This window comes from Dasypus novemcinctus, chromosome 6 (genome assembly GCF_030445035.2).
Source record: "Dasypus novemcinctus isolate mDasNov1 chromosome 6, mDasNov1.1.hap2, whole genome shotgun sequence".
Taxonomy (NCBI): Eukaryota; Metazoa; Chordata; class Mammalia; order Cingulata; family Dasypodidae; genus Dasypus; species Dasypus novemcinctus.
Window position 1 is genome coordinate 131,391,246 of NC_080678.1, and position 144,179 is coordinate 131,535,424.

At 46.2% G+C, this 144,179-nt stretch overlaps 2 protein-coding genes and 1 pseudogene across 2 annotated transcripts; 1 reads left to right on the top strand and 2 right to left on the bottom strand.

Moving 5' to 3' along the window:
* Positions 1-24,785: 24,785 nt before the first annotated feature.
* On the bottom strand, positions 24,786-25,553 carry LOC101428802 (E3 ubiquitin-protein ligase RNF146-like; annotated as a pseudogene).
* Positions 25,554-39,438: 13,885 nt separating this feature from the next.
* Positions 39,439-40,406, bottom strand: ZNF488 (zinc finger protein 488). The gene is made up of 2 exons (XM_058299584.1): positions 40,088-40,406; positions 39,439-40,055 (listed from the first exon to the last, which is right to left on the bottom strand). Exons 1-2 carry the CDS (start codon positions 40,404-40,406, stop codon positions 39,439-39,441), a joined length of 936 nt encoding a protein of 311 aa, XP_058155567.1.
* An 11,180-nt stretch (positions 40,407-51,586) lies between these two features.
* LOC111761848 (anthrax toxin receptor-like) lies at positions 51,587-115,396 on the top strand. Its single transcript, XM_058299585.2, has 22 exons — positions 51,587-51,659; positions 54,431-54,564; positions 54,654-54,726; positions 54,983-55,137; positions 56,891-56,986; positions 57,352-57,434; positions 89,147-89,218; positions 89,909-89,980; positions 91,150-91,231; positions 91,338-91,371; positions 100,636-100,715; positions 100,793-100,861; positions 101,173-101,253; positions 101,547-101,607; positions 102,943-103,041; positions 104,625-104,694; positions 105,582-105,660; positions 106,742-106,981; positions 109,411-109,440; positions 110,725-110,808; positions 111,337-111,417; positions 115,049-115,396. Exons 1-22 carry the CDS (start codon positions 51,587-51,589, stop codon positions 115,274-115,276), a joined length of 2,076 nt encoding a protein of 691 aa, XP_058155568.1. The 3' UTR covers positions 115,277-115,396.
* Positions 115,397-144,179: the final 28,783 nt, after the last annotated feature.

Sequence of the window (144,179 nt, forward strand, 5' to 3'; positions counted from 1 at the left end):
CTAGAAAATTTCCAAGGTAAGTGTGGAAAATGCTGCCTGGTATCTCCTTGCTATTTTTAGCAAATTGAGGGAGGGAAAACAAGTCTAAAGGAACCAGCTATTGATGATTTGGAAAGTTCTCAGCAGATCAAGACAACATATTCTGATTAGGCATGGAAACAGCTCTATTAGGGCCCTCCCCAAGATATGAGGAAGGCAGCTCCGAAGAACATGGTCCCACAGGAGGCTTTGGTTGAACTGAAATTTGCAAAGATGATGTGTATGACTCACGGATCCAACCAGCCATCTCAGAGGAAGTCAGGCTTGGAAATACGTTTATCCAGGAAGGATCTGTGGGAAATCCTTTTGTCTTGGAGCATGGGCACTCTTGAACTGCATGCAAAACTGACAAGAATTTTGAGAATTTTTTGAGTACAGGCTCTGCCAGCCTTGGCACAAAGGGTCAGAGATGGGACAAAATCAAGAAAAAATGACTGCGGGGGCAGAGCCATGGGAGCAGAAGTCTGGGCTAACTCTTCTCCTTTGCACTTCAGTCCTTGCTTCCATCCTTCCTCCTTCATATCCATTCTCTCCATGGATGCCAAAGGCTCTTTTGAAAACACAAGTCTGACCCATCACACCTCTGATGAAGGCCTCCTTTCAATGATGCCCAAATTCCCTTGAGATGAAGAGCAAACCTTATTCATGGCCCCAGGTCCTTGCCATCTGGCCTGTCCTCTCCTCTTCCTCTTCCTTTCTCCCCTTCCTTCCTTAAGCTCCAGGCCTGCCTAGACCACCTGACATCTGCTTTCTCTGGACCTCTGCACAGGCTTTGCCCTCAGTATGGAGTCCCTTCCCTAGAACTCAGAGGTGCCCTGGTCAAGGAAGTGGGCACACAGTAGGGGCTCACCCACATTTTCCAAGTCCATCCAGTGTAAACACCTGGTCCCCAAATCCTGGGTGTCCCTGAATGGGAGTGATAACCAGAGAGCCTCCACACAGCTAACAGATTTTTTTTTTAATCCCCCCCACTCCTTGCACCTTGCTTGTTGTCTGCTGTGTCCATTCACTGTGCTTTCTTCTGTGTGTCTGTATATTTATTTTTATTTATCGCCCCCTCCCTTTGTGGCTTGCTTTTTGTCTGTACTCTGTGTCCACTTGCTGCACACTCCTCTATGATTTTACTTGTCTCCCTTTTAGTTGTGTCACCTTGCTGGGTTGGCTATCCATGGCGTGCGGGTGAGCATGCCTTCACAAGCCTACCACCATATGGTAGACAGGAGCCCAACTGACTGAGCCACAGCTGCTTCCCTAAAGGATTATTTTTTCCTCCAAGACCACATCAGCAGCTCCCAGGGACCCCAGCCATTGGTTTAGGACTGGGTCCTGGAGTTGCACACTCCAGAGTTTCTATTCTGTCTCCTTGTCTTCCTTCTAGAAGTATCAACAGATCACTTTCAGTCCATGAGCCTCCTCCTCTCATTCTCTACAAAGTAAGGGGAGTGCCATTTACCCACAGTGTTGTCAGATAGTCAGGGGCGTTAACTTCCTCCTTACACTTACCCCAGTCCAGGCCACAACTCACCTTCCCCACTCAAACTGTCAAAAATTTCATGGCCTCTGCTTTCAATATGGGTTTGGAATGTGGCCAATTACCATATTCTCCACCAACCTATATCCTCCCCATCATCTTCTCCAACCCCACGTGAATGTGCACTGGTCTCAGGAAATAGGGCACATTAGTTCCCTGGGGTTAAGAAGTCCACTGTGGTCCTGATAAGACTTCTACACCCACCTCTGGCCACATGCCAGCTTGAGGACATGCAATGAGTATACAAGGGTGATTTCTTTAGCAAGCTCAGCATACACTCCGTTTTCATAATCCAGTAGTATTGTGGACTGGCAAATGTACAGACTGAGTGTAAGGAAGGGACCGTGTAGAACATCATCAATCCTAGGGTCTGATCTGGGCCATAGGCAACTTGAGTTGCTCACCCCCTCCCCTGCCCTCCAAGGATACCTAGAGGTACCTGTGCTTCCTCCCCTCTTTTAAGAAGCCAAATGAGAGCTATTAGGAGCAAAATGGTAAAATAGGAAGTATTAAAGAGTCTTCCCTCCACCTAAAGAAAAATGAGCAGGAAAAAGAGTGTAATTAACTGGGTGGTAACCCCAAAACCAGACCAGACATTCAGAACAACCATGGGAGTTCAGGATGAAAGGAAAGACTGCCAAGAATTTGGTTTTTATAATGAAGACTAGAAATCATGAGGCACTGCAGTGCTGGCAGTGGAGGTGGCACAGCTGCGGAAACATGTCATAGATTCTAGGAGTAGCTGGCTGTAGTCACTGTGGGCAGAGGAAACATCAGCCTCCAAAAGTCTGGCTGGAGGTCAAGGTCAGTTTGGGAAATCCTGAGACACCAGCACACATGCTAAGTTCAGTCTGGGCCCACTCAGCAGAAGGGGGTTCTGGTCTCAAACAGCATCTGCTGGAGGTAAAGATCCAAGCATCTTTATATTTGGTAGGTATCTGTGATGGTTAGGCTAATGTGTCAACTCAGCCAGGTAATCGTACCCAGTTGTTTGGTCAAGCAAGCACTGGGCTAACTGTAGTAAAAGGGCATTTATGGCCTTTAGTCACCACTGATTTAATGCATAGATAGCTGATTACATCTACATCAGTCAGGGAGATTTCTGTCAGCAATGAGTGACACTTTATCCAATCAGTTGAATGCCTTAAAAGGGGAAGTGATTCAGCACTCAGAGAGAATTTCCCATCTCGTCTTTGGACAGCCAACATCTCCCAGAAACTCATCAAGGACCTTCACTGGACGTTCATCAGAGCCATGCTTTGCAGCCTGCCTGTGGAACCTGAACTCGTGCAACCCCACGGTGATATAAGAGACTCATAAAATCGCATACTATTGACAGATATCTACTATTGATTTTGTTTCTCTAGAGAACCCTGACTAATACAGTTTCATTTCTCTTTTTGTGTGTATTTTCTGGTGGATGGGTCATGAAGGACCTGCAGGGACACAAGCCTTGATTTTGGCTTTCCTGGCAACAATAGCTTCCAGCTTTCCACTGGCATCTACTTAGAGAATTAAGGGGTGGCAGACATTTTTGGAAGGGGTGGGGGTATTTTTTTTCTTATTATTCTACCCCCTCACTTTTTTGTCTTTTACTTGATCTGGCAGACTGAGGAAGGCAATAGCTAGCCTGCAGAGTGACCACAATACTCAAAACTCAAAATGTCCAATTCTCAACCAAAAATTACAAAAATGCAAGGAGAGAGGAAAGCATGACTCATTTGCAGGAAAAATGAATTCAAAAGAATCTTTTAACAGAGGAAGCCCGGTCACTTGGATTACTAATCAAAGATCATAGATCAACTCTCTTAACAGGACAAATGAACTAAAGGAAGCCAGGAAAACAATACATTAATAAAATTATTATTTCAATCATGAGACAGAAATTATAAAGAGGAATCAAATAGAAATTCTTGAACTAAAATTATTCTAACATGAGGAAAATTCAGTAGCATGAACAGACTGAAACAAGAAGAAAGGATCAGCAAGCTAGAAGATAAGACCATTGAAATTATGCAAGTTGAGAAGCAGAAAGAAAAAAGAATGAAAAAGAGAGTATAAGGAAATGGGACAAAATCAAGTGTACCAATTCATATGTCATAGGAATCCCAGAGGTAGAAGAGAAAAAGGGGAAGAAAGAATGCTAAAAGAGATAATTGCCAAAAATGTCACAAATATGATGAAAGATAGAAATAAACTAATCCAAAAAGCTCAATTAACTTCATGCAAGATAAATTCAAAGAGATCTACATTAAGACACATTTTAGTGGAAATGACAAAGCCCAGAGATAAAAAGAGAATCTTGAAACAGCAGGAAAGAAGTGATACATCTTGTAAAAGGGATGCTTAGTAAGATTAACATTTGGTTGTTAATTCAAATATATGAAAGACAGAAGGCAACGGCATGAAAGATTTAAAGAGTTGAAAGAAAAAAATCACTGTCAAAGGAAAATATTATATCTATAAAAGTTCACCTCAAATATGAAGGAGAAACTGTGATATTTCCAATTAAACACAAACTGAGGAAGTTCATTACAAATAGACATGCCTTATAAAAATGTTAAAGGAACTCCTTCACATTGAAAGGAAAGAACACTAGACATCAACTCCAAGCTGTTTGAAAAATAAAGACCTGTGGTTTAGGTACATATATGGCTAAATGTAAATGTCAATATTACTGTATATGTCATTTGTAAATCCATCTTTTATTTATTATATGGCTTAAAGTTCAAATGCATAAAGCCAACCATAATGATACATTATAGAGCACACATGTAAAGAAGTAACTTTCAATAAAAGTAACATAGGGAAGGAGAGAAATAGGAAAAGGTTATGTGTAAACTATTGAAAATAAGCTATAATAGATCTATTATGTCAAATGTGATCCATATGTTAATCACAAAAATGTCCAAAGTATCTACACAAATGGAAATGAGAAGTGATTCAAAATGGGTCATGATAAAGGATCACCTTAGCAAAAAAGGTAGATAATAATGGAGCAAAGGAGGGATAAAAAATGTATGAGACATACAAAAAGCAAGTAGCAAAATGTTAGAAGTCTTGCCTTTTAAATAAATATCTTAGTGTAAATGAATTAAATACTCAAATAAAAAGGTAGAGATTGGCAGAAAGAATAAAGAAGCATGATCCTACTATATGCACTTACAAGAGACTCATTTTCATTCCAAAGACACAAATAGGTTGAAAGTGAAAAAATGAAAAAGAATGCCCCAAGCAAATTATAACCCAAAGAGAGCTAAGATGGATATCTGATATCTTTCATATCAGAAAAAATATATGGTAAGCAAACACTCTTACAAGAAACAAAGATGGTTATTATATATTGATAAAAGAGTCAACTAAAAAAGAAGATATGACAATTATAAAACATATATGCACATAACAACAGGGCCCCAAATACATGAAGAAAAAGTAGAAAGAGCTGAAAGGAGAAATAGACAGTTCTATAATAATAGTTTCAACACAACATTTTCCATAGTAGATAAAACATTGAGACAGAAAATCAGCATAGAAACAGAAAATTGAAATAGCACCATAAACTACCTAGAACTAAGAGACATATATAGGGCAATTTACCCAACGACACAGAGCACATACATCCTTCAAGTGCACACGGATCATTCCATAGGAAGACCATATGGTAGGGCATAAGACTTGTAAATTTTAAAAAATGAAAATCACACAAAGTAACTTCTTGGAGCACAATGGAATGAAGTTAGAAATCAATAACAGAAGGATCACTGGAAAAATTATAAATATGTGGAAATTAAACTACAAACTCTTCAAAACCAGTGGGTTGAAGAAGAAATCACAGAGGAAATTAAGAACAGATCTGATGCTGGGGCATTTTCAGGACTTGGAGTTGCCCTGGGTGGAACTACAGGGACAGATGCTGGACATTGTATGTCCTGCCATGGCCCACGGGGTGGACTGGGGGAGAGTATGAACTTAAACGTGGACCATTATCCATGTGGTGCAGCAGTGCTCCAAAATGTGTTCACCAAATGCAATGAATGTGCCACGATAATGAAAGAGGTTGCTGATGTGGGAGGAGTGGGGTGAGGGGGGTAAGGGATATATGGGGACCTCATATTCCTTTAATGTAACATTTTTTTTTTAAATTAAAAAGGAAGAAAAATAAAATAAAATACTTAGAAAGATTTTTTAAAGCCAACATACGAAAATTTATGGGATAGAATGAATGCAGTGCTGAAAAGGAAATTTATAGCTATGAATTCCGATATGAAAAAGAAGAGAAAAATCTCAAATCAATAACTTGACTTCACATCCTGATGAACCAGTGAGAGCAAAATAAATTCAGTGTTAGCAGAAGGAAGGAAATAATTTCTATATTAGACCAGAGATTAATGAAATGGAGAATGGAAAACCATTTGAGGCAATCAACACAAATAAACTTGGGTTTATGATAATTTGACAAAATGGACTGTATTTTAGCTACTGTGTCAAAGAAAAAATAAACAAATAACTAAAATCAAAATAAAATAGTGATGTCATTACTGACTTTATAGAAATAAAAAGAATTATAAAAGAATACTCTAAACAATTTTATACCAACAAATTAGAGGTCCAAGGTCAATTAGAAAAAGTCTTAAAAACACATCAACTACCTAAACTGACTCAAGAAGAAAGAGAAAATCTCTACAAATCTATAACAAATAAAGACACTGAATAAACAGAACCATCCACCAAAAGTCCAAGAATAGATGGTTTCAATAGTTAATTTTACCAATATTTCAAATACAAAATAACACCAATCCTTCTCTGATCCTTCCAAAGCATTCAAAAAGAAGGAACACTTTATAATTCATTCTATAAGGCCAGCATTACCTGGATACCAAAGGCTGATAAGGAAAGAAAATTACAGAGCAAGTTCCCTTGTGAATACTGATGCCAAAAACCTTAACAAAATGCTAGCAAACTGAATCCAACAGCATGTGACAAAAGATTGTACCCATGACCAAGTGGTATATACCCCAAAATTCAAGACTGGTTCAATATATGAAAATCAATCCACAAATAGAATGAAGGAAACAAAAACACATGATCATCTAAATGGATGCAGAAAATACACTTGGAAAAAAACCAGCACCCTTTCTTGATAAAAACACTTAGAATTCTAGGATTAGAAGGGAACTTTTTCTTTATGATAAAGGTCAATTAGTAGAAAATGACCTTAAATAAAAGGGTCAACTTGAACCAGCAGAATATCTCACTCTACATATAATACCAGGAGTTAAAAATGCTTTTTGACCTGAATAAAAGGAAGAAATGGAAAGGACAAATGAGTTTATATGGCTGAGTCTCCAAAAAGAGCCAGGAGGTTATCAGAGGGGTTGCCCTTATGCACACCTCAGCAGAGTCCCAGAGACAGATAAAGTAGATACAATCTCAGGTACTGGTTCTTCTGAGGGCTACAGACACCCACAGGTTGTATGGTCATGGCAGATGGAGTTCAGTGCCATGTCAGTTGACCCTACTTTGGAGTTTGTGTTTCCGTGTGATGGAGCTGGACTCAGATGTGATCTTTGTCCACAAGTCTCTCCTGTTATTTTACTGGAACTGTAGTTGGTGCTGGGGTTTAATGTATACCCAGGGGACCTGAATCTCTGGACTGACCATGTGATAGCCAGGCCCTGAGCCTCAACAGACTTGCAATTCCTACACTCTGGTTTATTGGACTTACCCCACTCAGCCAACAAGGAGGTGAAGAAGGTCAACCACCACACCAGGGAGACAAGAGTGTCTACAACTGAAAGCAGGAGCATTGCATCCAGCATTCATGTGGAATCTAAGCCCCCTCTTGATATAGATGTGGAGTGGAAACAACCATTCTGAGGTCCACAGGATGGAGGGATAGAGTATGGATTAGAGTGGAATTACTGATATTCTATTCATGAGCTGTTGTGATTAGTAATCGAAGAAAATGTGGCATTGGTGTGGAGAAAGTGGCCATGGTGGCTGCTGGGGGTAGGGAGTGGGAGAAAGAGAGGTGATGTGGGGGCATTTTTGGTACTTGGAGTTGTCCTGGGTGGTGCTGCAAGGACAGTTACAGGACATTGTTTGTCCTCCCATGGCCCACTGGGTGGACTGTGGGAGAGTGTGGGCTATGGTGTGGACCATTCACCATGAGGTGCAGTGGTGTTCAGAGATGTATTCACCAAGTGCAATGAATGTCTCATGAATATGGAGGAGGTTGTTGTTATGGGGGGAGGAGTGGAGTGAGAGGGTGGGGGGTATATGGGGCCTCATATTTCTTGAATGTAACATTAAAAAAAAATAAAGACAAAAAAGAAAAAAGAAAAACTCACATCTAACATCTTGCTCAATGATGAAAACTGAAATCTTTCTCCTTAAGATCAGAAACAAGATAATCATGCTATTCAATATTCAATATTGTACTAGAAGTTCTAGCCAGAACAATTAAGAAGGAAGAAGTAAACTGTATCCAAATTGGAATCAAGAAGTAGAACTATCTATTTTGCAAATGATGTTGTCTTTTAAATAGAAAAGCCAAGGGAATCCATAAGAAAACTACTAGAATTAACAAATTCAGCAAAGCAACTGGGTACAAGTTTAACACATTAGAAATCAATTATGTTTCTATATACTAACAATGCACAATATAAACACAAAAATTGGAAAACAATTCCAGTTATGACAGCATATAAATGAATAATATATCTAGGAATAAATTTAAGCAAGGATGTAAAAAACTTTTATAGTGAAAATTACAAAAGACTATTGAAAGATATTAAAGAAGGCATAAATGTGTGGCATGACAAAGCCCATGTCCATGGATTGAAGGAGCTAATACTGCCAAAATGTCAATTCTGCCCAATATGATCTATGGATCCAATACAACCACTGTCAAATTACAGCAGCCATTTTTGCAGAAATGGAAAAGCTGATCCTCAAATTCACATAGAACTGCAAGGAGCCTCAGATAGCAAAACAATTTTGAAAGAGGAGAATTAGGTTGAAGGGTACCGTTTTCCAATTTCAAAATACACTACAAAGTTACAGTAATCAAAACAGTGTGGAACTGGCCTAAAGATAATGCATAGTTGGACCACTGGAATAGACTTGAAAGTACAGAAATAAGCCCAAACATATATGGATAATTGATTTTGTACAAAAATGTCAGTAACACACATATGTGAAAGATTAGATTCTAACAAATGACATCATTAAAACCTGGATATCCCCTTGCAAAGGAATGAGGCTAGACTCCTACCTCATATCATGTACAAAAATTGACTCAAACTGGATGAAGGTCCTAATTATAATGGCTAAAAATGCAAAGCTCTTTGAAGAAAACAATCTTTATGATATACTATTTGGCTATGGAGTCATAGATATGATGCCAAAGTATGAACAACAAAAGAAACAATATGTAAGTTCCATTTCATGACAATTAAAACTTTAATTCATTAAGGCAGTATTAAAAAAAACTGAAAATATTTTACAAAATGGGAGAATAGTGGCAAATCATAGACTAATAAGGGTTTAATGTCTAAAATATACAGAAATTTTTACAATGCAACAACAGAATCATAAAAAACCCAAACAAAAGGCAAAAGCTTGAACATACCAAAGAAGATGCACAAATGAAAAATAAGCATATGTAAAGAGCCTCTACATCATTAGCCAGTAGGGAAATATAAATGCAAACTGGGTTTAACTGGCCTTGACCAACCCATTTAGCCCCTCCAAGCCTCAGTTGCGTCATCCTAAAACAGGGGAATTGAATACACTCCCTCAGTTGTCAGGGACTAAAGTGTCCAGTACGTTGCTTAGCATGTAGTAAGTGCTTAGTTAATGTGATTTCACACACCCCTGATGCCAGAGCTCCTCCTCCATCCCAGGCTGGGCTGTGCCCCCACTGGGCCAAACAGTGAGAGCAGTAGGATGGCTGCTCAGCAGCGGGTGGCCCTCTGGACTCACTGCCCTTTCCGAAAAGACTAAACTAGAGAGGCTGTCATCCTCTCCAGATCCAGCCATCCTCAAACCCTGATCCACTCTCCAAGGGGGCGTCAACCAGGTGAGACCTGTCCAGGATGTGTCAGAAGCCCACCCACTAGGTAGAGGAAGGGATTCTCTTCCAAGATCTGCCTCCATCACTTGACCCTGGGTCCCTCACTCACCCCTAGGGCCTCACCCCTCCCACCCAGAATTGGATGGACACCCCCCTTTGCTCCTCTCCATTCCAGGGTGGTGAAACTGTAAGCAGAATTACCATTGGTTGCACTTCCATTACTCTTCAATGAATGCACAGTTCACTGCCAACCCAACAGGAGGAGCTGAAGGTAGAAGCAAGATAATCTCTCCAAGGCTGACCCTGCACCTCCCTTTCCTTCTTTGGAAGGACAACCTCACAGGGGCCAGGAGGCACCTGAGCCACAGCCCAGGGGCCAAGGCCACAAGCAGACCCGCCAGCTGCTCCTGAAAGTGACTGTGAAGAAGGAAGCAAAGCCACCAGAAGAAGCAAAGCAAAGGATTTTCCAAGCACCAGCGACACTTAAAATACCCAAAGAAAGCCACGAACCTGCTTCTTTGGACCCTGTAGAGACAGAAGTCTTCTAGACTAAAGATCAGCCCACTTGAAGGCCACTTAAAAGGAGGGACAGAAGCTTCAGAAACATTGTGGTGGCTTATGTTCCCTTCCTTATAAAGAACTAAAAGAAAACAGAGTTTGACAGCCAAGAGATTTCAAATGGAGTCAGGAGGCCACGCGGGAGGTGACTTGTAGGCAGGTCTCAGGTGTCACAAACCGCTGGAGTCTGCAAATCCTCAGGCAAGGCTCCTCAAAACCTCAGGGACATCCCGACACCAAAAAGCAAAGCGCAATGAAAGGACTCAGCTAACTCCTAACACAAGCCCAAACATCCTCCAACCACAGTCAACTTTTGTGCTCGTCTTTTTCTTTGAAATCTCTTGCTTGGAAATGCCACAACACAACACTACTTGGGGTGCTCCCTGACTCTCTGCTCCCCAAATTGCCATTCAAGACCCCAGATGATCGTCTTGGTTGCCTTGCAGCTTAGTCTATTTCTCAGTAGAAACCTCCAAAGGAAAAGTATCTGGACACAAAAGCCTGGAACATCCTTCTGCCTCGGGAAATGTGGCGTTCCCAGAGCCACCTCTCTTGCGCCTGACCCCTGGACCTCCCGCAGCGCCCACAAGACAGGGGCTCCGCAGGCCCTGGACCCAGGCAGAACCCCCCTGTGGAGCCTGGACCTGCTCCAACGACCCTCACCACCCCCCTCACCCCCACAATGCACCAGACGCCCCCAGCAACTTACTTGTCCAGGACGAAATAGAGATCCAAGGCGGGCTGGCAGGTTCCCAAATCCCCTGAATTCTGGAGCCAAGCACCCCTCCCGCTCCGAACGTGATGGGGTCTGCCCCCCACGCTCAACACCTGCAGCAGCAGCAGCAGCAGCAGCAGCCAGAGGGGCGCTGGCCCGGGCGCCCGGGGCGCGCGGCTCCCCATCCCTCTGGTCTCTCTGGGGGCCTGGAGTCAGGCCAGCAAGTCCACCAAAGTCTCTTCCAGGCGCTACCTCTGCCTCTGCGCGTGCTCAGCGGCCGCCGGCCCGCGCCTCTAGCCTAGACCCGCACGACCTTGCCACGCACCCGCGCAGCGCGCCAAGCAAGACAGCGGCTGGCTCTGGGCACCGGCCGCAACTGCCTGCTCGCCCCCTTCCGCCGCCCCGGGGCCGGTTATTACGACGGCCATGAGGCTGACGTGCCACTTTGCGACCTGCAGCTCTGCGGGGCTGTTCACAACAGCAAGGGGGAGTCACAGGATCTGTGCGGGGTGGGAGGGGCTAAACTAGGCGCCCCTTTTCCCCAGACCCTCACAGGGGGCCTCTAGGACCCTCAAAATCGCTGCGTTTTTGCTTAATAGCTTGTTACCAGAAGGGTCTGGGTGCTGGCGGATGAGTACCCTCACCCCCCACCCGCTCTCCCCACCCTGGCCTGGGAGCAGAGCCTGGAGGCAGAGACTGGGCTCAGGCATCTCTCTGGTCCTCAGTTCCTGTCAATCCTGCGGGGGCCGCAAGTGGAACCCAGAGGGTGCTCCCAGGCCCAGGACGCCTCTCTCTCCTCACCCAGCAGGAGGCGGTCCTCCCCTGACCAGCTCCAGGGGGAAACCGAGGCCCTGCAGGAGGGGCCAGCGCCGAGGGCCTGCAGCAGGCAGTGGGGGAGGCGGGGTCAGCCACGGCTCCGAGGGTCTCCCCACTCTCCCTTGGGGCGGCCTCCGGAGGGCTGCGGGGAGGGAAAGCCGGCTCCGGGAGCGGGAGGGGCCCTGGGAGCCCCCGTCTGTCCTTAGGGGCTCTTTCTCCTGGAGAGAAAGTCCCGCTCGGGCTGGCGCAGCCCGCGCCCCAGGGTCCAGCCGCGACTCTCCTGGCTCGGAGGCGGAGCTGTGGCGACCCGCCTGCTCAGCGTCCCCGGGCCAGGGCCAGGCGCTGACAGGGCCGCTGGGGCCACGCCGCGGTCCAAGCCGGCAGGGAGGGGGGCCGGGGTCGCTCTGAGACCACTGGCCTGGAGCTGGCTCTGGGCTGGGGGTGCAGTGACAGGGCACGGGCTCTTCTTTCACATCCCCGCGCTCAGCACTGCGACCACCGCCTGCTCAGGCTGCGGGCAGCATGGAAGTGCCCTGTGCGCGGAGGAGGGGAGCCCCGCGCTCAGCCCTTATCAGACCAGGAACCGCGGGCCCCGGGACCAGCCGTGCCCACACCGTGGAGTCGGATGCCAGCGGCGCTGGGCCTCGTGGAGTCGGTGGTGGGGCCGCCCCGCGGGGCCGGCTGGTCCTTTGGGGCCTTTCTCCTCCACGCAGCTTCCTGGGGGGACACGGGGTTTGTCCAGGGCTGAAGTGTTTGCTGAGGGAGGGGCGCGAAGCCGGCGTGCAGGGGCTCGGGGTGCGAGCACGGGTTGTTGAAGGGAGGGCCTAGGATCCCAGGTGCTGGGGGGGAAGGGGCAGGCAGAGGGTGCCTGGAGCCCCTGGGAGAAGGCGTCACTCCATAATTTACATTCTATATTTAGTTCATAATAGCACAATCATGCAGTATTTGTTCTTTTGTATCTGGCTTGCTTCACTCAACATAGCGTCCTCCAGGTTCATCCATGTTGTCATGTTTCCACATTTCTTCTTATGGTTGCAAACTATTCCTTTGGGAGAATACACCGCAATTGGTTTACCCATTCATCAGTTGATGGATACCTGGGTTGTTTCCAACTTTTAACAATCGTGAATAATGATGCTATAAACGTGGGTGTGCAGAAGTCTGTTCGTTACACTGCTCTCAGTTCTTCTGGGTATATACCTAGTAATGGTACTTCCAGGTCACATGGTAAGTCTATATTCGACATCCTTAGAAACTGCCCAACTGTCCTCCACAGTGGCTGTACCATTTACATTCTAACCAACAGTGAATAAGTGTTCCTACCTCCAACATGTACAGTTTTCCAACTTTTACTAGTGGCCAGTCTAATAGGTGTGAAATAATGTCTCGTAGTTTTGATTTGCATTTCCCTAATTGCTAGTGATGTTGAACATTTTTTATGTGTTTCTTCACCATTTGTATTTCTTCTTTGGACAATTGTCTTTTGAATTCTTTTGCCCATTTTTTAATCAGGCAGTTTGACTTTTTATTGTTGAGTTGTATGATCTCTATATATCATGGATATTAAACCTTTTTCAGATATGTGATTGCCAAATATTTACTCCCATTGATTCAGCTGCCTTTTCACCCTTTTGACAAAGTCATATAAGGACAAAGTGTTTAATTTTGAGGAGGTCCCATTTATCAATTTTCTCTTTCATTGTTCGTGCTTTCGGTATAAGATTAAGAAAATATTACCTACCACAAGATCTTAAAGATGTTTCTCAACATTTTCTTCTAGGAGCTTTATAGGTGTCTCTTTTATATTTAGGTCCTTGATCCATTTTGTTTTATTTATTTTTACACTTTTTAAATTAAAGTTAATAGATTACAAAGAACATTACATTAAAAAATATTTTAAAAAACATGAGGTTCCCATATACCCCACTCCCCACCCCCCACCCCATCATTTTTGTAAATTATATATTTTTGAAGATATATACATCACACACAAAAAAGTTACATTAAAAAATATAAGAGGTTCCCGTATACCCCCCAACTCCCGCACACCACTCCTCCCACACCAATAACCTCCTCCATCATTGTGGCACCCTCATCGCACTTGGTGAACACATTTTGGAGCACTGCTGCACCACACACATAATAGTTTACCTGTAGTTCACACTCTCCCCCCATACATTCAGTAGGTTATGGCAGGATATATAAAGTCCAGCATCTGATTCTGCAATATCATTTAGGACAACTCAAAGTCTCCAATATGCCCCCACATCACATCCCTTCTTCCCTTTCCCTGCCCTCAGCAACTACTGTGGTCACATTCTCCACCTCAATGCTACAATTTCTTCTATTACTTGTCACAATAGTTTTATAGTAAAATGTCAGTAAGCCCACTCTAATCCATATTTTATTCCTCCATCCTGTGGACCCTGGGATGGTGATGTCCATTCCACCTCTAGATCAAAAGGGGGCTTAGGTTTCAGGGATGATGAATGCAGTTCCTCTGCTTGCAGTTGTTGGCACTTTTGATTCCCTGGTGTGGTGTTTACCATCTTCACCTCTCTGTTAGCTGGCCTGGGTAAGTCCAAAGAACCAAAGAGTAGGAGTCCCAACTCTACTGAGGCTCAGGGCCCAGCTGGCACATGGGCAGTCCAGAACCCTAAGTATGCACCATCCCTAGCACCAACCACAGGTTCAGTAAAAGTGACAGAAGAGGCATGTGTAGGAAGGTCACATCTGAGTCCAGCTCTATCACACTCAGGAGCACAAAGTCCAAAGTAGGGCCCTCTGACATGGCACAGAACTCCAAATCAATCTGCCATGACCATATACCCTGTGGATCTCCATAGCCTTCAGGAGAACCAGCACCTAGGGTTGCATCTACTTTGGCTCTCTCTGGGGTCCTGCTGAGGTGTGCGTAAGTGTGACCCCTCTGATGACCTCCCGACTCTTTTTTGAAGACTCTTAGCCATATAAACTCATTTGTGTTCGCCAATTCCTCCTTTTATTCAAGGCCAAAAAGTCATTTTTAACACTTGATCATACATAAAATCTGAGATATTCTGCTGGTCTGAGTTGACCCTTTTATTCAAGGTCTCTTTCTAGTTGCATCAGCAGTTAGTGATTGGTTGTAATCCCTCGGTGCCAGGGAGGCTCATCCCCAGGAGTCATGTCCCATGCTGGGGGGAAGGTAATGCATTTACATGCTGAGTTTGGCTTAGAGAGTGGCCACATTTATGCAGCATCAAGGCTTTCATGAGGTAACTCTTAGGTACCCTGCAGCTCTAAACCAGTTCATATTTCAGGCACACAGGCTCATAAGCATAGTCATCAGTATAAAGGGAACATCATTGGACCATCCTTCCTTGTTGATCTTTGCCATTGCACTTGGGGGATTGTTGCTGTTGCATTGGGGAATGTGACAGAGTTCCCTGGGTAGGAACTCAGCACTCCCTCTCTTGATGTTTGTAACTGTAACTACTATAAAAATATCCAACATGTATCAGAACATTTTTTTGTCCCCTATATACATGCCCTGGAGAACTCCCCCTCATTCATGTGCCCCCCATCAATAACATCCCACACCAGTGTTCCTCCACTGCAATAGTTGAACCTCTCTGTGGTCCAAATCTTCTTCAGCAATGAAACCTAATACATTGCCAAATTCAATTAATAGGAAATTGAAATACAGTGATGGGTTTAAAGCTTAGAAATAGAATACATAATAATTTAGAAATACTAAAGTAAAAATGAATTGGTGTATTAATAAAATGTAAAATATTATAAAACTTTGTTTCAAACATTTTGCCTTTTATCACTGTAATAGGTGTTGCTCTGTATATACAGTGGCAACGCACTTTCTTTCATTTCTTCCTCAGTGTCTATATCCTTTCTTTATTTTTCTAATTTTTAGAAAAAGTTTTAGATCACGGTAACTCACATGCACAATATAGGGAACTCCCATATACCCAACATCAAACCCTTTTCCCCTTCCCCCAGCAATGATCTTTTTACATGTTCATGTTATATTTGCTGCAGCTGATGTACAGATATTGAAATACAGCTTTCAAACATGGTTCCATTTTGGTTTACATTATGGTTTATATTCTTAGACTGTACAAATTTCTAAATTTTTAGCTTCCTTATGTTTTACATTATGGCTTACATTTTAGTTTATAGACTTTTAGACACTTTTGGTGTAAGTTAACATGTCCTATATCCATCATTGCATGATCTTGTGGAGCACTTCCATTGCCCCCCAGTTGCCCTGCTTCCATCTATTCTATACCTCTCTCCCCCTCCCCTCAGGGCCCACAGTGACAATTAATCTTCACTACTTGAGGGACCAGATTTACAGATACTGCAGCAATGCTGAGGGCTTGGCATAGTAGACTGCCCTAACTAATTGGGAGCCACCAATTCTTTCAAGAGACACAATTCCCTCTATTTGGGAACATCAGGTCTCCCCAGGATGTGGGTACACTTTTACACTCATTGTATGGGTCTCCACCCAATGATAAAACACACTATGACAAAATGAGACCCACACGTTCCCTAGAAGCTTGCCCCTGTACCAGATGCCCCCCCAAACACCTTAAATACGTAATCCTTATTATATTTTCTGAAGAGTTTTCTCAACATTGTGGCTTCAAATATTTACCTGATATTCTCCCATATTAAACTGTTCCCCCCAACCCTCCCCCCAATTCCTTGGGCCATCTGACCCATCCCCCCAACTCTAGTCTGCCTCAAGCCCACAAAGCCCCACCCAAATGTATCCCTATACCCCTATCTTATCCCTTCCCTCTATAAATACTTGCCTCCACCTTCTCATAGACTTCACCCATGAAGGCATCAGCTCACAAACTTCCCCTCCCCCACAAATTCCTTTAAGCCTACCTTCCAGTCTCTAGCTCTCTGAAACAGCTTGGTGTGCTTGTTTCATATCAGAGAGTTCATGTAGTATTTGTCCTTCAATGTCTGGCTTGCTTCACTCAACATAAGATCCTCAAGATTCATCCATGTTATCACATGTACTTGTACTGTATTCCTCCTTATGACTAATATCTCATTGTATGTATATTCCACATTTTATTTATCCATTCATCTGTTGATGGGCATTTAGGTTGATTCCAACTTTTAGCAATAGTGAATAATGCTGCTTTGAACATTGGTGTGCATATATCCTTTTGTGTCCTTATTTTCAGTTCTTCTGGGTATATGCCTACCAATGGAATTGCTGGGTCATATGGCAAATCTATAGCTAACTTTTTGAGAAACTGCCAAACTCCTCCAAAATGGCTGGATCCTTCTCCATATCCACCAGCAGTGGTTGAGTGTTCCCATTCCTCCACATTCTCTCCAGCACTTGTAGTCTTTTGTTTTTTTCATAGCTGCCTGTCTTATGGGAGTAAGATGGTATCACGTTGTAGTTTTGATTTGCATTTTCCTAATAACTAGTGATTTTGAGCATTTTTTCATGTGCTTTTTAGGCATTTGTGTTTCTTCTTTGGAGAAGCACCTGTTCAAATGGGTTGTCTTTTTATTTTCGAGATGTAGGAGTTCTTTATACATGCAGGATATAAGTCTTCTATCAACTATATGGTTACCAAATATTTTCTACCATTATGTAGGCTCTCTTTTGACTGTCTTGACAAATTTCTTTGAGGTGCAAAACGCTTCAATTTTGAGGAAGTCCCATTTATCTATTTGTTCTTTTGCTGCTCATGCTTTGGGTGTGAAGTTCATGAAGCCATTTCCTATTACAAGGTCCTGTAGATGCTTCCTAACATTGTTTTCCAAGGTATTAATAGTCTTGGCTCTTACATGTAGGTCTTTGATCCATCTTGAGTTGATTTTTGTATAAGGTGTGAGATGGTAATCCTCTTCCCTTCTTTTGCATATGGATACCCAATTCTCCAGGCACCATATGTTGAAGAGGCCATTCTCTCCCAGTTGAGTGGGCTTGGTGGCCTTGTTAATATCAGATGACTGTATATATGAGGATCTATATCAGAACTCTCAGCTCAGTTCTATTGGTCAGCATGTCTATCTTTGTGCCAATACCATGCTGTTTTCAATACTGTAGCTTTGTAGTATGTTTTGAAGTCAGGTAGTGTGATTCCTCCAATTTCATTTTCCTTTTTCAGCATGTCTTTGACTATTCAGGGTCTCTTTCCTTTCCAAATAAATTTCATAGTTAGTTTTTCTAGTTCATTAAAAAATGCTGTGTTGATTTTTATTGGGATTGCATTGAATGCATAGGTCAGTTTTGGTAGGATAGACATCTTAATAATATTTAGTTTTCCTATCCATGAACAGGGAATAGTATTCCATTTATTTAGGTCTTCTTTGATTTCCTTGAACAGTGCTATGTAGTTTTCTGAGTATAAGTCTTTAAAATCTTTAGTTAAATTTATTCCTAGGTATTTGATTTTTTAATTTACTATTGTAAATGGTATTTGTTTCCTGATTTCCTCCTCAGATTGCTCAATATCTGTGTACAGAAATGCTCCTTATTTTTGTGCATTGACCTTATACCCTGTGACTTTTCTGAAGGCATTTATAAGTTCTAGAAGCTTTGTTGTAGTCTTCTCAAGGCTTTCTATGTATAGGATCATGTCATCTGCAAATAATGAAATTTTGACTTCTTCCTTTCCAATCTGGATGCCTTTTATGTCTGGTTCTTGCCTCAGTGTTTCAGCAAGTACTTCTAACACAATGTTAAATAGAAGGGGTGATAGTGGGCATCCTTGTCTTGTTCCAATCTTAGAGGGAAAGATTTTAGGGTTTCACCATTGTAAATGATATTAGCTGTGGGTTTTTTATATATACTCATTATCATGTTCATAAAGTTTCCTTCTATTCCTATCTTTTGCAGTGTTTTTATCAAGAAAGCATGCTGTGTTTTCTCAAATGCTTTTACTGCATCTATAGATAATGATCATGTGATTTTTTTCCTTCAATCTGTTTATGTGGTGTATTACATTAATTGATTTTCTTTTGAATTATCATTGCATACCAGGAATGAAACCTGCTTTTTCATGGTATATAATTCTTTTAATGTGTTTTTGAATACGATTAGCAAGTATTTTATTGAGGATTTTTGCATCTAGATTCATTAGAGACATTGGTCTGTAATTTTCCTTTCTTGTGGTGTCTTTGTTCAGCTTCGGTATTAGGGTAATGCTGGCATCATAAAATGAGATAGGCAATGTTCCTTCTATTTCAATTTTTTGGAAGAGTTTAAGCAAGATTAGTGTTAGTCCTTTCCGGAATGTGTGGTTGAATTCACCTGTGAAACCATCTGGCCCGGAGCTCTTCTTAGTTGGGAAGTTTTTAATGACTGATTCTCTTTACTTGTGATTGGTTTGTTGAGGTCATGATTTCTTCTTTCATCATGTAGGCTGCTTATGTGTTTCTAGGAATTTGTCCATTTTCTCTAAATTGTCTGTCTTGTTGGAATATAGATTTTCAAAGTACCCTTTTATGATAGTCTTTATTTCAGTGAGGTCAGTGGTGATATCCCCTTTCTCATTTCATATTTTGTGTATTTGCATCTTCTCTCTTTTTTTCTCTGTTAGTCTAGCTAATGGTTTGTCAATTTTATTGATCTTCTCAAAGAACCAGTTCTTTGTTTTGTTTATTTTTTGAGTGCTTTCTTATTTTCTATTTCATTTAGTTCTCCTCAGATATATGTTATTTCTTTCTTCTTTATTTGTGGTTAATTTGTTGTTGTTTTTTTTTAACTAATTCCTCCAATTGTGCAGTTATTTCTTCAATTTTAGTTCTTTTTGCTGTATGAATTTATGGCTATGAATTTCCCTCCCAGTACAGCTTTTGCTGCATCCCTTAAGTTTTGATATGTTGTGCCTTGATTCATTTTGAGTTAATTTTTGTATAAGGTGTGAGATAAGGGTCCTCTTTCTTTCTTTTAGATATAGATATCCAGTTCTCCCAGCACCATTTGTTTAGACCATTCTAGCCCAGTTGGGAAAGCAGTCTTTTCAAAAATCACTTGACTGTAGATGTGTAAGGGTCTATTTCTGAGTTCTTGATTTAGTTTCTATGGTCAATCTGTCCGCATTTATGCCAGCACCATGATATTTTTACCACTGTCAGTAAGTAATCATGACAGTCAGGAAGTGAGAGTCGTCCAACTTTGTTCTTCTTTTTTTAATGCATTTTTGGTTATTCAGGGCCTCTCACCCATCCAAAAAAATTTGGCAATTGGTTTTTCCATTTCTCAAAAAAAGGCTGTTGGGATTTTTATTGGAATTACATTGTATCTGTAAATCACTTTGGGTAGAGTTGACATGTTAATGATATTTAGTCTTCTAGGCCATGAACATGAGAATGTCCTTCCATTTATTTAAGTCTTCTTTGTTTCTTTTAGCAATGGTTTGTAGTTTCCTGAATGCAAGTCCTTGATGTCCTTGAGCAGCAGTTTGATATTATTTATGAATTCCAAAACAAGACATGGATTATATTTGTAAACTGATCTGTTCCTCTGGATGTGATACCCTTCAAGTCTATTAGATTCAGTTGGGATGTCTTTGATTAAATTATGTTAAGATTAGAGCTTTGATTCAACCATGTCAGTAGTGCTTGACTCAGGGTTGAGTTCCAGCCCTCTTGGTAGGCTGTATAAACCAATGCTCCATCAAGAAGACTCACAGAACAGAGAACTTTGTCAGTTGTGATCCTTGAGCACTGGGGAGAGATGAGCTGTTTGCCTGATAGTTTATAGCTAACCTTGTGAAAAGACCAGAGCAGCTGAGAGGCCCTGAGAGATGAGTCCTATGCCAGTCAACATCTGAGATTAGAAGAAGCTGGGCCCACAGAGTGATAAGAGGAAAAGGTAAGGAGAAACTAGGTGGAGACTGCCTGCCGTCTCACTTCAACACGTGGCAACCGACTTGGGTGAGAAAATAACTCTTATGGTACCTTGAGTTGGACACTTCAGGGCCTTGTAACTGTAAGCTTTTACCCTAAGTAAATGCCTTTTATAAAAGTCAACAGATAATGGGTACTTTGCCTTAACACCTCTTTGGCTGACTAACACACCTTGGTTAAGTTTATTCTTAATATTAAATTGTTTCAGTTGCTATTATAAATGGGATTTTTTTTGATTTCCTACTCAGATTGCACATCAGTAGTGTTTAGAAATGCTACACGGGAAGCAGACTTGGCCCAGTGGATACGCCGTCCGTCTACCACATGGGAGGTCTGCGGTTCAAACTCTGGGCCTCCTTGACCCATGTGGAGCTGGCCCATGTGCAGTGCTGATGCCTCCAAGGAGTGCTGCACCATGCAGTGGTGTCCCCTGCATAGGGGAGCCCCACACACAAGGAGTGTACCCCATAAGGAGAGCCATCCAGTGTGAAAGAAATTTCAGCCTGTCCAGGAATGGGACCACACACATGGAGAGCTGACTCAGCAAGATGACATAACAAAAAGAGACACAGGTTCCTGTGCCACTGACAACAATAGAAGTGGACAAAAGAACAGGTAGCAAATGGACACAGAGAACAGACAACCAGGGCAGGAAAGGAGAGAGAAATAATAAATAAAATAAATCTTAAAAATAAAAAAGAAATGCTACTGATTTTTGTGTGTTAATCTTGCATCCTGCCACGTTGCTGAATTCGTCTATTCTAGTAGCTTTGTTGTAGATTTTTTTTCAGGAGATTCTAGATATAGGATCATATCATCAGTGAATAGTGCAGGTTTCATATCTTCCTTTCCTATTTGGGTGCCTTTCTTTTTCATTATCTAGCCTAATTGGTCTAGATAGAACTTCTAGCACAATATTGAATAACAATGGTGACACTAGGCATCCTTGTCTTGTTCCTGATATCAGTGGAAAAGTTTTCAGTCTTTCACCACTGAGTACAATGCTAACTGTAGGTTTTTTGTAAATGCATTTTACCCTATTGAAAAAGTTTCCTTCTATTCCTATCTTTTGAAGTATTTTTATGAAGAAAAGGTGCTGTATTTTGTCAAATGCTTTTTTTGCATCAATCGAGATCATGTGATTTTTCTTCTTCAATTTATCAAAGTGGTTTATTGTACTATTTGATTTTCTTGTGTTGAACCACCCTTGCATACCTGATGTAATACCCACTTGACCACAGTGTATAATTCTTTTAATGTGTTTTTTATTAGGTTTGCAATACTTGGTTGAGGATTTTTGTAACCATATTCATTAAAGATATTGGTCTATAATTTTCTTGTTTTGTAGAATTTTTACCTGGTTTTGGTACTAGGATGATGTTGGCTTCATAGAATGAGTTTGGTAGTGTTCTCTTCTGTTCAATTTTTTTGAAGATCTTGAGCAAGATTGATATTATATCATCTTTGAATGATTGCTAGAATTCACCTGTGAATTCTGGGCTTTTCATCTTTGGGAAGTTTTTGATTTCTGTTTCAATCTCTTCATTTGTGATTAGTTTGTTGAGGTCTTCTATTTCTTCTAGGGTCAATGTAGATGGTTCATGTGTTTCCAGGAATTTGTCCATCTCATCTACATTTTCTAGGTTTTTTTGCATACAGCTGTTCATAGTATTCTCCCATGATCTCAGTTATTTCTGCAGGGTCAGTAGTAATGCTCCCATCTCATTTATTTATTTGTGCCTTCTCTCTTTTATTCTTTGTCAGTCTAGCTAAGTGTTTGTTGATTTTGTCGATCTTCTTAAAGAACCAATGTTTGGTTTGATTGATTCTCTCTATTGTTTTTTCGTCCTCAATTACATTTATTTCTGCTCTGATCTTTACTATTTCTTTCCTTTGGCTTAGTTTGAGATTAGGTCACTGTTCTTTTTCTAGTTCCTTCTTTGACTCACTGATTATTTAAGAGTTGTTGTTTATATATTTATGTTTATATATTTATTGGTTTCCAGCTTCATTCTTTTATCATCAGAAAAAGTGTTTTGTATAATTTTGATGTTTTTAAATTTATTGTCTTGTATTATGACCCAAGATATGGTGTATCTTGGAGAAAGATCCATTAGCACTTGAATGAGTGTGTATTCTGCTGTTTGGGGGTACAATGCTCTATGGCTGTCTATTCTGTTTTGTTCCTTTATCATATTATTAACTTCTCTGTTTCTTTATTTATCCTCTGTCCAGATGTTCTATCCAGTACTGAGAGTGGTGTATTAAATCTCCAACTATGATGGTAGAAACATCTATTTCTCCTTTCAGTTTTGCCAATGTGTGCCTCATGTATCTTGGGGTACTCAGGTTAGGTGCATAAATATTTACTACAGTTATTTCTTCTTGGTGAACTGTTCCTTTTATCAATATATAATGACCTTCTTATTCCTTCTAACAGTTTTGCCTTTAAAATCTATTTTGTCCAATATCAGTGTCATGACTCCAGCTCCCTTTTGGTTGCTATTTGCATGGAATATCTTTTTCCAGCCTTCCATTTTAACCTGATTGTGTCCTTACATCTGAGGTGAGTCTCTTGTAGACAATAAATAGATGGCTTATATATTTTTTTGTGCATTCTGTCAGTCTGTCTTGTGACTAGGGAGTTCAAGCCATTAACATTCAATGTTATTACCATAAAGACATTACTTATTTCATCCATTTTTCCTTTGATTTTCTATTGTCATAGCTTACTATTGTCTGTCTTTTGATCCTTTAATTTACCCTTCCTGATCATCTTCATTTCTATACTCTTTTCCAAGTCTCTCACCCTTGTTTTTTTCCTTTCAGGCTGCAGCTCTGCCTTTAGTATTTCTTGTAATTCTCATCTTTTGGTAACATATCCCATCAGTTTTTGTTTGTCTGTGAAGACTTTGAACTAACCCTCATTTTTGAAGGTCAGTTTTGCCAGATACAGAATTCTTGGCTGGTAGTTTTTTTCTTTTAGTACATTAGGTACATCATACCTCTTTCTTCTCACATCCATGGTTTCTGATGAGAGGTTAGCAATTAATCTTATCGTGTTTCCCTTGTATGTGATGCTTAGGTTTTCTCTTGCTGCTTTCAGAAACCTCTATGTCTGATATTTGTCCTTCTGAATAGTAGGCATCTCAGGATAAGTCTATTAGGATTTGCTTTGTCTGAGGTGCACTGTCCTTCTTGGACATTGATGTCTTTCATAAGGGTTGAGAAGTTTTGGTGATTATTTCCTCAAATACTCTTTCTGCCCCTTTTCCATTCTCTTCTTCTTCTGGGATGCAGATATTGCATATGTTTGTATGTTTCCCATTGTCATTCAATACCATGAGATCCTGTTCTATTTTTTCCATTCTCTTTCTATTCCCCTGTCTTTTCCAGTTCAGATGTTCTGTCCTTGAAATCACTAATCCTTTCTTCAAGCAAGTAAAATCCACTCTTATGTGCCTCTAATGTATTTTTTAATAAACTGTGGAATTTATTAAATTATAATTTCATAATCAAAAGAATAATGCAGATTGATAGAAACCTCAGAACTACAAGGACTAGACAGCAAAGTCTATGAGAATGCCATGAAGTGTATTGCTGACAAAATCCCAAAGCATAAGATATTAGCAGTTTACTTTACATTTACATTTCAGTAACTTTTCTATAAAATGGTTGTTAGTCATCTATTTTAAAATCCCAAATTCACATCTATTCTCACATTAAATTCATCTTCCTGCTCATACTCTTACCAAATATCTCAAAGATACCAAATTTTATTAATGATTTTATGTCAATCCAAGTAAAAAAATAACACACAATGCAAGAGTCAGATGAGGTCTGTTAATGCACAGATAATAACACACACTGGTCAAAAGAACTGAAGAAAAAATATTTTATTCTTATAAAATAAGCAGACCTCAAGAAAACTTGGTTATTACCAAACAGCTCTCAACTGTTTAACACCCAAATTCCTTACACTAAATAAATTTTTCAACAGAGACATGTTAGACATTTTACTTATAGGTCTATCTTGTCCATACCCCTTCCCACCTGCACTCCCAAAATATACTATTAGGTTGCGTATAATGTTACTTGGGCAGAAATTTGCAGATAACCATTTCAGCTTTGAGCATGGGGCTGAAAGCTATTTTTATTTAAACTTCAGTTACTGTGCACTGTCCATCAGGCCTTCTAGATCTGACTCTGACGCTCACTGTTGCACCCCCTGCTACTGAGCAATCAACTCCTGAATGATCTGATTGACCAATTTCTATCTGATTTATATTCAAAACCAAAAGTTTCTGTTGGTTCAAGGGGTGCTATGCATCAAGTGCAGATGCATGCTCACTCTCACTAATGGCATCTGATTCGGTTTCTTCAGTAGCGATGTTTGGAGCTGGTCCCCTGCTTGAAGATGTTGATTCTTGATCTGCTTCTCCTTCTCCCCTATGACTCCTTTCAGCTATGCTGTCTCCTCTCAGTTGCAAATGAGCAAAAGAGTTGTCCAGAGAAGTGCTTGCATCAGAGGATGGGGCTGCAGGGTTTGTTAACTGACCATCTACTGAAGTTAGGAGCAGTAGCTGGTCAGTTAAGGAACCCTGCAGCACTACCTTTTGATGCAAACACTTCTCTGGACAACTGAGGCTGAACTGAAGCTCCCCTCTGTGCTAATATATTGTCCTTTCTATGAGCAGAGCTCTATCTTGCTAAGTTTGCAGTGTGAAAGTCACAGTCCAGCCGAAGTCCAGCTACACCCTTTGGCATCTATGATATCCTATTTAATCTTCCTGCTAAGCCCATGTTCATTTCTCCTACACTGAAACAAATTTTCAAGATCAACAACAGAGAAACCCAGAAATCAGCATTTCAGTGTTCTTTTTATCTTTGGAGAAAGCATGCGTCCCCTTCATAATACCACGCATTTTCACCATTTCCTCTTCTTGTAACAACAAGGTTGGTTTGTAAAGGAAATCCTCAGAAATTTTTTTTCAGCTCTATTCACACACAGAAAACATGTTTGCAAGGCAGACTGACTGGGTGAACACGTTTGCAGACAAAGGGCACATTCAGGGACAGCTAGAGAAAGTGCAGTATTTGAACAGGACTCGGCATTCCTGTTCATTGGAAGCATGTTTACTGAGTGGCCAATTTCACCACAACCAGCCATCATTTCTATTACAGATCCCACAGATTCCTGCCACAAAAATACAACATCTTCTTCCCCAGCAGTCAGTTTACAGTACTTTCCCTTCCAGTGCTTGTTGATTCTTTCTCTCTCCCACCATGGCCGCAGCCACTTTGCAGTTTTTTCTCTTCAGCCTTGGAACCCACGGCTGCCAGAGACATGTGCAATCATCATGTGACCGACCGTTGGACCACGGGTGCTAATGCTCATGGGTGCAGAGGCTCAGCCTAACACACTTTTATTTCATCCATCGTGTCTTTCATTCCTGTAAGGTCTGTTACTTTCCTTTGCAGGCTTTCAAATTGTTCTTTGTCCTCTCCCAGGGTCTTTTTAATACCATTTATCTCTTTAGTCATATTTTCTCTCAATTCTTTGAACTGATTTAGGAGAGTTTATGATTTTTGCTGATTATCTTAAACCCTGTATGTCTTCAGGATACTTGGTATGTTCCTTTGGCTGGGCCATCTCTTCCTGTTTCATAGTATGCCTTGTAATTCTTCTCTGATGTCTAGGCTTCTGAATATGTTGGTGAATTTGCGCTGATGACCAATTTCTCCCTATTGCCTATTGGTTTTTTTCCCAAAGCTCTTCTTTGATACTTCATTCAAATTATTCTAAGTCTTTAAAATTGCCCAGCTTAAGTTATCAAAGTAGGGCCATGGACTCACTAATGGGGCACAGACTTTCTCTCAGGGCATAGAGAGAAACAAAAGTAGTTTTTGTCCATACAATTTCCAGACCGGCCAGCAGATGGCACTTGTTGGTGTTTGTCTTGGCTTTCCTGTGTTTTGGTCTGGCCACAGCTGAGATTCAACATGGGCTTTACTGGCTAAATTCCTGAAGAAAAGCCCCCTGGTTCCCCTTCCCTTTTCGCTTGAAACAGCTGACAGGGAGTAAGATGTCTGTTCCCTCTCAGTCACTGCAGTGAGCCAGGGTTTTGCCCCAGCTTAATATACTGGAGTGGGGGAAGGAAGCCCTTCCCAGCTGCTGCGGGGGTTTGGTAACTCATGTTTGCTGTTTCAGCTTCTTCATCTCTTTGTCCCTCACCCTGTTAGGAGTTGCACAGCACTGTCCTGGTCTGCTGATCTCCAAAGCAGGTCCCCCAGAGAGCTGGTGGCCCTTTCCCCATTGATTTTGTGAGAAACTTGAGCCCTGCCTTCCTAGTCCAATGCCATCTTTGCACAATCCTCTCAAAGCATTGGGGGTTTTTCCCTCCTGAGTGGTATTTAAAATAATGGAATGTTTTAAATAAATGGTATTTGCCAATTGTTGAAATCTGACATATTTCCCTGTGAGGGGTCTCTTGGTTCATATCCAATGTCATTCTTAATATCATACTTCAATAGTTTGGCCTACATATTGGATGTCTCATTCATTGGGTCCTAACCAGCATTTCCCTAATTTCTGGTGGGAGAGGTCATCTGTTCACATGATTTGAGGCCTTTGTGTTTCCTTCTCTGTGACATGCCAGTTCATATCTGTGTCCATTCTTTGATTTGGGTGTTTCTTCTATATAATGATTCCTTAGAATTAGCATTTATTATGGATACAGGTCCTTTAGCTATCATTGCAACTACCTTCCATTTTGTGGCTTGTTTTTTCTCTTTATTTGTTGTGACTTTTAATAAGCAGAAATTCTTTATTTTAACACACCTGAATATGACCATTTTTATAAACGTTAAGATTTCAGCTGTTTTGTAGTGTATCTTGTTTAAGAAATTCTCCCCTATTAAAGGTGACAAGGACAATCTCCTACCTTTTAAAGGTTTTGAAGACTTGCCTCTCTCACTGAAGCCTTAGATTCACGTGGGGTGACTTTATAAGTGTGAGCTGTGCTCTGATCTGTTCCACCTTTTCCCATGGAGGTAGTGAGTGGCAGCCCCCGTGGTGGAGCTTCCTCCTGTCCTCAGTGAGCTGCCACTGCCTCAGGAGTTTCCAGCTCCAAGCTCCTGGCTCCAGTCCATGTTCCGGGTCCACTGGTTTAGGTTGACAGGCTCAGCCCCAGGAGGTCTGTTATCCGTGTGGAAAGTGGTCGGGGGTCTTGCTGCCCCCCTGCCCCTCCCCTCTTAGGGGAGATTTGAGCCATGTCCCCCTGGAGTCCATGACTCCCTTCAACCGGTGACACACTCTTAAGTACCAGGCACTGTAACATGTGGCCAGGAGCTTTCAGGGCCAGCAATGGACCAGTGGCCCCCACCGCCTGGTGCCTGAGCAAGGCTGAGGCCAAGAGCCCCCAGGGACCCGGGATGGGTACATGGGGTGAGTCGGGAGGAGCATGTGTACTTTGAAGCTGATTGGCTTTGGGATGGCTCATTACCAGATGATGTAACGCAGCCAATTCTGACACATCACGGACTTCTGTAGCCAGCCCTGATATTTCTGTGATTTCATACATTTTCGGAATCAGCTTCTCAAGGCTCCCCACCCTCCAGGCCTCTCAATGGTGGATTATAATGGCATTAATTGTAGAAGTTCATCTGCGGGGAAGGGGGTCCTTGCAGAACAATCCTTCTCTGCGGGCACCTGGTGTGTCTCCACATCCTTAGGTCTTCATCGGTGCCTTTCACAGCTTCTTCCCCAAATACCCTATATTTTTGCTGCTTTTGTTATGGTAGTATTAAATGATGTTTGCCTACTCTTTATTGCTGTTGTGACATAATTTGTTTTATTTATTGTATCTGGCCACCTTGCATACTCATAATTCTAAAAATTAACTGCTGAATCTCGGGTTTCTATGTAAGTTGAAAGGAAAGATTAACAACCGTGCTCTCCGTCCTCAGTGAATTTTTTAATAGAAGCTGTGATAGTGGCAGGCTTGATTTTAGGTGGCGCTCTTCTCACATGTTACTGTCAACAACTATGAAGAAGGCTATTGGCAGAAATCCTTTCCCAGGGTAAGGGGGTTCCCAGACCTTCTACATTTGCTACAAATGATGAATGAGTGTCAAATTTTATCTAAACTATTTTATTCACATTTTGTGACCATATTTTTTCTCCAGTAGTCTATTAATATGGTTAATTATATTAATCCATTTTTGAATGTAAACCTAATTTAAATTTTTTGGAAATAAACCCACCTTGATTGTGATGATAATTTTTTTAATTCTGAAGGACTGAGCTTTACTAATAGTTTAGAATTTTTATGATCTAGGATCATGCATGAGGGACGCTGGCCTGTAATCCCCTATTTTTGTGCCATCCTTAACTGACCTTGATATTATGGTAGCCTCATTCAGTGCACCCGGGAATGTAATTTCTCCTTGGAAAGATTTTGTATGGGATCAATGTAATGTGTTTCTTGAATATTTGGTATACCATCTGAGCCTAGTGTTTTCTCTGTGAGAGTACTATAAACTACGGATACAGTTTATTTAGTAGCTCCAGCCTTATTTAGTATTTCCATTTGTTTTAAAGTCAACTCAGTTTATATACTTTGGAATTTATTCATTTACTCACATTTGATCATTTATTGATATAAAGTGGTTCAGAATGTTTGACTTTTTAAAATATTTCTGCTCTATTTATAGTTAAACCTTATTAATTACTATTACTGCTTAAATTTGCCTTCTCTTAATGTATGTTTTCTCAACAAGGATAATATCAACCAAAGGTGGTGTATTAGTCAGCCAAAGCGGTGCTGATGCAAAATACCAGAAATTGGTTGGTTTTTATAAAGGGTGTTTATTTGGGGTAGGAGCTTACAGATACCAGGCCATAAGCATAAGTTACTTCCCTCTCCAAAGTCTATTTTCATGTATTGGAGCAAGATGACTGCCATCGTCTGCAAGGGTTCAGGCTTCCTGGGTTCGTCTCTTCCAGGGTCTTGCTTCTGTTTCCTCTGTGAGCTTACTTCCCAGGGCTCCAGCTTAAGGCTTCAGCATCAAACTACAACATCAAAAACCATCGACTCTGTCCACACCAAGGGGTGTGAACTCAACACCCTAATGACTTGGTCCAATCAAAGCCCTAATCATAACTTAATCGTGCCCAAGTACAGACCAGATTACAAACATAAATCAATCTATTTTTGGAATTCATACCATATCAAACTGCTACAGGTGGCAAACATTGGTTTTTGCAGGGAGAGGAATCTTATTCTTTCTATGGATAAAGCACAGATGCACAAAAAGCACATAAGAGATAAAGAGCATATATGTGCTATTTAAACACCATGGGAGTACTTACAGAAAAAAAATGGAAAAATGGTTCTTATGAGGGCACTATAATGAAAATAGAAAGGTTAATAAACTCGGTTTGCTTTATCTTGAATTTCACCAGAATATTTCCTGTGTTAGGTTACTTTTCAAATAAATTTTGGCTCTTTTGTTAAACTCTATTGTGTTTTTGTATTTATTTATTTGTTCCCTCTTTAATATCACCCCCTTTACTCTTTTGAATTCTTTGTTACATAATTATTTACATGTGTGATTTAAAATTTTCTATTCAGTGTATTTTCTCCAAGGAATTCTTTTAGGCATTGATTTCCAAACTAATTGCTCTGCCTTTGAAGAACATGATTTGTATGGTAGTGTTTCTTTGATTTTTACTGATACTTGTTTGATTACATGACTGGAGGGAAGATAATTTATAAGCCCGTTAAATCAAGTTTATTGTATTGTCCAAATCTCAATTTTTACTTATATTTTAGTTACTTGACCAGATTTATGTTGAAATTTCTCACTGTAATAGTGGGTTTGTCAATTTCCCCTTAAAGTTCTATCATTTTTGCTTTATTTTATGGATTTTTCTAGGTGCATGTGAGTTTAGAAATTTTGTAACTTACTGACCAATGAGACTCTATTAGATACATATTCTCCTGAAATCTAATCATGTGTGTGTGTGTGCGCATGCGCTGAAGTATTTGTGCAGTTGCAGCCTCCACCACCACTGCGCACCGCCTCCCAAGCCTTTTGTCATGTTGAGGAAGTTCCCTTCTATTCCTATTTTTCTCAGTTTTTTTGTTTGTTTCTTTCCTTGTTTTATCATGAAAGGGTATTGGATTTTGTCAAATGCCTTTTTTTTTTCTTTTTTAGTTACCAGGGGTGGGGGATTGAACCTGGGACCTCACATGTGGGAAGCCAGCACTCAACTACTGAGCCACATCAGCTTCCCTGAGCTGGTTTATCATCTGTTTTGCTTGTTGTTCTCTTTTGTTTTTTTTTCAGGAGGCACCAGGAACCGAACCCCGGACCTCCCAGGTGGAAGGCTGGAGCTTAACCTGTTGAGCCACACCCACTCCCCTCAAAATACCTTTTCTACATCAATTGAGATGATCAAGTGATTTTTTCACCTTCATTCTATTTGTGTTGTGTATCCATCGATTGATTTCCATATGTTGAACCACACTTGCTTTCCTGAAGTAAATCCTGCTTGGTCATGGCATACCCTTTTAATATACTGTTGGATTTGATTGGCTAGTATTTTTTTGAGGATTACTATGTATATATTCAGAAGGAAATTAGTCTAATTTTTTTCCTTGTGATATCTATCTGGCTTTTATATCAGAGTTATGCTGGCTTTATGGAGTGAAATAGGAAAAGTTCCCTACACTTTAATTTTTCAGGTATGTTGAGATATTCTATTTCTTTTTCAGTTAGTTAAGTTGTAAATTTCTAGAAATATATCCATTTCCTCTAGGTTATCTGATTTATTGACATACAATTGCTCAAAGTATTCTCTTATAATCTTCTTAATTCCTGCAAGATTATTATAATGTCCTCTCTTTCATTTCTGAATTTGGTGATTTGCTGCATCATCTCTCTTTTCATTCTCTGTGACAGCAACTAAAGTTTTGTCATTTTTTTATCTTTTCAAAGAAGCAACTTTTTGTGTCATTGATTTTCTTGATTGTGTTTCTATTTTCTCTCTCTGCTCTGAGAGTTATATTTCCTGCCTTCTGTTAACTTTACATTTACCTTACTCTTTTTCCAGTTCCTCATAATGTGTAGTTTATGGATGATCTCTTTTTTCTTACCTATAGGCATTTATAACTATAAACTACTTTCTAAGCATTTGAGAAGACTGTGTATTCTGCTGATGTTGGATCATGTTTTATATGTGTCTAGGTCTAATTGGCTTATGGTATTATTCAAATCCTCTGTTTCCTTACTGATCTTCAGTCTAGATATTCTACTCACTTATGAAAGTGGTATATTGAAGTCTCCAACTGTTATTGTAGTACTATCTCTCCCTTCAGTTTCATCAATGTTTACTTTAAATATTGGGGCTCTGTTATTAAGAGCACATATGTTTATATTTGTTATATCTTCTTGTTGGATTGATCTTCTAATTAATATATAGTGTCCTTTTTTGTCTCTTGTAACAGATTTTAGCTTAGAGCCCATCTTACTTTCCTGGCTGCTATGGCAAATGCCATACAGTGGGTAGGCATAAACAGGAATTTATTGGCCCATAGGTTCAGAGGCTAGGAGGCTGCTTCCTCCTGGGTTTGGTATTGTTCTGCCTGGTTGGTAAACCTTAGGTTCCTTGGCTTTCCCATCACATGGTGATTTTCTCTCCTTTCTCTTCTGGGTTCTACTGACCCAACTTCCAGCTCCTCCATGTGGCTTTTTCTTTTTAATAGGCCTCCAATAATAGGATTAAGACTGGTTCTGATTCAGTTGAACCTTACTTTAACTAAAAATAACATCTTCAAATGGTACATTTTACAGTGTTCTCCCACATGAATGAGATTAAGATTAAGAACATGCTTTTTTTCTGGGGTACATAATTCAACCTTTCACAAAACTTATTTTCTGATGTTAGTATAGCCACCCTGACTCTCTTTTGGTTACTATGTGCATGGAATTTTTTTTCACCCTTTTACTTTCAATCTATTTTTGTCTTTGAATTTAAGGTGAGTCTCTTATAAACAACATATAGTCCTATCTTGCTCTTTTATCCATTCTGCTAATCTCAGGTTTTTTAAGTGGATTAATCCACTTATATTCAAAGTAATGACTGATAATACAGGATATACTACAGCCATTTTTTCTTGTACATCTTATACCTTTTTTGTCCCTCATTTCCTCCATTGCTTCTTCTTTTGTGTATAGTTGATCTTTTACAATGAAACTATTCGATCCCCTTCTCATTTCCTTTACTATATATTTTTATTTTCTTTGTGGTTACTATGAGTTTTATAATTAACATCCTATGTCTGTAACAATGTAGCTTCAATTCATATTGACTTAACTTCAATACCACATGCAATCTCTGCTCCTACACACCTCTGTTCCTCCTCTTTATTTACTTCTGTTCACAAATTCTCTTTATATTTTGTGTTTCCAATAATGTAGAAATAGGACTATTTTTATGCATTTGTAGTTTAGGTTATGTAAGAAATAAAAGATTAGAGTTACATAGCAAACCTGTAGTAATACTGCCATTTATAATTACCTATATTGTTACCATTACTGAAAAGCTTCATTTCTACATAAGGCTTCGAACACTGTCTAGTGTCCTTTTTTTTCAACCCAAAGAACTCCCTTTAGGAGGGGAGGCTTTGTGGTGTTGAAATTCCTCAGCTTTTGCTCATCTGGGAATGTCTTAAAACATTCCTCATTTTTAAAGGATGGTTTTGTTGGATACACATTTAGGGGCTGTGTTGCTTTTTTTCTTTCAGCACTGTAAATCCTGCTTGCTCATTTCCTTAGTTTCTCATGAAATATAGGCACTTAATCTTATTGAGGATCCATCCCCTTTTATGTGATTAGTCACATCTGCCTTGCTACATTTTTTGGATTTTCTCTTTATTTTTGCCCTTAAACAGTTCGGTTATAATGGGTCTCAGTGTGGATCTTTTTGAGTTTACCCTATTTGAAGTTTGTTGGGCTTCTTGGATGTCTATATTCATGTCTTTCATCAAGTTTGAGATGCTTTTGGTCATTATTTCTTCAAATGTTTCTTCTTCCTCTTTCCTTTTCTCTTCTAATGGGATTCCTATAACAAATATGTTGGTACAATTCATGTTTTCCTTATATCCCTTCAGCTCTACTCACTTTAAAAATTCTTTCTTTCTCCACTTCAGACTGAATAATTTCACCTAGCTACCTTCCAGATCACTGAATCTTCCTTCTTCCTGTTTAAATCTGCTTTTGAACCCATCTAGTATATTTTATATTTCTGTTATTGTGCTTTTCAACTCTAGAATTTCTGTTTGATTCCTTTGAAAATTTTCCAATTGCTCCTTTTGGTCAAACATCACCTTCCAAATTTCCTTTAGTTCTATGTCCATGATTTGCTTTAGCTCATTGAACTTATTTATGAGAGGCAACTTAATATCTCTGATTACTCATCCCAATGTCTATGCTTTGTCTTTTGTTTTACCTTGTACCTCTCAATGGACCATCTCTTCTTGTTTCTTTGTATGCTTTGTGATCTTTTGTCAAAGTCTGGGCTATTTATTACTTTGGCTTTTTAACTCTGGAAGTTGTATTCTCTCTCTTCCACCAGATTTTAGATTATATTGGCTGTGCATTGAGGTTCTTCTTCTATAGCCAGTACAGTTTATACTGAATCTATAGGTCAGCTTGAGGTGAAAAGTTAGGTTGTTCTCAGGTTTTCTGAGTAGGTCTCTTGCCCTAGCATGTGTAGGAACTTTCAAGAAGTCTTCAATATGTGTTACTGTTTTCTCTCTACAAAAGGAGTTTCTCTTCTCAAATTCTCCTCTTGACACCTTGGGCTGTTTTTTTTGTCTCAATTACAGTCTTTCACCCCAGGCACTACAGTCAACTAAGCTCTGCTCCATTGCCCTACTCCTCCTTTCTGCACTGTTTCTACATCCCAGGCAAATTCCTTGTTAGGAAAAACAAACACATGCTTTAAGTCAGTCTTCCAAGAAGCAGATTGGAGCTGATGTACAAAAACATTTAGTGTGTGTGTTTGGGTGAGTGAATCACCAGGCATCATGGACCAGCACTTCAAGTTGTGCAGGCTGCCAAACCATCAAGCCACAGACTCTGAGCCAAGCCAACTGCTGGGGAGGGGCTCACAAGTAAATGTGTTCTGCAGCTTTCCAACCAATTTTAGGTTTTACTTTTCCTGATTTGTTGTTTACTAAAAAGTTATTTATTGTTGACCAATTTCCAGAGGTCTGGAAAGTTGATTCTGACAGTCTACCAGATTTCCACTATTTCTAAGGGGGGACCATTTACTGGTAAGGTCTTATTCCACCATTTTGCTGATGTCACCACCTTAAGCTTTGGGTTCTTTAAATAATTTAAACTTTTTTTTCATTTATTAAGAACTTTAATCTTTCTACTTATTTGACTCCAAAGTTGAAATGTGAAAGGATTTGGCAGTTGATAAATCACACAGAAATGAACAAAAATATATTATAGAGAAGAGTTGTAGTCTGTTTACTGAAGGAATTTTTTCAGTCTATCTATATCAAAGAACCTCAGACCAATTCATAATTAGATACATTGAACTTTGGTTTGCAAGACTATTCTGTATTGATGATTTAAATTGTTTTTAAATCATTAACTATTGACCTCAACACCTCAATTTATCATAATTCTGGATGGGGGGGGCGTTGTGAAACAGATGCTTTTCAAATGATTTAGAATCATGTCAGATTTGCCTAGTAGAATCCTTTTTCAGAAATCCCAGAGGTGGCAACTTTTCTTAAACCGTGTAATCAGAAAAAAATTTTAATACAAGCTTAATTCTTGCAATGCTTTTAAACGCATTCTCCTTCACTAAGTAGGCTGTGTCTCTGTTTAGAAGGTCATTCTCCTTTCTAGTAGATGAGGCCATTGTTGGCATGTGGGAGGGTCTAGCTGAGTAGACTGATGTATGAGCTATGAACTTCCCCTTGCCAGTGTGCATAATTAAGGAACCTGTGCTCCCACCAGCAAGAGGGGACTGGTAGGACACATGGGGTATGCCTGTGACCGGAAGAGCACACATGCTGTCTATTTGCCTGTTCTTCATGGTTCCACAAGCATTTAGAGGTCAATTCCAGGAGTTACGTTCAATAATACTGCAAAATACAGATCAGGACCCAGTGAGTTTATTTTTATTTTTTTATATACCAGGGCCGGGGATTAACCCTAGGATCTTGTATGTGGGAAGCTGGCACTGAACCACTGACCTACACTGGCTCCCCCAAGCTGGTTTTTCATTTGTTTGTTTTTATTTTTAGGAGGTACCAGGGATCAAACCTGGGATGTCCCTGGGAAGTAGGTGCTCAACCACTTGAGTTACAACTGCTTCCCCTGAATTTTGTTTCAAAGAGACATCAAAAACCAGGAGTTACAAATAGACTCAGAGGTGCAGCTCACGGGGCCCTGGACCTGAGCTGTCCGGTATGGGAGCCACAAGCCACCCAGACGATATAGAGATCAGGACCCAGGGCAGGGAACTGACTCCTGACGCTAGAGGCCTTGCGTATCTAGGCGAACGCTATGGCGCTGGGAAGCACATGGTCATTGTGACCAACAGCCCGATGGCTGGCACCACGGAGGAGTTTCCTGAAATCACAAAGAGGCTGGGCCAGGCACAGACCTTCAGGGAGGTGACCAGCGGGGGCTGCCAGCCACCACAGAACTGCCACGTGGGCATGATGCACCTGTACATCACCATCCCCGTGGCCACTGCCGCAGGTGGCAGCCCCTGGAGGGGTGGGCGTGGCACACCACATGGTGGTCCCTGCAAATGTGGCCCCCACCAGAGCCAAGGAGGCCCTGCAGCGCACCCTCCAGGGACAAGGCAGAGCTCAGGCCTGCAGAACCATGGGGTGGGGTTCCCTGGCAGAGGCCCAGGATGGCAGGACCTCTGGGCTGCCCACGAAGGGCCTCCTGCTCCAGGCCCTTCCCTAAGGCCCTCGGGCGTCAGCACAGGGCTGGCTCGGGCTTCTGTGGGGAGGATGGAGAGCAGGAAGAGGCAAACAGTCCCCCGTATCTCTTTTCTGGGTGGCTGACCCGGAGGCCCCGAGCCAACTGGGAGCCCGTCTGCTCCCGGATCTGGGCCCTTAAACCCACCGTGCCCCAGAGTGAGCTCCTCCCCTCTGCCCTCCCCACCTTTGCCCTCACTTGCCCCTCCCTCTGCAGGGGACCCCACCTTACCCACAGCCACTCTGACCCCAAAACCACAGCCAGAGAAGGTAACATCCACACTGCCTCCTGTCCCCGCCCTGCCCTGTGTCCACACGACCCCCAAGGACCAGGTGTGAGGGAGCTCCCAGCACTCTGCCCTGGGCCTGGGCCACTCTGCCTCCCCTCTGCCTTGTCCTGGGGTCTCAGCTCTGTGCCCAAATCCCCATCAGCCTCCTACCCCCTCTCCACCCTGCCTACTGCGCAGCCTCTCCTCTCTCCACATCATCAGCCCCACCTTCTCCCGGTCCTCAGGGGTGGACACTGCCCCTGGCGTGTCCCCTTCACCCCTCACCCCTGCCCGGGACACAGGACAGGGGACGGCTCAGCTCAGACAGCCCGAGGGAAGGCAGGGCCCAGTTCCCAGGAAGGGCGAGGCTGAGGGGGGTTTGCCTAGCCCCCCCGGGGCCTGTGGGGAGTGAGGCTAAGCTGGGACTGTGGGAGCCTGAGGCCTCCCTGTCCAGGTGGGCAGGGACAGGGGGCCCAGGAGGCCCAGCTGGGTCGTGGGTGGGAGCATGGATGATGAAGGGACTGGAAAGGCCCCGAGTGTTTGGGTCCCACCCTGGCAGGGCCTCGGTTAGCTGTCTGGGCAGGGCCCTTGGGGGTCCATCCTGGGACCGCAGGAAGGAGAAGGGGTCTGGGGCATGAGACCCGGGGTCTCCCCAGAGGCTGTCCCCAGGGAAGTGGGTAAGGTGGGGTCCCCTGCAGAGAGAGGGAGCCCCAGTGGGGCTGCAGAGAGAACCCAGGGACAGGTGGAACAGAGGAGAGCTGGGCCCTGCACCGGGGCACTGTGGGCAGGGGCAGGGTGACCGGTCAGCGACGATCACCCGGGACCCAGGCAGGCAGGGCTGGGCTGGGTGCAGAGCCACGTCCAGGGAGTCTCCTTGGGAACAGGGCACACCTTTGTTGGACAGCGTGAGGACAGAAGGACAGAGCACCTCACCTTCAGGGCCTGAGGGCTCGGCCCGGCCCCTAGGCAGGGGGCCTGGAGAGCTGGGGAGCGCAGCACCCAGAAAGGCCATGAGGCCCCCGGGACCTGCCCACCCCTCCCCGGGCACGCTGCCCTGCTCCCCTCCTGCTGGGCGCACCCCTGTGGCTGCCTCCCGAGGGCCCAGGCCCAGGGCGGCTGGGTCAGCTGTGGTGAGGTCCCCACTGCCCATGTGGCCTCACACCCGAGAGGAGTGGCCGAGGGGGAGGAGCGTGGGCCCAGCACGCTCCTGGGGAAACCTGCCCCACCTGCACGCCCCCCCGCCTGGGCTGCCCTGGTGGGAGCCCCTGGCCACGGCCCTGAAGGCAGCGCCTCCTCCTCCTCCAGGCAGCCGGGGCAGCAGGGCGAGGCCCGCAGCGTCCCGCCTGGTGGACACGCAGGGAGCAGAAGGTGGGCGTCGCCTGGTCCCTGCTCCTCCCGCCCACCCTGCCCCTGTCGGGGCATTTCCAGTACTCTCTGCTCAGAGCTGCACCAGCTCAAAGGATCAGAGAAGGAGGTTTTCAATGAAAGGGTTCCTCTAGGGATTTCGCATTTTGCTGCATGGTCTTTAGGCCCCCCAGCCTGCATCCTAAAAACTGAACCAAAATTACACAAATCACCCATCACCTCCCCTCCTGGAGAAGCAGCCTGCAGGCAGCCTGTCGCCCCCGGGGGCGCCGCCATTTCCAAGGCCAGGGAGGTCCCCGGAGCCCTAGGAAGGGTCTTGCTGATCCCTCACCCCTAAGCCGGGTCTCCTGTGCCCCGGGGAGCAGGGTGCTCTGCGTGAGCTCAGAAGCCTCAGGCGCAGCCGGGCCTGCTGAAGGCTGGGGCAGAACAGAGCCAGGGTCCACGCCCCCCCATCCCCAGCAGTCCACAGCTGCCTCCCCCTAAAGGCCTCATTTCCGGCCTCCCCCAGCCTGCCATCTGCCGGTGCGCCCCGTCTCCCAGGACATGGCTCAGGGACCAAGGGCCCACCCCCAAGCAGGGGACTCCTCGCACCTTCACCAACCTGCCGGATAGTCGCCTGGGTGTCAGAACCCCAGGCGGAAGGTTCTGGAATTGGCAGGTAGCTGAAATCTGGAATCCTGGCCTCGTGCTGTTTTATTTCTCTCCCACATAAGATGGAAAGATGTAACTAACAGCATCCCCAAAACACAGGTGTTATCACCTCCACTGCACAGGTTAGAAGCCTGGGACTCTGAAGGTTACCCAGGCACAGCTGGTCTGGGAAAGAGTCAAGACTCAGGTGCAAGTTTGCCTGCTTCCGGATTCCATGCTGCGTGTCCATCTCACTGCCAAACGGGGTGACAAGAATGCTGATAGGAGCAGGCCCCCGTCTTGAAGATGCTAGAAGCACCTTTGGAGCCTATCGGTCCCAACACCCTGCATTAGCCCAGTGCACCCTTTAATCCCACAAGTTACTTCCCTCAACACCCAGCGGGCGGGCTTAGCTGGCTTTTCCACATTGTGCGCTGCTCGTGAAGGAGTCCTAACGAGTGCATTTCTGCCCACAGCAAACCCAAGGCCCCTGCTGCCCCCAAGGCTGACCCTTGGCCTCCCTAGCTGTGGGACATCAGGTGTCGGGAGAGGTGGTGGCGCTCCCGGAAGTGCTCGCGGCACACGGGGCACGCGATGGTCTCTTTCCTCCCCTCCGCACGTGGCTCCAGCCCCACAGGCTCCTTCTTGTGGCAGGACCGCATGTGGGAGACCAGGTCAGTCGTCCGGCGAAAGCAGAGGTTGCACACTGCACACCAGTTTTGGGGGTACAAGCCCGGGGAGGTGAGGGTGGGCGGCAGCAGGGTCAGCGAGGAAGCGGGGACAGGTGACGCGGGCGTGGGTGTCTCGGCAGCAGCGTGCTCGAGCCACAATGTAGAGTCCCCCCAAAAAGCGCTGGAGAGGGGAGCATTTCGTGGCCACATCTGCATGTGCCAGAAGCCGCCCACCCAGTGCTCAGAGTTTGAAAGCCGACTCCAGCAGGGGATGCCTCCAGCTTTGGTGAGTGACAGGTGCCCCAGGGAGTGTCTGGGTTCGCTGGCTGGGAAGACAGCTGGCCCCCGTGTCTCTGCTGGACACTTGGCGGGGTTGTTGAAGGCACTTCTAGGGCCACTTCGGGCACTGCTGGGCCACCCGGAGAAGACCACGATGCCGGCCGGGTCCCGGGGGGGGCCTGGGTCAGCTGCCGGGGGCCAGGCTGGACAGCAGGGTCACCATGCTCATGCTCCAGGCTCTCAAGGCCCCCCAGCCTCTCCTTAAGCCTCTGCACCTCCGTGAAGGCGCTCTGCCTCTGCCCCCAGCACGCTCTGTGGGGCAGCGCCTTGGCCAGTCTGAGCTTGCCCAGGGCTGCCGAAGGTGCCGGCTCAACCCGGGCCACTGCGTCCCAGCCGCCACTGCCCGCCGCAGTCTCGGAGTCCGGGCAGTTGGTTTTCTCCAGCAGCACCGGCTTGCAGCCCCAGCCTGGCTCAGGCCAAGTGAGCTGCCCGCTGTCCCCAGCCGCTGGGCTTGGAGTAGCCCCCTGCTCAGCAGACATCTCCGTTAGCAGGTCCTGGGCCCGCTGAGCCGGGGGACACCCCAACAGGGGGGCCACTCTGCAGGGCTCTGGGGTCTCCGAGGGCCTGGACCAGGCTGCAGCCGTGAGATCAGGAGAGCGCCCTGTGATGGCAGGGCCTGGCCACACTTGGACGGCAGGGCCCTGCAGAGAGAGGAAGCAACAGGGAGAGAGGAAGACATTCAGAGGCACCCTGGCCGCACCACACACCCTGCAGCTACATTTACCAGGCTACCTTTACCAGGAGCATGGACTGTGGGGACTGGTCTCGTTTGGGCCAGGCTCTACCAATCACTGGCCGTGGGTTGTTAGCGCACTTGACCCTCCAAGCCTTCGTGGGTTGTCTGTAAAGTGGGAACAATGAACGACCTTGACCAGCCCTCGTCCTCACAGGAGAGGGGATCAGAGGTGTGGCTGACCTGGGGTAGGGAGGGAGGACTGGAGAGATAACAACACAGAGAGAAATGCCTGGATCTCTGGGGCATAAGTGGCAGCTCATGGTTGATGGGGCAAGGCTGTGTGCCAGGCTGAGAGCCGCCGCAGCTCTGCTTGCCAAAAGAGACCCCCATGTTGGGGCCCACCTGTTTTACCTCTGCTCCTCTGCCAAGTGTTTGTTGACTGCCTACTTGAGCCAACTGGCTGGGCAGCACCAGTGGGGATGGACTCCAGACTCAACCTGTGCCCCTGAGGTGTCACAGTCAGGAGAGGAAGATGTTTGCTGACCACAGCGGGGACAGTGCAGGGTCAGAGGTCAGTGCCAGAGGAGGGGAGACACAGGGGTGCTGTCACCCCTGCTGGCGGGCTTCCATCCTCACCCTGCCCTAAAAGGGTCACTCCATGTTACGTTCTTCAAACTAGTAAAAGCACCTACAGGTTCCCCAGCGGCTGGCGAGTGGTTCCGTCCCACTCCACTGAACACTCGCCATGTCTTCACCACCGGAAAAACCACCAGGGGGCAGAATCACTGCACTCTCCACAGCTTGTTAGGTGTGAACGTCCCTGGGCTCCAGCCAGCACCTCCCACTCACGCTGTCCCTGTCTAGAGAAGGAGCACACGGGTCCACGCTCTTTCTATGGAGAACATGCAAGTGTCATGCCCTTTCATTTTCATCACATGTGGGGGGTTTTCATTGTCTTTCCCTAGATGGGGGGCCCTGGGGCTCTGAAACCTGAGCACCATGCTCAGTGACAGCAGGAAGTATGGGGTACAGCTTGGATGTCAGCCCGTCGTGACCCCAAAGCCTTTCTGGTGGCTCCCTCCACATCTCCACCCCAGGGCCCGGTCCGGTGGGCTCCAAGACAACAGTGACATGCAACGCCAGAGGAGAAGACATGATGGCATTCGGTCTCCTCTTCCTAATTTGTCTCCAACTTTTCCATGTGCTTTCATCCCATCAAAGAGTTGGACTCTGAGCAATCTCTGCGGGACCTTCCCAACAGGTCCCCCCAAAACATCTCAACCTTTGAGCCATGCCTGGGCAACCCTTGGCGGTCAGGCTGAGAGGACATCCAAACTGCATGCTGCCCGGGACACCGGAGGTACTCCTTCCCAAAGCAGTGGCTACACAGGGACAGCTGGTAACAGACTGGTAGTATCAGCTCATGTCTCCTCCAGAGGTGGGGGTGGCCTGCTCAGTTCACCGAGTGACCCCGAACCTTGCTTCAATGTCCCATCTGCATACTGTGGGCTAAGTTATCCATCTATCTTCCAGATCACCAGGGTGTCATATCGTGCTAACTGGTGTGAAGCCAGTTCACCCATTTCTCAAAGAATAACTCATCTCAGAAGCCCCATCCCTGAGCTTCTGCAAGCTTGCTTGCTCTCCCCCGTTCTCTTTCTCTGACTGTCCTCCAAATGACAGCTCCAAACCATATAATGCCTGTCCTCAGGCTGGGCAGGAGCCTGCCCCTGCTGCCCTTCTGGGTGCCACCCCCTCTGTAGATGGCCCCCCAGGCTCCCTTCCCAGGGTCTCAGGAGCCCTTTGCCAACTGCTGCTGGGTGGTAGAACTGTTCACAGGCACCTGGGGCCAGAGAAGAGACCACCTTCTTCTCAGACAGAAAATCTTCCAAGAGGAGAGAATAGTTGCTAACAGGATGCTTCATGATATAAAAATAGAAGTCACTGTTACCGAAACACTCTTACATGCCAGCCACTTAGCATACTTCATTTAATTTTCACAACCACAACACGGAAGTCAGGGAAAGACCCAAGTGTTGATCTCCAACCTGCCAAATACCATCTTGCTAACTTGAGCCCAGCTGTCCAGCCTCCGAAACCAGTAGAGTTCTGGAGTCCACCAACTGCTGAGTTAGATATCCCGTCCAGCCACACAACATCCCATAACCTAAGTAACACTCCATTAGTGCAGTCAACCAAAACTTAATAATGGGCTTAATAATGTTGCCTGTCCAGACTTCCAGAGGCAAAGGGCAGCTGGCTGCCCCCTCCTCTTCTTGCTGCACAGATGCCAGCTGCCCTGGAATAAGGAGTCCATGAATTCCTTGTTCTTCTGACTCCAAGTGCAATGCCAAAGACCCCTTTGTTGTCCTCACACTCCTCCCTGGGCTCAGTTCACTCTGAGCTCTCGCCCCCTGGCACGATTTGCTGGTCTTTCGTGCTCCTCTCTGCATGTGCCCAGATAACACATCTTGTCATCGCTGGTTCTTTTCAGTCCGAGCTCAGCTACACAGGCCTCTTTCAGTGCCACTCAGGCTCTCTCTGCTGGAGGAAACCTGCTTCAATCCCAAGACTTTTCATTTTCAACCCCTTGGATCATGAAGCCGGGGTCTTGGAAACTGCGGATGAGCTCCACCAGTCTGCAGGGTGCCTGAGCCCACCCAGACACTTTCCCCTAAGGCTCCCATCCCCCTCCTGTGACCAGCACAGCCAAGTCTGCCTCTGAGAGGCCCCCAGCGCCCACCTCCCCGCTGGGCAGGCAGCCCGCGTTTCCTGGTTTATCCCCACCGCCTGGGCACTGGCTGCAGAAGGCTCATTGTTTCTTCATGGGGACCACTGCCCACATTCTCTCGTATCCCCCTTTGTCCATGCCATAATCCAGGCCACCCAGGGAGCCATCATGCTTTCATTCCTCATAGTGATTGAGTGCTAAGGGTACAGGCTCCTGGGTCCGAAGGTCTGGGTTTAAATGCTGATCTGCTCTGTCTGGCTGGGCACAGGATGTGCATCTCCTCTGGGCCTGCACTTTTTCACTGCTAAGAAAGCATCCCCGAGGGCCCACACCGTGGGATACTATTGTAAAGATTAAATGAGTGGCTGTATCAAAAGTGCTCATCAGCCTGGCTCAGTAAATGCTGGGTAGCATCAATCTTATTCTTACACTTCCTGCAAAGGGTTAGCCACCCACATGCCACCTTCTTTCTCCTAAGGGCCAGCCAGAAGTTGGCACTGATAGCACTTGATGAAAGACCAAATGGCCTGGGCATCTTTCTCCTTCCCCCTCCATTCATAAAGGAACAAAACAAAACAAAAGAGAACTCTCGGCAAAGAATGAGATGAGCTCATATTCCCCAGAGATCTGAAGATACTCTCTATGCCCAGTCACCTGCCAGCCCCAGGTGTTCTAAGACAGCTCAGAAACAACTCTTCCTTGTTGACACCGTCTACCTGGCTGGCTGATCCCTTCCTGTCTCTACCTTCCTCTTCAGGGAAAACAAATAAGAGTAGAAAATGCCTCCTGGCCTCCTGCTGCTTTGGTGTCCCTGGATGTCAACCCTTTTTGGAAGATTGCAGAGGATGATCATCAGTTGAACTCAAAGGCCTATGGGTGGCTTTTGGTAGGAAGGGGATGAATACACATGGTTCTAGGCATCCTCCTAGCCCCAGCACACTGAGAAAATGACAACCTGGAGAGCCGGCCAGGCTTCTGTGGGGGCCAGCTGGGTGCCCGGGGCAGGGGGCGAGGATGGCTTCCTGCCCAGCCACCACGGGCTCCTCAGCCAGCTCTGCCTGCCCCCCTGCCATAGGGGATGCTTTGCTGGGTTCATGCCAAACCAAGGGCAGGCTTCAGGACACAGTCAGGCCCCAGGCTTGCAGGGACGGTGACCTGAGTCCCAACACAAGTCAGCCACCTGCACCCAAATGCTCACAAACTATCTTCTAGGGGGACATGCAATCCCATCGCCCACTCAGGTGCTGAGAATCTGCAGGGGCAGGGCCAATGAAAGCAGAGGAGCAGGACTGGTGCTTCCAAAAGGCCCTGCAGGGGCATTTAGACAGCCAGCCATGGCTGAGGATGGCCAGGACCCTAGAACTGGGAGTGTCCCACCACTCTCCGTCAGTCACCCGGGGCTGCTACCTGGCGCCACAGTGCAGACACATCACAGGCCCAGGCTGCAGCCGCACGGGCAGTCCACAGTGGGGCTGCGTTAGCCTCAGCACCCAGGGCTCCAGGGATGGCTTGGCTGGAGGCTCAGCCCCACCACTCACTCCCTCACTAGCTGTGTGGTCCTGGGCAAGACCCTCGGGGCCTCCGTTTCCTCATAAGTAAAAGGGGGGTGGTTATCTTCACTTCAGGGCTTACTGGTAGGATTACACACGTGTGCATGGCAGGCAGCGAGAGTCCAAGAACAGCCTGGCCTTATGACTAACAAACTAGAGTATAGCAGCTCCCCAGCCAGGGGTCTCAGTTCCGGGGTGAGGGGTGGGGGGCTTTCAGAGGGAAATCCATGGTTCAAACATCAGGCTGCTCAGCCAGACCCTCCCACTTGCCAACTGTGTCTTCCTCTACTAGAAAGGAGGGCTCTGTGCTCTAAAGAGAGACACAGCCACAGCCAGGGAAGGTAAGCCTAAGAGCATTGCAACTCAAGAATTAGGTGTGTATCTGAAAATTGGTCTGATCACCTGTTTGTTAAGAGAAGTGGCCACCTCTGGGCTTCTGGAGAAGGATTCTGCTGAGCACAGCAGACATGGTGGTTCTGCATCCTTTGAAAAGCATCCCTTTTGCCTTCCCCCCCCCGAATAATGATAAATTCGAGGTCAATGGTTAATAACTGAAAAGGCACTAACTCTTCAAGAGCAAATAGGGTCCCCCATATGAAAGCTTCACACATGTACCTATGAATTTGTCTAATCATCTTTGATCTAAAGTGAAAAAAATCTTTCCTCCTCCATCATATTTATTTTGTTCACTTCCTCTGTGTGATTTATCTACTGCCAAATTCCTCTTCCAAATCAACTGAAGAATCAAATAGCTGAATTATCATTAAAGATTACAGTAACCTAAAGTAGGTTAAAATGTTTATATGAAGCCAAAGCTTCAAGCTTTAGCTGCTACTTAATATCCTTAAAACAAAGTTTTCTTTTTATAACTTAGCATATCTATCTATATATTACCTGTGTGTGTATCTATATGTTTGAATATATAGATTTATATGTCATAGAAATATCATTAAATAAGGAAATCACATCTCTCTGAGAGGATTAAATTTTTAACATCAGTAAAACTTTGCCTTGATATATACTAGATCTACTTTATTCCTCAAAAATGAATCTGACTTCCTTTCCTAGATTTCTTTACTTAGTGTGCCTAAGACATTCTTTGATAGTAAGATGAAATATTTTCACCCTGACCCTCCATAATGTAAACAAAAACAGTAATTTCCAAAGCCACAATTATTACTATAAAATGCCCAGTGTCACATTCATCAGTAATTCTGTGTCTTGATTTCTGTCCAACAACAGCATTGGTGAGTAGAGATATTAGAAGTGAACAGTTCATTTATTTCAACTCTCACCCAGATGTTTCCACTGTGAAGCCCCAGCCTCTCTATCGTCTCCCCAGAACCTGTCTCTGAACCTCTCCTCTCCCTCCACCCCTCCCTGCCCCAGCCAGGCCCTGCACCTCCACAAAGCAGGGCATGGGCACCCAGTGCCCCCTGAGTGCCCCTGCAAGGCTGAGCTTCCTTCCAGGTATGCTGTCTGTACGATTATGAAGGCAAGATGTCAGGAACAGGTTTCAATCAACGGCTTGTCTCTAAAACCAAGTATTTTCTTTCAGCTTACCCTGAAAATTCAGATTCATAATTTGATCGTTTCTGTTTTTTGCTTCAGGAAAGGCACTGAACAGTTTACCCATGCAGATCTTTGAATACAAAATCTTGGAGAGTCTGGGACTGACGCATGCTTTTAACCTAGTGCCCAGCCCAAGTCCTGGCTGAGCATGATGGGGGCGATATGGGATGGATGGGGGTGGAGGATGGTGGGGGACGGACAACTGGATCATGGATGGATGATGGATGGATGGATGGGCAACAAAGACTGGAGTCCTGTGCGTGAAAAAGGAGAGGGGGAGAGAGTGTAGAGGAAGAGGAGGGGAGAGAGGAGATGGAGAAGGCAGGGGAAAAGAACAAGACAGACAAGAAAAAGTGAGGGGGACGAGAGGAGAAGGAGGCAGGCGGAGCTGGGAAGACGGGAGTGCGCCCAGGGCCGGGCAGAGTGGGCACCCGGGCCCCCGCGCCCCTCGTTCGGGGCGGCAGGAGGGCGCACCTCAGCTCTCCAGGCGAGCCCGCGCGCCCGGGGCCTTGATTCCGCCCCTCCCGCTGCGGGGGAGCCCCGGACGGCCCGGTCCCGCCTTCCTGGGCTGCTCCGCCTCCGGGGCGGGGTCTCCGGGTGCCCCAGACCCAGGGTCCCCACTCCCGGATGGGCGGAGGCGGCTCGGGGGGCGGGTGGTGCGGTGGCCGCCCCGCTTTCCTTTAGGGAGGCGGCGAGGGGCGCAGCGCGGGCCCCACTTCCCAGGCACGGACGCCAGAGAAGCCCACCGGGGCTCGCCGACCCCGGCCACGTCCGGGGACGACGGCGGGGCGGTGAGACCTGGAGCGCGTCCTGGTGCCGCCAGCGCCACCCAGGCGGTGACTCCAGCCGGGAGAGCGCAAGGGTCCTGTCTGGAGGAGCTCGGGACCCCCAGCCCCCTGTCCACGTAGCGGCCGGGCTAGGCGGGTCCTCGGCCCAGCCCCGCCCGGGCGCCCCCCCCCCCCCCCCCCCGGGGAGCTGTCCCTCCGCCTCTCTCCAGACCCCGCAGAATTGGCGGCGCTGCGCCCAGGGACCCCGGGAGTATAAGGGGCTCCAGAGACCTTAACTGCCTGCGGAGGGTGCGAGCCGCGCGGGGCGGAAGCGGGCGGCTGAGGGAAGGGCTCCTGGGCACTCCTGGGCGCTGACGGGTGTGCCAAGGCTTGAGCGGCCGAGTGGGGGCTAAAGGGAGGTGGGAGCAGAATCCAGCAGTGGTTTACAAAATCATTACAACAAAGTTGGCTTTATTTCTAAATCTTACAATGGATTATAGAGTTGAAAATGCACTAATGCAATGGGCCTTATCGTACACACTAGAGGGAAAAATAAGATGAAAAAAATGTTCAGATGAAATTCGACACATTCATGATTTGTAGCAAACCAGACAGCTCCTTAATGTGATAAAGAATTACCACCAAAAGCCTTCGGGTACCAGCTTTCTTCAGGGTGCTGTGTTAGAAGCATTCTCTTTAAAGCCGAGCCTACAGCGCTTCATGAGGATTGGGGGAAGAGGGCAATGGACTAAGGGGCAGAGCCGAATGCCCTCACAAAAACGGAGAAGGAGGCAGAAGCGCTGTGAGAGAGCTGCTGTGGGGTCAGCAGCCCAGGACAGTGCCACACCACTCCCAGGAAGGGGAGGGACAGAGAGGAGGGTGCAGGAAGGACAAACTTTGATTTACCAAACCCTGTGGCAGCCAAGCAGGGCTCCCCTCCTTCACCCCCCAGATATTAAGCTGGCGTAAAACACGTCGCTCACTGCAGAGACTGAGAGGGGAACAGACATCGCCCTTCCTGTCAGCTGTTTCGAGGGAAAAGGGAGGGGAGGTGGGGTGCTTTTCTTCTGCGAATTGGGCCAGCAGAGCCAGTTTTGAATCTCAGATCTGGAGATTCCACACGGGAACACCAGAAAGTGGAGACTGAAGCACCTCTGTGGAAACTGCATGAACAAAAACTGTTGAACAAAAACTGTATCCAGGGAAGTGGACTTGGCCCAGTGGTTAGGGCATCCGTCTACTACATGGGAGGTCCACAGTTCAAACCCCTGGCCTCCTTGACCCGTGTGGTGCTGGCCCATGTGCAGTGCTGATGTGCGCAAGTAGTGCCCAGCCACGCAGGGGTGTCCCCCGCATAGTTGAGCCCCACACACAAGGACTGCGCCCCGTAAGGAGAGCCGCCCAGTGCAAAAGAAAGTGCAGCCTGCCCAGGAATGGCACTGCACACACGGAGAGCTGACACAACAAGATGATGCAACAAAAAGAAACACAGATTCCCGGTGCCGCTGATAAGGAGAGAAGCAGTCACAGAAGAACACACAGTGAATGGACACAGATAGCAGACAACGGGGGTGGGGAGGGGAGAGAAATGACAACAATAAAAAATAAAAAAATAAAGCAATTATGTTACAGGATTAAAAAAAAAACTGTATCCAACTCCCTGGGAGAAAATCTGCACCCCACTAATGATGTCCCTGGCCCAATTTTGAAAACTTAAGCTGGGCAAGTTTAAAGATTGAGAATAAGTTGAACCAAATATCAAATAAAAGCTGTGAAAAAAATAGGCAAAAGAGAGAAATTGGCCTTCAGAGTAAATTCACCAACATATTCAAATGCCTAGACATCAGCAAAAAATTACAAGCTGTACTAAGAAAGGAAGAGATGGCCCAGCCAAAAGAACAAACCAAATATCCTGAAGAGATACAGGATTTAAGGCAACTCATAATCAGTGATAATCACTAACTCTCCTAAATCACTTCAAAGAACTTATACAAAATATTACTGAAGTAGTAATGGATATTAAGAGGACACTGGGAGAGCATAAAGAACAAGTTGAAAGCCTGCAAAGAAAAGTAACAGACCTTCTGAGACTGAAAGACACAATAGATGAGATTGAAAATACATTAGAGGCACATAGGAGCAGATTTGAATTGCCTGAAGACAGAATTAGTGACTTTGAAGGCCAAACATCTGAACTAGAAAAGACAAGAGAACAGAAGGAGAAGAGAATGGAAAAAATTGAATAGAGTCTCAAGGAAGTGAATGACAACGTGAAGCACACAAACATTAGCATTATTGGTGTCCCAGAAGAAGAAAAAGGAAAAGGGACAGAAAGAATATTTGAGGAAATAATCACTGAAATCTTCCCAACCCTTATGAAGGACATAAATATCAATACCCAAAAAGAAAAACTCACCCCAAACAGAATAAATCCAAATAGAGTTACCCCGAGACACCTACTACTCAGAATGACAAATATCAGATACAAAGGGAAGATTCTGAAAGCAGCAAGAGAAAAGCAAAGCATCACATCCAAGGAAAACCCGATAAAATTAAGTACTGACCTCTCATCAGAAACTATGGAGGAGAGAAGAAAGTAGTATGATGTATTTAAGGTACTGAAAGACAAAAACTGCCAGCCAAGTAATCTGTGTCTGGCAAAGCTGTGCTTCAAAAATCAGGGTGAGTTCAAAGTATTCACAGACAAACAAACACAGATAGAATATGTAACCAAAAGACCAGCTTTGCAAGACACTAAAGGGGGTGCTACAGTCAAAGGAAAAACAAGGGTGAGAGATTTGGAGAAGAGTTTAGAAATGAAGATTATTAGGAAGGGTAAACTAAAGGATAAAAAGACAATATAATGGTATGACAGTGGAGAGCTGAAGGACAAAATGGATGAAGTAATGCCTTCCCAGTAATAACACTGAATGTTAATGGATTGAATGCCCCAATCAAAAGAGAAAGATTGAAAAAATGGATAAAAAAAATATAAGCTGTCTATATGTTGTCTACAAGAGATCAACCTCACATGTAATGATATAACTATGTTAAAGTGAAACGTTGGAAAAAGGTATTCCATGCAAATAGTGACCAAAAAAAAAAGAGCTGGAGTAGACCAGATAAATGTAAAATAACAATGTTAAAGTATATGAACAATAATTACTCAAGGCAACTAACAAATTGTTTCTGGGATCAGTATTCTGTAAGTTTCTTCATACAAAATAAAGACTTGCTTTTTTTGTTGTTAATGAAAATAAGCTTTATTACATCAAGTAATCAGTACATACAAAGATGAAAACAGTTCGTCATTTTTTTTCCAGGCATTTTGATCAACTTACAGGAAACATAAAACTGAAATCTATACATAGTCTCAGTATGAAAATTTTCAGGGGTCCTTCTTAGGTATGATTGATTGCTCTTCTGTATTTATACTTTGTGCACTTTTTATTTGACTTCAAAGCACTAACAGTCATGCAAATGCTTAAGCAAAAAAGTTATATTAAACAGAAGCTACACTGTATGCCAAACAAGGAGGGGACATTAAGTAAAGTGTACTGTTAGTATTTGCTAAAAACAGAATCCTTCAACCTGTATGAGCTTATGAAAAGAACAATTTACATAACAATTGTATTCAAAAAGAGAGAATTAAAGTGAGACACTGGTATCTTGAAAGCAAACTACAGTTTGATGTAAGATAGGTAACCTTTCCATGTATTATTTTTTAATCAATGCTTGGAGAAAAAAGAAAAAAAAAAAAACACCACAGGGACTTCCTAACTACTTAAAAGACAAATCCTAATCAACTGCAAATCTTTTCTCAATTGTAAAGTCTGTAGGTTCAGAGCCTAATGAACCATGAGAGGGAATGGGGAGAAATAAAAACCAACTTAACATTTTGAACACAAGAGTTTCCTCTGAATAGGAAGATGAACTGTAATTTCTAGTCTCGTAAAAGCTGGAAAGCTTCAAGGCTAAGAAGGCGGCTAGGCTCCGGCATTCCTGTTTCGGCAGCCGCTCGGGAACCAGTCCCCTGGCATGAAGGATGCCTGGTTTTAATCTCTCCATGGCACTCGCTCCCTGCATCGACGGTCTGATCTTTTTTCCCAACTGTTCCATGATGGCCAGCAGCTCAGCAGATTTGCTTTGGGGCACCTGGCTGGTCCCAGCTCCCTTGATTCCATTAAGTGTGGAAAACTGAGATTTGGGGCCCATCCTTCTTTTCGCTGGCCCAAGACAGACATCGTGATGGAGATGCATGGGCGCCTTCTCCTCCATCCAACAGGCCTCACTTCCGTGGGTGTAGCCAAGGGATGGCTGCCCTTAGTCACTCAGCAGCTGGCGCGACTGAGCGGATGTCACCATGCTGGTGCCAGGAGAGTGGACACTTGCAGCCGCGCTGCGGGAGGCGGCGGGGACGTGCGCGTTCAAGTGGGGTGTGTAAAATCCGCGTGGGCGGCAGGGCCCCCGCGTCCCTGCGCCGGTCCGCGCGCCCGCCTGGCTCCCGCGCACTTTCCCCGGTTGACCGCCACCCGCCGGTCTCGGGCGGGCAGGGCAGGGACTTTTCGCGGAGCCTTGGGCCGGCTGGGCAGGGAGGGGGCGCCCCGGCGTCAGTTTCAGCCCCGTGTGCGCCCCGCGCCTCCTGGGGGGGCTGCAATTTGGCAAAGTTTGGGGGGCGGGGTACTGGGCGCCGGGGGTTGGAGGGGCCCTGGCGCTGCGCGGCTGCCAACGCTTGCTTTTAATTGGGGAAGACTGGAGAAGAGAAAATTTGTTTTGGATACTTGATTTTTCTTGAACCCTTTCTTATGCATACACATAAATTAAAATAATCCATCCGGATCAATAAAGATTAAACATGACTACTGTTGAAAAAGACTGAGTTTTCTTGCCTCATAAAATTATGAGATAGCATACTGATATCTGCTTTAGTTCATTCCAATAAGATATGAAGAATTCCCAAATAGGAATTTGATTATCCAGAAAGAACTACGGCCTAAATGGAAATTAAATAACTAAACCAATAATTTAGTTCATTCTTAGAGATTATTATGTCCTAAAGTTAGAGCTCTGATATAAAAATTAGAATTAGGTTATAATTAATTTCTATCATATTAAAATTATTATTTACATTTATAAATGTTTGTTTCCATACTATCTATTTCTTATAACAGATTATTAAATCTAACCTGGCCTTCTACTCACCTTTAAAATTTGTAATTTGTAATTTCTTTCAAACTATTTTTCTATTTATTTTACAATTTGGGAAAGATGCTGTGAAAGCCACTGATGAAGACCTAAGGACGACGAAATGTGCCAGGTGCCCGCAGAGAAGGATCTGCTCTGCAAGGACCCCGTTCCCCCAGATGAACCTCTGTAATTAATGCCATTATAATCTATCATTGAGAGGCCTGGAGGTGGGGAGCCTTGAAAAACTGATTCCAAAAATGTATGAAATCACAGAAACATCAGGGCTGGCTATAGAAGTGGGTGACGTGTCAGAATTGGCTGGGTTACGTCGTCTGGTAATGAGCCATCCCAAAGCTGATCAGCTTCAAAGCACACATGCTCCTCCCCGCTCACCCCACGTACCCTTCCCAGGTCCCCAGGGGCTCTCGGCCTCAGCCTCCCTCAGGCACCAGGTGGTGGGGCCACCGGTCCATCGCTGGCCCTGAAAGCTCCTGGCCACACGTTACAGCACCTGGTACGTAGGAGTGTGTCACTGGTCAAAGGGAGTCACGGACTCCAGGGGGACATGGCAGGGGGGCAGCAAGACCCCCGACCACTTTCCACACGGATAACAGACCTCCTGGGGCTGAGCCTGTCAACCTAAACCAGGGCCTGGAGCCGGGAGCTCAGAGCTGGAAACTCCTGAGGCGGTGGCAGCTCACTGAGGACAGGAGGAAGCTCCACCATGGGGGCTGCCACTCGCTACCTCCATGGGAAAAGGTGGAACAGATGAGAGCACAGCTCACACTTATAAAGTCACCCCACGTGAATCTAAGGCTTCAGTGTGAGAGGCAAGTCTTCAAATCCTTTAAAAGGTAGGAGACTGTCCTTGTCACCTTTAATAGGGGAGAATTTCTTAAACAAGATACACTACGAGACAGCTGAAATTTTAAAGTTTATAAAAATGGTCATATTCAGGTGTGTTAAAATAAAGAATTTCTGCTTATTAAAAGTGGCAACAAATAAAATGGGAAAAAAAACAAGCTGCAAACTGGAAGAAGGAACTTACAACAATAGTGGAAGGATTAGTATCCATAATACATAAAGAACACTAAAGAATCAATGTGATGAAGATAAACACCTAAATCAAACACTGGACACAGATATGAACAGGCATTTCACAGAGGAGGGAACACGAATGGCCCCAAATCATGTGAATAGACAACCTCTCCCTCCAGAAATAGGGAAATGCTAAGTTGAGATCCAATGAATAAGATGTCCGCTTAATAAGCCAAAATATTAAAATATGACCATTCTAATGATATGAAGGATTAATATATGACAATTCTAGTAATAGGAAAGAGACACCTCATAGGGAAATATGTTAGAGTTCACCAATTCTAAAATGCTGTTTATCTAAGATATACCTTTATTTTAATTATCACTCCAAAGAAGGAGAAAAACATGACAATGGAGTGATTTTTTAAATCATTTACTGTTCTATTACACATATTGAATATGTATCTTTTAGAATTAAAAAAGGGCTTTTAGAAAATAATGTATCACTCTTGCACATACCAAAACTACTTTGGTTAAGGTATTTCTACATATTTTCACATGCACAGCCTGACATTTTTTAAGTTCTTGCAATGCAGAGTTGTCTGTGCCCCATGTTGCGCAGTGGGCTCTCCAGGCCACTGAAAGCACTGGGGAGGCAGGAGCTTTAAAACCTGGTGAAAGTGCCTGGGCATCCTCCATGGAGAGGCGGGTCCTGTGTCCCCCCGGCTGACCCCAGCAGGCTCCTGACTTGGGCCAGCAGAGTCCAGGGAAGTGACACATCTGACGGGCGAGGTGACGCCACAAAGGCCAAACCCTTTCTGCTTTGTTCCCTGGAGGCAGAGCTCCTGGAGGCCTGAGCACCTCGTAGGCGTCCAGTCCCCCGAAACCTCGGGGCTGGGGGGAGCCAGGTCAGCTGGCAGGCCCCGGGCGGGGTGTCCCTCACAGTCCCAGCTGAGCCCACATCCCGGCCTTCCCCACCCAGGTCCCAGCCCTGGAGGGGAGAAGCCCCCAGATGAGCAGTCTCTGCCACTCGGGTGCTGGCGGCTGCTGGGGTCTTGGCATCTGAGCCCCGGCGTGTGGAGCTGGGAGCAGCTGTCCCGCGTGAGCCTAGAACCTGTGAGCATGACCCAAGGGCTGCAGCTGCGTGTCCTGAAGGCTGGGCGTCTGTCCCTCAGCCCTGACCCCGGAGCACCCTCATTCCACAGGCCTGGGGCCTCCTGCACAGCCCCCTCCTCAGCCCAGACCCTGCCACCACGGGCGGCTTCAAGGCCAACCCGAGTGACCTTGAGCACTCTGACCTCCCAGGCCACAGGCCTCCTCATGCCCCGTGAAGTCCCCGTCCCCCACTCCAGGGTCCTGGCTCCTGGTGACACTCTGCACTTTGTGGACCCTGGAACCTCTGGCTCCCTAAATCAACATCCTACTCTGATCGACCTCGGCTCCGGGGGCTTATTTTTAACCAACCCCCCTCCAGCGTGACGCCTTCTCCCAGGGGCTCCAGGCACCCTCTGCCTGCCCCTTCTCCCCCCCCCAGCAGCTGGGATCCTAGGCCCTCCCTTCAACACGTGCTCGCACCCTGAGCCCCTGCATGCCGGCTTCGCGCTCCCTCCCTCAGCAAACACTTCAGCCCTGGACGAACCCCACGTCCCCCCAGGAAGCTGCGTGGAGGAGAAAGGCCCCAAAGGACCAGTGGCCCCGCGGGGCGGCCCCACCACCGCCTCCACAAGGCCCAGCGCCACTGGCATCTGACTCCACGGTGTAGGGACGGCTGGTCCCAGGGCCCGAGGCTCCTGGTCTGATAAGGGCTGTGCACAGGGCTCCCCTCTTCCACGCACAGGGCACTTCCCCGCCCCCGCAGCCAGAGGAGGCGGTGGTCGCAGTGCTAAGCCCGTGCCCCCGTCACTGCACCCCCAGCCCAGAGCCAGCTCCAGGCGCCAGTGGACTCAGAAGGACCCTGGGCGCAGGGATTCAGACACTGCACTAACCACCTGGAAATTTTTAATTTCCTCTTGAACTTGTGTTTTGTGGTGACATCTGATGGACAAGGAGCATAAGTTGGGGCTTGGAGGCTTGGCTCTCAGGCTGGTTCCCAATTCCGCCAGACAGGGTCTGCCATCCCCAGGTCCCCAGCCCCATCCGGTCTCCCACTCATTTCTCCCACACAGTGACAGCTGCCACCATCCATCCCCAAGTGGACTGGGCATGGGGCAGGGTGACATGCTGTACTGGGCATGGGGGGTGCAGCCCCAGACCTGGCTGGCAGACCACTCTGTGTCTGCCGAGCAAGTCGGTGGGGGAGCCTCTCTCACCCCGATTCTGATGCTGAGCATATCCTGGCCACCGTGTGGGAGGGGTGGGCAGCCGCGGGCAAAGGAGAGCCTGGCTGACTTCCCTGCACCTTCCGCCAGGGCACGGCACGACAGAGGGTGGAGGCAGAAGGGAAACTCAGGAGCTGGTGGGCTGCACAGGGGGTACAGTCTCAGGGCAGCAGGGCCTCTAAGGAGCCCACTCCCCCAGGGAGTATCCCCAAGCCTGAGGGAACACACATTAAGTAACAACAAAAAAAAAAACCCAAAAACACCACACCTTGACAGGACACTCCCTTCTGCACAGGGCCCAGGAGCTAGGCTGTCAGCTCTGCCCTGGCACCAACCACAGGGCCTCGTAAGTGTCCACCGAATAAAAGAAGGACCACAGTGTCCTTTCCAACACACAGTGCAGAACCGGCCCTGCCTGCAGATGGCCTCTGGGGACACTGAGCCATACTCCAGGGGCTGCATGCTGCGCCCAGGGATGGCTGGGGATGGCCTGGGGATTAAGGCAGGGGCAAGCTGCTCCCACTCCCTCGCTGCCACGCAGACCCAAGTGGGCTCTGCTATGCCCACTGCTCGGTCCAAAGCCAGTCCCCACGCTGCACCCCCACCCATGCCTTGTGCTGAAGGCCTGAAGGTGCCTCCTGAGGGGTCTTTGGGCAGCACTCTGTGAGGCTGTGTGCTACCCAGGCCTCTCCTGTCCACTCCCAGAAGCGCCCTTCCCAGCTCTGACCCTCAGACCTCAGCACCAGGCTCTGGCTGAGCAGGACCCCCCCGCCCCTGGAAAAGCAGGCCTGGGGCTTCTTGCCTGGAAACCTTTGTCTACATCAGTCCTGGCCCTGAAATGCCTAGTTAAGTGACCTTGGCATTGTCCTTAACCTCTCTGAGCCTCAGTTTCCTCCCCTTTGAAATGGGAGTTAGAATACCTTCATATACCTGATGATTAGAAATCATATGTCCAGTCTGTGGGGGTCTCCACCTGTCACCGGGGATGGCACCTGCCACCTGGAAATGTCAAGAGCTGGGTGATTCTAAAGAGGGAAGGACTGGGTAGCCTGGGAGTCTTCTCTCCATTTAATACCCCCACCTCCAATGCCATCTTTTCCTAAGTTCTTAGGGCTTCCCTACAGGATTCCATTCAGGGGTCCCACAGGGGCCATGGAGCTCTGAAGAGGTGCCCTCCCTGGTGGGACCACCGAGAGGAAGATGGTGGTCGGGTCAGGCAGGTGAGAGGCCAGGGGCAGCACTTGGGGGCCCCGGATGGGGCGGCACCAGGCCTGTGTGCCGCGACCCGCTGCACTCGCTTCCCTTTCTCTGGCTAAAGATGTGTTGGTGGGATCTGCCTCCAACAGGGCCCGAACTTCCTGGAGCCAGTGACAATAAGAACAACGTCCCCAGAGCTGAGTGTGTGACTCAGTGCCTTAGAAAATCTGGGCTCCAAAGTTCAGGCCCTGCTCCCAGTTTAGATTCTTCCTCCACTGCCGACCGGAGGCATGTGCCGTGGCTTTAATGAGAGAGATTGGGGGGCGGGGGTAACAACTCAGGCAGCAAAACAGTCCTGGCCTCTTCAACCCACCTTCCAATATCTCAGGGACACCCTGGAGATGCCAGAGGCAACCGGGACCACGGAAAAGACAGGGGCCACCTGGAAAATGAAATGGCCACATCATCCGGGTAAGTAAAGCCTGGGCTATGTGACCCCAGAGGCAGGGAGGCCCCAAGGGGACTGGGGAGCACCACAGCCAAGCCCGAGCTTCCTCTGGCCCCTCAAGGCCCTTGCCCTCCTGGACAAGGGATGAGCCCACCCCCCGCCGCCCGGCTGCCACAGGGGCTCCTCCCGTCCCCTCTGGCACAGGGCCCATCAGTGGTCGGCGTCCCGGGGCTGCCCCGCACCACACGCAAAGCCCACCTGCAGCCCTTCTGCTCTCCCCCATGCCTTCCCGTGAGAGCGCCCATGGCTTGCTCGCATCGCCACAGCTTCTCTGTCCTCTCACCCAACACCCGCCATGTTGCATCACCCCGAGGACGGGGTCTGGCTCGCACCCCTTTCCTCCAGTCTGCTTCTCCCGGTATCCGGTCCCTGGGATGCGGCGCATAGTAGGAGCTCCTAAAGGGCTAAGTGGCAGGTGAGGCCAATGGCAGCTGGGCCTCCGGGACCCTGTGTCTTGCGGGTTTCTCATGAAGCAGGGGCCAGCTGGGGGCTGCACGAGGTGGGGAGGGGTCCGCAGAGGCTGTCACCGTGGTCACACACGCCCCCGCCCCCCAGGCCTATGGGAGTGGGAGGGCGCTCTTCTGGAATCATCCGGCTCTTGGCCTGGGGCCCGCAGTTCGCAGGGTGCAGGCTGAGGCGCTGTGGGCATTTCAGGGTGGGTGCAGGGCAGCGTCAAGGGCGACCTTCTCGGGCCTGGGGAAGGAAAGGCGACCGGGCAGGGTGGGGTGGGGATCGTGGGAGGCTGCTGAGGACCCTCCTACCTGCTGGCTCTGGGCTGCTGCTGGGCACCCCCCAGCGCTGTCCAGGGACACCTTGGAAGGGAGCTGAGCGGTGGTGGGGTTGGGTCTCCACCGTTCCTGGGGCTCGGTCTGCACCAGCCCCAGCAGAGCTTTCTCTCCAGGAGAAATGGCCCTTGTGCCCTGGGAAAGAGCCCCTCGGGACAGACAGGGGCTCCCAGGACCCCTCCCACTCCCCCAGATGCAGGCCCACAGCAGAGCTGGCAGACCCTCGGAGCCCGTGGCTGGCTCCGGCCTGCCCCCACTGCCTGCTGCAGGCCCTCGGCGCTGGCCCCTCCTGCAGGGCCTCGGTTTCCCTCTGGAGCTGGTCAGGGGAGGACCGCCTCCCACTGGGTGAGGAGAGGGAGGCGTCCTCAGCCTGCGAGCACCCTCTGGGTTTCACTTGCAGCCCCCCCCCCCGCAGGACTGAGAATAACTGCTGACCACAGAGATGCCTGAGCCCAGCCTCTGCCTCCAGGCTCTGCTCCCAGGCCGGGGTGGGGAGAGCGGGTGGGGGTGGGGGGGCATGGCGAGGGAGTGCCAGGTACTCATCCACAAACACCCAGAACCTAGTAACACGCAATCAATAAAAAATGCAGCGATTTTGAGGGTCCTAGTGGCCCTCTGTGAGGGTCTGGGGGAAAAGAGGGCCTGTTTAGCCCCCTCCTACCCCGCAAAGATTCTGTGACTCCCCCTTGCTGTTGTGAACTGGCCCGCAGAGCAGCAGGTCACAAAGTGGCCATGTCAACCTCATGGTCATAATAACTGGGCCCCAGGGCGTGGGAAGGGGGTGAGCAGGCAGGTGCGGCCGGTGCCCAGAGCCAGCCGCTGCCCCTCTTGGTGCGCTGCGCAGGTGCGTGGTGAGGACGTGTGGGCCTAGGCCAAAGGCACAGGCCGGGGCCGTTCTGCAAGGGCGGAGGTGGAGGTGGCGCCTGGCGGCGGCCCTGGTGCCTCCGGGGAGCCCAGGGAGATGGGGAGCCGCGCGCCCCGGGTGTCCGCGCCCACCCTCTTCTGGCTGCTGCTGCTGCTCCTGCCGCCGCAGCTGCTGAGCTCGGGACACAGACCCCGCCGCGTTCGGGGCGGGAGGAGTGCTTTGCCCGAAACTGGAGAGCAAAAGGAAAGCTGCAATTCTGAGTTCGACCTCTACTTCATCCTGGACATGTAAGTGGGCGGCGCCGGGAGCAGGGGCCCCGGGAGCCGGGGGCGGGCGGTGGGCGGAGCAGGACCCCGCTCTGCAGGAGGTGCCCCGCGGCCCTTCTCTCGCCTGGCTCCGGGGGGCGCTGCGTGCCGTGCTTCCATCAGGCACGACCAGAGAAGGCTCTGGGAACTCCTCGGTTCTGGAGGCAGAAGCATGCTCCAGGCTTTTGTGTCCAAACACTTTTCCTTTTCAGGGGAACAAAGCCACCGTCGTGTTTCTGGAAGGCGTCTGTCCCTCCATCAGGTGGACTGGTCCTTGTCCTACTTTGCCTTAAGCAGGCAGCAAGGGCAGGTGATGGCTAGAGCTCCCTCCTCACTCACCAGTTGGCAGAAGCTCCCTGTGGAGGCTGTTTTGTTTTGGGCTTTACAGGTCCCAAAGAAGCTGCTCCGTGGCTTCTTGGGGCATTTTAAGTGTCACTAGTGCTCGGAAAGTCTTCTGCTTTGCTTCTTCTGGTGGCTTTGCTTCCTTCTTCAGTCACTTTCAGGAGCAGCTGGCGGGTCTGCTTGTGGCCTTGGCCCCTGGGCTGTGGCTCACGTGCCTCCTGGCCCCTGTGGAGTTGTCCCTGACTGCACTGTTGGACAAAGAAGGAAAGGGAGGTGCAGGGTCAGCCTTGGAGAGATTGCCTTGCTTCTACCTTCAGTTCCTCCTGTTGGGTTGACAGTGAACATTGCATTCATTGACGAGTAACAGAAGTGCAAGCAATGGTAATTCTGCAGGAGCACTTACAGTTTCACCACCCTGGAATGGAGAGGAGCAAATGGGGGTGTCCATCCAAGTCTGGGTGGGAGGGGTGAGGCCCCAGGGGTGAGTGAGGGACCCAGGGTCAAGTGATGGAGGCAGATCTTGGAAGAGAATCCCTTCCTCTGCCCAGTGGGGGGACTTCTGACACACCTTGGACAGGTCTCGCCTAGTTGATGGCCCCTTGGAGAGTGGATCAGGGTTGGAGGACAGCTGGGTCTGGAGGGGATGACAGCCTCTCTAGTTTAGTCTTTCTGGAAAGGGCAGTGAGTCCAGAGGGCCCCCACTGCTGGGCAGCCATCCTACTGCTCTCCCAGGCTCTGCTGTTTGGCCCAGTGGGGGCACAGCCCAGCCAGGGTTGGAGGAGGAGCTTGGCACCGGTGGGGTGTGAAATCACATTAACTGAGCACTTACTACATGCTAAGCAATGTACTGGACACTAGTCCCTGACAACTGAGGGAGTGCATTCAATTCCCCTCTTTTAGGATGACACAACTGAGGCTTGGAGGGGCTAAGTGGGTTGGTCGAGGCCAGCTAAACCTAGTTTGCAATAATTCATCAGAAAGTGGAGGATCTTCTCCTATCCTGTCTCCCAAGAAGATGGGGGACTAGAAAGGGGTAAGAATGGATGGCTAAGTGAGATTGTCCCCACTGCCCTCTCCACACATGACTACTGTGTTCTTTTGGGTTTTTTTTTTTTTTTAATTCTTATTCATTCTACATCCACTGAACAACCCCCACCCCTTCCCATCCCCTGGTAGCCTCCAATCTGCTTTCTGTCTCTATGAATTTGCTATTTGAGGTATCTCATGTCAGTGTCATCATATACACTTGTTCTTAAGTTCCCTGCTTCTGCCACTCAGTCTAATATGAGTTTTCAAGGTTCATCCATGTTGCAGCAGGTCTCAGAGTGTCATTCTTATTTATGGCTGAAGAATGTTCCATTGTATGTATGTACCATTTTGTTTATAAATTCATATGTTGATGGACGCTTGAGTTGTTTCCACCTTTTAGCTATTGTGCTGCTGTGAGCAGGTATATAGGGGTCTGGAGGAGGCCCTGTTTTCATTTTTTTAAAAATTAAATACCGAGGTGTGGAATTGATAGACTGCATGGTCCTTCTATATTTAAGTTGTTGGGGAACCACCACACTGCTTTCCACAGTGGCTATACCCTTTTAATTTCCATCAACAGTGTACTAGAGCCTAATTCCTCCATAGCCTCTCCAACACTTATTTTCCTTAGTAAAAAAATAGCCATCCTTGTTAGTATGAAGTTTTTCTTCTGGTTTTAATTTATATTTCCTGCATTGCTTATAATTTTCTTTCCTTGTGATGTTTTTATCAGACTTTGCTATCAGGGTCATGCTGTCTTCATAGAATGAATTAGGAAGTTTCCCCTCCTCTTGAATTTTTTGGAAGAGTTATAGAAGAATTGATATTAATTCTTCAAATATTTGGCAGAATTCACCAGTAATGCCATCTGCTGGTGGACTTTTCCTTGGAGGAAATTTTTTGATTATTGACTCAGTGTCTGTATTTGTCATAGATTTGTTGAGGTTTTTATTTCTTCTTGGGTCATTTGTGAGTTTGCAGGAATTTTTCCAAATCTAAATTATATTATTTGTTGGTGTACAATTGTTCATAGCATTCCCTTATAATCCTTTTTATTTCTGTAAGTTCAGTAGTGATAAGACCATTTTTGTTATTTGTTCCTTTTCTCTTTTTTTATTTGTTAGCCTAGTTCACCAACTTTTAATTTTGTTGATTCCCTCAGATGTTTTTCTTTTCTCTCCAATCAAATCTTAATTATTGCTTTTCTTCTGCTAACTTCAGAGTTAATTCGCTATCTTTGTAGTTCTTAAAGATGTGGAGTCAATTGGTTGATGTGCGATCTTTTTCTTTTTTATATAAGGCATCATAGCTATAGATTTTCCTCTGAGGATTACCTTCATTGTATCACTTAAGTTTTGGCATGTTGGGTTTTTGTTTTCAATCATTCTGAGAATTTATAAGAGAGAGTCTATGTTAGGACACAAGAAAGCCTCAATACATTTCAAAAGATTGAAATCAGACTAATACTAGGTAAATTCTCTCTGAACAATGCAATGAAGCTAGCTCGAAATCAATTAACAGAAGGAAAATCGAACAATTTACAAAATATGTGAAAAAAGCAATGTTGAGCATCCAATAGTTTAAAGATGATTCAGAAGTTAAATTAAAAAACTCTCAATATGAATGAAAACCCAATATGCCAAAACTTACGTGATACAATGAAGGCAATCCTAAGAGGAAAATTTGTAGCTATGAGTGCCCATGTGCACTTGAGAAAGATGTGTGTTTTGCTGTTGTTGAGTGAAGTGTTCTATATATGCTTGTTAGATCTAGGTGGTTTATGGAGTTGAGTCCTCTATTTCCATGGTGATATTCTGCCTCAATCTTCTACTCAGTACTGTAAGTGGTTATTGAAATTTCCTACTATTATTCTAGAGGTATCTCTCTCTCCCCTTAATTCTGTCAATGTTTGCTTCATGTATTTGGGGGCCCTGTTAGGAGCATATATGTTTATAATTGTTACATCTTCTTATCGAATTGATGCTTTTATCAATAAATAATGTCCTTATTTCTCTCTTATAAAAAGTTTTTTGAGTTAATGTCTATTTTGTCTTATTTTAGTATAGCTACCTTGGCTCTCTCTGGTTATAATTTGTAATTTGTAGGTTATTTTTTCCCCCTTCTTTTCACTTTCAACCTATATGGTTCTTTAGATCTAAAACGTGTCTCTTGGTGCGCGCGCCCCCACGCGCCAAGCGACTCGTACATCCACCTGCCTCCCCACAGGGCTCCGAGGAGGGGCGTCTTTCGCGCCCGCTGCACCGCGCAGGCGCGCCCCGCCGCGCGCGTCCCGTCTCCTGGCGACCGCCTCTCTCCACTTTTTCCTTGTCCGCTGTGCCTTAACAGAGCGCGCATGCGCACGGCAGTCCCTCGTCGCGCCTTCCCTCGGCTCTGAAACGCCTGCAGCGGGGTGCGCCCCTGTCCTCCGCGGTCGCGCGCGGTTCTGGACCCGCCGTTAGTCAGGCGGTTCCTCCCCGGCGCTGCTCGTTGGCGCTCGGAGTTTGGCGCGCTCTCCTGCGTTTGGGGGGAGCCCCCCAGGTCTCTGGGGCAGAGCCAGCCTGTCCCGATGAAATAGACACTAGTGTTTTATAGCAGTTCTCAGATGGTCTTGATAGGGTATAGGCCTAGGCATTTCAAAAGAAAGCTCACACTTTGAAGAGACACAATTCCTAGCATTGCCAGCAACCAAGTTGACGAAACGTTTCTCCTACCTACCAAAGTACCTGAAAGCCACCTTGACGTTTGTTCACCTGTCCCAATGGGATTTTCTCTTAGTAAATCTGCCCTCAGGTATCTGCTATGCGGATCGATTAGAAAGTGGACGATCACTTAATGCGAGGAACTGAGGAAAGCAGGTTGAAACCAGTGACTCGGTTATTTCAAAACACCAAGAAGATAAGATTAGAAGACACAAACCAAGAAGACTTTACGAGGAGTAAAGAGACTGGCATGGGATCTTTTCCAGCAAAAGCTTGGGGTTCAGTGACATATGTTAAAGAAAGTGATGGAATAGAAATGACATGTGGAATGAACTTATCTGTACACATTACAAAGAAGCCAAAATTGCTTTTGATTAAGAGAGGCTATTGAATGAAAACTCAACCTCATTAGGAAAACTTAATCAAATGATGGAAAACTACTGCTTACATTTCACTATGTATGAATCAATTAAGCTTTTTTTTTTGAGGCTGCATATTCAAAAGACAGTTGCTTTAGGGAGAACGAGCCTTCCAAAATTCAAAACATATTTCTCTGTTATATTCTATCCTTCTAAAAACCGGAGTTTACTAACAGTATTTAAATGGCACCAAAACATACAATGTACTTATAATGCATTTCTTTAACAACTGATAGAAAAAACAGTTCCTAGACAGTTTGATAGCAGTATTTCACACTATTTCTGGGGTACCAGTTTTATATATTTCCAGTTTGGGAGTTTGCACTAGGGCACTCTAACTGCATTTTTGCATTTTTGTTCTGCAAAAGATCAGTGCTGATAAATTTGTAAATGACTGGTAAATTACGTTATCTTCATAAGCATCTTGTATTTTAAATCTTCCTTTAAAAATGTTTTTTCCCCACATTAAATCCATTTGAGTTAGAAAATAATTGTTCCCAGGTATAATAGTTTATCCTTCAGTTGCTATCATTTTATAACACCAATAATTGCTATCCTTATTAAAATATCTAGTAGTGTGAAATAGCAGTATTATCTCCAGCAATGTTAGATGAAATTAAAACTATTTTGGACAAAATAAAAAATAAAAAATAAATAAAATGTGTCTCTTGTAAACAGCATACACTTGGATCTTGCTTCTAGATTCATTTTGCAAATCTGCCTATCTATTGGAGTATTTAATACATTAACACAAGGTAATAACTGAAAAGACAAGACTTACTTTGGACATTTTGCTCCTTGCTTTTTGCATATCATATACCTTTTATATCCTGCCTTTCCTCCATTATTTCCATCCTTTTCATTTTTAAGTTCTATTGCAATGAGCCATTTGGAATGACCTCTCATAAACCTTTCTGTAGCTATTTTTTGTATTTTTGCCTTTGGTTGCCATGGGGATTGTATCTGATATCCTAAGTTTATTACAGTTTAGTTTGTATTGATATCAACTTAACTTCAATAGCTAGATATACTCTGTTCCTATATACTCCACTTCCCTCTTTCCATTTGATGTTATTTTGTGAGAATTATGTTTTTAAACAGTATCCTCAATGTATAATGTATTATCCTAAATATTTGTGGTTGTTTTATGCACTTGGGTTTAAGCTATATGAAAAATAAAAGACATTATTTCAAATGAAAAAAGTGGAAAATAATATTAGCGTTTACATTAACTCACGTAGGTATCTATAATGGAGGCCTTTATTTCTTTTTATAGCTTGCAATTAATGTCTTATATTCCCTCCCCTCAATATGTAAGACTCATTTTAACATTTATTAAAAGGCAGGTCTATTGGTAATGGACTCCCTCAGATGTGATTTATCTGAGATATCTTCATTTCTCCCTGATTTTTGAAAGACTGTTTTTCTATTTATCATATTCTTGGTTGACAATATTTTTCTGTTAGCACTTTGAATATGTCATCCCACTAACTACTGGTTTCCATGGTTTCTAAGAAGAAGCCACAACTTAATCTCACTAAGGATCCCTTGTGCATGCTCTATCACTTCTTTCTTGCTATTTTTTAATTATCTTTTTTTAAAAGATACATAGATCACACAAAATATTACATTAAAAAGTATAAGAGGTTCCCATATACCCCAATCCCCCACCCCCATCCCCACTCCTCCCACATCAACAACCTCTTTCATCAGTGTGGCACATTCATTGCATTTGATGGATACATTTTGGAACACTGCTACACATAATGGATTATAGTTTACATTGTAGTTTACTGTCTCTCCCAGTCCATTCAGTGGGTTATGGCAGGATATATCATTTCCTACATCTGTCTGTGCAATATCATTCAGGGCAACTCGAAGTCCTGAAAATGCCCCTGTATTGCACCTCTTCTTCCATCTCCCTGCCCTCAGCAACTCCCGTGGCCACTGTCTCCACATCAATGATACAGTTTCTTCCATTGCTAGAGTCACAATAATTCTATAGTAGAATACCAGTAAGTACACTCTAATCCATATTTTATTCCTCCATCCTGAGGACCCTGGGATGGCAATGTCCACTCCACCTCTCAATCAAGAGGGGGCTTAGGTAGTACATGGCTGATGGATGGGATTCTCCTGCTTGCAGTTGTATACTCTCTCGGTTCTCTGGTGTGGTGGTTGACCATACTCACCTCCCTGTTAGCTGACCTGGTTAGTCCAATGAACCAGAAAGTAGGTTTTGCCACTCTGCTGAGGCTCAGGGCCCAGCTGGCACATAAACAATCCAGAGATTCAAGTCTCCTGAGCATACACCAACCCCAGGGCCAACCACAAGTTCAGTAAAAGTGACGGAAGAGGCATGTGTAGAGAGGTCACATCTGAGTCCAACTCCATCACACTCTGGAGCACAAATTCCAAAGTACGGCCCACTGGCAAGGCACTGGACTCCAGAGCCATCTGTCACAATCGTAGGATCTGGGTGTCTCTGTAGCCCTCAGGAGCACCACTACTTGGGATTGTATCTACTTTGGCTGTCACTGAGATCCTGCTGAGATGTTCATAAAAACAACCCCTCTAAAGTCCTCCTGACTCATTTTGAAGTCTCTTAGCCATATAAACACAATCTGAGGGAGTGCTGAGTTCCCATTCCAGGGAACTGTCCCACTCCCCAATGGAGAAGCAGCAATCTCTTGCTCTTTTTAATATACTCTTTTTGTCTTTGGGCTTTGATGATTTCACTCTAATGTGTCTTGGTGTATATCTCTTCGAGTTTTTCCTGTTTGGAGATCATTGAGCTTCTTAGACTTGTATATTCGTATCTCTCATCAGATATGGGGAGCTGTCAGTCATTTCTCTAATCTTTTCCCCCATTCTCACACTCTTCTCTCTCTGGGACTCCAATGATGAGTCTATTTTCTCCATTGACGGTGTCCCACAGGTTGCTCAGGCTCTTTTCATTTTTTCTTTCATCTTTATACTCTTCAGACAGGATAATTTCAGTTGTCTTATCTTCAAGTTTACTGATCCTTTCTTCTGCATGCATCAATTGGCTGTTGAAGCACTGTCTTGAATTGTTCAATTGAATTATTGTACTTTTATGCTTCAGAATTTCTATTTGGTGCCTCTTTAGAGTTACTATCTCATTATTGAAATGATCACTTTGTTCATATATTGTTTCCCTGAAATCCTTTCATTCTTTCTTGATGATTTCCTTTACTTCATTGATCTGTTTAACTGAGTTATATATAATCTTTGATTAGTATTTCCAGTAACTGGACTTCCTCTGTTATATTTTTTGTTGAATTCTCTTTTCCTGTGACTGGGTCATACTTTCCTGTCTCCTTATTTTTTAATTTTTCTTGATAACTGGACATTCTGAGTATTATATTGTGGTCATTCTAGAAACCTAGTTCTTCCACTCCTCAGTCTGCCAGACCAAGAAAAAGAAAAGAAAAGGAGGGGAAAAAAGGAATGGAAAGAGAGAGAAAGAAAAAGAAAAAGAAAAAAAACTACAAAGAAACAAAACAACCCTGTGATGGTTAGGCTAATGTGTCAAGTCAGCTACGTAATGGTGCCCAGTTGTTTGGTCAAGCAAGCACTGGGCTAATTGTAATACAAAGACATTTCATGGACCTTGATCATCAGTAGTTCATTGCATAGATAGATGATTACTACTACAATCAATAAAGGAGATTGAGGTCAGCAATGAGTGATGTCTTATCCAATCAGTTGAAGGCCTTAAAAGGGAAGCGATTTCAGCATTCAGAGAGAGCATTCCCAGCTCTACTTTGGACAGCCACCATCTCCTGGGAACTCACAAGGAGCTTCATTGGAGTCCCTGGTTTGCAGCCTGCCCTGCAGAATTTGGGCTTTTGAATCCCCATGGTCATGTGAGAGAATTTTATAAAATTTCATACACTATTTACAGATATCTCCTGTCCATTCTATTGCCCTAGAGAACACTGACTAATACAGCTTGGTGCCAGGAGTGGTTCTTGAGGAACAGAATCTTAAAAATGGGATTTCTAAAGTAGTTCTGGGAGTTTTGCAATTGGCTCTCTACTCTGATTGGATTCAAGGACAATAATGACTCCCTTTCCAATAATCAAGAGGCCACTGACAGTCCATGGCAAGAGTTGGCAATAGAGATATACAAAATATCACCACTGGATTCAGCTATTTCCATGCTTAGAAGAGGCAAGGATCTGGATGAGAGTGTTTTCAACACCTTAACAGAGTTTTGTGGAGTCAAAAGGTACAATGATGTTGGTTGGTCATTCCTAAATACTCTGTATACAGTTACAAAAAAAAAAAAAAAAGGAATGATTAAAGCTTCAAATTTGCAACATGATTTGAAAGTTTCTATGCATGCTCTGAAAGAAAACCTTATTTCATGCAGCCACAGACTTGAGATCTCTGAAAACCAGACCCAGAGTCTCATCGTACAAGTGCTGAGTTACAATGGAAACTAAAAGCTCAACCTCGCAGGGTGTCTGAGGGCAATGATTGGAAAAGAGTGGAATACTGAGGATTGAGTTGGAGACATATGGGTTGATAATTATGGTAACAGTGGGGACACTGAAACCCTAAATTCTGCTGAGACTTTGCCAGATATATCTGTAATGGTCTGCCCTGTGAAGACCACTAAGTGTCAAGCTTGTATTAGACAGCCTCTAGCCTGTCCCAGGAAGTCCAGACCTCTTCCCAGCCCTGAGGCAAACCAGCCAAATTCCAGCCTGCACTACCCAACCTCCACCCTGCCCTGAAGAGTCTGCCATCCAACCCCTGCCTGAAGAAATTAATCCTGTATCACCAGACAAAAATGAAAATGAATGTCCTGAAGTCAACAGCTTGCAAGACATTTCTAATCCTTCTTCTTATCCCCCCCACCACACCTCTTCTCTTCGAGACCTATTAAAAGACTAAAATCAAAACAAGTCTCCAAAGGCAAAAGTACAAAGTGTGACCCATGAGGAAGTACGCTATACTCTAAAAGAACTACCTGAGTTTTCCAATTCATATAGACAGAAATCAGGGGAATATGTGTGGGAATGGATATTAAGGATATGGGATAATGGCAGAATGAATATAAAGTTGGATCAGGGGAAACGGACTTTGGCCCAGTGGTTAGGGCGTCCGTCTACCATATGGGAGGTCCGCGGTTCAAACCCTGGGCCTCCTTGACCCGTGTGGAGCTGGCCATGCGCAGCGCTGATGCGTGCAAGGAGTGCCGTGCCACGCAAGGGTGTCCCCCACGTGGGGGAGCCCCAGCGCAAGGAGTGCGCCCATGAGGAAAGCCGCCCAGCGTGAAAAGAAAGAGCAGCCTGCCCAGGAATGGTGCCGCCCACACTTCCCGTGCCGCTGACGACAACAGAAGCAGACAAAGAAACAAGACGCAGCAAATAGACACCAAGAACAGACAACCAGGGGAGGGGGGGGAAATTAAATAAATAAATAAATCTTTAAAAAAATAAAAATAAAGTTGGATCAGGCTGAATATATTGATATGGGTCCACTAAGCAGAAATTCTGGATTCAATACTGTAGCTTGAGGGGTTCGGAGGGGATCCAACAGTTTATTTGGGTGGTTGGATGAAACATGGACCAAAAGATGGCCTAGGATGTCTAAGGTCAAGATGTCTGATTTACCCTGGTATACTGTAGAAGAGAGAATTCAGAGGCTTCGAGAGATTGGAATGCTAGAATGGATTACCATTTAAGACCTGTCCACCCAGGAAAGTCCAGGACACACCTTTAACCAGGACTGTGAGGAATAAATTTGTAAGAATAATTCATCTTCCCTGAAGAACTCTGTGGCTGCTTTTCTCTTTAACCCAGATATTACTGTGGGAATTGCTGTCATGGAACTAGCATCCTTCGACATTATGGGGATGATTGGATCTCTGCCTGGTGAAAGCCAAGAATCAGCAGTTAATCACCAAAGGCAAGATGGGTGTGGCTACCACAATGAAAGGCAGACTCAAAGCAGCAATCAAAAGAGTCTGAGTCACATAGAGCTGTGGTGTTGGCTAATAGAACATGAAGTATACCTAGAAGTGAAACACACGGGCAGTCTACAAAATTCCTACTTGATCTGTATAAGCAGAAGAGTTCTAGGCCGAGTGAACAAAACCTTAACTTGAACTGCAGATGCAGAGAATCATGGCCCCTAAATCAATTCCCAGACTTTACAGACACAGAGCCCTTGAATGAGGAAAAGCCCAGGTGCCCTTGGGGAAGGTACACTGGATCTCTGACTTGTGGAGTAAGGGCTATTATGATAGAAAAGGCCAAGTGGAATCCACTAGAACTGTCCCTACCTAGCAAAACAGTAAATAAAAAAGCAACACCAGATTCCTGGAGGGATTATAGAGATCAGTGCCACCAGCAAGTATTTGAAGGATTCAGGGGTGGTGATTTCCACCACCTCACCATTCAACACTCCTATTTGGCCTGTGCAGAAAACAGATGGATCTTGGAGGATAACAGTAGATTACCATAAACTTAACCAGGTGGTGCCTCCAATTGCAGCCACTGTCCCAGATATGATATCATTGCTTGCGCAAATCAACACATCACCTGGAATCTGATATGCAGCTATTGATCTGGCAAATGCTTTTTTCTCAATTGTCATTAGTAAGGACCACCAGAAACAGTCTCCTTGCAGCTGTCAAGGTCACTAATATACCTTCACTGTCCTGCCCCAGGGGTATATCAACTCTCTAGCTCTATGTCATAATATTGTACGTGCAGACCTTGATCATGTCTTTCTCCCACAAGACATCACACTGGTCTATTATAGTAATGATATCATGTTGATTGGATCTACTGAGCAGGAAGTAGCAATGAGTCTAGACTTATTGGTAAAGCACTAGCATGACAGAGGATAGGAGATAAATCCAACAAAAATACAGGGCCCTCCATCTTGGTGAAATTTCAGTGGTGTGGGGCTTGTCAAGATATCCCTTCTAAAGTGAAGGATAAGCTGCTGCATCTTGCCCCTCCTATGATCGAAAAAGAGGCACAATGCTTATTTGATCACTTTTGGATTTTGGAGACAACACATTCCTCTCACCCATTTACCAAGTGGCCAGAAAGGCTGCTAGTTCTGAGTAGGAACCAGAATAAGAGGAGCCTCTGCGACAGGTCCAGGCTGCTGTGCAAGCTGCACTGCCACTTGGGCCATAAGATCCAGCACATCCAATGGTGCTAGAAGTGACAGTGGCAAATATACATGCTGTCTGGAGCCTTTGGCAGGCCCCTATAAGAGAATCACCATGCATCCACTTAGGATTTTGGAGCAAAGCCCTACCATCCTTTACAGATAACTACTTTCCTTTTCAGAAACAACTTTTGGCCTGCTACTGGACTTTAGTAGAGGCTGAATGCTGAATCATAGGCCACCAAGTTTCCATGAGACCTGATTTGCCTATCATGAGCTGGATATTGTCTGACCCATCAAACCATAAAGTTAGACATACACAACAGCACTCCATCATAAAGTGGAAGTAGTATATACAAGATAGGGCTCTAGCAGGTCCTGAAGACACAAGTAAGTTATATGAGGAAGTGGCCCAAATGCCCACAATCACTCTTTCCATGTTACCTTCTCTTTCTCAGCCCACAACAATGGATTCTTGGGGAGTTCCTTACAATCAGCTGACTGAGGAAGAGAAAACTCAGGCCTGGTTTACAGATGATTCTGCACAATAGGCAGGTGCCACCCAAAAAGCTGCAGTACTGCAGCCCCTTTCTTTCTTTTTTTTTTTTTAAAGATTTATTTATTTATTTAATTTCCCCCCCTCCCCTGGTTGTCTGTTCTTGGTGTCTATTTGCTGCGTCTTGTTTCTTTGTCCGCTTCTGTTGTCGTCAGCGGCACGGGAAGTGTGGGCGGTGCCATTCCTGGGCAGGCTGCTCTTTCTTTTCATGCTGGGCGGCTCTCCTCACGGGCACACTCCTTGTGCGTGGGGCTCCCCCATGCGGGGGACACCCTTGCGTGGCACGGCACTCCTTGCGCGCATCAGCGCTGCGCATGGCCAGCTCCACACGGGTCAAGGAGGCCCAGGGTTTGAACCGCGGACCTCCCATATGGTAGACGGACGCCCTAACCACTGGGCCAAAGTCCGTTTCCCTGCAGCCCCTTTCTGAGATGTCCCTGAAGGACCACGGTGAGGGTAAATCTTCCCAGTGGGCAGAACTTGGAGCAGTGCACCTGGTTGTTCATTTTGCTTGGAAGAAGAAATGACTGAAGGTGACTTTATACACTGATTCGTGGACTGTTGCCAATGGTTTGGTTGGTTGGTCAGAAATTTGAAAGGAATATGATTGGAAAATTGGTGACAAAGAGGTCTGGAGAAGAGGTTTGTGGATTGACATTTCTGAATAGGCAAAACAAACAAACAAACAAACAAACAAAAACAAACAAACATGAAAATATTTGTGTCCCATATGAATGCTTACCAGAGGGTGTCTTCAGCAAAGGAAGATTTTAATAATCAAGTGGTTAAAATTACCTGATCTGTGCCTCGCACTCAGCCTCTTTCCCCAGCCACTTTTGTCATTGCCCAATGGACTCATGAACAAGGTGGCCATGGTGGTAGGGATGGAGGTTATGTATGGGCTCAACTACATGGACTTCCTCTCACCAAGGCTGACTTGGCTACAGCCACTGCCGAGTGCTCAGTCTGCCAGCAGCAGAGACCCACACTCAGCCCCTGATATGGCACTATTCCCTGAGGAGATAGGCCTGCTACCTGGTGGCAAGTTGATTATATTGGAGCCCTTCCATCATGGAAGGAGCAGTGATTTGTTCTAACTGGAATAGATACATACTCCAGATATGGCTTTGCTTTCCCTGAACATAATGCTTCTTCCCATACTACCATCCATGGATTTACTGAATGTCTTATCCACTGTCATGGCATCCCATATAGCATTGCTTCTGATCAAGGAACCCACTTCACAGCAAATGATGTGGGGGGAATGGACACGTGCTCATGGAATTCACTGGTCTTACCATGGTCCCCATGATCCTGCAGCAGCTGAATTGATAGAACAGTGGAATGACCTTTTTTTTTTTATTGACTTTGTAATAATATTACATTAAAAAAATATATATATGTGAGGTCCCATTCAACCCCACCCCCCCACCCCCCCTCTCCCCCCCCAACAACACTCGTTCCCATCATCATGACACATCCATTGGATTTGGTAAGTACATCTTTGGGCACCTCTGCACCTCATAGACAATGGTCCACATCATGGCCCATACTCTCCTCCATTCCATCCAGTGGGCCCTGTGAGGATTTACAATGTCCGGTGATTACCTCTGAGGCACCATCCAGGGCAGCTCCATGTCCCAAAGACGCCTCCACCTCTCATCTCTTCCTGCCTTTCCCCATACCCATCGTCCACCATGTCCACTTTTCCCAATCCAATGCCACCTCTTCTATGTGGACATTGGATTGGTTGTGTCCATTGCACCTCTATGTCAAGAGGAGGCTCAGATTCCACATGGATGCTGGATGCAATCCTCCCATTTTCAGTTGTAATCACTCTAGTCTCCATGGTGTGGTGATTGTCCTTCTTCAACTCCATCTTAGCTGAGTGTGGTAAGTCCAATAAATCAGATTGTAGGTGCTGGAGTCTGTTGAGGCTCAGGACCTGGCTATCACATTGTCAGTCCAGAGATTCAAATCCCCTAAATATATCTTAAACCCCAACATTAACTGCACCTCCAGCACATTAGCATGAAAGTCTTATGAAGGGAGATCCCATCTGAGTCCAGATTCATCACACATAAACACCATTTCCAAAGAGGGGCCATCTGCCCTGGTAGTTAACCCCATCGGCCATGACCATAACTCCCATGGGTCTCTTTAGCCTTCAAAGGAACCAATATCTGGGGGTTGTATCTGCTTTATCTGTCTCTCTGACTCTGCTCAGTTGTGCATGAGGGCAATCCTTCTGCCAGCCTCCAGACTCTTTTTTAGAAACTTGTAGTCATATAAACTCATTTCTCCTTTCCATTTCCCCCTTACTTTAGGTCAAACAGCATTTTAAAGTCATGTTATTTTATGTAGACATGGATATTCTGCTGATCCACATTGAACCTTCCGTATAAGGTCCTTTTCCAGTTGCATCATCAGTTGGTAGTTGATAGTGGTCCCTCGTTGCCAGGGAGGCTCATCCCCGGGAGTCATGTCCCATGCTGGAGGGAAGGCATTGCATTTACATGCTGAGTTTGGCTTCGAGACTGGCCACATTTGAGTAACATGAAGGCTGACAGGAGGAAATTCCCAGGCACAATGTTGCTCTAGGCCTTGTTCTTATTTTAGGTTTATCAGCTCACAAGCATAGTCATTAGCATCAGGGGCTCACTGTTGAACCCTCACTCCCTCCCGGTCCCCGCCGCTGTACCTGGGAGACTGTCGCTGCTCCCCTAGGGACCATGACAGAGCACCACTGGCCAGGAACCCAGTACCCCCCGTGCTGTGGTTTTTAATTGTTGCCACTATGAGTATATCCAATCATTACCATGCACCCTGGACATATGTTCTGTACAGCTCCCTGTCAGCCATATATCACCTGTCATTGGTATCCCATACCAGTATCCCTCCATTGCCATTGTTGAAACACTCTGTGATCCAGAACTCCCCGAAATTTGAAGCCCAATATAATGTCATGGTCCCTTACTAGGGAATGGCATATAGCGATGGGTTTAAAGGATAGATAAAGAACTTGGATAAAGTTAGATAAAGAACTTAGATAAAGAATGTTGATTTGAAAAAATTCCACATCCTATCCTTTTTTTTCCCCCCCTAATTATTCAGCATTTCTTCACAGGAGTCCTAGACCACAGCAATGCATATATATAATATACAGCACTCCCACACATCCACCAGAAAACCTTTTCCCTTCCACAGTGATACTCTTACACCCTATTCATATCATATTTACTTAAGGTGATGTACAGAGTCTGAGATATTAGCTTTCTAACAAGGTAACATGTGTGCTTACATTATGGTGCATACTTTAGGATACACAGTTCTTTACATTTTTAGTTATCCTATGTTTTACATTATGGTTTACATTATCAGTCTGTCATCTCCTATATGTTATGGTGTAATATTACATGTTTTATATCCATCCTTGTGTACTCTCAAGAAACTCCTCTCTTGCCCCCCATTTACTTTGGTTCCACACATTTAACGTCCATTTTCCCTTCCACCTTGGTGCCCACAGTGACAGCCAACCTCCGTTTCCTGAGGAGCCACTTCCAGATATAGATGGAATAGTGTTCAGGGCCTAACTTGCTCAACTGCCCCAATGCCCTGGGAGCCACCCTTTCTCTCGAGGGATACAGTTCCCTCTATTTGATGTCATTAGTCCTCCCCAGGATGTGGGTCCACCCCCACTCTCACTACTTGGGTTTCTACCCCATGGTGTCACCCACTCTGGCAGAATGAGCATTTAGACATTCCCCAGGAGCCCGTCCTGCATCAGACCCTCCCCTCCGAGCATTCTAAACAGGTAACCCTCTTTATTATATTTTGATATGATTTTCTCGGCATTTTACTCTCCACCACCTCCTGACCCTCTCCTGTGTTCGTATGCTACCCCTCCCTCCCCCTACTTTTGGGCAACGTTACCCATCCGTCCCTCCCCAGCCACCCTCAAACCCGTAAAGCCCCAACCAAAGGCAACCCCTTGCCCCCCTTTTATCTCTTCTTTGTGTTCATACTTACCACCATCTCGTCTTAAATTCCACCCCTGCAGACATCGGCTCATATCCTTCCTCCACCCTCCGATTTCCTATAAGCCTATCGTTCAGTCTCTTGCTATCTAGGGCAGCTTGTTTATTTCATATCATTGAGGTCATGTAGTATTTGTCCTTCAATGTCTGGGTTGCTTCACTCAACATAAGGTTCTCAAGATTCATCCATGTTATCACATGTGTTTGTAGTGTGTTTGTTCTTACAGCTGAGTAGTATTCCATTGTGTGTATATACCACATTTTATTGATCCACTCATCTGTTGATGGGCATTTGGGTTGATTCCAACTTTTGGCAATAGTGAACAATGCTGCTATGAACATTGGTGTACATATATCAGTTTGTGTCCTTGTTTTCAGTTCTGCTGGGTATATACCCAGCAGTGGTATTGCTGGGTCATATGGCAAATCTATGGCTAGTTTTTTGAGAAACCGCCATACTGTCCTCCAGAATGGTTGGATCCTTCTGCAGTCCCACCAGCAGTGGATGAGTGTTCCCCTTCCTTCACATCCTCTCCAGCACTTGTATTCTTCTGTTTTTTTCATAGCTGCCAATCTTATGGGTGTAAGATGGTATCTCATTGTAGTTTTGATTTGCATTTCCCTGATAGCTAGAGATTTGGAACATTTTTTCATGTGCTTTCTTGCCATTTGTATTTCTTCTTCGGAGAAGTGTCTGTTTAAGTCTTTTTCCCATTTTTTAAATGGGTTGTTTATCTTTTTATTTTCAAGATATAGGAGTTCTTTATATATGCAAGTTATAAGTTTCTTATCAGATATATGATTGCCAAATATTTTCTCCCACTGTGTGGGCTCCCTTTTTACTTTCTTGACAAACTCCTTTGAGGTGCAGAAGGCTTTAATTTTGAGGAAGTCCCATTTATCTATTAGTTCTTTTGCTGCTCGTGCTTTTGGTGAGATATTCATAAATCCATTTCCTATTACAAGGTCCTGTAGATGTTTCCCTACACTGCTTTCTAAGGTTTTTATGGTCTTGGCTCTTATATTTAGGTCTTTGATCCATCTTGAGTTGATCTTTGTATAAGGTGTGAGATGGTAATCCTCTTTCATTCTTCTACATATGGCTATCCAGTTCTCCAGACACCATTTGTTGAATAGGCCACTCTCTCCCAATTGAGAGGGTTTGGTGGCTTTATCGAATATTATGTGGCTGTATATGTGAGGTTCTATATCAGAGCTTTCAATTCGATTCCATTGGTCTATGTGTCTCTCCTTATGCCAATACCATGCTGTTTTCACCACCGTAGCTTTATAGTATGTTTTGAAGTCAGGTAGTGTGATTCCTCCAATTTCGTTTTTCTTTTTCAGTATGTCTTTGGCTATTCGGGGTCTCTTTCCTTTCCAAATAAATTTCATAGTTAGTTTTTCTAGTTCCTTAAAGAAGGCTGTGTTGATTTTTATTGGGATTGCATTGAATGTGTAGATCAGTTTTGGTAGGATAGACATCTTAATAATGTTCAGTCTTCCTATCCATGAACAAGGAATAGTCTTCCATTTATTTAGGTCTTCTTTGATTTCCTTGAACAATCTTGTATAGTTCTCATTGTATAAGTTCTTTACCTCTTTAGTTAAATTTATTCCTAAGTATTTGATTTTTTATTTACTATTGTGAATGGTATTTGTTTCTTGATTTCCTCCTGATCTTGCTCATTATTGGTGTACAGAAATGCTACTGATTTTTGCGCATTGATCTTATACCCTGCGACTTTACTAAACTCATTTATGAGTTCTAGAATCTTCGTTGTAGATCTCTCAGGGTTTTCTATGTATAGGATCATGTCATCTGCAAATAATGAAATTTTGACTTCTTCCTTTCCAATTTGAATGCCTTTTATTTCTGGTTCTTGCCTCAGTGTTCGTGCAAGTACTTCTAAGACAATGTTAAATAGGAGCGGAGACAGTGGGCATCCTTGTCTTGTTCCTGAGTTTAGAGGGAAGGAGTCTAGGATTTCTCCATTGTAAACAATATTGGCTTTAGGTTTTTCATATATACTCTTTATCATGTTCAAAAAATTCCCTTGTATTCCAATCTTTTGGAGTGTTTTTATCAAGAAAGGGTGCTGTATTTTGTCAAATGCTTTTTCTGCATCAATAGATATAATCATGTGATTTTTTTCCTTCAATCTGTTTATATGGTGTATTACGTTGATTGATTTTCTTATGTTGAACCATCCTTGCATACCTGGGATGAATCCCACTTGGTCGTGGTGTATAATACGTTTAATGTGTTGTTGAATACGATTAGCAAGTATTTTGTTAAGTATTTTTGCGTCTAGGTTCATTAGAGAAATTGGTCTGTAATTTTCCTTTCTTGTGATGTCTTTGTTTGGCTTTGGTACTAGGGTAATGTTGGCATCATAGAAGGAGTTGGGTAATGTTCTTTCTGTTTCGATGTTTTGGAATAGTTTCAGCAGGATTGGTGTCAGTTCTTTCTGGAATGTTTTGTAGAATTCACCTGTGAAGCCATCTGGCCCTGGGCTCTTCTTAGTTGGGAGATTTTTGATAACTGATTCTATCTCTCTGCTTGTGATTGGTTTGTTAAGATCATCAATTTCTTCTTCCGTCAATATGGGCTGCTTATGTGTTTCTAGGAATTTGTCCATTTCCTCTAGATTGTTATTTTTGTTGGAATATAGTTTTTCAAAATATCCTCTTATGATAGTCTTTATTTCTGTGGGGTCAGTGGTGATATCGCCTTTCTCATTTCTTATTTTGTGTATTTGCATCTTCTCTCTTTTTTTCTTTGTTAGTGTTGCTAAAGGTTTGTCAATTTTGTTAATCTTCTCAAAAAACCAGCTCTTGGTCTTGTTTATCTGTTCAAGTGCTTTCTTATTTTCTATTTCATTTAGTTCTGCTCTTATCTTTGTTATTTTCTTCCTTCTTCTTCCTGTTGGGTTACTTTGTTGTTGTTTTTCTAATTCCTCCAAATGTGCAGTTAGTTCTTCAATTTTTGCTCTTTCTTCTTTTTTGATATATGAATTTATGGCTATAAACTTCCTTCTCAGTATTGCTTTTGCTGCATCCCATAAATTTTGGTATGTTGTGTTATCATTATCATTTGTTTCAAGGTAGTCATTGATTTCTTTTGAGATTTCCTCTTTGACCCACTGTTTTTCTAAGAGTGTGCTGTTTAATTTCCAAATCGTGGTGTGAAATCTGGGCCTCTGTCCCTTGCAAATCTCCAGCTTGACTCCACTGTGGTCAGAGATAATGTTTTGTATGATTTCAATCTTTCTGAATTCGTTCAGCCTTTCTTTGTGGCCTAGCATATGATCTATCTTGGAGAATGATCCATGTGCGCTTGAGAAAAATGTATATCCTGCTGTGTTTGGGTGTAGCGATCTATATATGTCTATTAGATCGAGCTCCTCTAATATACTATTCAGATGTTTTGTTTCTTTGGTGATTCTCTTTTGAGATGTTCTGTCCAGAGTTGATAGTGGTGTATTAAAATCCCCCACTATAATTGTAGATGCATCTATTCTTTCACTTAGTTTTTCCAGTGTTTGCCTGACGTATTTAGAGGCACCCTTGTTAGGGGCATAGATATTTATGATTGTTCGATCTTCTTGACAGATTTTCCCTTTCACTAAAATATAGTATCCTTCTTTGTCTCTCACAATTGTTTCACATTTAAAGTCTATTTTGTCTGATATTAATGTAGCTACTCCTGCCTTTTTTTGGTTATTGTTAGCTTGTATGATTGTTTTCCAGCCATTCACTTTCAATCTCCATGCGTCTCTGGGTCTAAGATGTGTCTCTTGTAGACAGCATATGGATGGGTCATATTTCCTTATCCAATGTCCCAGTCTGAATCTTTTGATAGGTGAGTTTAATCCATTGACATTCAGTGTTATTACTATCAAGGAATTATTTGTGTTAGCCATATTTTGATTGGATTTGTGTTTGTCATATTTTGTTTGTTTATTTTTTTTGTCTTTTTTGTTGTTGTTGTTGGTCTTATACTCTCCTCCAACTTTGCCTTTCATGTTTTTTCCTTTCTTCCTGCAGAACTCCCTTTAGAATTTCTTGAAGGGGAGGTTTCTTGTTGGTATACTCTTTCAGTTTCTGTTTGTCTGTGAATATTTTGAACTCTCCATCATGTTTGAATGCTAGTTTAGCTGGATAGAGTATTCTTGGTTGGAAGTTTTTTTCCTTTAGTACCTTGACTATATCATACCAATGTCTTCTTGCCTCCATGGTTTCAGAAGAGAAATCAGCACTTAATCTAATTGAGCTTCCCTTGTATGTGATGGTTTTCTTTTCTCTTGCTGCTTTTAGGATTTTCTCTTTGTCTTGAGCCTTGGATAATTTGATAAGTATATGTCTTGGGGTGGGCCTGTTGGGGTTTATGACTTGTGGAGTGCGCTGTGCTTCTTGGATATGTACCTCTGTCTCTTTCAGTAGATTTGGGAAGTTTTCAGCCATTATTTCCTGCAACACTCCTTCTGACCCCTTTCCCTTCTCTTCACCTTCTGGAATGCCTATAATACGTATGTTTGAGCATTTTGCATTGTCATTCAGGTCCCTAAATCCTAATTGGATTTTTTCTATCTTCTTATTGACCCCTTCTACTATCTGTTTGATTTCTGATGTACTGTCTTCCACATCACTAATTCTCTGCTCTGTCTCTTCTAGTCTGCTGATATTTGCTGCAAGTGTATTTTTGATTTCTTGAACTGTGGTGTTCATTCCCATCATATCTGTTATGTTTTTGCGTATGTCTGCAATTTCCCCTCCAAGTGATGTCTTCATGTTGTTAACCTCTTTCATTACTGCATCAAATTTGTCGGTGATAAATGTTCTGAGTTCTTTCATTGCTTGTGCCAAGTTTTGCTCCCCTTCGTGATTATTGGTTTGTTGATTGGATTCAGTCATGTTTTCCTGATTATTGGTTTGGTTTGTAGATTTTTGTTGCTTTCTGGTCATCTCTTTATTTTGATGAATTTAATCAGTTCCTTAGCTTCTTTGTCTGCTTTTGGAGGTTAATTAGTTGTTATTTTTGCATAGGTGTTATATCTTCTCTTTGTCACTTTTTTCTTCTTATTCTAGTTACTTGTTGTTGGTTAAGTTCACTTTAGAGGAAAGTATTAGTGTTGGGGAAAGGCAATTGTGTAAGCAAGGGAAAAGTGTAAAGTAGTATTGGTAATGTATGTTAACAAAGCAAGAATATGAGATCTGGGAGGATGGAGGTTAGATTCATGTAGATTGTATAGAGTTATAGCTGTAGGTAGAGTACCTTTTATGAAGTAGATGACTGAATATGGGCGGAATATGGTATGAACTACAAAGCTATTGTTTTCATGAGAGAGGGAAAAAGAAAAGAAAGGTAATAGTTTCAAGAGTGGATAACAGACAGAAAACAGAACAAAGGCATTAGAAATTAAGAGTTAGACACTTTGTGGATCAAAGAACGGGAGGTGGGGGGTGGAATATAGGAGAGACAGTAGATGATAGTGGATATCAAGATGCAGGGGAAGGGGGATAGTGTAGGTAGCCTAAATCAGTTCACACAGAAATGAGGCAGTGGAGGATGTTAAAACCCAGCAAATGTGAGGTGTTCCCTGTAGCACCTATTGTGTACCTGAATTAAAATAAAATAAGTGGAAAATGAGGGACAAGAGGGAAAGAGAAAACCGAGAAAGAAAAAAAACCTAATTATAATAAAGAAAAAAAGAAAGACAAGAAGAAAGGAAGAAAGAAAAAGAGGATAGGCAAACGGTGGGGAACAGATAGGGGGAAGAGAGATACAGGTATACACGTGTCACAATTGCAACACTATCTAAAACAACAACCAAAAAAACCCCTAAATAACTGTATAAAAAAAAAGGACTTTGGGGGACACGCTAGGAGAAAAGACTAGGGGATAATGCAATATTAGCAATCAGGGCGTCAAAAAGAGTAAAAAATAAGATAAAGTGAAAATAAAAACAAAACAATATGAACCAATAAAGATAAAACGCAAACATTAAGGTCCAGGGCACTCATGGACCCCAGGTAGACCCCAGGGCATGATGGATTCAGGGGTGGAAAGTCTGAGACACTGAAGACTCAAGAGGTGTGAGTCTGGGGTGTGGACCGCCAGAGTCCAGGGGACCCAGACCTGGCAACCTCAAATCTGGTCCACAGAAAGCTTAGGAGCCCCGCAGTGCAACACAGCCTTCAGGGATCCCCGTAGCTGGGTGCCAGCCCCGTGGGGGAAGCCAGATCCGCGAATTCTATATTGAATGTCTGATCCCTGAAATTCACCTACTCCTCAGGGTTTCAGTCTTTGGACAGCTCCCTCCCTGTGCTCCCACGCAACGGCCACTTGAGGGCGCCTCTACACCACGGCCAGTTCAATGACCCAGATCCCAAGCCCCACCGGGTGGGGTGGGCTTCAGCTGGAAACTCCGAAAACAGACTCTAAGATCTGAAATCCCAAACTTCGCAAAATATTCCCCAATCAGCTTCCAGATGTGTCCCCCTCCCTCACTGCACCCTACAACAGTCTCCCAATTGTGTCCCCTTATTGCCCAAAATCCAATTCCGTTGCAGATCGGCAGCCAGACCTGTGGGGATGGGGCTCCTGGCGGAAGCGCAACCCCCCCTGTCCGGCAACCAAAACGTCCCCCGCTTCACAACAAAGCACCGTCTGTCTCCCCAAATCGATCTGCAAAGGAGTCTTGTCCCAACAATCCCTCACCAGCCAGCCCAGTATCCGCGAATTCCTCAGCACCGCAAAGCCTCCAGAAAAAGGAAAAAAAAAACAAAAACCCTGGCCGCCGCGGCTCCGGAGCTGCAGGAGCGCCCGCTACCGCGTCTCCGCCCACCCCCGGAGGGAACTTCCCACGCCCAGCTGGGACCTCCGTTTATATATTATAGACGTATCCTCTCTGTTACCTTCCCACCGAATTGACGTCCAGACACCTTCCAACCAGCCAAAATCCTCGAAACAGCGTGGTCCCAAAGAGCCTTCAACGCTGCCCAGCCGCCCCCTGCAGAGACACTACCAGGCAAGCTCACGCAGCCACCATCTTGCCTCTTCTTTCTCTGGAATGACCTTTTGAAGACTCAATCACAGCATCAACTAGGTGGCAATACCTTGCAGGGCTGGGGCAATGTTCTCCAGGAGGCTGTTTATTCTCTGATCACTTTATGGTGCTGTTTCTCCCACAGCCAGGATTCATAGGTCCAGGAATCAAGTGGTGACAGTGGGAGTGGCACTGCCCACTATTAATCCTAGTGATGCACTAGGAAAATTTTTGCTTCCTGTCCCTGCAACCTTAATCTTTGCTGGTCTACAGGTCTTAGTTCCAAAAGGAGGAGCAGTTCCACCAGGGAACACAACAATGTTTCCACTTAACTGGAAGTTGAGACTGCCACCTAGCCACTTTGGGCTCCTCTGAATCAACAGGCAAAGACGGGAATTACTGTACTGGCTGGGTTGGTTGATCCTGACTATCAGGGGAAAACAGGACTGCACCTAAATAATGGAGGCAAGGAAGACTGCCTGGAAGGGCCTTTAGCGGGTCTCTTAGTACTACCACACACTGTGATTAAAGTCAATGGAAAACTGCAACAACACAATCCAAGCAGGGCTAAAATAGTTCAGAACCTTTAGGAATAAAAGTTTGGGTGATCCCATCAGGAAAAGAACCACAGCCAGTTGAAGTGCTTGCTGAGGGTGAAGGGAACATGGAATGGGTAGTGGAAGAAGGTAGTGAGAAATATGAACTTCAACCATGTGGCCAATTACAGAAATGAGGACTATAATGGTCATGAATCTTTCTTCCTTGTTTTGTTATGAATATGATTGCATATGTACATAAAATGAATATGTAAAAGGTTCTCTTTCCTGACCTTTTCCCTCATCATATGGCAGAAGTTATATTAGTTTCTTGTTATAATATTTAAGGATGTCAAGTTTAAGAGTGAATATTACCCAAGGACTTGCACCTTATTCTGGAGGGAATTAGTATGTTTCTGGTTGTACACAGGGCAATTGAATATTGTTGGTGGAACTATATATGTCTGTCATTGTTTTTATTTAGAGACTTAAGTATGATTTAAGGTAATGTGTTTGGCTGCCAGGTTAACAAGTGGTGGACTGTGATGGTTAGGCTAATGTGTCAACTCAGCCAGGTAATGATGCCCAGTTGTTTGGTCAAGCAAGCACTGGGCTAATTGTAGTACAATGACATTTCATGGACTCTAATTATCAATAATGTGATTGCATAGATGGCTGATTACATCTACAATCAATAAAGGAGATTGCTGTCAGCCATGAGTAACAATCTTCCCCAGACAGTGGAAGGTCTTAAAAGGGGAAATGATTTAAGTATTCAGAGAGAGAATTCCCAGCTCTACTTTGGACAGCCACCATCTCCTGCGAACTCATCAAGGAGTTTCATTGGAGCCCCTGGTTTGTAACCTGCCCTGCAGAATTTGGACTTCTGCATTCTCACAGTTGCATGGGAGAATTTTATAAAATCTGTTTCTATTTACATGTCTCTCCTGTCAGTTCTGTTTTCCTACAGACCACTGACTAATACAAGCCCCCCTCCTAATTAATCTACTCCTTCTCCAAGTCTCTCAGTAGATACCAGTAGGTAACTGGAACCTGCTGTTGCATGAGCTGAAACTAAAGCTAATCTGCTTGTTATTCAGGAATCCACAAGACAAAGAAACAAAAAAGAGAAAGGAACCAACATAAAATAAAGGGGCCCTGTCTCTGTTCATCTCAGTAGATGCTGTTGGAAGACCAGAATCATTACCAGAGAGAGTGCTGAAAATGAGGCTAGCAGGTCCCTTGGAGATACACCAGACCAAGAAACAGAGAGAGAGAGAAAATGAGAGAGAGGAGAGAGGAGAGAGGAGAGAGAGAGAAGTAACCAACCAAAAGAAAAGGAAGGAGAAAAAAGGTGCACTGGCTCTTTATGACCTGGTAGATGCTGGTGAGAGGTTAGAGGCTGGTTCTTTTAAGGTGACAAAAACCAAAGCTGGCATATGTGCTGGTCTCTCAAGGATCCCTAGATCAACCTCAAGCACAAACCCGAGCTGTGGAGGATAAGGTTTCCTCTGCCCACTATGGCCACAGCCAGCTGCTCCTGGAATCCTGGCTTTGTTTTTATAGCCACCACCATTTCTGCTCGCAGTGTGTCAGCTGAGGAATGGAGGCTGGTCACTGGTTGGAACTTGCATTTATAAAAGCTGAACTCAGAGTAGGCTTTCCCTTTATCTTTAACAGCTGTGGTTATTCTAAGTGGCCAATCTGGTTCCAGGGTTACCATCTAGTTAATTCTATTCTCTTTTTCAAGCTTACTCATTTTACTGGTGGAGAGAAATCAGTAAACTATTCTACTTTTTTGCCCCAATGACTCATCCTTGACTTCTTAAGGGGGAGAGGCAGCATAAGATTCTCTAGCTACCCTTGGAAGGCAGAGGAAGAGGAGAAGCAACTCAAGTCCCTTGTGTCCCAAGATCAGGCCTCAGGATTGAGGCTGCTCTACAGGCCCCCCCCCTCATTGTTAGTCCTCTTATTTGCCATTCCAGCTGACCAGGACAGACTGCTACTGAATTCTGCAAATGGAGGGCATGCTGAGGTTGGCCAAGAACAGCCCTTGCATAGGGATATCACAAGCCCCAAGCTTGTTTGTAGCCAAAGAGGGTCAGAGGAGGCTTATGCAGACCACGGTAGACTCCTTAGCCCATGGGCCCTGTGCTCATCCCAGTGGACATGAAAGATGGGATGCCAACTGGATGAAGAAGTGCTTGGAGGGCAATGGCATCCTCCATTTTGTGGCTGCCTGGATGAACATGTGGCCAGGGGTGCTATCCACTACTCCAGGAAAGAGGGATTATGACCACTTAGAAGGCAGCGCCAGTACTGGAGATAGAGAGACCTGGCTGACTGGCCCCATGGCATTCAGCAAGTTGCTTCATCTCTTTGCATCACAGAGTCCCCATCAGTAAATACCTGCCTTGCCAGATTGTGCCAATGATGAAGGTGGTTTGTAGGTAGTTTACCTAGCATGGTGACTGATGCAATATTGGAGGGTGAATATGGAGCAAACTGCCAGGGAGGCGGAGACACAGACTTTGGGAAATGGGAGGGTGCCCTGAACCAGCCATGTGGCAGTCCTCCTCCCACATGCCACCAGGAGGCAGGGTGTGGGGTTTAGAGTGCCCCTGCTGGAAATTGGACCTGGACCCAGGTCAGGCACATCCAAAGTGCTCTGGGACCTTTTGCCCATGGATTACACAAGTCAGTTCATTTGTTAATTCCCTGACTCACAAATTATTGCTGAACATCTCTTTCAATATAATTCAGTATAACATCTCATCAGTCAACAACTGATTTAGGTAGCAAGGAGAAGGCAGTGTCAAAACCAGAAAAAGTCCCTGTCCTCATCGAGCTTTAATTTTATTGGGAGAAAATAGAAATATATATATACTAAATACATGAGAAAAATAAACAGTGTACTAGAGGAGGATATGAGGGGAAAACCAGGAAGACATGGGGGGGGGGCGGGAAATGCATTCTCAACCAAGAGCTGAGGTGTTCCTCAAGTGTCTAGTGATCTTTGTCTATCCATTGACATCTAAGAGTGTGGCATTAAAATATGATTGTGGTTCTGTGTGCCAGAAGCCCTTCATAATTTTTGTATTCCATGCTGGATTTTCTCACGACTTTGGGTTTCCTGTGATACATTCTATGGGCAATGAGTACTTGCTTCCTTCACTGTTCTAGAGTCTAGACACTCCTTCCAAATCATCTCAGACTGGAAACTAGACAAGGTGTGGTGAGTTGAAGACTATTGCTTCTCATATACTTTTTGTAATTATTCTTCTTTAGGAGGTACTTTTCACACAGGGCAAAAAGGGAAGAGGAATAAAGAGAAGGAAAGTGAACAGTGTTAACATTAGCTAGGAAAAGGAATGGTCTTACACATTGTACTAGGGGTTGCCAAGGGTAAAATCTATATTGTGGGTGGGTTTTCAGAAACTAGTGCTTTGCTATTTCTCAGTACTGGGGTAAGATCCAGAGTGTTTGTGCCTCCTGCAATGGGCAGGACAGGTGCTTTGTGACTGGAGATGGGTTCTTATCCATGCTAGCACCAGGAAGTATAGCAAATGAACTGACCTGCCTGAGCCACACCTTTCTCATCTGCAAAATGAGAGTATTGCTTGGATCCTGGGGTTGGTTTGGAATTGGAAATCGTGCATGTAAAGTGCCTGGGACATAAGCACCCCATTAGTGACAGTCCTGATAGAATTAGAATAATATGTCCTTAGTTTCCTCATTGACTGCTGGCAGTTTTAGATACAGCCTAGAGGAGGCAGTAAAGAGGGTGGGGAGGAGACAGTTGCTCTTGGGTGTATGGCAACGCATATGAACAGGACACTGAGAATTGTTTTAGTTTCCTCATTGCCAAATCAAATACCATACAATGGTTGGCTTAAACAATGAATATTTATTGGCTAATGATTTTGGGGCTGAGAGAAGTCCAAGTCAAGATGATGCTTTCTTCCCAAAGACTGGTGTTTTGGGACTGGCTGCTTATATCTTAGATCCTGAGCTCCTCTGTCATGATGCAATGCACATGGCAGCCTCTCCTGTCTCCTGCTTCTCTTCTAGGCTCTGTTGACTTCCACCTTCCAGCTGCTCCCTTTGTGGCTTTTTCTCTGTGCCCTTACCTATAAAGTCTTCAGTAATAGGATTAGGACCCATCCTGGACCACATCCTATCTGAAGCCACCTCATCAAAAGGCACTGTTTGCAAGGGTTCAAACCCAGAGGAACAGATTTAGTTTAAGGAGATTTCAATCTCTGGACTGGCCATGTGCCAGCTAGGCCCTGAGCCTCAGCAGAGTTGCAGCTCCTACCCTCTGGTTTGTTGGACTTGCACAGGTCAGCTAACAGGGAGGGGAAGATGGTCAACCACCACACCAGGGAACTGAGAGTGCCTACAACTCCAAGCAGGAGAATCACATCCATCAACCCTGTGGGATCTATGCCCCCCTTGATATAGAGGTGGAGTGAACATCACCATCCCAGGGCCCACAGGATGGGGGAATAAAATATGGATTAGAGTGAACTTACTGGTATTCTACTATAGAATTACTGTGACTAGTAATAGAAGAAACTGTAGCATTGATCTGAAGAAAGTGGCCATGGTATTTACTGAGGGCAGGGAGAGGGAAGAGGAGATGAGATGTGGGGGTGTTTTTGGGACTTGGAGTTGTCCTAAATGATATCTCAGGGACAGATGCTGGACATTATATATACTGCCATAACCCACGGAATATTTTTATGGAACACATAGCTCCAAACCACGGAAGGGTGCACGAGTTCGTGGGTACGGTGTTTGCTGGAGGAGAGAGGAAGGGCCTCCAGATGGTTGGGCCCTCTGATGCGTGGCTTAGGAGAGACCTGAGCAGTCACAGATCCAGAGAGAGAGCCCAGAAGGGAACAGGGAGCCTGGGACCACCCCATCTCCATGGCACTATGCAGGTCGACAGATCTGTGGGCTTGCAAAGACCTTGAACCCTGGATAGATACACAGATGTGAGCAGCTTCCTACCTGGCCAGAAACTTCCTTCAACCTTCTCACTCTCCTTCCAGGCAGTGAATATAACCTGGAGAAGCTTCTCCATTTGCTCAGTGGGAGAAAGAGTCTGAAAGTGTGGGCAGGAGTGGCCTGTGGCTTTCCCTGCTGGGCAGCACCTGATGAGGCAGCAAGGCAGTTGTCTGGGTCTCCTCCTGCTCACACCCTGGCATTGACAGCTGGAGAACTTCCATGCCAGGAGTGCCTGCACTATGCAGGTGGCTAAGAAAGAAGGGAGAGAAGAAGGTCCAATCTGCCCGCCTCCCTTCTGCAACAAGGGTTCCAGAGTGAATGTCTTCTGTAAGGGGGAGGTCGGGGAGAGTCTGAAACCCAAGAATGCGAGTGTCCAGGGCAGCACGTCCGCATCAGCCGTGCCGTGACCTGCTGAGCTGGGCTGTGTCCTCCAAGGGACTTTGGATGGGACTGATGCAAAAAAGCCCCCTCCCCCCCTCAACGAGAGAGGAGCAGACACTGGGAATGGCCATTGCCAAGGAGGGGTGGACCCAGGAGAGGAGGACCTTCAGAATCCACTGGGGCTTTGCCAGCCAATCCATCACCCCCATTCTGGGCCCTCTCGGCCCCACCTAGGGTCCACCCCTCCTTTGGCCTGGGACTGACTTGGGGAAGGCCCAGGTCCAAGAAGCTCTGGTGACCTGGACAAATGGACCAGGGGTCACCCCCCTGCCCTGCTCACCAGATGTGCCTTGGTGCCTGAGGGCCGCTGCTCTATAAGGCTGTGCCAGGGAGGGAAGAGATTGTTAGAGAAGCTGCTGGAATTGGGGGACACATAGACACTCTGCTTGCCCAACCAGTGCACCTCGTCCCCTGACCTTGCCTTTTTGTTTTCAGGTCAGGCAGTGTGAACAACAACTGGCTGGACATTTACTACTGGGTGGAAGATTTAGTGAAAAAGTTCCAGAAGTACGGCTTCTCCGAGCTGTGGGCCCCTTGGGCTGTGGGAGCTCGGCCCCGGCCAGGCAGAGCACACATCCCTTGGAGCCTCCAGGGGCCTGCACATCCCTCGGGTGGGAGCCGCAAGCCCAGGGCTCTGAACCAGAGCAGAGGACAGATGGACAGATGCAGATGCCAGTGGATGTCCCCTGTGGTGGCCGAGGGGTGGTGCCAAGGGGGGGAGCTCAGTAAAGTCCATCCACGGCCAGGACAGGGAGGTGGTGACCAGCTCCCCAGAGGGGCTAATTGGTGGAGGAGGGAGGAGGGGAGATGGGGGAGGGGAAGGAGGGACAGAGCTGCAAGAATATCACAGTAGAAGGGAGACGCCTTAGGGACGTGAGTGCAGGTCTTGATGTCACTTTCAAGTGTGTGCAGGTGTGTGCAGGTGTGTGCAGGTGTGCACAGGTGTGTGCAGTTGTGCACATGCATCTTCTGGGGTGTTGGGCACTAGGGGTGGGCAGAATGCCATCCTGGCACCTGCTCTTGCGTGAAGCCTCCAAGTCCTTCACTGAATGAAGCTGTGGGCACTGCCTGGTGGGGAGTGGGCCCAGACGTGAGACGCAGTGGGGAGGGGGCGGCTGGCTGGGGGCCTGGCCTGGCTGCCTGGGTGTGCAGCTTCCAGCTGTGAGCCACCTCTCACAAGTGGGCACTTCCTCGCAGCCCAAAGCTGAGGATATCCTTCATCTTGTACTCCGATCACGGCACTACCCTCTTGCCGCTCACAGCAGACAGGTAAGTGGCACCTTGCCTTCTCCAGGCAGAGGCAGGAAGAGTGGGGCTGGCGGAGCACCTGGTGGGCTGCAGGGCTCAGGGCCCTTGGGGATGCCAGTGCCTGGAGCCCCAGCTGGGCTGAGTGGGGAGCCAAAAGACTGGGGGTCATGTGGGCCTGGGGGTGGCGTGCAGAGATCCGTGCTGGGAGGCTGGCACTGCCTCTCTGGGGAGAGGGGTTGTGTGTGTATAACAGGAATGGGGGGCTGGGGAGTGCAGGAGATGTGAGCGTACAGGGGGGACACGTCCAGGGAGCCCCGAGTCCTCAAGCAGCAGCCCTGGGGGCGCGTGGCCTGCAGCAGAGCTGGGGCAGCCTGGACTGATGCTCCCACAGGACTGAGGAGGGGTGGGGCAGAGGGATGGGGTGGGGCCTGAAGGGTCCCTGGGCCTGGGAGCAGAGGGAGCCTGACCCCCTTGGGGGGTGTGGGGAACGTGTGGCCACGGGCGGCAGGTGCAGGGTCCTGGAGGATCTGCTGTGGGGACAGAGGCCAGAGCACAGGGGCTGAGCGGCCCCCGCTAGGCTGTCAGGACAGTGAGATGGGGAGGGGGAGGGGGAAGAGGCACCTGCAGGAGGAGGGGCTTGCCCAGAGAGGCGGAGCCTGCACACCAGCCTCCAGGGGTCCCAGCCCCACCTCCTAGACTGGGTGGGCCTGTGAGGCCGCCCCCACTGCCCCCCCTGCCCACGCTCCTTGCAGCTTTCGGCCTCTCTCCCCTAGCAGCCCAGGAACCCCCTCTGGCCTGTTGGCTACTTCCTCTAGCGCCTACACAAGCAGCTCGTGGGGCTGAGCCCCCCAGGGGGTTGCGGAATGGGAGGGGGAGGGCGGCCGAGAAGCAGGACGAGCTTTCCCAAACTAAACCTCCCATGGGCCGCCTGCCGGGGTCCCACAGGAGTTCGTGAAAACACCAGTCCCTCATGAGGCTGACTTGCAGCTGCACGTGCAGGGACGGTCAAAGGCAAGACCCCCTGGGACTGGGGGCCGTGGGCCAGGGACAAGCTCCGAGCAAGCCAGGCTGAGCCCATGGGGACAGTGGGGCCCTGTCTGCGTGAGATGCACCGTGTCCTTGCACGTCCACGCAGAGCGACTGTGGGAGGCCACGCCCACCTCCACTGCCTTTTCTGTGTTTTGTTTCAGGAAAAAAATCCAGGAAGGTCTTAAGGAACTTAAAGCTGTAGTACCTGTAGGAGCTACGTACATGGATAAAGGATTTGAAATGGTACAGACTGCTAGAGCTCAGAGAAGTTTTCCAGATTGATTAAGTTTTCGGACTATTCCTTGGATCATCTAATGCCTCTCTCCCAATGTTCCTTCATTTATTGCAGGCAAATAACCAAATTGCAAAAGCCACTGCTGGAGGTAAGCCCCCTCCTGCCCTCCGTGGTTTCAGGGGTCAAGGGGAAGGCCAGGCTTGGGCATCAGCGCATTCCGGGTCCCGATCCCTCCCCCACGTTCTAGCTCTGAGCTGGAGGAAGTTCCTCACAGTCTCCAAGTTACAGATTCCTCCTCTGGACAAGGAGGCTAAGATAATACCCATCTCGCCTTTATGAGAACTAAGGTGCCTGCCTGCACCTTTGGTCTTGAGAGGCTGCAGGTGCGTCCAGGTGAGGCCACTTCTCTCTCTGACCTGCAGTTGGGAAAAGAAAAGGAAGCAGCCAATGTTCCCGCACAGACGTAGGGTTTGGTTTACAGAACGTCTTCTCGATTGCCGCCCTTTGCTGCCCACTGCGGCCTCTGAGCTGCACTGTGGCTTTCGGCTCTTCTTCCTTCCACCCTGTGCCTCCCTCCCTGATGGTGCTGGGTGCTGTCCTCAGACCAGGACTGACGTCCTTCCAGGTGTTACCGGATTTTATTTAGGTTCTTTGACTATGCTGCAGAAACAAATTTCAAGAACATGTCAGGGGAGTTAGGCTAGTACTTTATTCAGGTAGGGAGGAACAAGAAGTGGGAGAAAAATAACAGATTAGGGGTTCCAGGTAGAGAGGAAGGGGCTGAAAAGTGATAAAGAGAGCTAATTTACAAGCTACACTTCCCCATTATAGATTATAAATGCCCAGGTTTACTTGCGTGGCCACATGGCAGAGGAAAAATGGTGAGATCAGTGCCCAGAGGGCAGGAACGGGTCCAGGGGCAAGAGGAGAGTAGAGAGTGAGAACGTGCGTTCAGGCCCCACGCCTGGCTTTTTGAACTATTAATTATTCTGCCCCTTTGCTAATGGCAGGGGAGGGGTCCCAGCTATTTGCTCTTTTGACTGATTACCTCGCCCATCAATTCCCCCGTGAGCACCCAATGACAAAGTCCTTGGGGAATATCCAGGGCTTCTCCTGGCTTCCAGAAGAAGTCTTTGTTCTGAAAGGCAGAATCTTGGGGAGTGTCCTCCAGCAGCCGTCTTGGGGGTTACTGATGTCCACGTGGGCTTCTTGCCAGGTTCCAGACCCATCTATTGATTCCCTATCCTACGAGCCTGCTTCATTCCCCCCTCAGTGAGTTTACACTGTCAATCTTAAAGGGGTGCTGAAGGGAGATGATCATTTTTCTGTAGCTACATTCTACTGGTTAGGGGCAGTATGCCCTACCTGACAAGTGTAAAACTCCCTTGCTCTTCTATCTCAGTTGGAGGAAGATGGATCTGGCATCCTGTATGAAGCTGGATGAAATCCTCATATGGCTAACAAGATGTTGATTCTGGAAGAAATAAACTTAATTAGAATTTTTAGAATATATGGTCCTACTGAGAGAACACTGGACCACAGAAGTAGAAAAGGCCAGGTGTCTGTAAAGGCTGCGTTTCTCTGACAGTGGTGGGTTTTATTTTGCAGCTTTTGAATACTGTTTAGGACTGTTTTAGAGTAATTTACATAGAGACAACATTCTTCCTTAAGGAAAGGACATACTCTTCCCGTGCTGTAGTTAGCATGTCAAGTGCCCTGCGATTTTGCATCACCACAGCAGCAAGAGTCTGCTTGCTGTTTTGGAGCTTCTAAGGCACAGCTGGTTTCATTTATGATGTTAGGTAGCTCTAGGGAGTAGCTAAAACAGATAATGGGATTTGGTATAGATTGCCAATCCCAGTTTTCAATGGAGGTGGTTATGCCTAAAGTAGCCAAGAGGGAGATGAGAAGAGACATTGCCTTTTTCAAATGAAAACAGACAAGGGTTTTCTTAAGGTGATGGGTTAGAGACCCAGATGATACTTAGCTTTGTCTCTTGAAGAGGTATTTTAGGCCATCCAATGGCTGGCACTCGTATGACCCGTCAGGTGCTTCTGGTGAGTCAGTACGTCTTTGGACAGCTGGCTTCACTCGGGATAAGTGTACCCAGCTGGCAATGCCTTTAATTTTAACAGTGGTGGGAGTGATTAAAACCACAAGCTAAGGTCCTCTCCAGTTAGGCTTTAATTGAGAGTGAGGCCTGTTTTCTTGCCAGATTTTGATCAGAACCTGGTCTCCAGGTTTACTTTGGGTAAAGATAATTCATGGGTAGGAAGAATTTTGTTTCCAAGCTCCTGGATGACTTGATTTTTCCCTAGGTTGATAAAATAGTTTGTGAGCTCTTGAATTTCTGGATCTAGTACCAGGTCCTGGGTAAGGAAAGGCTGTCCATAGACCATCTCAGAGGGGCTCAGCTGAAGTGGGTCTTTGGGAGCTAAACATAGCCTTAGTAAGGCCATGGGCAGACTGGTGACCCAAGGGGATGCCGTTTCCTGGCAGAGTTTAGCTAGAATCTGTTTTAAGGTGCAGTTAACTCTCTCTGCCTTCCCTGAGTATTGGGGCCTCCAGGAACCACGGAGATGATATTTAATTCTGAGGGCAGCTGATAGGCTTTGGGTTAGTTTACTAGTAAAGCCCATTATCACTTTGGAGGGACTTAGGAAGTCCAAACCTGGAACTATTTCCTTATGAGAGCTTTAGGCACCTCATTTGCTGTTTCTCTTCTAGTGGGAAAAGCTTCCACCCACCCAGTAAAAATATCTACCACTACTAAGAGGTACTTAAGCCCTGCAAGATGGCATGTGGGAGAAGTCTATCTGCCAGTCCTCTCCAGGGTATGATCCCTGCACCTGGACAGGGAGGTTTAAGGGGGGAGGATGGTGAAGCCTCCCATTGTCTGAGTTATTAACTGCACACAGGGAGCAACTCCCGGTAACTTCTTTGACTGTCTTCACCAGGCCCTGTCCTTCGAAAACCTGTTTGGCTAAGCTGGTTAGGGCTTCCCTCCCCAGATGAGTGGCTTGGTGAAGTCCATGAAGGACTTTCCACTGCACTGCTCCTGGCAGGTAGACTTGAGTATCCTTACCAAGCCACCCATCAGCCTCCAGGGTGAAGCCCAGGCTAGCTGCCCTGGACAGTGCATTACTGTTATTTCTTGAGGTAACACTATGGCTTCCAATAAGTCTAGGATTTCTTGCCTGTGCTTAATAGGTGATCCACTGTTAGTAAGCAGCTTCGTTCTCACCATACAGTAGAGTGAACACAAAAGACAACGAAAGCATACTTAGAGTCTGTAAATATTAGCCTGTTTCCCAGCTACTAGCTTTAAACTTTGGGTAAGGGCAATCAACTCTACTTTCTGGGCTAAAGTTCCAGGGGGGAGAGATTTGGCTTCTATGGTTTCAAATTGAGAAACCGCGGCATAGCCTGCCCTTTTAATTCCTTCTTTGATAAAACTGCTTCCATCTGTGAACCATTCAATGTCTGAGTTCACAAGAGGCGCATCTTTTAAATCTGGCCTGCTTGCGTAGTTTTGGTTAAGAGTTTCAAGGCAGGAGTGGAGAAGGGGCCCCTCAGGATCTGACTTTGGCCGTCTACTGGTAGTAGGGTGGCTGGGTTGAGAGTCTGATCTGTTCTTATCTGCACCTTAGGGGTCTCTAGTAATCGAGCCTGGTATTTAATTAACCAATTACCTGTGAGCCACTTGTGGCTCCGGGTCTCAAACATGTCCTTCACCTGGTGTGGGGTGAAGACTGTGAGAGGTTGTCCCTAAGTTAGTTTGGTGGCTTTCTCAATTAAAAGGGCTGTTGCCCCCATTGCTCTTAGACAAGGTGGCCATCCCTGTGCTGTACTGTCCAGCAGTTTGGAGAAATAAACTACTGGTGGAGAAATTTCACCCAGTTTCTGGACTTAACACTCCTAGACCCATCCCCTTCTCAGTTATGTATAGAAAGAAAGGCTTCCTTAGGTTAGGAATTCTAGGGCTGGAGGGCCTTAGGCTCTTTTTAGGACATGGAAGGCAGCTTCCTGGCTTGTTCCCCACTCTCAGGGTTGGTTATCAGCCTCTGTAATAGCACTGTGAGTGGCTGGGCTATCTCCCCAAACTTAGGTGTCCCCAGGCTACAGTAGCCAGCCGTTCTAGGAAAGTCCTCAGCTGCTTCTTTGCTTGAGGTGGGGGAGTACTAGTGATGGCTTGAACTCTTTCTGGGGAGAGAGACCTTTCCCCTGGGGCAAGGAGGAATCTAAATAGGAGACTTTCTGCTGAGAGATGTGTGCCTTGGATGCTGACCTCCTATAGCCTCTATCAGCTAGGAAATGGAGGACTGAAAAGGTGGTGACATCAGAAACTTCCTTCATTGGACTGCAAAGCAATAGGTCATCCACGTATTGTAAAAGGACACTGCTGCCAGTGGAGATCAGCTAGGTCCTGAGCTAAGCATTCTCAAAAATATGGGGGCTGTCTTGGAACCCTTGAGGCAACACAGGCCATGTAAGCTGGCCTAGGGGCCTAGAGTTGGACTCCTGCCATTCAAAGGCAGAAAGGAATTGGGAGTCCAGGGGGAGAGGAATGCAGAAAAAGGCATCTTTCAAGTCTAGATAAACCAAGACTAGTCTTGTCTATCTTGGTTTAAATAGCACTGTACAGCGGCTGGGCTACTGTACACCAGTCGCAGTTTCCGGGACCTGATTTAGTAGAGTGTAATGGTTGGGTACAACTGGATGAATGGGTATTACAAAGCTATTGACTGTTCGGCTTTTTCACAGGAAGAATCGGCATGTTGCTGGGAGATTGGCAGGGAATTACTAGGCCATTCTCCAAGAACAATTTAACCGTGGGCTGTAGGCCTTTAACAGCCTCCTCCTTGAGGGGGTACTGCTTTCTATGAGGGTATGGCTGGTTAGTATCATAAGAAATGGAAACTAGGGGAACTGGAAGAACCCTTCTGGGTATCCCAGTTTCCCAGACAATAGAATTTACTCTTGATTGCCTGGGGAATAACTGCTGATGAGACACCTGATTTTGATGAGGGAACCCTGGCTAAACACAGTTCCACATTCTTCCTTTGAGCCCTGGGCTGTAGGCACCTTAGAGGTTCTATTGATCCCTCCTAGTTGAATGCAGGGTCCCAGGGTACAAAGCAAATCCTGCCCCGGTAAGGGGTTGGGACATTTAGGGACAATTAAAAATTGATGGCTTATGATTAGGTTTCCTATGTGGCAGAGAAGAGGCTCAGTGAAAGATCTCATTTTAGTTTTACTGTCAACACCCGCTACCGCATAGGTTCTGGGGGAGGGAGGTTTGGAGTGACAGGTCAGAACTGAATAGGTGGCTCCTGTATCAAGTTAAAAAATTAATTTCTTTTCCTGCCATGTCGAAGGTCACCTGGGGCTCCTCTAGTTCGACGTTCCATGGAGTCATCCAAGGAGCTGCTCTTTGCCCTGGGCCCCCTCAGTCCTCCATGTGGGAAGGGGGGCTGGTGCCACTAGGCCCCGGGCTGGGCGCCACCTCCCCTTCAGGATTCGGTGCTCTCCTGAGCCCAATGCCTGTTTTCCCAGACTGGGGCAGGGACTGGGGGCTCCTTACGTAGTTCAGGGCAGCTTTTCTTCCAGTGTCTTCCACAGTTGAAGCAGGATCTCGACAGTCTGGAGCCTGAGCTGGGGTGACCCTGGGATGGTCGGCTGCTCTTTATGGCAACTGCAAGTAGCTGAGCCTCCTGCCTGTCCCTCTTTGCCCTCAATTCCTCAAAAGTCTGGTCACAGTTGTCAAAGATGGAAAACGCTACTTTTAAAAGAGAATTCATTTAGGTCCCAGGACCTAGAGCTAGCTTTTGGAGTTTCCTTTTCATATCTGGAGTTGCCTAGCCGATAAAATAGGTTTCCAATACAACCTGTCCCTCCAGTGAGTCTGGATTAACTTGGGTATACTTTCTCCTAGCTTCTAGTAGTCTCCCTTGAATCAGGGCAGAATTTTCCTTTTCCATCTGGGTTATTTCCTGCAGCTTATTATAATTAACAGACTTAACAATGTACTTTTTCATTCCCTCTAGTAGGCATGCTATTGCATGGTCTCTTTCTTATGTCTGCTTGCCCTCTTTGGTAGTTCCAGGTAGGATCAGCCTCTGGAACTGCCACAACCCCTATAGCTTATTGCTGGGGCTGCTGGGCAGCCTTCCCATCGGCATGCCCCTGGGCTGCTTCCCAAATTCAGCAGTTTTTTGCAGGGATGCAGCACAAGACTAGGATGACATGTGTGTCTCCTCACGCCAGCTCAAAATTTAGGGTTAACTTCTGGAATTCCTTGGTAAACTTATCTGGGTCTTCTGAAAATCACCCCAACTGTTCCTTACACTGAGTTAACTCTGTCATAGAGAAGGGAGTATGGACTCTAATTGTTCCTGCTTCCCTTATTGTGTAGAGGCCGTTTTTGCATCCCCTATTAAGGTGGAAAGATGCTCCACTTCTAGTGACTCCCACTGGGGTAGCTATAGGCACATGAGGCATGGAAGCAGGGGCTGGAGGGGGAAACTGAGGAGGGGATCATCTAAGATAATCACCTCCTTTTCAGGGAGTGGTTTCACTTTCTGAGCATAACATAACTTACAAGATCCACTTAACCTTGTGTCCTGATATAGAGCCATAAAAAGCTGAACATATGAAACCTCTGACTGCTTTCTTTCCTTCTCACACAGGAGGTCTGTCTGCAAAATATGGTCATAATATAGGGCACCATTTACAGGCCAATTCTGGCCACCTTCCAGGCTATACTGTGGCCACACAGTGTAGCAAAAGAAGATCAGTTTTTCCTTCCACCCTTCAGTTGGTAGGGTTGCCCAGTTCTCGAGAATACCCCCCATTGGGGAGTCTGCTGGTATGCTAGCAGCTGCACCCATTATTCTAGGAAGAATGAAGAAGCACCTTTTAGTCGACGGTTCCTGCATCCCAGAGTCCTAGTCTGACTAAAATGTTCACCACTCCACATAATTTGGAGCTGAAGCTCTGTCTCAGTGTCTCGAGAATTTCAATTTTCAGAGCCTGCCTGGCCTACAAGCATCCTTGTGGGCGACCTAGGTCCTGGGTGATATTTTATTCCAGATATCAAATCAATGCACCCAAGCCGAGTTGGTGGGAGACTGAACAGCAGCCCCAAATCAAAGCACCTGAGATATCTGTCTCAGGGGATATTTGACTGCTCTCTGAATGGATGGGCCCAAGGAATGGGGGCCCTTCAGTTTCCTGCTCTGGTTCTCAGCACCCCGACTTTCCAGGGCCCAAGACCCACTGCACTCGACATGCCCACGCCTTCAAAAGTCTTGGGGGACATGCAGAGTTACTTCCCACCACCCGGGGAATCAGGAGCTCTGATGCCGGACATTCCCGGGGCCACCTGGACTTGGAAGACAGATCAAATAGATCAGATGCCCTCTAAGCCCAAGAGAGCTTCCTCCTCCTCTCCTTTCAGAAGCTCAAGGCTGTCCTAGTTCTATGACTTTACTGTCTGATAGTTTCCCAGTTAAACCAGCCATCAAAAGGCCATTACGTGATTGATGATCAATTGCTCTAGCTAACAGGCTTTGGGGCCCTGGGGCAATAGCTTCCTGGCTAGACAAAGGCACTTTCCATTTTTACTGTTTTTAAAACATTCCAAAGCATTCTAACACAAACCCGTAAAGAGAAATTCATTAGCAAGAAGTAGAAAGGTAAAACACCGGTAAAGGTTAGATCAGGGGCATCCTGGCCTGTGGTCCCCAGGGAAGGGAACAGCATCCGTCTTGGCTCAGCCCATCTTGGCTCAGCCCACTGCCTTTCCACTTCATGCCCCAGGTAACTGGGTGTGGCCAGATAGGAATGCCCTTGACAAAGTTGTGGATGCACTGGGAGGGGCAAGCCCCCTGCTCCGCCACTGCCATGCACCTCCTAGGGGACAGGGCAGGAGAAGGCAAAGGCAGGCAGGCCTGAGGACAAAGACTCTGGCTGCTAAAAGGGCTTGAAAAAGAAGTTTCACAGGGCCCAGTGCTCTGCTGGGAACCTCCATCTTGGCAGGGCCATGATTTAAGCCACTGCCCTATGACGCAGCCATCCTGGCTGGGGTCAGGTGGCACAAGCCTGGGTGCACGGCAGTGACAGAGCCCCAGTCTCTTCCCTCCAGGGATTACATCCAGTGGGGGCTCGTAGGCAAACCTGTTTAAAATGGGGAGCCCAAGGAAAGCATTAAGCAGGCTGTAGGCCATAGCTTCACTCACCAATAAACTCTAGGACCGGCCCTGCCAAATATGTTAATGGATTTTATCTAGGTTCTTCAACTAGGCTGCAGAAATAAATTTCAAGAGCATGTCGGGTGAGTTAGGCCAGTAATTTATTCAGGTAGGGAGGGAAGAGAAATAGGAGAAAATAACAGATTAGGGGGCCCAGGTACAGAGGAAGGGGCTGAAAAGTGATAACGAGAGCTAATTTACAAGCTACACTTCCCCATTATAGATTATAAATGCCCAGGTTTACTTGTGTGGCCACGTGGCAGAGGACAAACGGTGAGAGCGGTGCACAGAGGGCAGGAACAGGTCCAGAGGCAACAGAGTGGAGAGAGCAAGCACCTCAGGCCCCCCACCTGGCTTTTTGAACTATTAATTATTCTGCCCCTTTGCTAATGGCAGGGGAGGGGTCCCAGCTGTTTGCTCTTTTGATTGATTACCCCACCCATTATTTCCCCAAGAGGGCCCAAAGACAAAGTCCTTGGGGAATATCCGGGGCTTCTCCTGGCTTCCAGAAGAAGTCTTTGTTCTGAAAGGCAGTATCCTGGGGAGGGTCCTCCAGCAGCCATCTTGGGGGCTATTGATGTGGACTCTGCCAGGTTCCAGATATTCCTTATCTTACTAGCCTGCTTCACAGGCTTCATAAGTGGGATGCACTGGGGTTTGCAGAGCCCTTAGCTGGGCACATGGTCCCCCGTCAAGGGCCTTGGCCAGGGGCCCTGGTGCCCAGGACACTGGCAGGAACCCCCAGGCCTGATGGTTCATGGTCCCCTTGCCCCAAACCTGCAGCCCACCCTTTATGGTAGGTCAGCCTACAGCTCTCTTTGCTGTTCTGGAGTCTTCCACCTCTCAGGTGTATGAACTGGGTTTCCCTTCCTAGCACAGGTGGTACCATCAGGTGGGGGACGGTGGGGCAGCCAGGTGCCTGGGGAACCAGGTGGGTGCTGGGCTCAGGCCCTTCTCCCTCTGGAGTCTGCTGCAAAGCATGCAGAGTAGGGTGGCTGACACATGTGCCTCCCGGTGAGCTGCCCACACCTTGCCTGCGAGGACTTGGTGTGGGGCCCTGGGCTGTGTCCCGCATGGGCAGCCCTGAGGTTCTGCCACCTGCAGCCCCCGGTGCACCCCAGGTGCCATTCCCATCTGGCCCCTCTTTGCTTGTCCCTCAGGTAAGAAGGTTTCCAGCATGATCATAGCCTTCACTGATGGGACGCTAGAGCCAGTCGTGTTTTCAAACACTAAGTCTGAAGTGAGTTCAAGCCACAGTCATGTGCATTTTGCTCCACATCTTTGGGTGAATTGTACTTAACACCTTCTCTCTCTCAGGCTCGAAAGGCTCGGCATATGGGGGCGACTATTTATGCTGTGGGTGTAAAGGACTTTTTGCAATCGCAGGTAATCAGAACTGGAACGCAGGGGCTGCTCTTGAGCCTGGGTGGGGGAAGGTGTCAGAGGCTGCTTTCCCAGGCTAGTCCAGGGATGGTTTCCTAACCCCCTCCAATTACTCGGGGCCACCCCTGCCCACTGCAGAGGATGGGAACGGTGGGCTTGGGCACACCCCAGCTGAGGGTGGACGGGCCCATCCCCCCCATGAGTTCTGCAGACGAAAGGATCTAGTCCAAGGGTAATGGGCAGTCTGCTGCCTGTGGACCTCACCACCCCCTCAGTCCCCTGGCTGTGGGTCCCTGTCACTCTCCTCCTCATAGCTGGAAGGGTTTGCAGACACCAAGGAGCATGCGTTTGGGGTGCTCGGAGGTTTCAAGGCTCTGCAGAGCATCACTGACAAGGTGAGTGGGAGCTGGACACGAGGAGGGGTGGGTGTGAGCGGCTGTGGGAGCTGGACACGAGGAGGGGTGGGCGTGAGCGGCTGTGGGAGCTGGACACGAGGAGGGGTGGGCGTGAGCGGCTGTGGGAGCTGGACACGAGGAGGGGTGGGTGTGAGCGGCTGTGGGAGGTGGATACGAGGAGGGGTGGGCGTGAGCGGCTGTGGGAGCTGGACACGAGGAAAGGTGGGCGTGAGTGGCTGCGCTAGAGGAGGGGCCACTCTCAGCCTGCCCCTCCGCCCTGCTCTGTGTTCTAGCTGGGGGAGAAGAGCTGTATTGAGCTCAAGTCTCTGGATCCTGTTGTTGCCTGCGTGGGAGGTAAGAGCTGAGGAGTCACCGCTGTGGTCACAGGTGTGTGTGTGGAAATGCCTGTGTGTGGGTGAAAGGACATGTGTGCCCGTGGTGTGCACACGTGAGTGCTTGTGTGCATTTCTGCATGTTTCTGTGTGCCTGCGTGTACAATAATGTGGTGATGTGGGCATATGTGTTCTGTGGATTGTGTGCATGTTCACATGTGTCTGCTTGTATTTTTGTATTTAGTGTACGTGTGAGTGTGTGTGTATGGGCATGCATGTGTGTGCATGCAAGTGTGAGTGTATGCACCAGGGTGAATGTGTGCATACTTGTGTGCCCGTGCATGTGTGTATTTTTGAGAATGTGCATGTGAGAGTGGATGTTTGTGGATGTGTGTGCATGGCATGTGGTCTTGTATGCATGTGGTTATGTGCATGTGTGTGTCTACGTGTGGACATTTATGTGTTTATGCTTTCTATGTGTTTGTATGTTTGAATTTGTATGCATGCATTGTGTGTGTGGTGTGTGAGTGTGTTTGAAGTGTGCAGGAAGGTTCACTTCCCTGGAGCCCCTCAAGCTCGGGGCTGGAATTAGTGGGCCTGGGTCAGGAGGCAGTGCCGTGCGGAGGAATGGGTTTCAGGCAGACAGACCTGCGTGGAACAGCGACGGCCTGGGGACCCCCTGCCCTCCCTATGGCTGCTGTAATGTTTGCCAGGGGCGAGGCCCCAGACGGCCCCTCTGTGTCAGCCCTTCTGACATGCATGCTGAGACCAGCATGGGCTGGGGGTGGTCCCTGGTGGCCAGGGAGAGGCAGGGGCTGGTGTAGCTGACTCAGGGCTCTGCACCCAGAGGTAGGATGGGGCTGCCCCTGTCACGAGGGCTTCTCGGGAGCAGGGTCCCGGGGGCTTCCCTGCCACCCTGGGTACCAAGAGGACAGGGTGAAGGAGCAGCCCCTGTGTGTACAGAAGTCCCACGGCTCCAGGCCTGGGGGCCCCGCTCAGGCAGTCTGGGTGCCTCGGGCCTGCCTGGGCCGAGCTCTGCTCTCACCTGTACCTGAGGGGTGACTCTGCCCACTGCCAGCACCCCATGGGTTTAGGGAGTCCCGTGGGATTTCGGGGTCAGAAGCCCCTGACTTGCCACTGGGGTTGGTTGATGGTGGAAGGAGCCTGAGGACACAGGGCAGCCCAAGCCCCTCCCAGTGGAAGATGCACCTGCACGGGGTGGTTCCCATAGTGCCAGCTGCCTTCCCTGAGCAGCCTTGGATGTCTGTTTTGGGGAAAGCCCACCTTGAGTGGTAAGATTAGAAGGAACTCAGCCCTGCACTCTTCCTCACAAGCCTATGTCATGTTGTCCTTGCAGGAGAATACCGAGTGGTGGTTCGGGGAAGTGGCCTTCAGAACACAAGGGACAAAAGCTCAGTTATTTGCAGATTTAAGTTTGCTGACAACAGCATTTGGGGTAAATATCCGCCTCGGTTCATTGGAGTGAAAGGACCCCACACAACACTGTGTCGCCTCTCAGCCAACCTTTCCCAGCCCTCGCCGACTGTGCACTGGGGTTAGAGGCAGCGAGGGCAAGCAGGGGGCGGGTCAGGTTGGTGGGGGGCCGGGGGCCTGGCCCCCTCCCACCCTGACTGGAAACGCCCCGGGCACCTGGAGCAGGGCTGAGTTCCGCCTCGCAGGGCGCCCTTCCCAGGGCCAAGGACGGAGGCCGCAGGCGGCTCTGAGGGCATGGGCAGCCAGCCTGGGCCCTGCACCCTGCCTGGTCCACTGATCCCTGCAGGGAAGGTGGCTCATCCTGAGCTGAGATGAGGAGCCCTGGCCAGGCCTGGGTTCCAGAGTCCGAGGCCCAGGCCCCAGGGCCTTGGCTCCTGAGCCTGTTTTCTTTCCTGTAACACGAGCGTGCTGGTCACAAGATCTCGTAAGGAGAGTGGGAGGTGCCCTTGAGGGCATAATAATTGTGTGAAAATGTAAGAAGCAGCCTATTACTTGGTGGCACTGAGGTGCCAGGCACGTGGCCGTGGGTGAGCGGCCTGAGGAAGCAGAGGGCCCAGCAGGCAGCCCCCTCGGACACAAATCCCGGACATCGCTCAATTCATCTGCAAAAATTCTAATTTCTCTAAAAAAGAACTTGTTCCTGTAAAAGTTAGGGCAGGCCACACGTCCTAAGTAGATGTCCCTTCACCTCTAATTTCCGTGCCTTCCCAGTTTTTTGTTGTCACAGCACTTTGCACTCTCTGACATTTATTTCATTTGTAATTTCACTTTGTTGGATCATCTGTTTCTCTACCCAGGCCCTAGAATGTCCCTCCCTTGACAGCTCTCTGCCCGCCTTGTTTCTGTTAAATACCGTCTTAGTTTGCTACAGGGCTGCTGATGCAAAGTACCAGAAATGGGTTGGCTTTTGAAATGGGAAATTTAGTGGGATAAAGCTTCCAGTTCTGAGGCCATGAAACATCTACATCAAGGCACATTCTGAGACGCTTTCTCCCCAAAGTCAGCCGCTGGTGAGACCACCCTGCCATGTGGCAAAGATGGCGGCCATCCCTGCTGAGGTCCCCGCCCTCCCTTCTGGGCTCACCATCTCCTCAGCCTCGAGCTGCTCGGTGGGCCCAGCCCCCTGGGGGCTTCGCTGCCAGCGGCCCTCGAGTCCTCTCTCACGTGGCCGCATCAAAATGGCAGAACTCCCTTTTCCTGTGTGTCTCTGTTTGTGTCTCTGTTTATATAAGACCCAGAAAGAGGGCGGAGGCCCAACCTGAGTCAGGCCTCACTCACGTGATGCACTTGAAAGGGTCTCACACCCACAGGAATGGATTATTTCAAGGCATAATATTTTAAGGGGTTTCACCAAACGAAAACTCACAAATACCACAGCTGCCCAGCATCTTGGGCAAGGCCAGGGATCCCCAAGTGTCTCTAAGGAAATGAAGGCTGAGAGAGAGGCCCATTGTCAACGTGAGTTCAGCTTGCTGAGGGCCGCAGGAGGTGGTGGCTGGATGAGCTGGCTAGTGCACTCACCTGCTCATGGGATTTGCCTTTTAGATGAAACAGCAATCACTGTGGAAGAGAAATTCATAACTTGCCCAGGAGTAGAACTGGAGGAACCTGGAGAGTAAGTGCCCGGTCTGGGGACCATCGTGGCAGGAGACCAGATGGGCAGTGGTTTAGGGGTCCTGGGTGAGGACACCCTCAGCCGGGGCACCCGGGGAGCCCTCTGTACCTACCCTGATGGGTGGTCCTGGGGGTGGGCAGGGATCCACATGGCCCGGCTCCGCTGAGGATGGCAGGAGGTGGAGGGTGCCTGCCTCAGTTTCCCCATGCTGTGACAGCTCCCAAGCCATGGGTTGTCTTGACAAGAGGGGTTTCTTGGCTGCCAGTGTTGGGGCTGGAAGCTGGCTCCCTCCAGGGTGGGCAGCACTCTGGTGCTGGCAGCTGGCAATCCTGGGGTCCCGTGTCTCCCCCACCACACGGCCACGTGCTCTCCTCTCTCTGCCGGGTTCCCAAGGACTTCCAATGTCTTCTCCTCCAAGTGGCTTTCCCTTGAAAGCCCCCAGTCACAGCACTAAGGGCAGTCTCATTCCCCTGACCGCAGCGTAAAGATGTCCTCAGAAGTTCCACTGACGCTGGGTTACACCCCAGGACTGGGTGCAGGTCATGAACATGGTTTTTTCTGGGGCACACGCTTCGGCCCATCTGGTTCCAAAGGGCTCCTGCCACTCGCCGGAGCTGAGCCCACGTGCCCTGCCCACACGGAGGAGCCCAGGGAGCCCCCACGTGGCCGCGGCTCACGTGGCACGTGTCCGCATGGTGGGCAGATGATGCCGGGCTCCTGGGGCTGGCCGTGTCCCTCGGGGCCTCCAAGCCAGGCCGACCTCGTGCTCTGGGGAAGGAGAGCTTGCCCACCACCCCATTGCCTTGCTGGCAAAGTCACTGCACCCAGGAGAGCTGGGGGCCATGGGGAGACCTGCTTGTCACCGGCCCACCCCCTCTGTGCTTTAGGAAGGTCTTCGTTGAAATCAGCCTCAACAAAGGGAATAACTTCTTTGCCAACAACCTTAGCTTCACCAGTGTCCTGTGCGTGAGTACTGGGAGGGGGCGCCCCCGTCATGGGGCCTGTCAGCCCAGCCCTGATGCGGACACACTGGGGGGCAGCTGGCAGCCAGGGTGAGTGGGTGGGGCAGGGGTCCACCAGGACCAGAGTCCAGGCCTGCGGCACCTCTGGCCATGTGGGCCCCAGGGCCCACCCCTCCTGGTCAGGGTCCAGGCAATGGAGTGGGGGACCCTCTGCTGAGGCCCCTCCCAGCAGGGGAGCTGTGGGGGCCTGGCCCCCTCCCAGGCCTTGTGGCACCGCCCGCTGCCATTGCATCCTCGGCTGCCCCTCTGCCCGCTGCCCCTGAGCCCTACAGGAAGCTCGTCCCCTGTTGTGGACGGGACAGCTTGGCGGGACGGAGGGGTGGATGGGGGTCGGCCCTCGGGAGGCTCGTGGGCCTGAAGGAGCCCCCGCCAGGGCAGCCACCCACAGCTCCAGGCAGGTGGACGTCCCGTCCCCGGGCAGCAGGCCTCGGGCAGTGGAGAGCGAGAGGCTGGGGCAGAGGGCCCGGGGATGGCGCTGGCCGCAGGCGTGTGTCAGGGAGCAGCCCCGAGGACACGGCCAGCTGCTGACAATGCTCACGCCTCCCCTTGCCCGACGCCCTCAGACCCCGGCCCAGTGTGGGCTTTCTGGGAAGTCTCCCTGCACCTCCCAGGCGCCCGCCAGGCAGGATGGGCCCTTCCCTCCACCAGGGTGTGGAGAGCTGGGAGAGGTTCAGGAGATGGGGGGCCTGGCCTCTGGGCGGCTGGCCCCCGGCCATCTGGGTGCGGTGTCCTCTGTGTCCCCACAGCCCCATCCTTGTCAGCCGAGGCCTCCTCTTGGGGTTGGGTCCTTCAGCCTGGAAGCTTCCGGGCTATCTTGGCAGGCCTCGGAGGCAGGGGCTCGGGGCACGGTCGCAGGCAGTGACCACGGTCCTGGTCCCTGCCAGGGCCCTCCAGGGATTTGGCCCTGGACTCCTGACCCCCCTGGGGTCCCTCGAGATGGGGGCCTGAGGGGAAAGGGCAGTGGACACGAGGGTCCAGGGGCAGGAGCCGGGAGGGGGCCATGCAAGGCTGTGGTCCTTCCACAGGGAGAGCACCCTACCACCCCCGTTCGCAACACTCCACGCCAGGCCCAAACTAAACCACACCCCAAAAAGACCACCACCACCACCACCACGACCACGACGACGACCACGGAGACGACCACGGAGACGACCACCAGCATCCCCGCCAAGCCCCGAAAATTCCCCCTGCTGCCCGTGGTGGTCGGCGTGTTGTCGCTGACAGGCCCACTGCTGCTGTGCTGCCTCTGCTACATCTGCTGGCCCGTGAGCACCCGCCCCCTTGGCCCACCCGTCGGCACCCTCCTGGGGGCATGTCCCAGCAGCTCCCAAGACTGACCATGGCTCAGGCTCCACCCCCCCAGAGCCTAGCGGCGCCCTGGCCTCCTGCCCCGCCTGCCACGGGGTGCTCACAGGGAGGCTGCACATGCTGGGCCAGGCTGCTCTGGTGCCCACAGCCCTTCTTGAGGTGACCAGAGGCCAGCGTGCAGCAGGGCAGCAGGAGGACAGAGAGGGGTGCTCCTGGGTCAGGAAGGAGGGAACTTCAAGGGGCTGGATGACCGTCCTGAGTGCTGCAGGGAGGAGGAGGAGAAAGTGGGGGTGGCATGGGGGGCAGAGAAGGAGCAGGCGGGTCCCTGCCCAGGGAGCGCTTGAGGGAAAGCCAGTGGGGACCATCCCGCAAAGGGCTCTCGGCTTGGGGTGGCCTCAGCCTGCCTGGCCTGCCCCAGCCCTCCAGGGAGGGGTGGTGTCCCTGTGACAAAGGAGGAAACTGAGGCTCAGAGGCAGCTGTGCTGGCCACAGCCCTGCAGGCATCAGTCTGTGCCCCGCGGCTCCGAGCAGGGTCCCCACCTCTCCCAGGGGCTGAGGCTGAGCCCAAACTGCACCTTCCAGCACAGGTTATGTCTTTTTTTTAAATATTTATTTTTAAAGAAGCTTTATATTACATAAATGCTACATAAAAAATATATACATAAGGGATTCCCATCAACCTCACCGTCTCCCCCTCCCACACTTACCCACATCAATAACAACCTTCCTTAGTGTGGCACATTTGCTAAAATTGATGAACACATATTGAGGCATTGCTACTAACCATGGACTCTAGTTTACATTACAGTTGACACTCTGGCCTGCACAGTTTCATAGGTTATGGCAAAATCCATAATGCCCTGTACCCACCATTGCCCTGTCCTGGAGGACAACTCCAATGTCCTGAAATTCCCCTCATGTGACACCTCTTCTTCCCTCCCCCCTCCCCCAGAACCTCTGGTGGCCACTGCCTTTATATCAATGATAGAAGTTCTTCCATTGCTAGAATAATGTCTATAATAGAATAGTAATAAGTCTACTTTAGTCCAGTGTTCATTCCGCAGTCTTGAGGATTTGACGATGGTGATGCAGTTTCTGATTGAGCGGGGCCCTGTTTCCCAGGCAGTAGGTGGATGTAACTCTCTTGCTTGCAGTTGCAGACACTCTCTGTTCCTTGGGATGGACGTTGTCCATCATCATCTCCTTGTTAGTTGTGCTGGATGAGTCCAATGAGCTGGAGAGTAGGTGCTGCAACTCTGCTGAGATTCAGGACCCAACTGGCACATGGATGGACCAAAGATTTTAAGTCTCTGGAACATACATTTAATAAGTAGAGTGCTAATGATATTTCAAATAAAAGGGGCAGAAGAGCCTTGTTTAGGGAAACTATACAAGAGTCTAAGTCTGTTACACTGAGGAGCATAGATTCCAGAGTAAGGCCAGCTGATAGGGTGCCTAACTCCTGAGCTGCTCTGTGCTGCTTTTGGTGTTTGGGTGTCTCTAGCTCTTAGGAGCCCTGCTGTTTGAGGCATTGTTTACCATGGCAGTCAATGGGATCCTGCTGAGCCTGCTGAGATGCGCAGAGTGTAACCTCTGGAATGACCTTCTGATTCACTTTGAAATCTCTTAGCCATAAAAACTCATTTGTATTGAATATTTCCCCCTTTTCGTCGAGGTCTTTTTCTGCATGCATTGTTGGTTGTTGGTTGGTGTTGGTAATAACCCCTTGGTGCCAGGGGGGCTCATCCACAGGCATCATGTCCCATGCTGGGAAAAGGATAGTGTGTTTATATGCTGAGTTTGGCTTTCAGAGAGGCCACATTTCAGCAACAAGGAGGTATTCAGGAGGTAACTCTTAGGCAATGTATAACACAAGGCTAAGTTTCAAATTCACAAGGAAAGGTCTGTAAGTACGGTCATCAATATCGAGGGCCTGGCATCATGGTCTCTCCTCCTTCACTAGGCACTGCCCTTGTACTTGGGAGATTCTTGCCATGCTGTTAGAGAATGCAGCAGCACTCCCCAGGATGGGAATTCAATATTCTTTGGTTATTGTGTGGGTCTTCAACCATCCAGACAGTGAACGCTTGAACATATTCATATGCCTTCGAGGCATGCCCCAGGTGGACCTCTTCCCACATTTCTGTAACCTAAAGCTTCTTTGAAAATAAAGTGGAAAAAATAAGACCCTGGGGGAATATACAGGAGAAATTATTACTGTACATATAAGACAACAGACCTTACAGTGATGAAAGACACAATGTCTAAAAAATTTTTATACTATTTTTATTTTTAAAGTTTTTTTTTGTATGTTACTTGTTATTTTAAATGCTAGTATTTTCTTTTTCTTATTAATCTTATTTGGCTATGTCTTTTTAACATTCTAGTGTAAAAAGAAGCCGCCGGACCCATGTAGGGTAAGTCCTAAGTGCGTCCTGACTTCCTGTGTGCTCATCTGCCATGCACCGAGCCTCCTGCAGCCCATGGAGGGGTCTACTCCCACCCCAGGAGCTCCACCGCCTGTGCCAAGAGCCTGCAGAGCAGGAGGAGGGAGATGCAGGGGTAGGGGGATGGGGACTGCTAGGGAAGCCAGGAATCCCCCTTCCCGGGCTCACCAAAGGGGCAGTGTGGGCAGCCTGTGGGGGGTCTGCCATGGACCCTCCTGAGACAAGTGGGACACTTGGCCCCTGCTGGCTGGCAGGATGGCACTTACCCAGGACTCAGGGAAGCTTCTGGAAAAGGAGCCTCATGTTGCAAGGACCCAGCTCTGGGATCTGCCGTGCCCTTGTCTTAATCATGGTCTCCTGGTGGGCAGAGGGGCCTGGCCAGGTCAGCCCTTGGGGCCTGCAGGGCTTAGGGTGGGTGAGGGAGCTTATCTGGCACAGAGCTGTGAGGGACGCCCACCCGGGGGAGCCCAGGGCTGGGTTCAGGGCAGCAGCTGTGGGACCAGGTGGGCCTGGGGCAGTTGCGCTTTCAAAGCTGGAGCCCGGTGGCTGAAGGGTGTCCCATGCCCATGCGTTGACCCCTGGCTGGCCCAGCATGTGGTGTCTTCATTTGCCAGGGCTGCTCTGACAAATGCCATGCACCGGGTGGCTTGAACCCGGAGGTCACTGTCTCTGGTCTGGAGGCCAGAAGTCCAGCTTTCTCCCGGGTCCGCAGGTTTCTGGTGCCAGTCACTGTGGCCCTCGGGGTCCTTGGCTGGCCTTGTTCCTCGGCCACATGGTGCTGTCCTTGGTCCCCTCTGTCCTCTGCCTTCAGGCTCCTCCTGAGTCATGTTTCCTCCTTCATGAGGCTCCTGGAGTGGACAGAACTCCCGCTTCTCTGTGGCCACCCGTCCAGTAGTGATGTCCTGGGCACGTCCTGTTACAGATGGCGCCCCCCACAGAGCACAGCTGCAGGCATGAACCCCTCTCTTCTGGGGCCCTCGGTCCAGGCCCCACACGGGGCACAGCCTCAAGGAGGCTCTGCCAATGAGGGCGTCAGAGGAGTGAGGGGACAGGGGAGCTTTGCAGCACTTTGGGGACGAGCCAGATGCCGTCTTGTTTGCCCCAGAGGATGCTCCCTGGGAGTGCGGGTGCTGCTGATGGAATCCGGGGTCCCTCACTTGATTGTTCCTTATTCACCCCACAAACAGTGGCTGAGTGGCAGCACTAGCCCCCCTGGTTGTGCTGCCCTGGAGCAGACGCTTTCTCTTCCTACAGACACTGTGCTGCAGCCCGCCGCGGCCCATGGTGATGTCCGCCCGCTGTGACTGCCTGGGCACTGGGCGTCTGAGCCAAATGGAGGTGAGGAGGGCCCCCATCATGCTGAGCTTGAGGTGCAGAGGTCCAACCAGAAGTCTCCACTTGTGGGGTGGCGAGGGTCCTGGGCGTCTGGCTTTCTCCCTAGGTGCCAGGGGCCAGGGTGGGCACAAAGCAGAGGGCCCCATGCCCCCAGGGGCTGCAAGGCTGCCCCCCTGCCACTCCCCTCCCTCTACCTTGGGAGTGCAGGCCTCCCTGCCCCTCCTTGGGCTGCTGCCCAGTGCCCTGTGCCCCCATAATGCTCCCCTCAGGGACCTTTCCTGGCTCCTGGTGTAGCTCCTCCAGCCTGTGAACTTGTCCCCTAAATGAACCACTGACACCCCCACACCAAAAGAGTGTCTTGTTCCAGATTCTGACGCTGTGACCACAGTGACCACCACCCCAGCAGGCACGCAGGCTGCCAGGCTCCTGCTCCCAAGCTCTGCGTGTTCTTGGGGTTCAGCTGGGGTGCCTGACCCTCTCTGGCAGTGTCACCCCACCATGCCATGTCCTCATGCCATGTCCCCTTTGCAGGGCAAACTGGACTTCCTGTGTGCTCTTGCTAGGGAGAACTGCAGCTCTGTGCAACTGATGCGGCCCTCGTTGGGGAGCATGGTGAGCAGGCAGGGGTGCTGCCCCCATGGCGGGTGGTCACCCACAGTGCTTTTCCCTTGTGACAGTTGCCCACAGATGGAGTCCCCAGCCCTGGGAAGTGGTGGTCAGGAGCACGTAGGCCCCAGGGGACTGAACGTGGCCACCAACATGCTCTTTGCCTTGTGGTCTCTAGTTCTATTTTTTCTTTAATTAAAGCCATTCTCAGGATGTGTGGTGACATCTCATTCTGGTTTGGATTTGCACTTCCCTAATGGCTGGTGATGTTGACATCTTTTCAAGTGCTTATTTGCCAACTGTGTGTCTTCTTTGGAGAAATGTCCATTCAAGTTATTTGCCCATTTTTCAGTTGGGTGGTTTAACTTTTTGTTGATAAGTTGTAGGATTCATTTATTTATTCTTGATATCAAACCCTTACCAGATACATGGTTTCCAAATGTTTTCTCCAGTTATGTAGATGGTCTTTTCACTTTCTTGATAATACCCTTTGATGAACAAATGTTTATAATTTTGATGAAATCCAATTTAACTGTTTTTTCTTTTGTTGCTCATGGTGGTGGTATAATGTCTAAGAATCCATTGTTTAACTTATTGTCTATCCTACAGTATGAGCCATATGCACTTGAGAAGAATGTGTATTATGCTGTTGTTGGATGAAGTATTTGTATATACATCAGGTTTGGTTGGTTTATAGTATTGTTTAAGTCTTTCTTTCCTTATTGATCTTCGGTCTAGAAGTTCTATTCATTATGGAAAGTGGTGCATTGACGTCTCCTACTATTAATGTAGAACTATCTACTTTTCTATTCAATCTCTCAATATTTACTTCATATATTCTGCAGTGCTGCTATTAGGTGCATATATGCATTCTCAATAAATTGACCCTTTTGTCAATATGTAGTGTACTTCTTTGTCCCTTATAATAGTTTTTTTACTTTGTCTGTTTTATTAGGTATTAGCATCTTAGTATAATATACGTGTATTAATATTGTATATAAGTATACCCATACTGGATCCCTTTTGATAATCCTACTTGTGTCTGAATTTAAGGAGAGTCTCTTCTTAACAACATAAAATTGGACCATGCTATTTTATCCATTCTGCCAATCTCTGCCTTTTGACTGGAGAGTTTAACCCATTCACATTTAAAGTGACTACTGGTAACACAGGCCCTTCTGCCAGTTTATTTGGATTTTGCAATTCTTATTCCTTTTTTGTTCCTCAATTCTCCCATCATTGCCTTCTTTTGTATTATTTTTTCCTTTCATAGTGAACCACTTTGAACACTTTCTCATTTTTTTCTGCATGCCTTCTTCTGATATACATTGTGGTTACCATGGAGTACGCATTTTAATACCTTAACAAATGTGTACCATAGGGTATGCATTTAGCCTCTTAACAAAAGTGGTTACCATGGGGTACAAATTTAACATCTTCAATCTTTAACAATCTTGTTTGATTTATTACCAGCTTAATTTCAACAACATTTACAAACTATGTTCCATAGCCTTCTGCTCCCCATTCTTTATGTGTTCCTGTCACAAATTAAATCTTTATACATTTTAAAGGTTGGGTGTCCCAACCCATGGGTGTATCATTACTTTTATGAATTTGCATTTTAGATCCCATAAGAAGTGAAAACCGAGTTACAAATTGAAAGTACTGGTGTTTATAATTAACCATGCTGTTACCTTTATCAGAGATCCTTATTCTTTTATGCAGCTTTGTTCTACCATCTACTGACCTTTTGCTTTTAATCTGAAGAACTCCCTTTAGCATTGCTTATAGTCCAAGTTTAATGATGATGACCTCCCTATGCTTATGCCTTTATTTATCTTGGAATTTCTTAATCTCTCCCTCATTTTTGAAATGCAGTTACTCAAGATAAAAGTTCTTGGTTGGCACTTATTTTCTGTCAGCATATTCAATATGTCATCTGTATTAGTCAGCCAAAGGGGTGCTGATGCAAAATACCAGAAATTGGTTGGTTTTTTAAAGAGTATTTATTTGGGGTAGGGGCTTACAGATACCAGGCCATAAAGCATAAGTTACTTCCCTCACCAAAGTCTATTTGGAGCAAGATGGCTGCCAACGTCTGTGAGGGTTTAGGCTTTCTGGGTTTCTACGTTCCTGGGGCTTGCTTTTCTCTGCATTCAAGGTTCCTTTCTTCCTGGGACTGACTTCTCTTTCCTCTGTGAGCTTACTTCCTGGGACTCCAGCTTAAGCCTTCAGCATCAAACTCCAGCATCAAAACTCCAAAATCAGAAGACCTCCAACTCTGTCCTTTGCAATGCCTTTTATCTGTGAGTCCCCACCCACCAAGGGTGGGGGCTCAACGCCCTACTGGCACAAGAAGATTAACTAATTACTTAATTAAGTAAGCCTCTGAATCCAATATAATCTAATATGCCCAGAGGAAAAGATAAGTTTACAAATATAATCCAATTTCTTTTTGGAATTTGTCAATAATATCAAACTGCTACACCATCCCCCTGCCTTCTTGCCTCAGTGGTTTCTGATGAGAAATTGGAACTTCTTCTTATTGAAGCTCCCTTGAAGATGATGTGTTGTTGTCTCCTGTAATTTTCAGGATTCTCTGTTTGTCTTTGGCATTAGGTAGTTTGATTATAATGTGGTGGTTGCGGATCTCTTTGAGTTTATCTTATTCATAGTTCATTATAATTCTTGGATATGTATATTCATTTCTTTACTGAAATTTGGGTAGTTTGCATGCTTTATTTCTTCAAATAGTCTTTTAGTCTCTTTCACTCTGTCTTCTTCTAGGAATCCTATAATGCATATTTTGGTAAACTTGATGTCCCACAAGTCTCCTGGTCTCTCTGTTTGCTTTTCTTCATTCTTTTTCCTTTCTGCCCCTCAGCCTAAATAATTTCAATCATCTTCTCTTCAGGTTCACAGATATTTTCTTCTTCCAGCTCCAATCTGCTATTGAACCCATACAAGGAATTTTAAATTCCATTATTGTGGTCTTTCATTGCACTATTTCTGTTGGGTTCCCTTTTATAATTTCTCTTTATTGAAATTCTCATTTTTTTCACATATAATTTTCCTGATGTCCTTTAGTTCCTTATATATGTTTTCCATTCTCTCCTTGAGCATATTCAAGATCATTTTCTAAAAGTCTTTTTATGTTCAAAGTCTGGTTTTATTTGTTGATGGTTTCTGATGTTTTATCTTGTTCCTATGACTGGGCCATCAATTCCTGCCTCTTTATATGCCTTGCAGTCTTTACTTGCACACTGGATGTTTTAATAGTTTAAGGTGTTACCTCTGGAATTTAGTCCCCAGGCATTCTGGGGCCCTGGAAGGAAGTCAGGCCTCACCCTCACTCCCAAGGCGCCCAGTCCATGGAGGAGCAGCAGCCAAGGTCAGAGGCCAGAGCACCTAAGACTCCCTGCGGAGGGCAGGGGAGCCTCTATAGAGGGGGTGACAGCCAAACCCTCCAAGTGGGAGTAGAGGCTGGATGCCAGCACTCCAGGGAGAGAAAAAGCATATAGGACCCTACAGGTCCAGGTGGGGCCTGAGCCCAGCCCACGGGGCCAAGGAAACTGCAGCCTCTGGACCCAAATCAAATGACTTCTCCATGACCTCCTGTCTCTTCTCTGCCCTACAGGGGAGGTGCTGCGCCTTCACCCCAATGAGGGCCTGGAGGGTGCCGGTGATCTCTGACCCAAGACTGCGCCTTTCTCCCAACTGTGAGAGTGTCCCCTTCCCCGTGTGCCCGGGGTGCTGCCATTCCCCCGGTGCATATTCCCAGTCCTCCCGGATGCTGCCGCTGGTCTCGCCCTGCTCCCGGGCACAGGCCGCCTGCCCTCCACGAGCCCTGCCTGCAAAGCCCTAAGGCGAAAGCACCAAAGGGCCAGGATTGTTGACTTGCTGAGGTGGACACATGTTTTGGTTTTACAGTCAAAAAGATGTTGGCATTTGTTGCTGATGATTAAAAGAGTTTATTACATGGTGAGTTTCTGTCCTCTCTGAGATGCATGTACGCTCCACCTGCTAGAATAATGCATCCCGGGACCCCGTGGGGATGGACATGGATTGTGCCTCTCACAGCACCTCGTCTTCATCCATCTGCCAAATTCCACTCCATGAAAAAGCCCAAAGACCCTTTTTCATGTGAATCCCGTCCTAACTTCATGCAAAGAGAAGCCTTTGAATTTCTCCTCTCCTTTCTCCATGTCCCTGGTCTCCCACTTTGGAGTCCCACATTCTGAACGTGTCATAGAAGGTGGTGAGGAGCCCCCAGGGTCACTAGCTGGAAGCACGACTTCTCCGTCCAGGTGCCCTGGACTGTGCCCAAGCCCAGAAGGATTCCACTGAACCGTGTCCTCTCCACTAGAGAAGAAAAACAACTCCCCATCTGGTTCCATCTGCCCCTGCTGGAGAATCCACGCCCAAGAAGGATGAGTTTTAGTGAGCAGCGTCCTCCCACCAGGCGCAGCCCACTGTCTCTCTGTGTCTGTGAAATCATCAGGCCCACGGGCCCCCGGAACCTGGCGTGGGGTCCCTGGGCCCCTCAGGAGGGTCTGCAAGGGCAGCTGTGACTGAGGGCGCCCAGGCATCCTCTATTACATTATTTTTTCATTTAAAAAATTTATTGAAATATATCATTCATACATGAACATACATAAATAATAAGTATATAGTAAAAGTTGTACACTTACAACACATCATACTGGGCTCCCATACGTCACCCCAGCACTAATACCTTGCATTGTTGTGAAACATAGCAAACTATAACAGAGCATCATCAAAGAATTACTCCTAACTACAGTCCATATCTTACATTTGGTGTATTTTTCCCCAACCCACCTTATTATGTTTTTTATTCATAAACCTTACAATTTATCTAAAGTGTAAAATCCATTGGTATAATCAATAATTGGGTATTCATCATTTCTATCAACTTTAGAGCATTTTCATTATTTAAAAAAAAAGCAAACCACTGTCATACCTATATATTAGCAATTCTGATTACAAATTCTCTTATGTGCTCTCACCATTTCTACTCATTTCCAAACATTTCCAAACTACTTTTTACTGATTCTGCTCAGATTAAACCCAGCTTTCCATTCCCTAACTACACTCTCTTCTCTGGTGACATATTCTAGTTAGCCATTCTTCATTTATTTATTTTTTTAAAGATTCATTTATTTATTTATTTGTCTCCCCTTCCCCCCCACCCTGGTTGTCTGTTCTCTGTGTCTATTTGCTGCATTTTCTTTGTCCGCTTCTGTTGTAAGCAGCACAGGAATCTGTTTCTTTTTGTTGCTTCATCTTGCTGTGTCAGCTCTCTGTGTTTGTGGCACCATTCCTGGGCAGGCTGCCCTTTCTTTCACCCTGGGCGGCTCTCCTTATGGGGTGCACTCCTTGTGCGTGGGGCTCCCCTACGTGGGGGACACCCCTGCGTGGAACTGCACTCCTTGCATGCATCAGCACTGTGCATGGGCCAGCTCCACATGGGTCAAGGAGGCCCGGGGTTTGAACCGCAGACCTCCCATGTGGTAGACGGATGCCCAAACCACTGGGCCAAGTCTACTTCCCAGCCAGTCTTTATTGATCTTACTAGTTAGGAAACTAAACTCTCCACCTCAGTCCTGTCTTCTTGAAACTTTCAATTGAGTAAGGCAAGAACAGGTTTTGGTGTTTAATCAATACTGATTGAAAGAAATAACCATAATTTCTCCCATGTTTAAAAAAATTTTTTTTCTGGAGGGGCCCGTTTCTGCGTATGCAGGTTGTGTGTGCAGGCTTACCCTGGGACAAATAACCATTGACCTTCAAAGCCTTCCTGCCTGGCGTTGCTGCTTCTTGAGGGAGCCCCCTCTCCCCCTCCCTGCCCCTCGCCCTCCTGTGCAGCCGAGTCCCCCATCTGTCCAGCCAGCTCCCAGGATGGGCTTGGGGAGAGCATTTCCCACTCGCCTCCCAGGCTGTCTGTGTCCCAAGCTGGTGGTAAGAAGGTTGTTCCTGTGACAAAATGCCGCATAAGGCAAGGCCGAGCAATGGGCCAACTCAGAGCCAGGAGCAAGGGAGAGGGGCTTAAAGCCCTGGGGAGGGGCTCGGCAGTCAGTTTAGGCCCCATTTGGAGACTCGATCCCAGATCAACTGTACAAGCGGCTTCCCCACACCGCGCTTCCTGGCTTTCTCTGCAGGATGTGAAGCCTGACTCAGTCAACTCTTCTCTCTGTTTTCTTTTTATTTGTTTCACAAAGACTAAGAGCTCCTGGTTCTGTAAATAAGAGAATGCTAACGAGGAGGAACAGGACATTGCACTGCTGGCTGTTGGAGACACTCATTCCGAGGACCTGGCTAGCACGTCCTCCACCCCAGGGGCAGGAGGGGCCACAGGGTCCTGACGTCATATGGGTAGGAGGGAGCTACACCCCTGAGTGTGGTGACCTGCTGGCTGGAGGTCCCAGCAGGCCACATGCCAGGTGATCCAGGCAGCCCTGACCACTGCAGGGGAGGGGGTGTCAGGACCCTCTGGACTTTGACACCAGCCTGGGGAGGGGGAGCCCCCATGGTGAGAGGGGGGCTTCAGGAGCTCAGAAGGCTGCAATCTTTTTTTTCTTCAAAATTAATATAGTTTTTTATTATTATTTTTAAATGTTACATTAAAAAATGTAAGAGTTTCCCATATTCTCCCCCACCCCACTCCTCCCACATCAACAACCTCTTTAATCATCGTGGCACAATCATCGCACTTGGTGAATACATTTTGGAGCACTGCTGCCCCGCATGGGTAATGGTTTACGTTGTAGTCACACTCTCCCCCACCCATTCAGCGGGTTACGGCAGGATATATAATGTCTGGCATCCACCCCTGCAATGTTGTTCAGGACAACTCCAAGTCCCGAAAATGGCCCGCATCACTATTGCCTAACATGGAAGCTTCCAGGGACCCACGAAACCTGCACAACTCTCCACAGGCCACTTCCAAATGCCCCCAGCCTACGGAGGCCCCTCAGTGCTTCTGTCCAAGGGGCGTTTCCATGGAAACATCAAAGCGGAGCTGCCAAGAGCACAGGCCTGACCCGACCCAGGCTGTGCAGAGGCAGGGACCCCAGAGCAGAGGACAGGGCTGAGGGGGTGGGGACTGGGTTTGAGCTGAGGGGGTGGGGCCTGGGGTTGAACTCTGGGGCGGGGCCTGGGGGTCGCGCGCCGCTGGGGGCGGAGCCGCGGGGGGAGCTGCGGCCGGCATCCAGGCCCAGGGCTCCAGAAGCTGGAAAGCCTTGGGAACCAGCAGCGTTTCCTCCTGCAGGCTCCTGCCCTCTGGGTGCTGCCCGCACCCCCCACAGCCCCTGCACGGAGGACAGAGGGGCTCCCAGGCAGCTGCCCGGAGCCCCTACTCGTCAGGGTCCCTCCTGGTGACCCACTGGTCACGTGGCTCCAACAGAGCTGCTGTCAGGGCCCAGACAGGGGGAGGGGCAGTTAGGAGAGGGCCCCGGGGCTGTCAGCGCCCCCAGAGTTGTCTCCACATGTTGGGGAGCCTCTGTCTCTGTCCTCATGGGAGGCCTTGGCATCAGGAAACCGAGAAGGGACGAGGCTGGAGAGGTTGGGGTGCAGGGCCCTGCCCCGGGTGGGCTGGGCCGGAGGCTGTCTCAGATGCGGCTGAGCCAGGGGTGCAGGGCCTTCCTGCCTCAGCACCAGGCGCCCAGGCGGGGCTGGGGGTCGGGAGGCCCGTGTGAGGTGCAGACGGCTCCCAAATGGCGCTCATAGCTTACATTCATCTCCTTGCCCAATGGCATGCCCAGGCTTCGGGGAGGATGGCTGAGGGGGCTGTGAGCAAGCGGGGAGGGTTCTGGGCGGGAGAAGCGCCTGAGAAAGGCCCTCTTGTGTGGGAAATGCCTTCAGAACCTTCTGGATGTGGAGACTTTTGGACCCCAGAAACAAGGAGAGAGGAGCCTGTCCCTCACCGGGTGAGCCCCGGTGACAGGGGAGTCAGGGGAGCAGACCGAGGGCTTCCCAGAGGCCCACCGGGAAGGGAAGGCGACAGGCGCGGGGAGGCTGGCGGCGTGCGCCCCTTCTTACAGAGCCAGCGGGGGGGCCGAAGGGGCCTTGACGGGGCGCCTCCCACTGGATCCTCACAGCAGTCTTGGGCGTGCAGGGACAATTCTGAAGTCGCTGTGTGCAGGTGTGATTTCCAAATTGGGTGTTATCGAGGTCTTCTCGTAGGGTTTATGCGCCCTCTTAATTCTGTGTGCGTCTTTGCCAGGCTCTGTTGCAGGTTCTGTGTGGAAACTGGGTTCATTTTATACACATTTTATGTGTGTGGTTGAATGCGTGCCACCAAGTCCGTGTATCCCCGTGCCCTGTTTCCGCACGGGTCGCTCTGCTGGGATCTAGAGGCCCTGGGGTCCATCCCCGAGGTGCCTAAAGGATGCACAGCCTGCAGGCCGAGGTCTTGCCCCGCCCTCGTGTGGTCCCCGCGAGTTCCTGTTCCCTGGCCTGGACAGGGCTGGCATCAGCCTTCCTCTCCCGCTTCTCGCAGGGGACTCGGTGCCTGAGCATGGGCTCTGCGGGCGTGGAAAGGAGCCAGCCCTGCACCAAAGCCTCGGCTTAATGATTGGAGGGACGTGACCCAGCCAGTCCTGGGAGCATCAAACCAGGATGGGCGAGGTCACTCACCCACTACAAGGCTGGGCTCTGAGCCGTGGTCCCTGGGCTAATGCCCTTCTCGGGCAGACGAGAGCCAGGCAGGGCCAGGGGGAGGTTTGAGTCCCAGCTCCCTGTGGGAGGAGCAGTCATAACAGCCCTGGCCTTGGGCAGGAGCCCTGTGTGGTCAGGAAGGCCATGCTCTCCAAGAGGGGACAGAGAACAGAGCAGGGATCCCTGAGCTGAGAACTTGCCGCATCACAGTCTTGGGGGCACATTAGGGAGCTGGCGGTTCCAGCAGGGCCTGGCAGGAGCCTCTCCAGGGCTGGGCTCCTCCCATCCTTCCACGTGGGGGAGAACACATATTCCAGCCAATATTTTAAGTGACACGTGGGAGGGATTGCTAATACTACATTATAAGGTACCTTAACTACCTGTGAGGACATAGTGTTATTTGAAGGTGGATTTGAAAATTCCTATTTCAAGCTTTAAAGAAACTAGTAAAATAATTTTAAAAGAAATATATTTCTTATGCTAGGAGAGGAGAGAAAATGGAATCATAAAATGCTTACTCAAAACCACAGAAGGCATAAAAAGAAAGAAAAAGATGTTAATAGAGAAAAGCGGTGGGGGAGGAGGTACGGTATATGGGAATCTATATTTTTAATGTAGTCTAAAGCTTCTTTAAAAAGAAATGAAAAAAATAGGAAAAAGAAAGAACAAGGACAACAGATAGAAAATAGTTACAAAATGATATATATTAATCCAAGCATGTCAATTGCTTTAAATGTGAATGGTGTAAATACAGCAATTTAAAAACAGACTATCAGCGTGGATTAAAAAAATAAAAAGATGACCCAACTCTTTGTTGTCTGAAGAAACCCATTTTAAATATAAAGACAAACATGAATTAAAAGTAAAAAGGATGGCAAAAGATGCACCACACAAACACTAATCAAATAGAAAGCTTTAATAATTCTGTTAACTTCAGACAAAGCAGATTTCACAGTAAGGAAAATATCAGGGATAAAGAGTGGCATTACATAATGAAAAAGTGGGCAGATTTTTCAAGACACAACAATCCTGAATGTATTTGTGCCTAACAATAAAGCAACAAATACGTGAAGCAAAAAGGGTAGAACTGCAAGGAGAAAAGACAAATCTCTCTGGAGACTTCAGTGCCCCTGTATCAGTTACAAACAGTTCCAGTAGGCAGAAAATCCAGAAGAATACATTTGACATGAACAGCAACAATCAACTAGATTTAGTTGACACTGATGGAATTCTTCCTCCAAAAACAACAGGATACACATTCTTCTCAAGCATCCAGTGAACACTCACAAAGATAGCCCAAACCCTGATCCATAAAACACATGAACAAATTTAAAAGAATAGAAGTAAGACAAAGTATGCTCTCAGATCACAATGTAATTAAAGTAAAAATCAGTAACAGAAAGACCACTAAAAAATCCCAAAATATTTGAGGATTAAACAACACATTTCTAAAAAACCCATGTGTCAAAGAAGACATCTCAAAGGAAACATAAAATTTGTCTCAAATATCAGGGCTACCTGCCAGATAGTGAAGCTGTTTTCTCCTTTGCCTTGCTATCACTTTGATGGGTAATTTATACAATCTTGGCAGAATCAGGAAATGTATTCGATTATATATAATGTTTCCACTTAGGCCAAATGCATTCCTGATAGTCCTTTAATTAGATACCTCCCAGCAATTGGATACTTATATATGGTGGTAAATTACAGAAGCTTTACCTAGACCTTTGGGATCATAGGTTTTCTCTTAGAAATATCGAATACCTGTCTCCCTTCACTTAATTTTTTTTAAAGCCTATAGGCTAAAGGTTTAGATGCCCCACTAGTCCAGAAAATATATCCGTTTGGTTTGAAAAAGCAATAATTTTTTTTCTCCAAACAGTACATTAAGAATATGAAGGCCAACATGAATTTTTAAAATAAGGAAATCTGATTTAATTATTTTAGTTTATATACTTTTATTGAAACATATCTCTTAAATTTACAAATTTGAATATTGTTAAGGATAAATTATATTTGCACATATTGCATAATAGGAACATACAGAAAGTTTCAATACTAACTTAAGTTTGTTTCTTTTTCTGTAGATACCTAGAAATGTGTCACCTTAAGTCTAATTCATGGCTTCGGAAAAGAGCATTTTGCCTTTGCTTGTCTTTCATTATGAGCCAATCTCCTATAATAGATTGATCACCATTGGCAGTACTGATCACTAGAATTTTAACTGGATGGCAAAGTTTAAGTAACTCTTGCTTAATTGTATTTCTTCTAAGACTCGCTTAAATATCAAATCAAATTTACTTAACTTATGATTGAAGCAGTTCTATCAATTTCAGACATAACACTTTCTGGCATGTTTGAAACAAAGTACTCCCCAAAATATACCACTCTATGAATATCAGAAAATAGGGCACTCTCAAATACCAGGCACATTAAATTCTGAGTCTACTTAAGATTGGTTTATATTGAGAGGAAAAAAATGTGTCTGCTTTCAGGAGGAAAAATGGCTTCATTCAAACAAATTATCCAAAATTTCCTCCTGATGATGGTGCAGCTATCAAAATAAACATCATCACACTTGGCACATGTGCAATAGAATGAAGTTAGAGATGCCAATCAAGGTCTTAGTTTTCCTTCTCTGCAAAAAAACATGATGAAATGCATTTATGTTTCTAAGCTGCCAACTTTCAAATCACTGGTATCTTTTTATACCAAACATATATATTCAACTCCCACCCCAGTGCAGAGAATACCATAAACATTTTATGTATAATATATCAGTAATAGGTCACTTATTTAAAAATAGAAAATATTAACAGAAATCCATCACCATCTCATATTTCCTGTCCTTCCAAAGCAAAATAAATATTTCACAAAGCAATGAGTGTTTCATGCAATGCACATATACATTGTACTTGGGAAACTATGTATATGCTAGTGTTCCAATATATTTGTTTATAGATGTGCATTATTGCCATTTGCATGTGAATAATGGTCAACCATTTTCTATTTGAGTCCCTTTGCTTGAAGGGCAGCATTCATCTCTGTTTAAATTATATGCACTTTGTAAGATATTGGAAAGCTAAGCTGTAAGACAAAACTCTCACTGTTGGTTTTCCTTCCTGGAAAATGGGGCATAAAGTCTTGTTTCAGTGAGTTATACTACTGAAAATAGAATACATCCCTCTGAGCCTCTCCCATGACCAATCAAGAATGAGTCAAATCTGAAACATGAATCTAGAAGAATAATGCAAACGCCCAGCTTCAATTTACAAATTGAAATGTACAAAGCCCAATCGTCAGCAGATCAAAGGTAATAGAGACATTCTGACAGTAAATTGTGTGGCTGTGCCTGAATCCTGTGACCCACGAGGTAAGACAGTTTGTGAGCAAAGTGGCGAGGTGCAGGAACACAAATCACACTCTGTAGGAGGAAGAAAAGTAAGAGGAAGTTTCTTTTTTTAAAAATTTAATTTACATCTATTTTCTCTAGATTTACATTTTCACATTTGTCACATCACAGATTAAAACATAGGCATGCAAGTTTGACCCATTCATTTTACAGATCTGGAGGAAAACCGGGATCAGAAGATCCTTACTGGCAAGTTATAATACATGTGGCACAGCTTGTAAGTCAAATGCTCACTGTGTCTGGGGTCAAGCAAACAGTGTCATAGATGACATTATAATGTGTGGGAGTAACAGTCCCATGTTTCACAGGCTGACTCACAATGAAGAAACCATACCTGGAATTATACAACATATGAGAATCAGCTCATTGTAGAAGAAAAGCACGTAGTGAGTGGAGGCTCTGAAAACATTTAGTCTGTTACTCAACAGAAACGCATTCCCCAAGCAGAAAGTGTTTCCTTAAATGACAGTCTGTTGAACAGGTAAACAATGACACAACTCCATAAAGGATATTTAAACCATTGGGATGGTACTGTCAGGTGCTTTAGACTAATAAGGTATACACAGATGTCTAGACAGAAAAATAAAATTAGCACATTTGCTATTACCTACATATTATCTCTCAACAACATACATTTCAAAAATTTATATTTATATTGTGTGTGTGTATATATATATGTTGTATGTTGTATATGTCAAAAGAACTTTTATTTACTCTAGTTTAAAGATTTACCCATATTGTTGGATAGATCTTATTATCCAGAATTACATAATAAAGTGTTCCTAGTCCATTCCATTGCCTGTTGAGTAATTCCCCATCATATACAGGCTTCAACATTCATTATCCATTCTCTTGTTGATAATTTCCTCCTAATTTTTTTTCCAGATTAAAGACATGAGGAAGATTTTAATGGGTGCTTTCTTGGGCACAAAACGCAAGTCTTTCTCTAAAGTATATAGCCAGATAGGAGCTTAGGTTGTGCACCTACAAATTCAGAATTGCTCTCTTTCTGGTGAACTGTTAGTTTCACTTATTTCTTTATATCAATATATCCAAGGCCAGAATTTTGGGTTAATATTCTGGTGTATTTTTCCATCCCTTTTTTCCCCCAATTTTATCATACTTTTAAGATTTATTAGGAGTGTTTCTTCTAAAGAACAACTAACTTACTGATTTTTCTCCAACCTGTGTTCTGATTTAAGAGGCAAGGTTAATCTGTTTAAATTATCGGGTTTATTTTATGTGGACCCTATTATTTTGTTCTTTAAATTTATGTTTTATCTGTGTTTTGCTTAATCCTTTCCTGTCTTTTACTAGATTGATCAATATTTCTGCCTTTCTTTCATTTTCATTTATCCCTCCCCCCACTCTATTGAGATGGAAGTCAAGTTTTATTTCACTTCATGGTTTCCCATATATTTTAATTTACATAGTCAACAAGTCTGAAGTGAATCATTTAAACTTAAATTTAACCATTCTACCTAGCAACTGAGGATCTCTGGATTCTTTAGCCCTGATCCCTATTTTCCCATGCAAATGGTGTTTATGTCCAATATTTTATATCTACCTAGTTCTTACATACTCCCCAAATTTGACATTTATAAGGTCAGTGTTTTAAACTCCCAAATATTTTTGATAGCATTGCTTCTTGAATCTCATTCCTTCTTTATTTGTTCACTTTCCTTTCCCCTAAATATATACTTTATGGTTGCTATATTTCAGGGAGGGTCTGATGGACATATACAATATGTGTAACTATCTAAATCTTGTTTTATTTCACTCTCACCTTTGAATGATAGTTTAACTGGGTACCAAACTTTAGGGTGAGAGTTACTTGTTAGCATATTGAGGATATTATTTCAATGTCTTCTGCTTTCTATGGCTGAATGGAATTTTTATTGTTTATCAATAATATATTTTCCTCTTCTGATTTTAAAATCTCCTCTCTCGGATATTTTGATGTTTCACTATGTGTCTAGGTATGGATTTATTTTAATTGTTCTTGCTTAGGTTCTATTATTCCTGAATCTAAGGAGTCAGGTTTTCAGCAATTCTCTCTTTAATATTGACCCCCTTCCTGCTAGCTCCACCTTTTTGAACTTCTACTCAACCTATAGCAAATCTGCTCACTTAGTTTTACATTTCGATAATGTGTATTCATACCTTCCATCTCTCCATGACTCTGCACTGAGTTCTGTGAATTTCTTTGAATGGATTTTGCAGTTAATTATTTCTGTTCTTTTGTGTCTAATCTGCCCTTTAACCCTTCTATCTAATTTTCTCACTTCTACCATCTTTATCATTGCTAGATATTCAATTACAAAGTTATCTTTCTATTCAACATTTATCAGTTCTCTTATGTTCTGTTCCATTATACATATATAATCATTTAAAAATTCATTTATATAAACTATTTTTTTTCATGTTTAGTTCTTTTTATTAGGGTAAGTGTGTTTTCTCTCTTGTAACTTGTTTCACTTGCAAACGTATATAAACTATTTCTAACACTTTACCTGAAACTTGTGTGTTTAGCCCTATATTGTATTGCCTGCAGCTTCCCTCTAAGAGTTGTTTCCTCAAAAAAAAGACAAAGCAATTTATGAATATCATTTTCAATTATTTCATGATGTCCATATTATCCAGTCCTGATTTTTAAAAATTAAACTCTGTATTTTGTTGCCAAATAACTGTGAATATTACTTTGGTATTGAATCATCCCGGTTCAGAGGAGATAGGTATTACATGCAGAAAATTTGCACATAAGAGAAAGTGGGCTTTGGTTTAGTTTAGATATTGTCCCCTAGAAATGCAAGAAAACATTTAAAAAGAATAAACCTCCTTAGTGTGTTAATTAAATACTTTGATTTTTAGGTTATATTTACTAAGACTTGACTTTGATGATTGAGGAGTGTCAATACAAAACACAATTTACTCTCTCCTATAATCGTAACATACAATTTAGGGCCCCACTAGAAAACAATGTTTTTGGGTCACAGACTCCTATGAAAGTGAGTTTAAGAAACCTATCTGGCCAGACCACCAAGCACAATTCCTATGTCCAAATAAAGACCCACAGTGTAAAAGTAATAATATAAGCTCAAATTGGTGTAAAGAACAAAAATACTTTTTAAGGAGAAGTTATTTGAATTAAGTGACTTTGCTAAACTGAAGTAAGTTAAGAAAATTATACAATCAGATCTTTAAAAAATGAAAATAAAACTACAAAAGGGCTTATCATTCCCTCTGGGCAATCATGCCTGGAAGTGGAATTTGAATTCTTCTTTGAGACTCAATAAAAAATCTGATGTTGATACATTTCTTCATCACAATTACAGTTAGTTTGGTACTTTAAAAAATTATGATAAGTGCTACTGTGTCTACTCAGTCTTATCTTGAAAGCATTCAATATGTGAAAGATCATATACATATCTCCTAAAAGAGTTTGCAGGGAGTGGGTGTAGCTCATAGGTGAGAGCCTGCTTCCCACGTAGAAGGTCCTCCATTCAATCCCCAGTACCTCCTAAAGACAATAATCATATGGGGACAGCAGCACTCTAGGTACCCAATATCACTGTTTTAGGTTCATGTGTCTATTTCAAGATGTAAATAAAGAGGTATTTACTCAGAGCCAGCCACCCACTCCCCAGGGGAAAGGTCCTTTCCTCCAGCCTTAGGAGCTATTCCTGCTATTCAGGCAGGACTGCAGGGCCAAAAGACACACAGATGGGGCTAGAGAAGCCAGCTGGGAGGGCTCCCCCTCCTGGTAACTGCAAAACTCTGGGTGAAGGGGAGAGGAGTGCAAGCCACTGGCCAGGCTAACATCATGGATCTTGTGGAAATCTGAGGCCACCAAGCCTTCCTACTTCAGGGCTGGAATGGAGATTGAAAATGGCAAAATTTTTACCCTGGAAGGAAAGAAATATCTGCTCCTCCAATATTCCAATTCTGCCTTTTTTCCCTCTGACTCTGGTGTGGGACCCAAAGTCAAAGCAGTAGGGTCTCCTCTCCTCCCCTTGCCTGAAGCCCACCATTGGTGTCAAGTTCCTGGTCCTCATAGTTAACACTTGGAATTCCTTTGGAAATATATATATATTTTGGTTTTTAGTTTTGCTTTGGAAATGTTAAAGACTCAAGTGCAGATCTCACATACACACATGCACACATACACATAAAGGTGGCCCTTTGCAATGTAGATACTTACTCAAAGGACTTAGCAACTAGTTTTAAGGAGGTCGAGCTGCGGTATTTCATAATCTAGCAATGCTTGAAGCTGCCCATCTCCCACCCTATCCCATTACATGATAATAACAGATGGCAGGGCTCTTAGCCCAGGCCTTCATGGCAGCTGAAAAGAAACCAGACCCCTGTGTTAATAGACAGTAACCACTGGTAGTTTCAACAAATTTGAGGCTCATTGTTGACACTACAGCACTTAGGGTCTTTCACAGCCTAAACCTTCAGTCTAGTCCAGGACTTCTCACCACAGGACTGTCAACATTTGGGGGCCAGATAATTCTTTGCTGCAGGAGGTTGCGCTATGCATTGTAGGGTTAGCAGCGTCCCTGACCTCTGCGCACTAGAGGCCAGTCACCAGGCACACCCCCACCCCAAACTGTGAACCATGACATTTGGAAAGTCTCTAGACAAGGACCAGTGTCCTCTGGGGATGGGGGTCGGGAAGGCAGAAGTTGCCCCAGTTGAAAACTATTAGTGTTGACCACACAAGCAGGTCTTCAGCCCATCCACGAGTTTTTGCCCTGATTTTTGGAAAACACATCGAGGGTACCATGTGCGCTGAGATTATAAGTGATTGGTTTGGAAAACAAGAGCTTTGGAATCTTACTTCCCTTCTGAATGAATCTATAACATCAACATCACAATCGGAATTGAGGATCTTATTAAAGATCAATTCTATAACCCCCTACAGAGCTCGCCAAAGTCTTGGTCCCCTATGACATCAAACATTTTTACAAAACATTGATGTGTGCAAAAGGATAAGGGGGCATTTAACAGCAATACTACAGATTACACCACTGTCACTATGCATGGCTGTGCAGTTTCCCCTATGGGAGAATGCAACAACAACAACAAACAAAGAGCCAGAACTCCTGGGGGCCTCCTCCTGGAGATGGAGTTCTCACACTCTGGTTCATCTACAACCATCTGCTTTGAGAAAGCAGCTCTCTTGGGAATGGTGACAGCTATTGTAACAGCCTCACAATATGTCAAGAAAAAGTCTACACTTCCCTCAAGTTTCAACTGTCTTGTTGTGTTTTAGTTTACTTCAGTGCATCTTGACCACTTGTGTGCATTTGTCTGCCTGCCTCTCCACCAGAATTTAAGCTCCATAGGAAAGGGCAGGCTTTTTTGGTCTACAGATTAACGACTGCAATCTGAGTATTTAGAAAATGGTACTCAACAATATCTGTTGAATGAATGAAAGCTTAATTTGTCCTTATCACTGCAATATCATTCTCTAATTCCCCCTCAGAAAAACATAGCAAAAGAAGGTTTTCATTTTGACAGAGAATATGGTGGCTGGTCAAGTTAATCATCTGTCAAAATAAAAACGGTTCTTCTTGGGGAGCAGATGTCACTCAAGTGGTTAAGCACCTGCCTCCCATGTAAAAGGTCTTGGGTTTGATCCCCAGGACTTTGTAAGGAAAAAATTTAAAAATAAAAAGGTTGCTCCTTAAAGAATACTCTTGGCAGTTATGCTTCACTGACCACAAACATTATGATGAAACAAATGGTGATTTACGACAGTCATGTATCATGTAATGCAGAAGGAATTATGTACTGAAGTGTGCACAAATTCATTTCAGGGAGCAGTGTGATTTGTACCCAAGAGCAGAAAAGAAAAGGGCCCCTGGAGAAAAGGAGAGGTCTGGTAGCTAGAAGCAGCCTTCCTCTTCTGGGTAGTTTATGCACAAATAGATGAGAAGCCCCAGATCCTCCTTCCTGGCTGCCTCTGCATCCCACTTGGGTTTCCATGTTTGTCTTCCTTCTTGTACTGATGATCCACCTAGAGAGGCAGGCTGCATTCCAACAATGGTTCCCCAAATGCCCTACTCCAAATCCAGATCCTATGTATATGCCGAGTTACCACCCCTGTGATGATATATGCTATGGGGCAGAGTTCCCCTTAAAATAATGTTTTCCAAGGAGGAATAATATAATTACAGGAGACCCTCTAAAGCAGAGTGTTACTTCTGGCTGGTGGCAGAAAAGACAGAGGGATTCAAATCAGAAGGAAAACTCAGTGTGCCCAGGTTGGTTGGAGATGGAGGGGACACTTAAGAAATGTGGACATGCTCTAGAAGCTTATATGACCTGACAGCCAAACCCCAACAGGACCTCAGTCCCACAACAACCACAAGGGATGGATTCTGCCACATCCATGTGAGCTTGGAAGAGGACCCCAGGCTTCCAGGTGATGATGCAGCTCAGCTAACACACTTGGACTTTAAACTTGTGAGGCCTGCGCCCATACCGTGCCAGGTTTCTGACCCACAGAACTGTCCAGTCACAAACAGATGTTACCTGGAGCTGCTAACTTTGTGATGATTGGCTACGTAGCAATATAAAACTTTTTGAAGCCTTCCACTATATTTTGGAAATATACAGAAGGGCAAAGAACAACTTTTCTTTCCAGCTCCTGGCCTCTTGAGAAGCTGGCAACTTCTTGTTTGGCTCACCTCTCCAGTTTCACCCAAAGACCGCTCTCATTCTCTAGGCTTAACACCAACTAAACAACATCTGCAAAAGCTTACTCACTGTGTTAAATCTTCATTCAAGCTTGACACAACCCTGCAATTGACTTCTGTCAATTTTCAATATCATGGAAACAATCGATACCAATAAACATTGCTTGCTTTAGCTTAAATTTTAAAATAAAGGTAGACTTAGTTATAACAGAATCCAAGCAAACTTTAACCACTGAATTAAAAAAGAGTTCTTTAGGCTCTTATTAAATCCCACTAAACACAAACAAATAAGGAGAAGCCAATGAGGGAAGTGGATGTGGCTCACGTGATTGGGCTCCTGTCTACCACATGGGAGGTTTGGGGTTTGATTCCTGGGGCTTCCTGGTGAAGCCAAGCTGGTTCACATGGAGTGCTGGCCTGTGCAGGAGTGCAGGTGCAACAAGATGATGCAACAAAAAGACACAGAGGAGAGACAATGAGAGACGTGGCAGACCAGGGAGCTAAGGTGGCGCAAGAGAGTGATCACCTCTCTCCCACTCTGGAATGTCCCAGGATGGGTTCCCTGTGTCACCTAAAGAGAAGACAAACAGACACAGAAGAACACACCACAAATGGACAGAGAGAGCAGACAGCAGGGTGGGGGGGATAAATAAATCTTTTTTAAAAAAAGAGTAGGCAACGAAATCCAACATACACCTGTGTCCACCTTCCAGAGCTCTCCTCCCATCTTGATAGCAATGCTCATTGGCATCTGTGATCTCTCTGTGGTCCGCACCAGCAAGCATTGGCTCAGAATGCGGCAGTCGGTACTCAAGTATTTTTTTATGCTATCATACTTGTCTTCCCTGTTGTTGGACAGCATGCAGATGACCTTGAAAGCAAACACACGTGAGACTCCCAGAGAAACAGCCAGGCAGTGACAGGAGAAATGAAAACCATCAAGGAAGCAGTTGAGGTGGAGCAATGACTAGCTAGAGTAGACTGATTAAGCAAATATTTGGGTCCAAGAGGGTGACATTTCTAGAGCTTACATGAGAGCTGTGAGGGAGAGTGTGTGGAGAGACAGGCTGCAATGTAGGCGATTTGGCAGTTGCATCAAGAGCTTAAACTTGCACAGGTCCTTTGGATCTAGTGTTTCAATTCCCTGCAATTTATCATGAAGCCAACAAGCAGGGTTAAAAAAACACTCACTGCAGGATTCCATCATAAGCATATTCATAAGGTGGCAGATTTGGCCCAGTGGTTAGGGCATCCGTCTTCCACATGGGAGCTCCATGAATCAAACCCCGGGCCTCCTTGATCTGTGTGGAGCTCGCCCATGCACAGCGTTGATGTGTGCAAGGAGTGCCCTGCCATGCAGGGTTGTCCCTGCATAGGGGAGAGCCACATGCAAGGAGTGTGCCCCATAAGGAGAGCCACCCAGTGTGAAAGAAAGTGTGTATGGCCCAGGAATGGTGCCACACACACAGAAAGCTGACACAAGATGATGCAATAAAAAGAAACACAGATTCCCATGATGGTGACAACAACAGAAGTGGACAAAGAAGAAGACACAGCAAATAGACACAGAGAACAGACAACTGGGGCTGGGGGAAAGGGGAGAGAAATAAATAAATAAATAAATCTTTAAAAAAAATAAGAATATTCACCATTTACTGAACAACCATGATCAGTCAAGTACTTACCAAGCATTTCATTGGACTCAGTTCATTACTTCTACAACCTACTGAGTTAGGTACTAACCACAGAACAAGCTGGAGAGTTCTGGAAACTGCCTGTTTATAAGCAACAAAGGAGGGTATCAAACCTTCACTGGTCTCAAGGCCTGGGCAGTAGAGGAGAAAGGGCTTGTTCCTGATTCAAAAGGAAATTCTTCAAAATGTTTCTTATCACCTCATGATGCTCACAGGACCCTTTGGGGAGGCATCTTTTATTAGACTAGGAAATTCTCTGATTTTGGGAGTGAGGGTTCAGTCCCTGTCCTCCTGGTCATCCCTCAATCTCTGGAGAACATAAGAAGAAAGATTCTGGGGCTAGTCCTCTCCCCATCTACCCTACACCCTTAGAATATGTAAAAGGAGATGACTTGATGAAGAGAAGAGTCTATTGTACCAGGAGGTAAACTAGTCAAGTTCCCCTTCAAGAGGTGAAACAAAGGGTGGGTAGGTGGGTTGGTTTGTTTTCTGAAATCCCCAAATTAAAAGGCAGACCTTAATTTTTTAGGCAGATGCTAAACAAGCAAAGAAATTCCCGTTATGATAATGAGTTGAAATCCAAACACTGACCAAACTCCATCCCATTCACAGATTCTCACATGTAAAATGCCATGCTGTGAGAGCTCCCAACAGAAGATTTCTCTGCTCTGAGGATCTAAGGCCACAACACCAGATGACAATATAAGATGGCACGTGATCAAGAAATAGGAAGCGAGCCACAGCATTTGAAGAGAACAGGATTATGAAAGCGAGGCAGTTCATGTAAGAATGATAAGTACAAGGAATTCTTCAGCATAGCCTGAAAAGTCCTCCTTAGTGGAAATTGTGAAGGAGAGAGAAGTCTAGGTTTTAGGTACAAGACAATAGGACAAACACCTTGGTTGCATGATCGAGAAAGAACAAGCTCCTAAACTGCATGCTGGAGGAAGCAGAAGAAAGAGATGTGTTGGGAGAAAGAACTGAAGGAACAGTTGGTGAAGGAATTCCCATCCCAGAATGACAACTAGGTCTAAGGCACTGGCTAAGGGAAAGGAAAGGGAAGATTCCAAGAGAAATACTGAGCTTTGGAAGAGATATGCTGGAGGAGATGGGTCATAGACGTAGTGAGTTATAAGTAGGGAGAGAACACTAACAATCACATTTGGAGATTACCATCACCCACAGCACTTAGAAATCTAAAAACACCATAGAAATTTACAGACTTCTGTGACAATTCTAAGTCTATAAACCTCAGAGAATAGCATGACATGATATTAAAAAATAGCTAAACTGCAGCTGCCTGAGTTCAGCTACATGAGAGAGGTAAATTCGCTTTCCTGGGGTGGTTTAAGTACCACTTGGCAACACTCTAGCTTCTAAAATGCATGAGTATGCAGCTTTAGAACTACGCAACTGCTGAAGATGGATATATATCAAGACAATATGTACCATCTGTATTTTTGATGAAGCATGTTCATCTAAGACCGTTAAATAGGATTCAGTTGTATCACCCACCTCAACCCTATAAAATACGTATATCACCTATATACATAAGATAACGTAGAACAAAACATATAACAAGAATTTTACATAGCCCATGAAATGAATTAGAAAATGGCATAAGATACAATGCTGAGACAAGCATCCTAGGGAAAATTTTGTTTTTGAAAAAACAAGTTCAATTTTCTGAAAACATGATTGGGAGCTAGTTCTTATTACTACCCATGCCAATTCCAGATCAAGTTGCTATTTCTGAAGCCTCCTTCAACATGGATTCCACTAGCCACAAACCATAGTTCACAAAATCAAGGTTCAACATATGTCTAAGGGAGACAAAACAAAAGACTTTTTGTTTGCAAAATTTTAAAGGGTTTTGTCAAAGAAGGAGACTCATTCCTACAAATTAATATTTCAGTTCCTCTGCTGCTGGATTGCCAGGAACCAATTTTTAAGCTGGAATGGATTTCTGCTCTACATACTTACATTTTGGACTTTTCATAGCTATGCCCATGTTTTTTGTCACTTTCTGCAGACTCCGTGCTCAAGACATGGCAGCTTTCTGATTTTTCCTGGTGCACAGCAAAGGCCAGTCATGGAGGGACTTTGTCCTGAGTAAGAGCCACTTCTATTTCTTTTGACCAGTCTGCAAGTTGTGAATGGGAGTCAAGCTGGAAAAGAATTCCAAACCACATTATAAACCTTAAATGTTTTACTCACTGCGACTTCCTACTGAAATACTACAAATGACAAGCTCAAATGCTGACTGAATTACTCACTTTCCTTAAAAATATGAGTTAGTAAAATTGGAAATCTCCCACGGCTTACAGTCTTTTAGATTGATTCTATGAATTTGTGTCTTCATGGATAAATTTGGATTATTATGCCTTGAAAGAATGCCCACATTATTAAGTGATAAAGCCATAATACAAAGCTTACCATGTGCCAGGCATTTTCTAAACATCCTTATTGCAAGCCTGTTTGTTCCCTCATGGGGAAGGGATGGCTAATTTGAGAAGACACAGTGGTCACAATTATAGCAGGACCGAGTCCATTCCTCTGGCGTCATAATTCATTTGCCCCCAAATTGACACAACAATCTTGAAATGCTCTTACCATTCTTTCTCCTTGGATGATTTTTACTGATTTCAAAACTCTCCCTGAGAAGGACAGAAATTTGCTATCAAATTTCAGATCACAGCATTGAAGCTCCCTTTGCACACACTCATCTCTGAAAATGGAAAACATCTCATTAAAATAAGCAAGAAGCATTCCGATCATTTGCAAAAAGCAGGTCGACTTTCCTTTGAGCTGGCGCTCATGCCTGCTGCTGCTGTGGAAATGCTGCGGACAAATACCGTCCAACTCCAGCGCAGTCTCGGTTTTGCACCACTGTTCCTGTAAGCACTTGCGAGCATTTCTTTCTTGCCCCTCTTAACCTCTTTCAATATTCTAATGATGCAATAACTAGAGTTGGACAAAAAATGTCATTTTCTTCCCAATTGTCATTTTCTAGTAGAAGAAGCTGAAATGCCGAGGATCTAGACAGGCCTTGAGTTTGGTACGTACAGCCAGAGAAGGAATACTTACTTTTGTGTAGTAATGATGAATTTTTTAAAACTCAGGTTGCCTCTTTTCTGGATCCAACCTCATATGGACCACCAAATCTTTCATCATCCTATAATCCTTACACCTCTTGTCTGTTAAACTTTTAGAAAAGAAAATCAAAATGTCTATCTGAACAAGCAAGGCTACGTTTATGTCAGAGAAGACTAAACAGTGGCATCTGGGAGAGGAGGAACCCAGCAAGACTGGGCATCTAGTTCCAGGGGTATGGTGAGGTGCTGCCAGAAGCACATGTCTCCAGCCACAGGCCTGTGGGGCTCAGAGGGGCTCACTGTGGAAAGACCACATGGCCCAGCAGTACCTGTCGAAGGGAAGAGCTCAGGAATCAGCAGCACAGATTCTCTCGGGTAGTTCCTCTGGCTCTTCTTCCACTTGACCTGGCTGATGAAGGGTGGCTGCCTGGGATCCATGATCTCTTGATGGTAGTGCTGCACAGGAAAAGCAAGGGGGCATGGCTGCCATTCTCGTGAGGGACCTCAGTGAGAGCCACGAGCAGGTGCACAAGGGTTCGCCCTGTTCTGCTTCTTTCCGAGCATGCATGGAGGCAAGGAGGTGCACTGGTGGCTGTTTTCTCCAAGTTAGAGATCAGGCTCTAAGTTCTGTTTAGAATCCTCTTACTCTACACCTCCAAGGAACCATCCCTTGCCTTTCTCATGAGCAGACATATGTGTTGCTGCACAATGCATGCCAAGGAGCACAGGGCCATTTTCAGAAGAGACAGAAATAGGTGCAAAAGGCCAGAGGTGGCTGGGCTTTTGTTGGTGGTAGTTTTCTTTTTGAAAGAAACCTAGGAGTGAGCCTGTTCTGCTGTCTGGAGCTCTCCAATGCAGGAGCACGGGGTTTACACATGCTGGTAGTAGAAGCGTCACCACCTTTCACTGGTCCCCACTCCACCACCTAGCTGAACAGAGCTCGGGGTGTGCTGTCCTTCTTGTGGGAACATTTGCATCTCGCACGCTAATTCTTACCCTTTTCATAAATACCCTCTCATCATCCATTGCAACATTGACTTCTGTATCTAACAAATCTTGTTATTCCTATTCACATTATTAATAAACTTCTATTGAAAGCCAGGGCTGAATTTCTCTTCCTGGGACTCATGTATAAATTTAGAGGATTTCAGGTTTTCATTACACTGTTAAAATTAAGCAGTTGCTTCCTTTTGTTCTGCCTTTCAAACAGGGTCTGTAGACACGACCCTAACAATTTCAAATGTTGCCCCCCATTTACTCAAGTATTTTACTGCAGGAGCCACCTCTTTATTTTTCATCCACAACCAAGTCTTCTACCTACTGTTTAAAGAAATAAAACAAAGTAGAGTTACTGTGGCTCTAAGAAATTTAAAATGGAGCCAGCAGGTCACTCTAGAGGTCACTCTTACAGAGGCCTGAATGAGATGTCACAAACAATACCATAAACTTCTAAGTCAGCAAAGCCTCGAGCAACAATGCTTCTCAAAACCCCAAGAACCTCTGAACCACAACATAAACCATAAGGTAAAGAACTCAGTTAACCATCTAACCTGAAGGACAAGAGCACCCCAAATACCCACCAACCACAAACAACTTGTCAAACTTCTTTCCTTTATAAACCCTGGCCTGGAAATGCCAAATGGGACATGATTTGAGGTGCTCCCTGAATCTGTGCTTCCCAAATTGAAATTCTAAGACTCCAGATAAATGGGTCTGTTGTCTTGCAGCTTAGTTTGCCATGTCTCAGTTGACACTACCGATACATGCAGGAAAGCAAGTTGCCCTATTGAAAATTGTGCCTTAACCCACTGCTCTGTGACATGGACACACATGAACTAGTAAATATTCCCAGCTAATTCTGGGGTATCTGATAAGTGCCAGGCATGTGATACTGAAGATATTACTAAAAGCAAAACGGACAGTTTCTGCCCCCAGAAAGTCATAATCTAAAAGGGAAGCAGTTAATAAAATAATCACCCCCATGTGCAGGTACCAGCTGAGATACCTGCAGTGAAGTACTATTACCTCCCTGGAGGCCTCCCCCAGGCCCAAGGATGCAGGCAGCTACATGCATGGAGGCGGTTGTTGGGGTGTCCAAATGACTCTTCTGAGTCAATGAACCTTGAGGTGAAAGAGTTAGACTGACCAGACCCAAGTAGAGGACACATAACCTTTGACCATGGTAAAAGTGTGGAAGTTTCCATCTCCCCCACATCGTCACCCCCTTAGCTCTCCAGCTGATATCCATGCCCTGTCATTCGAATCCCTTCATCAAAAATGCCAGTGATTCCTTTGTTTCCTTAACCCTTCACCGAGTCGTGCGGGCTCGCCTCTAACTCTGGTCACCAGAATGGGGTTCGGTGGGAGCACCCAGCAGCAAAACCCTGCTGGTAATTCACACCTGCAGCCTTGGCACACTCTTTGAGGGGTGCTCCCCAGCAAAGTCCACCTCTTCTCAAAACTCCTACATGTCCCCTAGTCTCCCCCCTCCAACCCACTCAGCCAATGACCTGGTTTATTTTCCACTGAGAGATACAAGAATTCAGAAAGAAACTCCCACCCCTTCTGTCCACCTTTGCCACCTTCCCTTCTACCAGGAGGTAGAGTACAATGGACGGTGTGTCCTGCTCTCCAGAAAGCTCTGTCACTCTGCTTGAGCTCTGGACTCTAGACAATGTCACCTCCAAGGGTGCATCCATTATCACTTATTCCGCTTGCATCCTAAATTATAACTTCATTCTGTGTTATTTGAACATTCCCATCAGAATAAAAACATACTCTAGCTTTCCCTAACTTAAATATATTCTCCTCCAGCTATGAAACTATGCCCCTTCTCATCATTTTGGCAAAGCTGGCCACCGTTTTTCTTCAATAACTTCATAACTGGACTTCCATCCTCACTATTCAACTGTTTTCTCCTTGCAAAGGTCTCTTCTGGTTTTTGCCTTATTTAATTTCTTGGTAACATTCCTCCTTGAAATGTATTATTCTCATGGCTATATATTCTAGGTTATTCTTTATAGCCCAGGTAATGACATAATATCCAGAGGCAGCTGGAAACAGCATCTCCAGCCTGTCCTCTCTCTGGAACTCTGACTTACCAACACACCCTAAAAGCAGGCTTCATTTACCCCTTGTAGCAGTACGTACACCATGCCTCCTTGAAATCATTCCACCTCTAGGCACAAGAGGATGGCATTCCCAGCCTGTGGTCAGCTGCATTCAGTCCATAGGACTGAATTTGGGCTGATAGGAAGACAAGTAGAAGAGGGCATCACTGCCACTTCCAGCCAAAGGCATATAAGCATCACTGCACCACTTCTACTGGTCTTCCTCTATCATGCCACCATGGGACTACTTGTCAAGAGGGAAGAGCCACAAATGGTAACACCCTGGATCTTTGAGTCATGCCTTGGAGCAGAGTTTCCCTGAAGAGTCCACTCATGGTAGACTTGGTTCAAGACAAATTAAATCACTGATACAGGGAAGTGGACTTGGCTCAACAGATAGAGCATCCATCTACCACATGGGAGGTTCATGGTGCATACCCAGGGCCTCCTTGATCCTTGGTGAGCTGGCCCATGTGCAGTGCTGATGCGTGCAAGGAGTGCCGTGCCACACAGGGCTGCCCCTCACATAGGGGAGCCCCATGCACAAGGAGAGAGCCCCATAAGGTGAGCCACCCAGTGCAAAAGAAAGTTCAACCTGGCCAGGAATGGTGCCACACATGGAGAGCTGACACAAGAAGATGACACAACAAAAGAAGAGGCACAGATTCCAGGTGCTACTGACAAAAATAGAAGCAGACACAGAAGAACACACAGAGAATGGACACAGAGGAGACAACTGGGGGGAAGGAGAGAGAAATAAATTTTTTAAAATCTCTAAAAATAATAATAGTAATAAAATAATAAATCACTGATACAGCATTTTGTGATCCTTTCAGATCCCATCTTCTGCCCTTCTTACAGTCTTCCCCATCTTATCAAATGGCACCAAAATCAAACCACTTCTTCATAAAATATCCAAGGGTTACATCACACTCTCCTCTTTTCTACACCCACTAATCCCAAGCCATCAAGTCCTGCCCATTCCCACCTACTTCTCCTGGCCATCTCCTCCCTTGCTAAAAGGTTTGACAACCTCCTCGCTGGTCTCCTTGCCTCCATTCTTTTCCACACCTCTGAAATCCATTAGCAGACAGTCTACAAATCAATCAATCTATCCTTTCATTCATCTACAGGAAAAAGGTTCAATGAATATGAAATCAAATTCATTTGTCCCAGTCCCCAAAACTTCCTACAAGGTGGCCCCCACCTTGTAGAAGTTCTCAGACTTCTTCCTTACGTCTCCTGAGCCATGCTAGCAGGGTACAATCTGGATACGGCAGCTTCTGAGCTGAGGAAGCTGAGCTGCCAGGTGTGGAAAATAGTCAACTAAGGCCATCAAGCCACAGTTAAAGTAGCAATGAAGTGCTGAATCCCTTACTGTGATGGTGTGAGCAAGAGGCTCGCCAGGGGAAAGGTTCTGGCTTACCTGTTCCCTTTCCCTCGTCAATAGGACTGGGCTGGATGGGGAGGTGGGGGGGGGTGCTGAGTCCTTGACTGCAGCTCCCACCGGAGAAGCCACGGGCTGGCTGTGCACAAGTCTGGTGTGGGGAAGGCAGCACTGCCAGGTGAGACCCCTAGGTAAAGCCTCTGGGATCAGAGGGACTCCAAATCTGGGCAGCCCTGGACTCTTCAGTCCAGAAAGAGGATGTGGGCTTTGCCGGAATCCTCTCAGCAAGAATCGGATGCAGCAGATGGTCTAAAATGATTCTGGGAATGAAAAATCTCTACACCCCAGGGAAGACCCTCCCAGGGGGGAATACTGTCAGGAAAACCCAACTTAAATGTTAGAAGGGGAGCCTGATCACCTCCCAAGAGGATCCCAGTACCTCCAGAAATTCAGGGGAAAGTCATCTTCTCCAGGTCTGAAAGGAAAGAGGAAAAAAAAAAAAAAGAAACCTGATGTTTAGGTTCAGCTAACTGCAGTTAGCATCTGCTTCCACCTTCACTAAGATAGTGGAGGTTTAATTACAGTGGGAAAAACGTTGATGGGTTTAAGTCTTAATGCATCCTGAAAATTGGTCTGGATTTGGAAAATCTTGGTTACAGGAAAATTGTTTGGTTTTTGTAACACAGCTTGATCTGAGTATAAGTTTACACAGTGAAAAATTTAGCCAGAAATAAATCTTTGTTTTGGTGCTGAGTTGCAAATAAGCTTGCTTTGTAAACAGCAAGGGTAAAGAGAAAGTCCTATTAAAGGTTTGGTTTGAAAGTTCCCTCTTCCAGGAAGCGGATTTGGCCCAAGGATAGGGTGTCTGCCTACCACATGGGAGGTCCGTGGTTCAAACCTCAGGCCTCCTTGACCCATGTGGAGCTGGCCCATGTGCAGTGCTGATGCATGCAAGGAGTGCCATGCCACACAGGGGAGCCCTACATGCAAGGAGTGTGCCCCATAAGGAGAGCTGCCCAGTGCAAAAGAAAGTGCAGCCTGCCTTAGAATGGGGACACACACAGGGAGAGCTGACAAAACAAGATGACACAATGAAAAGAAACACAGATTCCCGGTCCCACTGATAAGGATAGAAGCAGTCACAGAAGAACACACAGTGAATGGACACAGAGAGCAGACAACTGGGAGAGAAATAAATTAAAAATCTTAAAAAAAGTTCCTTATTCCTAGGATTACAGTGGTTGCTCAGGGGCAGCCGAGCTGGAGGAATAAAGTTGTGGGTCAGATTGATGAGCTTTGTGCCTCTGTCTCTGTTGTTCAGAATGTTTTCATGCCTCTGGGCAATGATGCTGAATTGTGTAATTGTGTGAAGTAGTGAACTTTGGTTAACCTGGAGCCCTCCCTTACCACTGGCAAAGGAGTGAAATGATTGTAATTTATAAAGCAAAACCATGGAGTCTGAATGTGCACATGCTCTGCTCTCTTGCCTCTGGGTCCGTCTGATTTGCTGGGGCTCGGGGGTCATCTGTGTCTGCACCATGCACCCAATTTTAATGGAGCTGGCCCCAGTCAGGATGGCTGGTGGAACAATGGCTTGAATCATGACCCTGCCAGGACAGGGGTCCCCAGGAAGGCACCAAGCCTGGAAAGTTTTCTCAAACCATTTTAGCAGGCTGGAACTTGCTGCCATTACCTTCTCTCTCCTCCTCCCTTAGGGAGAAGCATGACAGCAGTGGAAAGCCAGGGGCTGGCCTCTCCCGGTTAGTCCACACCTTCAACTCGTAAGCCACATTCCCATGTGATCATGCCCAGCTACCTAGGAGGGGAGGTGGAGGGGTGCTGAACAGAACCCAGATGAATGCAATAATAATTACTCCCCCAGGGTTTCACAGCCAAAACACATTTGCAAAGCTAACTTCTGCCCAGATTCTGCCTCTCTGAATTTCTCTTCGCATGTCTGTGTAAAAATGCTTTGAAATGTTTTGAAAACTGTAAAACTGGTAAAGTACCTTTGTCCAGAGAAAAAAACTATTGCCTAGAACAAGAAACCTCTAATTACTTAATAGCCCTTTTAATGGTTTAGCTGGGAAACTGTCTGACAATAAAGTCATAAAAAACTGCAAAGGAAAAGAACAATTTGGCTTGGCAACATCATGCTAAATTTAATCAGCCTATCTCCCAATACCCCAGAAATGCTAAAGGTAAAAAAATAATAATAATTCTTCCATTTTAATCTGTATTTAACTTTATGTTCAACTTTAAAATCTATGCTTAACCTTGTCAGTTTGCCTGTTCCTAGAAAATAAAATTTAGGGAAACGGACTTTGGCCCAGTGGTTAGGGCATCCATCTACCACATGGGAGGTCCGCGGTTCAAACCCTCGGCCTCCTTGACCCGTGTGGAGCTGGCCCATGCGCAGTGCTGATGCGCGCAAGGAGTGCCGCCCCACCCAGGGGTGTCCCCCGCGTAGGGGAGCCCCACGTGCAAGGAGTGCACCCCATAAGGAGAGCCGCCCAGCGCGAAAGAAAGTGCAGTCTGCCGAGGAATGGCACCGCCCACACTTTCCGTGCCGCTGATGACAACAGAAGCGGACAAAGAAACAAGACGCAGCAAAAAGACACAGAAAACAGACAACCGGGGGAGGGGAGGGGAATTAAATAAATTAAAAAAAAATCTTTAAAAAAAAAAAGAAAATTAAATTTAAAGTTCACTTGTTGAATAACAGTAAAAAAGTAGCTGGACTCAGATGTGATCTTTGTCCACAAGCCTCTCCTATTACTTTTACCGGATCTGCAGTTGGTGCTGGGTTTAATGTATACCCAGGGGACCTGAATCTCTCAACTGACCATGTGATAGCCAGGCCCTGAGCCTCGACAGTCTTGCAACTCCTATACTCTGGTTTATTGGACTTACCCCACTCAGCTAACATGAAGGTGAAGAAGGTCAATCACCACACCAGGGAGCCAAGAGTGCCTACCACTGAAAGCAGGAGAATTGCATCCAGCATCCATGTGGAATCTAAGCCCCCTCATGATATATATTTGGAGTGGACACAACCATTCCAGGGTCCACAGGATGGAGGAACAGTGTATGGATTAGAGTAGACTTACTGATATTCTATTCATGAAATATTGTGATTAGTAATCAAAGAAAATATGGTATTGGTGTGGAGAAAGTGGCCATGGTGGCTGCTGGGGGTAGGGAGTGGGAGGAAGAGATGTGATGTGAGGCCATTTTTGGGGCTTGGAGTTGTTCTGGGTGGTGCTGTGGGGAGTTATTGGACATTGTATGTCCTCCCATGGCCCACTGGTTGGACTGTGGGAGAGTGTGGGCTATGGTGTGGACCATTGACCATGAAGTGCAGCGGTGCTCAGAGATGTATTCACCAAGTGCAATGAATGTCTCATGATGATGGAGGAGGTTGTTGTTATGGGGGGAGGAGTGGGGTGAGGAGGGTCGGGGGTATATGGGGACCTCATATTTTTTTAATGTAACATTAAAAAAAATAAATAAAGGCAAAAAAAAAAGTATCCAAGAAATGAATTTTTAAATACCAATACTGTCTTGCTTGTAAATTTAATGCATAACTCATGAATGAAATTTATTCAGTTACTAGAAAAGCAAAAAACTTCACAAGGTTGTTACTAATAAAATTCTTGTGACTTAATTAATAAATTCACCTTAAGGTAAAAACTTACTAAAAACTGTAACTAAAAATTAAAATCATTTTATAAGTACCTATATATATATAAATTTATAACTAAACTGCTATAGTGGAGTAAATATAACCTAAATTTCAGCTATCTTAATAGTAATATTAAATCAATTTACCTCTGTTTATGGCTACTTCAAGGTTATCTAGTGCTTATTATAATAATAGTAATCATAATTCAAACTTATAGTTATTTTATAACTAATTTAACCCTTAAACTTCAACTATTGTGATAGTAATTATAAACTGCATTTGCCTTTGCTTACGGTTCCTGCAGGTCTGGCCCACCCCTTGACAATTCAACTTGATAATTAGACTATGGGAAACTTGTAGTTGGATTTAGAAAAGTTTTATGTGTATCACTTTTCATTCTAAATAATTTTGTTCTTCGCATTTCTTTACCCTTTTAAAGGGAAAGTTGTCTTTTTCCTTGACCTTTCCCAATACTATAAATTAATTCTGATTGGCCATTTCCACGAGGAATCAGAAATAACTGTTGCCAGGTTTTCCAAAAGTAAGCAGTGCTCTTCCCAGTGTACGAGGCCTTTCCTTTGCCCAAAAGGCCTTACGAAGCAACCCCCATTGTTCAGGCTGTCTCAGAAGGAAGTGAGTCAGAGCTACCAGATTTCTTTTCAGTCTAAGCAGAAGCCCCAAATGCTTGCCAGGTTCCTCCAAACAATGTAACCAGGAAAACCAGTGAGAAGATTATACTCTGGATTAGCCAGCAAAGAAAAAAAGTTTTAAACAACTAAGTGGTGTTTCTGTATCAAACTATGCATGTCTGCCTATTTGCTCAAATTGTTGAAGTTAAATATGCAGTTATATAAGTAATATATATATATTCCTAAAACCCAAATTGAACTAGGTGGTATTAAAAAATCATATGGAAATCTGAATACAAAAACTATTGGAAAAGTTATAAAAATCCTTATTAAGCTACAATTGGAACAAATTACGTAATTGCTTTATATTCCA

Bases quoted from the DNA above. Each gene is read 5' to 3' on its own strand.
- ZNF488 (XM_058299584.1), bottom strand. From the start codon at position 40,406: ATGTCTGCTGAGCAGGGGGCTACTCCAAGCCCAGCGGCTGGGGACAGC. The intron at 40,056-40,087 runs GTGACCCTGCTG...GGCCCCCGGCAG, and splicing joins GAGCCTGGAGCATGAGCATG to CTGACCCAGGCCCCCCCCGG.
- LOC111761848 (XM_058299585.2), top strand. From the start codon at position 51,587: ATGCTGGTGCCAGGAGAGTGGACACTTGCAGCCGCGCTGCGGGAGGCG. The intron at 54,727-54,982 runs GTGACCTTGAGC...TCCCCCCCCCAG, and splicing joins CGGCTTCAAGGCCAACCCGA to CAGCTGGGATCCTAGGCCCT. The intron at 101,608-102,942 runs GTAAGAGCTGAG...TTGTCCTTGCAG, and splicing joins TGTTGTTGCCTGCGTGGGAG to GAGAATACCGAGTGGTGGTT.